At 45.1% G+C, this 121,896-nt stretch overlaps 1 protein-coding gene across 3 annotated transcripts; it reads left to right on the plus strand.

Moving 5' to 3' along the window:
- The first annotated feature begins 25,729 nt into the window (after positions 1-25,729).
- Positions 25,730-120,462, plus strand: SEMA6C (semaphorin 6C). Of its 3 annotated transcripts, XM_033925006.1 has the most exons (19): positions 25,730-25,877; positions 77,618-77,812; positions 78,226-78,340; positions 79,084-79,144; positions 83,168-83,224; positions 84,030-84,131; positions 84,915-85,005; positions 86,264-86,386; positions 88,197-88,285; positions 90,515-90,732; positions 93,249-93,380; positions 96,161-96,316; positions 97,125-97,298; positions 97,441-97,578; positions 98,153-98,230; positions 100,184-100,236; positions 103,269-103,319; positions 111,266-111,394; positions 115,692-120,462. In XM_033925006.1, the coding sequence occupies exons 2-19, from the start codon at positions 77,707-77,709 to the stop codon at positions 116,942-116,944; spliced, it is 3,126 nt and encodes a 1,041-aa protein (XP_033780897.1). In that variant the 5' UTR covers positions 25,730-25,877; positions 77,618-77,706; the 3' UTR covers positions 116,945-120,462. The 3 variants fall into 3 exon arrangements, with proteins under 3 accessions (XP_033780897.1, XP_033780898.1, XP_033780900.1); XM_033925007.1 differs by lacking the exon at positions 111,266-111,394; XM_033925009.1 differs by lacking the exons at positions 103,269-103,319; positions 111,266-111,394.
- Positions 120,463-121,896: the final 1,434 nt, after the last annotated feature.

Below are 121,896 nucleotides of genomic sequence, written 5' to 3' on the forward strand. Positions count from 1 at the left end.
CCGCGCTGACATCTGAACACTGTCACCATCATTATAAATTACTTTTATCTAGTTATATCTGCTCTACTCCGCCTTGGGGAAATTTCTTCAACAAGGCAGCAAATAGATCTTAACACTTGCCCTTTATTTATTTATAAAAATGTACAGTATATATTCCACAATTCCTGACAACCATTTGAAGTGGTTTACATTATAAAATCAAACCACAACAAGGTATCTTGGCCTTGCAAAAGCCAGACCACAGAGCATCATACCTTCACCCAGGAACAAGGCGTACTCTTATGCCCCTTGACTTAACCTGCTGTCCATGAAGAACCTCCGTTACAGATAAGTAACCTTACCTTCGCAGAGGAACGAGGTATGTCTTGTGCTCTGAGGACCCTTGTGTGGTTGACTTAACCTGTTGTCCATGGAGAACCTAGATTACAGGTAAGTAACCTTACCTTCACTTAGGAATGAGGCACGCCTTGTACTCTGAGGACCCTTGTGTGGCTGACTTAACCTGCTGTCCATGGAGAACACAGGTTACAGATAAATAACCTTACCTTCACACAGGAATGAGACCTACCTTGTGCTCTGAAGATCTTTGAATGGCTGGCATATCCTGCTGTCCATGAAGACCAATGAACCACTCAAAACTACAAGTTCCAACATGCACTGTGGCAAACCCAGAACTGTCTCAGCCTCTTCCAGATGGCCTGGAGCCATCTGGTAAAAAAAAAAAAAAAAAAAGTATTTTCCCTGTAGAAGCAAGATATGAAAAGCAGTTCAGTGCAGCAGGCCTCAGCCTTTCAAAGATCCCCCCCCCTTCTTTATGCCTCTGGGGAAAATTAGTCACAGTCCAGCCTTTAAATTCCCCCAAACCTCAGGGCACTAGAGGGCAAATCTGTGGGCCAATCGGTCATGCAAACAGCAATGTGGATCTTCTCTCCCCGGCCTTAATTTGCTCTGGGCCCCAGCTGTTTCTTGGGAAAAGGGAGATCAGATGAGCTGAAGTGAGCTTTCTGTGGAGAAAAGTGTCCCGACCCCTATGGTATAATCTAATTATTCTCTCCCTCCCTCCCAGCTCATTCTCTCTCAGTCTCTAGTTCTCCAGCAGTCCAACTCTGTGAATACTTAGGGATCTTATTAAGGATCAATGGCAAGCCACTCATAGTCGGCCATAAGTAAATAGAAAACACATTTTCATTTAGCTAGGAAATGGCATCCTGAAATCTGAATGATTAGTGAGCCTGGCAGTGAGTTCCACCATGCTTCTCCTTCCCCTCCCCTCCCTCCTTCCCATGGCTGAAACTTCAAAATAGGAAAAAGACATCATCGATCCATTTAAAACTGTCAGTAAGCAGTCCTAGGAGGGGAAGGAGTGTAGGATGTAACTCCCAGACCCTAACTGTAACCAGGCCAGAGAGGACGGCTGAGCCAATCTTGGTTTTATTGCCACTGGATGCTGGGATATGTAGTTTTCTGTTTTTCTCAGAGCAGGTGTGGCCAACCTTGGTCCTCGAGAGCCGCAACCCAGTTGGGTTTTCAGGATTTCCCCCAATGAATATGCATGAGATGTCTTTGCTTGCACTGCCTCCACTGGATAAAAGATAGATCTCAGTGTCCCCAGTTCAATGAATAATCAACTCCTTTTTTGGGGGGGGAGGGGGGTATTCAGGGGCACCAGAACCACGGTTCGATCCAGCTTGGTTTCAGGGCTAAAAAGCCCCTTCTTCAGGAAGCAAAGGAAAATTTTTTTAAAAAAGCAAACCGCCGTGAAAATCATGCTCTAGTGTTTTAGAAAGGGGGTGAAAACGGTATTGTTTGAGCGTTTTTTTGGTGTGAGCTATGTGACAGTCTGAGTTGGGGCAGTTCTTTTTTTATCCTGTTTTGTATTTGTTTGCATTTAATGTGATTTTGTTCCTCGCTGAGATTTGTGGATAAGTGGGTTATAAATAATTTTAAATAAATAAATAAACAGAAACGGCTTAACTCCGAAAGAGCTAAGTGCATTTGGAGTCAGTTTACTAGCAGCTATTGGGGTGGTTGTTTTTCCCTGGCTGGCTTTTGGGGGGCTGTTATTGTGGAAGTTATTGAGAATTTGATGAGGATACATTTTTTAAAAAATAATATATTTCTTTGATTGATCATCACTTCACTCTCGTATGTCACTTGCACACATATGTGAACCCCGTGAACCCCTCAAGTAGGGCTCGTTGTGGAGGTATTTTCCTGGTTTATTGAGCAATGGAACGGCTCCCATTCGGGATACCTGCTCTTCAGAGCTCAAAACCTCACACTGGAGGGGCCGCTTAAAATGATATTATTATTTATAGTTGGTCAACATTTCCTCCTTTAACCTCTTGTTATGTTGGATTTGCTGTGCAGTTATCATATATTGAGGGGGTTTTGTTTTTAGAGATCCAGTGGGCAGGTATCGCCCTGGATAGATGAATGAATGAATTTGTCTATTTTGGAAGAACAATAGTGAAAACGAGCTCTTCTAAGTGTGTTGTACTTTCCTTAGGCAGCCGCTTTCACACAGCTGTAGCTCTAGACACTGGCCTTGGTTTTCTCTCTGGCGGTGGGGGGTCTGTGTTCATTTGCAGGTGCAGGGCATTACTCCCCACTATCACCGGGGAGAGAGCATCTCGTTTCAGCTCATCTTCCCTCCAGGTACACAGAACAAGTCCGCGGCTGTGATGCGAGAACACAATGTTCTGTTCCGGTTAATGATCAGCATTTAAAGACCTGCAAGGCGATCTTTCTGGCGCTTGCGTTCATTAGTAAAGGCCATTCGGGAAGGATTAAGAAGCCTTTTGCAGGCTCTGAGGAAAACGCCATACAGGACTGGAAGGGATTTTGCCCAGAAAACTCTCCGTAACTCTCTACCAGCTGCCTCGCATACTGGCAAAGTTAGCTGGCCAAACACTTTAACCGGCCAGGAGCTGTTGCTGGCTGGTTAAATAGTGCTGAATCTATCAGACAGACTGTCTTGTTCTAGTGTGATGGCAGATCCCACAGATCTTCTATAACATTCTGGCTCATTTTTTTCCCATCCCTCTTGCCTCGCTCCCTGGCGAACTCCTATGTCACCATCCTCACCACCAACAAGTTATAGCACAGTGTCTGGGGGTGCTCCATGTTTCAACAGAAAGCCACGAGCAGCCCAGGCCACATCTGTGTTTACGGAATTTCAACTGGTTTTAATTAAGTTTTAATCTGTAGAGCCCACGTCACAGTGATGCAGGGAGAAGAGGCCAACACAGCAGCAAAGTAAGGAAATAGAGAACTAGCTGAATGCAGATGATCACCTAAATGAAAGGTGGGCTTGAGACGCCCCTTCCCCTCCATCTTGGGTCTTTCTGTCCTCTCTGCAGTGGCATTGAGAGATCCACAGGGAACCCCATCAGCCTTTTGCCCACACTTGAGGGATGGAGAAAGATTGGTTTGTTTGCACCCCCTTCCGCATTCCTCAAAGACCTGCTCTAGGTAGTTCCACCAGAGAAGAACCCTGCCAGTGTAGCATGTGGTGTGTCCTTCTTTCACATGTACAAACATATGAAAAAGTCTTTCAAGACGGGGCCTGGGCTGCTAATATTGCCAGATGAATGTAATAGCGAGCAATGTGCGGGTTGCAGGCAGCAGGAGGAGGCTGCCGCTGCTCTAATTGCTTTGCATTTAATTGTTTTAGCATGATGGATGATTATGACTTTGGGTTGGAGGTGGAAGCTGTGTGTGTCGTTGCTGTGAGCTTGGATTATCCTTGGCTCACTTTGGGCTTTTGGCAAAGAGGATGAGCTGCCTGTTCTTATTTCTACAGCTTCCTATTGCAAGGACAGAGGAAGTGAGCAGCAACAGGAATGAGGAAAGAGATACTGGGAATAGTGAGAGCAAGGAAAGAGGTACTGGGAACAGTGGGAGTGAGGAAAGAGGTACTGGGAGCAGTAAGTACTGGGAACAGTGGGAGCGAGTAAAGATGTACTGTAGAACAGTAGGAGTGAGGAAAGAGGTACTTGGAACAGTGGAAGTGAAGAAAGAGGTACTGGGAATAGTTGGAGGGAGGAAAGAGGTTCTGGAAGCCTCTGCAATGGGGCCAGGTCAAGTTTATGGTCTGAAGTATTGTTCTGACAGAATAAAGAACAGCTGGCTTGGACACAGGAAACTATTCTCTCATTGAAGGAAAGCTGCCCCCTTCATCCCCCCTCTCCCCTCTCTCTCCCCCCTCTCCGCTTCCTATCAGCAGTGCTCTTGTTTTGTGTCTGTTAAAGCAGTGAGGTAAATCCCATTCTAAAGCAACTTTAACCTAAAGAGAGCCTGTCTGAATGCCTAGAGCCAGCAGAAAGGTCTGACTGAGGCAGCCAGGGCACAGCTTAGACAAGGCATGGGGGAGGGGGGGGCCTTAAATATTAGGGACTGATATGGAGATTTCAGCTCCAACCATATCTCTCAGTCTGTGGCTCGCTGGTTGTGAGATCAAATCCCAGTGCTACTCCTTTTTAGACAATTTTTCCCCGTCCCCGTGGGGACTCATTTTCCCGTCCCGTCCCTGCAAGTTCTTTTCCTGTCCCTGCCCCATTCCTGCACAAGCCTCAAACACTTTAAAATCATAAGTGTTCAAGGCTTGTGCAGCTAAGGCAGAGCTTACAGGAATGGGGCAGGGACGGGACGGGGAAAAATTTCTTCCTGTGTGACCCTCTAGTGTCCACCTCCATATGTGCCTAACAGGTCCCTCCACTCCCAGGATGAAATACGCCTCAAAACAACCCCGGCCGTGGCCTTCAACTGCAAACCGCCAAACGACGTTCCTACTCCCACTTCATACCGAGCCATTGGAATCAAGTGCCCCCTTGACTCCTAAACTTTAGGAAAGCAATAAAAACATACCTCTTCACCTAACTCCCCTGCCCACGACCAATAGATTAAAAGAATGGGTATGTGTTGAGTTAGGACAAAAACGTGTATTGAAAAACTACGACAAAGTACAATCTGTAAACTGTATATTATGTATATTGGTACTGCACCGGTTGCCAATGGAGGCACGAATAACGTTTATGTTTGAAGCTGGTTTGGGGATTAGCTCCTACCTATCTTTTACCTCATTTCGGGCTATATAACCAGAAATTGTAATCTATTTGCATACCCAAGGATCACTGGCTGTAAATACAAGTCCTTTTTGGTTAGGACTTTCATGTTTCAAGCAAGTAAACAGCAGTCTTGCTTAGGTAATTACATCAATGGAGCCAGGCTGACCTACGGCGTCTTTCGGAAAGAAATTAAAACTGTATTGTCTGATAGATTTATCTCTTAAACAGAAGTCACACTAAATTGAATAATCTTATTCTCTCTATTCTTGAGTAATAGGTTGTACTTTTATTATTTGCATTTTGTAATTCGCTGATTGTCTCTTCAGTGTGAACCGCCTAGAAGTCGTCTGATCATGGCGGTATAGAAGAATAAAGTTATGTTATGTTAAGATCTCTAATATGTGTCGAATTAGGATAAAAACGTGGACTGTAACTATGGCTAATTGGATTGGGGGTTTTGGCATTCTTGTCCCTTGAAGTCTATAATTGCAGGGGGAGATTAATAGTCAGTATTCTAAAGGGGTTTTCTCAGAGGGTTTTAACTGGGCGATTTTTAATCCCTGTAAGGCAGGGGTGTCAAAGTCCCTCCTCGAGGGCCGCAATCCAGTCGGGTTTTCGGGATTTCCCCAATGAATATGCATGAGATCTATGTGCATGCACTGCTTTCAATGCATATTCATTGGGGAAATCCTGAAAACCCGACTGGATTGCGGCCCTCAAGGAGGGACTTTGAGATCCCTGCTGTAAGGGGTTTGCAGACCCACAGATACTTTGTACCCAGGGGCCAGGAAGGGAGCACCCCACTGAGGGCCAGTCAGCGACACAAGGATGCGTGCGCCACACAGAAGTGAACAGTGATCTTTCTTTTGTAATATCACTTTTAGGAACTGGTTTCTCAGTGGTGCCTCTGCTTTATGGCCTTGCATTTTCCCAGATCTGATCCGTGGATCATGTTTTAGTCGCTTGAATGGTTTGCAGCCTGCCTAGAACCTTCAGTGAGCAGGTGACTTAGAAACGCCTGATACCTGGAAATCCCTGTGCGTTGTTAACTGTTTCTGCCCCTCAGGGCTGGGCCAGCCATTAGTCAAGACTAGGTGATCGCCTAGAACGGGGCAGCAAAGAGCAGCTGCAGTCGGCGCAAAACAACAGATTGTGACGCTCACACAAACTCAAATAATCAGGAATATATACGGTAACCTGTATTATTATAGAACGGCTGTGCAATGATCACTTTTGTTGAGTTTCATTATTTATTTTAAAAAATTTATGAATCGCTTAAATCTAAGCGATGTACAAAACATTTACATCCACAATTTCAAGCACAAACAAGCATTATAAAATGCAATAAATGAATATGCATGTATGCAATAAACACATGCATGCGTGTGCAATAAATGCATGTGTGCAATAAATGAATATGCAATAAATGAATATGCATTATCAAAGTCTTGGGGGGGGGGGGCTGAAGGCTGAAAGTTAATTGGAGCAGGTTATATGGCTCAGCTGCCCTCACCCAATGTGGCTGCTTCTTGGTGTGGGAGGGGAGAGGGAAATGTTTAGCCTTTTATTTTATTTGGCTCAGTGTTCTGACTGGTATACCACCTTTCAGGGCGTGAATCGAGGCGGTTTACAATCCAAAAGCAAACTAAGAAAAAGAAAGGAACTACAAGATTCAACAGGACATGGAAAGAGGAAAAAGAAGGAGGGGAGGGGAGCTAGGGAGGGCCAGATAACGCTAAGGAAAAGAGATGGGCTTTTCGGAAAGTGGAGGGAAGTGCAAAAGAGCATTCCAAAGAAGAGGCAGTGAAGAAACATGCAGAGTGCCTGGTTGACTCAGGTCTAGAGCAGCGGACAGGAAGGATAGATAGTGGTTGCTAGTAAAGGAACTTGGAAAGTGAGCTGGTCCACAGGGAACAGAGGGGAGATATAGGAGGGAAGCCTGGACTACAGAGCCCTGTGTGTTAATGTCAGGATCTTTTGCTGGATTCTAAATGGGATTGGGAATCAGTGGTGGTGTTTAAGATGAGGCGTGACGGAAGTGGGGTCTCCTCCATGTATAGATCATCTGATTGTCATCATTTGGAACAGTGGCCATAATGAGTTTTTCACTATCTTGCTCTAGATCCATGAGTACAGTGCATCCCAGTAGAAATCCCATTCTGCTCTGCTATTCTTTGAGATTCTGCATAGAATCTAGATACTCTTTGGGGTTCTGGAATCTTGTTATTCTTTAGGATTCTGAATGGAATGTTGCTACTAGTGGTACTAGTGACCTGGATTGGCCACTGTGAGAATGGGCTACTGGGCTTGAATGACCATTGGTCTGACCCAGTAAGGCTATTCTTATGAAGTTTTATAAAATCCCTTTTTTTGTAGCTTCGTAGACAGACACCTGAGATTCAGTCAAGATGCTGGATTCTGGATCTGGATCACAGACCACAGACCGCACCTCTGCTTAAGATAGCTCCCGACCCACAACGTGAAAATGAATAAGCCTGGGATAGCTCAGCTGATTGTGGAGGAAACAGGACCGCGAGCAGAGCCCAATAATCACACCTTCGGGTGGTTTGAGCAGATCGTCCCGTCTGTTGAAAGGCCCAGTGGAAATAAGGTGAGGAGACATCTGCGGGGTCTTCATGTGATAAGGAAAACAGGTACAAATGCAAAGAGGTGACGGGACTAGACCAGGACTAGTTTAGTTATCTCTAGATGGACCGGGTCAGTCTCTGGTGCCTCTTCCCTGGGAAAAGCCACGCATCAGTTAATCACTTCCAAGGGGCCTTGTGATGTTTCTGCTCTGTGATTCACAGGATCATGGCTAAACCCACTTCCTTTAAAAGCCACATACTTATATCTGAAGGGGTTTTTTTTTTTTCTGTTTCTCAGGCTCTGAGGAAGATGGTAGGCAGGATGGAGCTCTATCCATGTGCTGTGCAGGTTATGGGGCAGGACTAATCCTCCCCTATGGTCTGGGCCCCTCTGCTGAGCCTCCAGAACCTGTTCTCGCTCTCCCCCTCTCTTTTTCCAGAGCATGCATCCCTTGCTTCTCTATTATTGAACCTGTATTCCCCCATCCAGCTCCCCCCATGCCAGTGCTCTGTGCTCTGTGTGACTAAAATGAACAGGCCCCGGATCCATTTTCTCCTTGCTCAAATGAAAAAAAGGCTCTCATAGATAATTGCTTTTCTAAAAGTCAGCAGACACACATCAGCTTGCCAGCTTTTATTTCATCGTTCACTTGTTTTCTCAGGAGAAAGGAAAATTCCGAGTTCTAGGCCGACAGTTTCCTGAACTCCATGGGCCCGTCAAATGCAGCTCCAGAAGTCACTTCGGGCTCCTCCCTGAGATCCTTCTCCTGCTCTAGGGCTCACCCGTCACTCTTATTTAGTGCCGGATCGATTTGGCTGCCGTGGCCCTTTGCACCAGTGTGCTGTCCTCTTCATGCTGTAAGATGTGGGGAACAGTCACAGACTTCTGTAATCAATAATGTATACAGGTCTGTCTGGACCCTGCATGAGTATCTCAGCCTCAGATGTCAGCAGGGCCGACCCTCCAGGGTACAATATTTTAGGTCTTTCTGACATGATGCTTTCACTGGTAGAACAGCCTGGCTGTTCTGTGCCCCTGCACATGATTGAAAATCTCACCGGATCTCACTGCAAAAGCGCGGCCTTCTGAATGTATCTTGAAGACATTTTTCTATCACTTTTAGCTATTGATCTAGGATTCTGATAGTTCACCATTTATGATCATTCTCAGCAACTCACAGATCCCAGAATTTCTATTAGCAGAAAGCACCTGAAATTCTGGGGCTCAGCTGTCCCCACCTCAAGATTAACCTTGAGAAGGGTGTGAAGAAAATTCAACCCTTGCTGTTTGCCCAAAATTATGGAAATTACCTTTTCAATCTTTATAAGGTAATGGACAACAGGGGACTTGCGAAGATCTGCATCGATTCTTTGTTTTAAAGGTACTGCAGCGCTTCCCCTGATTGAAGCCTCATTCGTGAAGGCCCCCGTAGGGCGTGAAAGAGCAGGGCCAGCGTCATAGGGCTCCTTTTACTAAGCTGCGATAGCGTTTTTAGCGCGTAGAATTTTAGCACGCACTAAACCCGCTCTACGTGGCTAGAACTAACGCCAGCTCAATGCCGGCATTAGCGTCTAGCGCGCGCAGCAATTCTGCGCGCTCTAAGTACACACTAAACCCTATCACAGCTTAGTAAAAGGAGCCCTTAGTGTGAATTTTCATTCAAGATAAGTGCTGTTATCTAAATGTTGGCGCTATCTTTATTGTTAAGCTATTTATCACATTCAATTTATTCCGCATCAGGGAGTTTTTGACCAATGATCGAGACATGACCTGCCACATTCACTAATAATAAGCAGTATTGTTGCTTTAAAGGTCTCTGAGGTCTTTATGACCCCAAATGAGTCACAAAACCAGAATTCAGGGTTGTGCCTGGGTGGGCTTTCTACAGGTGCATCATTATTCTGCACTTCCGGGGGGAGTCATTCGGTTTATTTGGCTGCCATGAAAAGGTTGATAAGCATCGCAAGTCCGCAGCAAGGTGATGACACGTACATGGCTGGAGGGGTGGCCCCTGGCTGCCTTTGGAGCTTTGGGGGAGGAAGCATAGGAAGGAAGACTTCCCCTGCCAGCCCTTAGCTAGCAAGGAACCCTGCTGAATCCAAGCAGTTGTGCCAAGGAGTAGGGTGGAAGTTGGGAGAGATACCACTTTGCCTTATAAGCTCTCCAGTTTAGGATGATAGAGAAGTTTCAATTAAGACACTGATAGTCCAAGACTTTGGCAGTGCAGCGGGTGGAATAAGTGAGCATTCTTAGAACATCTGGAAGGATCACGTCTCCTGGAGGGCCAAGAAGCCTGCTGAAAAACTGTCCAAGGCAGGACACTAGCCACAGGTGGCGCTGGGTGGGCCACTTTGGAGTCATGGCCACCCACTCAGGCAGCATCACACGCCAATGAGAAGAGGGCTGGAGGCGATGCCCACCCACATTAATGTGAAACCCTTAGTGGTGGAGTAGTGTAGTAAAGGTCCGTGGGGCCCATCTCGGATACTCGGCCCATCATGTTGGATATATTGTACATGTTGTCCATAAACACAGCAGAGCTCAAGCTGGCCAGGCTAGAAATATCTGCAAGATTTTTACTTCTATAAATTAATCTTCTCTGTCACCTTCTTTTCTGGTTCCTGTGAATATTAAAAAAAAAAAAAAATAAAATCTAATTAGGATTCAGGGAAATTGGATTATCTTAGTTTACTAATTAATATTCTTCCTGAAAGCTCTTTTCCCCTTCCTTCGTACAGCTCCAACTTGTCCTGCCATATATCAGCAGGGCTGAAACCAAGTACTGTAATCCCATTAACAGCCACTGGCCTACGCCTACCCAGCGCTGCTCATTCACCTGCTCCAGCCACGATTCCGGTGCCCACAAAACTCCAAGAAGTAGCTTCTATTCAGAAGGGGGGAGGGGGGTGAAGAGATTATCACTCAATCAGGGACCTCATAAATCACTCAGGCTTAGAGCACTTTATGATTGCTTTGTCCTGCCAAGCTGTTAATTAATTCCAGATCATTCCCTTCCTCCATCCCCACTTCCTGCCAGGGCAAGTGCTTCAGATTCATCCGAACTGGGAGTGATTTTGATTTTGATTTGATTTGATTTGATTTTGATTTGATTTCTTATATACCGCTATACCGTGAGGTTCAAAGCGGTTTACAATGAAGATAGATTAAAGATACATTAAAATACAATAAATAAAAATGGTACTTTGGATTTCCCTAGCTGTCCCAAAGGCTCACAATCTAGCTAAAGTATCTGAGAAAACAATAAATAAAAATAAAATAAATGAAATAAATTTTTCGATGTGCAGCCCTCTTCACCTATCTTGCAACCGAATGGCAATTCCACCAGTTGAGGGAGGGAGGTAGAAAGTGATATGCGACCTTCATACGATGAAAACTTCATTCCTGCTTTTTCCTTATTGTATGTGAATCTTGTTATAGTTATGATATTGTACACATGTCAATATATATCTTGAGATCTCTGTGCCATACATATACACACAACACTGTAAATATGCAGAAAAGTGATTGGTTTTTAATGGAAAGGCTCACGTCAGAATTCTAGCTGTCTCCTTGGTGTCCCTTTCTGTTCTTCTACTCAATTGCCCTAGGGGTTCTCTGAGACCTCCGTGATGCTGCTGGTACACAGTGTGCCTCCTGCCCTCAGTCCTCTGGTTCCCCTAGAATGCTTGCGAAGGGGCTGCAGCCTTTCCTTTGAGGAAACTGCCTGAAGTAACATAGTAACATAGTAGATGACGTTAGATAAAGACCCGAATGGTCCATCCAGTCTGCCCAACCTGATTCAATTTAAATTTTTTTAATTTTTTCTCTTAGCTATTTCTGGGCAAGAATCCAAAGCTTTACCCTGTACTGTGCTTGGGTTCCAAGTGCCGAAATCTCCGTTAAAACCTACTCTATCCCATCTAAACCCTCCCAGCCATTGAAGCCCTCTTCAGCCCATCTTCCCCAAACGGCCATATACAGATACAGACCGTGCAAGTCTGCCCAGTACTGGCCTTAGTTCAATATTTACTATTCTTTTCGGATTCTAGATCCTCTGTGTTCATCCCACGCTTCTTTGAACTCCATCACCGTTTTCCTCTTGAAAAAGAATTTGGGAAGATACGCCGTAGACAGCGACCATGGCCCAGGGTCGTCTTCACTTCTCCCACCACAAGCCTTTCACAGGGCTATTACAAATGGTGGGCAAGCAAGGCAACCACCATGGGTGCTCTTTTGAATTAGTCTGTGGATATGTGAGCACACAAGACTGAAAGGGGAGCGGAGTCACTAATGGCAATCGTGCAATGGTGCAGATTCCCCCCTCGAGGAAACTTTTGAAAGAATGGCAGCCTGGCACCGTACCGCTGTGGTGCTTGGACAGCACTGAAGAGGTCTGAATGAAGTCGATGTACCAAGCACTTTCTCATCCCCCCACATTTAATAATCCAGCTCATACCTGACTCGGCCTGCCCTCTCTCACTCATGCGGGCACCTCTGACCTCAGCACCCCTCCTGGCTCTTGTTCCAGCAAGCACTGGAAAACTAATCTCAGCCAGAAGGCAAAGATTGATTACTCCGCCACCAGGCACTGAGCGGAAACAGCTTCAGTATCCCCCAACCTGAAAACTCATTTTGTTGAAACCGCATGCCCCTGTTTGTTGGCCAAGTGAAACTCCAGGGCTGATGGAGAAATGAAATGGGGGGGGGGAGATTTTTTTTTTTCAGTAACTTATGAGGCACCAGGTACAGCACTGTACATGAAGGAAAAGCCATGTCCTTTTCTCTGGAAACCCTATTTATTACTCTGCTACCTTCTATAACCTAGAGGAAGGTCAATATTTTATTATGATGAAGGCAGGAGAGGAGATGGCCCAAGCTTTCTATCCCTAGTCCTGACAGAAACTGGGTTTGTTCAAAGTAGAGAATGACACAGGGACAAATTTTTTCCCATCCCCACAGGAACTCATTTTCCCATCCCGTCCCGGTGTGTTCTTTTCCTGTCCCTGCCCCATTCCTGCAAGCTCTGTCTTCATCTGCACAAGCCTCAAACACTTTAAAATCATAAGCATTCGAGGATTCTGTGATTAAGTCAGAGCTTACAGGAATGGGGCAGGGACAGTGACAAAACTCAAGGACGGGGATGGGGAAATTGAGTTACTGTGGGGACAGGGACAAATTTGCCCTGTGTCATTCTCTAATTCAAAGTATGTCCTCTCCAGTCAGGGCTTAACTGCAGAGGATGCATCACCCTGCACTCTGTTTCATGCCACATTGCGGCCTGCTCATTAGGTGAAATGAGGCTCATATCCTCCTCCAGAAACCTCTTTGCCCTACCCACTTCCTTGTCCCTTTACCATGAAAGCACCATCCTTCTGTGGATTACCGTGGCACTAATGATTCACCCAAGCTCTTCCCCTGGAGAAGGAATGCACCCGCTCTCAGAGGAATGCTGCTCCCTTACCTGTTCACCGGGATGTTGAGTACAACACGCCTGTAATCACACAGAGACCAAAAGAGGTGATGATTAGTTACAAATTAGGTCTGCAAATGATGAAGGAAGAGCTTCGCATTGCTATCATAGCTTGGCTGGGTGCTCACCCATCAGTAGGACGCTGGCTGCCACCCTTTGGCAATGGATCTTAGAAAGAGCGCAAAAGCCCATTCTTCCTCTCACACCTGCTGTGATTTCTTGAACATTTATTTATTTGGTTTTATATCCCATTCTCCCAGAACAGCTCTGAAAGGGTTACAAGTTTACATACATAACAAAGCCTGGTAAAAGATAACTTGACAAACATGGTTATGGTGTGCCATACCACGACGAACACTGTATGACAAAACTTAGGATGGCAAACGTAGTATTTGGGGTGGGGGAAACCCCACAACCCTCCACCAGCTTCTGACAATGCCCATGCCAAGGAAACTGGAGGAAAGAGGAGGGAAAGGTCTCAGTCTCCTGTTACTGGAATCGGTGGAGTTCCAGGAAGGGAGACGGTGGGTCAATGGCCAGTCCTTTGACCAGTATGCTTGGTGGGAAGTCGCTGAGTCGGCCTCCCGAAGCCAGCATAGAATATGATGATACAGTTGATGAAATCCTTCTGATCCCTTTCCGTGTGCGCAGTTTGCTCCCTCAAGTATTGCCAATCAATCCCACTTCATCTCAAGGTTTCTTTCCACTTCCTGGCTACTAAGACCCCTCTGCACTCATCTCATGATTTCTTAAACTGTGTCCCTCTTTACAACATACACTCGCTCAATGACAAATTACCCTTATCACAAAATACAATGTGGGAGAGAAATAGTTCTTTTGAAGCTAAATTGTTCACTGATCTAATCCTTCTTCAATCTTCTTATAATTGTTCAGATTGGTATATCATTTTTATCCAGACCACTCACGTTATCCTTCTTAGTCAGCTGGACACACTTTCACATGTGGTCTGTAATATCCAAAGTACCGTAGATCTTTTAAGAAATACTCTTTATTATCTCCTTTTATAGCTCTCAGGTACAAAACACTGTTGCCTGACGTGGCCATGTTTTGCCAGTTGGCTGTGTCGGGGACAATCAATATTAAAATAATACCCAAGAGAACACAGAATTATCAGCACACATTCTCAAAACATAATTGACAAGAAATAAACTCCACATCTAAAAAGGTACAAACAAAAGGCCATTAAAAAGGTGAATGAACCTAAAATAGGTACATTGGCACCTTCATCTTTCATAAAACAACCATCTCTCAAATCCTAAACACAACCTCAAAAAATAAAACTCCATTAAAAAAACAACCTAGAAAAAGATTAATCTCCCCAAGAGAGTCATATCGGATGCATATAAGCTAGGTTGTGGCACCAAGCATGTTTGACTGTCAATACAAATGATCCCAGTAGTGGGTGTTCTTCCATCTGTTAATTTCTCGATTTAGCTATTTATTAGTTTTCATTTTGTGCTTGATTAAAGTCATGAGGCTATAGTGGTTTTATTGAGTGTTTTATAAAGCTCTTTTTGGACTACTACCTTCTTATCTGGTATCATATCGGAAATTGTTTAATTCAAAAAAGCATACCAGGAATTCAGGTATGTTTATTTTTCCTACCCGCTGATTGCTCAGGCTCATTCTTATCCTTTATTTAGGAAATTACTAAAAACTCATTTGTTTGATAATCAAGAATGTTGATTTTTAAGTTTTTTTTAATGTTTTTATCTGCTATGTTTTTAAAATTTTCTTTACAATTAGTTTTTTTTCTTAATTGAGACATTAATAAGTCGTATTTTAACCATGATGCATAATTCTGCCTATAGAAATGTGTATCTGATTGTATTTATCTACTGTTGTGAACCGCCTAGAACTAATGGCAGAGCGGTATACAAGAAATATAATTATTATTATTTGGTGTTTTTTTTTATGAGTTTTGATCAGTTGGACTCTGTCACCAACTGAGTAAGCCACCTCCTCTTGGGGAGATTAAGGTCTTCTTTTACTAAGCAATGGTAGAGGTTTCTACCATGGCCCAGAACACCAAATACTCCGACGCTCATAAGAATTCTATGAGCGTTGGGAGCATTTAGTGCTACGGTCTGTGGTCGTAACCTCTACCGCGGCATAGTGAAAGTGGGGGTAAACTTGTTCTAATTTTCATTTTGATTTTATTTGAGATTATGCTTAGGATTTGAGAGATCAAGTTTCAAGTTTATTAAAATTTTGATAAAACGCAAATCAAGACTTCTAAGCGTTTTACACTTTGTGTTAAAAGGGGGAAAACAGTGAACAAATAATTATAGACTAGACAATACTTCACACACATAAAACAATAGGAAAGTGGGGGAGAACTACAATTTAAAAGCAAAGGAAACATAAAAGGTAAGCAATAATAGGGAATCTAGGGAATAAAAAAGATTATTAGACAACCCTGGCTGATTCCAAGTCTATTCAGCAGTTATATTCATCTCGGAAGAGATAGCATTTTAGCTTTCCCTTAAATTTATCTAAATTTTTTTTACGCCCTGATATGAAGTGGCAGGAAATTCCATACTGTAGGAGCCGTAATTGCATATGAAGTGGTCCGACGCATGTTAATGATTTTCAAGGATGGTGTATAAAGAAGATGTTGAGAGGAGGATCGTAGGATTCTTGAAGGTTCGTGTGGAATAAGAAGCTTGTGGATAAAGGCTGGTTCATTAGTATTTTGGGAGGGAATAGCTATTTTATATAGAATTCGATGTGGAATTGGTAGCCAATGCGCACTTTTCAACAGGGGCGTGACATGGTCCAATTTCTTCCTGTTTGTAATAGTTTTTATAGCAGTATTTTGTATCAGTTGTAAGCGGCGAATATCTTTTTGGCACATACCCTTATATAAGATGAAAGTGCCAATGTACCTATTTTAGGCTAATTCACCACTTTAATGGCCTTTTGCTTGTACCCTTTTTAGATGTGAAGTTTATTTCTTGTCAATTGTTTGAGTATGTGTGCTGATAATTCTGTGTTTTCTTGGCTATTGTTTTAATAGTGATTGCCCCAGACACAGCCAACCAGCAAAATGTGGCAACAGTGTTTTGTACCTGGGAGCTATTAAAGGTGCCCATAAAAACACTCCTTGATTTTAAATGGTTACAAAATCAAAACTTATTGGAATATGTTTATAAATAAGATGACAGCAAATACAAGTCCCAAAAAGCACGGTTAGCAAGATCTTACGCAATCGCTTGCACTTTCATCCTTATAGATCACCGGACAGTACTGTTTGTGACTTTTTCCTTTGGGGGTCCGTACCTCCACTACCCGCAACTATGGGCGACCTGCAGGAACGCATCTCTGAAGCTATAAACGCGATCACGCCACATATGTTTCGGAGAGTCTGGTCCGAACTCGATTATCGCATCGATGTTTGCCGAGTAACAAGTGGGGCGCACATCGAGTGTATGTAAGATACCATATGAAACTTTATGAGTTGATGAAACTGTAGCCTCAAAGGTGAAAGAATATTCCAATACATTTTGGTTTTGTAACCATTTAAAAATCAAGGCGTGTTTTTGTGGGCACCCTGTATATTTTCTGCCTAATTTTATAAGCCTGTTGTGCGTGAACCAGCATTTTATGCACGAATATGGCCTAAAAAAGACTACCTTCTGCTTGCTTTTGAACCTCGGCTACAATTTCGTTCACCCCCTATCTCTTCTAGAGAGATGATAGTTTTTCCAGAAGTCACAGCCGTTCCTCCCTTTTGATTCACAGAATGAGCTGGCCTTCAGACGGAAACATCTAGGCCAGCTGTTCCCTCTCCCTCCGGACGAGTCCGGAATTGATTCCGGAGGTGCTCTCCCCGCGGTCCTCCTGGGCTCTTCCCGCTCAGCTCCGTTTCCTCGTTTGAAACAGATCAGAGCCGCTTGGCAGTACAACAAAACTCATAAATGTGCCCCTCTGTCTGCTTTTTTTCTTTCGAGCCTATGTCATTCTCAATGAGATTGCCACATTCGTTGGTTATGACTGTGCCTCCCTTTTAGATATTATGACTCCTAAGGAGATAAGCTCACAGTTCCCATATTTGTCAGACTAAAATTAGAATTCCTCGCAATTAAGTTTAATAATATAAAGAGGATCCAACATGCTAATATTCAGCTGTGGCACACTGCTTCTAGCTGAGGATCGGCACACCCACGTAATAACACAGAGTTATCACCTGCGGAATGGAAGTTGGGGATTTAACGCATTCTGTCAGCAACAGACAGCCCTAGTGACTAAAAGTGACAGCATTATGCTGAGTTATTACGAAGCCAGGATCACACACTGCCATGGAATGTAGCTCAGGGCATCAGAGAGCGGTGAAGCTCACGGGAGTTCCACCAGACTCCACCAACAAGCATTGCGATCCCCAGAGCACAGAATATTCCAGAAGCCCTTTTCAACCTTCGGATGCTTAAGTGAACCCCCTTTCCCACTGCGCAGTGGAGCAAAGGCTGGAGGCAGGATATGTGCTGGCGACTGGGGCATCAGTAGCTCATTCCTCCTGGCTCCAGTCTCTCCTACATCACTGAACAGTTAATTTATTTATTGCTACCAATAGGTTAAATATTGTGCCCCCGCCCCACACACACACACACATACACACCTCAAAAAGACTCCTGGTCAGACACAAGGACGGTCCAAGACAATGAGTGGGCAATAGGTCCAAAAGGTCTAAAGGGCCAGAGCGGCAAGAAATAAATGGGAGACCAAATGGGAGAGTGTAGCGCAGTGGTGAAACCGACAGCCTCAATGTGCAGCAGCCTCAAAGAAAGCAAACAGAATGTTGGGTATTATTAAGAAGGGTATTACAGTACTCCCTCCAAAAATAAAATGGCCGCCTCTTACAACAGCAGAAATGTGTGATGCCACCTCCACAAAAATGTTTCTTCAACCGTGTCAGTAATTGAAAAGGACGCATGCACACGGACATGGCGCACGCAGACTTACAGACTGGATAGGCCTCTGTTTCTTGAATGGAGGCCACCAAACGTCAAAAGCAGGGACTGAGTTGGATCTGGTGGTGTAGGATACAGCTGTCACAAGTTGCCTTATTCCCTTCACTGTAAGCTCTTTGGGGTGAGGACAGGAAAAGTACATAGTCTCCCTTCGACGCCGATAGCCCTATGTCAGAAATAATATACTCCGTTCAGACCTATATATGTAGGAACCAAAAATGACAAATTAATAGCTTGATACCAGTCTGACCCCAGCACTCACTAGCGCAGAACGATGAGCGATAAAAGAAATCTAACTTTAAGAGTAAATATTCCAACAAGATCTGGCATTCCCCATGGAAACCGGATGACCTTCAATTCCTTATCATTAGTGCTCTCCCACTATCATTTCCCATTCCCCTAAAAAATCCTTAGCAGTGGAGGTTGGAAGAAGGACAGAAAGCGCCAAAAGTTTATATGTTATGAGGAAAAGAAACACATCGATCCATCATGTGTTCTAGCATAGAGAATGACAAGGGGATAAAGTTTCCCCCGTCCCCACAGGAACTCATTTTCCCATCCCAGTGAGTTCTTTTCCTGTCCTGCCCCATTCCTGCAAGCTCCATCCTCATCTGCACAAAGCCTTTAAAATCATAAGTGTTCGAGGCTTGTGCAGTTAAGGCAGAACTTACAGGATTGGGGCAGGGACAGGATGGGGAAATTGAGTTCCTGTGGGGACGGGGACAAATTAGTCCCTGTGTCATTCTCTATTCTAGCGTTGCAGAAGATGGATGCATTTCGGATGCACGGAGATGGAGGGGCTGAAATTTGTGGCTCTCAGGTCACCAGGAAAGATAGTGAAGATGGATGGAGGAGTATATTGTGTGGCTTTCAAGTGCAGCTGTGGACTGGGTATTAATTGAGTGCAAACCATAGAGCGGCATTTCCGCTGTCCTTGCTTTGCAGGCCTGCAGGCGTGATGATGCCCCTTCAGTGGGCAGAGCTGAGCACCAGTCCGCTAGCGTCACCTGGCATTCACAGCTCAAACGCAGAGCTGCTCTGTGGACCACTGCGGTGAGGATGTCGGTTCCTCCAGCGCAGCTGTCCTTGTAATTCATGTTTCAGAGAAAATGTGTCACTCTGCAGAGGATGACGCTGCTCTTGACTTTAACCCTGGCAGTGCCACAAGCCGTTCACTTTCCAGTTGAGATTAGAGCAACAGGGACTGGTAGAGATTGAGACTGACGTCCTGGAGTGACACAGCTCCCTGCACAGGCGTGCACTGACCGGGCCCACATCTGGGTTTTTGCGAGCATCTGTCACTGCCACTCAAACACACCTGCTGATCTGACCCCCTCTGTACCATATCCTTATCCCATCACATTAAAGAAATAATAAAGGAGTCCTTTTATTAAACTGCAGTTTTTTTAAAAAAATGGCCTTAGCCTCTTCTTTCTCATCTTCAAACTGAAAAGCCTTAACTTCTTTAGCTGTTCTTCATAGGGGAATCATTCCATCCCCCTTGTCAGTTTGGTCGCTCCTTTCTGTACCTTTCTTTTTACAAATTCCAAGTGCCTTTATTCATTTTCATATCATAAAAGCTACAAACTAAACTAGATACTACTTAAAGTGGGGAGTGGTTGCTGATATAGCACTCCTGCGTAGGTTTTTCCCATGCGCTGTGGCCATTTTTACTGTAACGGTAAAATAACCGATGTTTTCTCCTTTTTTTGGTATTACGAACTGTGAATGCTTACTGACACTTGTAGGTGGAAAGGGATCAAGCAGTAAATTGTGTGCTAATGTTAAAACGCTGATTAGCATAGAAACACCCGCTTTCTGCTCACTGACATGCCCCCTCCGAAAAAAAAAAATTTTATTTCATGAGGTTAGTTTGCATGTGAGGCAGTTATTGCAGGATGCCCGAGCACATCCCACGTTAGGCCATTGCAAGCTGCGTTAGAATAGTCCAGACAGTCGAGACTTTTTTCGTTTCTCAGATTGGTGGGAAGCAAACTCCAGAGACGATAGCCTGGCGTTTGGTACTAATTATTTTTAATGATGAAATGGTCAATAATCCATAAGCGTTCAAGATGGTACGTATGGAATAAGTAGTTTCTCGATGAATTGAGGGGTCCTTGATATTAATGTTTTAAATGTTAATAGCGATATTTTATAGAAAATTCTGTATTTTATTGGAAGTCAGTGAGCCTTTTTCAGCAAAGGAACACCTTCCTGCTTCTTCTCTTCCATTAGCTAAAGGGTGAACGGGTGGAGAGGGGGCTTCCATGGCCACTTACAGTGTAAGGGGCTGGAGATATTCAGCATTTGCTAATCTACTGACTCCCAACAAGAACAAAAGATATTCAAAAAAGGCGTTTATAGTGAAGCCAGTTATACACCACTTTGGGGGAATTTCTTCCTAAAGACGGGTAGTAAAATCCCTATAAAGAAGTCAATAAAACCTTGCAGCAATCCTAACTTCTGCTTGGTTCTCTTCTTAAATTGGTGAGGAGGAGAGGGGAAGGGGCAGGGGGGGTCCTTTGAATGTTTAAGGATACAAACAGGACAAGCGATTTACAATTTAAAACAGGGTCTTAATTATTAACTAAAACCAGCACAGAGCAGTTAAGCCACAGTTCGGAGATGCTTTGGGGGACAGGGATGGAGCAGGAAGTAGAAATGATGCAGCTTCCTTTGAGGAGCCAGAGTTAGAACGGTCTTGGTCCTGCAGAATGTGCTGTGGCCTAGTCCCATGACACCCCCTCCCCCAGCCTGGAGGGGGGGGGGGGGGCTCCAGCAGCCTCTAGAAATGATATTTCCTATCACTTGTTATATAATAACATCGATATATTCTCAGGGAAAGGAAAACATAGAGTGGATCTGGGTAAGGGAGGTAACACAGCCCCTGGCACTCTGAAGCTGCTAAATTGGTTGGTGGTTTTCGTCATAAGTAGAGTTACCAGATTTTTCTTTCGGAAAATCCGGATCCCCTGGTCCCAGCCTCAGGCCCACCTAGTTCCACCCATCCCTGCCCCAAACCCCGAGCCCCATTGCCTGCGCGCATTCACAGATGCTACATGACGACGTCCCGGCTGCACATGTGCGGACATCCTCCCAGCCCGACACAGCTTTTCAAATCCCGTCCGGACATGTCCTCAAAAGGAGGATATGTCCAGGGAAATCCAGATGTCTGGTAACCCTAGTCATAAGGCGGATGGAGACAGACTGAAAGATCTCAATCTGTAGACTTTGGAGGAAAGGCGGAAGAGGGGAGACATGATAGAGACGTTTAAATACCTACATAATGTAAATGCGCATGAATCGAGTCTCTTTCATTTGAAAGGAAGCTCTGGAATGAGAGGGAATGGGATGAAGTTAAGAGGCAAAAGGCTCCGGAGTAATCGTAAGAAAATAGTTTTTTACGGAAAGGGTGGTAGATGCGTGGAACAGAGACTGTGTCTGAATTCAAAAGGGCCTGGGATAGGCAAGTGTGATCTCTTAAGAGAGGGGGAAAATAGTTTTTTACGGAAAGGGTGGTAGATGCGTGGAACAGAGACTGTGTCTGAATTCAAAAGGGCCTGGGATAGGCAAGTGTGATCTCTTAAGAGAGGGGAAGAAATAATGGTTACTGCGGATGGGCAGCTCTATGACCTCACAATGCAGGTGCACAGAGCCTTAGCCTATAGGAAGAGGAGATGCAAATGTTAAGAGCATTAGCCAATAGGGAGAGGAAGAGATAATGGTTACTGCGGATGGGTAGCTCTATGATCTCACAATGCAGGTGCACAGAGCCTTAGCCTATAGGAAGAGAAGATGCAAATGTTAAGAGCCTTAGCCAATAGGGAGAGAAAGAGATAGCCTCGCCACACCCTCCTGTCAATACAACTCCACTATGCATCAACAATCTCAGCTACCCTATTCAACCTACAATGAAGGTTCTGGGGGTAATACTGGACCAAGGCCTAACCATGAAAGACCAAGTGGACTCTCTAGTCAGAAAGGGTTTTTTTTACTGTCTGGAAACTTAGGTCCATTAGAGCCTACTTCAATGCTACATCATTTAGAATTCTTGTACAATCCCTAATACTAAGCCATCTCGATTATTGTAATATCGCCCATCTGGCAATCTCCCAGAAGAACATGCAGAGACTACAGCTGGTACAAAATACGGCCCTCCAACAAACCTCTAGTTTTTGTAGATAATGTGGGATGTTCATTTGTAAAGAAATATGAATTCAATAAAATCCTACATGACTTGACCCAGGGAAGAAAACTGAGGGCCAGATTCTCAAGAACTCCAACGGCCGTAAATCTGATTCAGAAAAGATGAGCGATCCTCAGAGAACCTCGTATGCACATGAGGTTCGTAGAGGGTTGCCTAATTTCCACAAAAGCAGTCGCCGGTGATAGCGATTGGCATATGCGCAGAATAAACCACGGAAAGAGGCGCTCCTGTGTGCATGTGCCTTATTGTAGCACAATATGAGCACACGTCCTAGACACAGGTTGAGAACTACCAGTCGTCGTGTCAGTCATGGGCGTGGCAGTGCTATTTGGGGGAAAGGGAGGGGAGGAAAGAGGAGGGTCAATCATCAGCTTTCAACGAGCAAGCATATAAAACATGCCTTTAATGCATGCACTTGAGACATGCCTCTTAATTAACATGCTAGAGACGTGTGCTTTTGAAATTTTGTGCCTATTACTATAATTTATTTTTAATAGTGTGTTTCCTTTTCATTTTTATCACGAGCCACAGCCAGAAACATGCATCGGAGATGCGCTTTTCACAGTACCAGCACCCCAAGTTCCAAATTTCCAGGTTTTATTTAAGTTTATATACCACATCATCTCCACGGATGTGGAGCTCGGCACGGTTTACAAGAACTTAAAATATAGGAAGAGAAGGAAAAAAAAAGGTTTACATGACCTTATATATAGAAGAGAAGAGTAAGGGGGGATAGAATTACATTTTAGTGAAAAGCCAGGTTTTCAGTTGCTTGCGGAATAATTGGAAGGAGCCCAGATTCCGCAGTGGGGTAGTAAGGTCGTTCCAAAGACCTGTGATTCTGAAGAGAAGGGATTTTCCCAGTTTGCCTGCATAGCGAATACCGTGTAGAGAGGGGAAAGATAGTTTATACCTTTGGGCGGGTCTGCTAGAGTCAGGACTCGAGGAGTTATAAGATAGTGGGATTAAGGGAGGAAGGATGCCGTGAATGATCTTAAAAGCCAGGCAGGAGCATTTTAAATGGATTCTGGAAATCACTGGGCGCCAGTGAAGTTTGGCTAGGAGTGGGGAGACATGGTCAGACTTGCGTTTTGCAAAGATCAACTTGGCTGCAGTATTCTGGATTAGCTGGAGTCTTTGAAGACTTTTTTTTGATAGGCTTAAGTAGATGGCATTGCAGTAGTCTAGTTTGGAGAGGATGATGGATTGGACAAGGACGGCGAAATGTTGTTGGCAAAATTAGGATACATGAAAACGAAATGGACACAGACGTACAGAAAAAGAGGGTGGAAGGGCAGAACTACATTTTTGATAGTAAAGAGAAAGACAAAAAAAAAGGGGTAAAAACATTAGGGATGGGGTCCATTTGATTTAAGAATTAGAAAGGAATCTTTAAAAAGGCATTTTAAAATAACAAGGTTTTTAGATTGGATTTAAATTGTTCTGATATAGTTTCCTCACACAGTTCTAGAGGCGTTCCAAAGCATAGGCACGTTAACCGAAAAGATGGCTGAACGAGTTGTACTAAGTTGTCTTAATGAAGGGATAGATAACAAATGTTGATTATTAGAGCGTATGGAATATCTGTTGATAAATGGCCGTATGGAATATCTGTTGATAAATTCAGGAAGATCTGTTGTAAGAGTTTTAAGTTTCAAGTTATTTGATATACCGCAAATACAACCACAGTTAGTCTAAGTGGTTTACAATAATAATATATTAAAACCAAAAATAAAAAGACATAACAAGGGAGGCAATAAACAAAAACAAAACTGCAACCAACATACAAACAAAAATGAGTACAAGGGGGATAAAGAAAGGGAAGGTTACAATAAAAACAAAAAAAAGTTGGGGAAGGGAAGGAGTGCAACAAATGGGAAGGGAAGTCACAGTGAAATTCTGCCCAAACAATGAACGACATAAGCCAAGAAGCAAGGGTGATCCATAGCATGAGTAAAGTAAGGAAAAGGGTCAAGAGCGGAAAGCCAAAGAAAAATAGTAGGACTTCAACTGCGCCTTAAAAGTCGCAAAAGATTTTTCGATTCGGTGGTAGTAGGGTAACGAATTCCAAAGGGTGGGAGCCATAACGGAGAAAGAGGAGTTCCTATGAAAATCGAGAAATAATTGTCGAAATGAAGGGACAATCAGTAACTGTTGCTGGGTGACTCGATGAGAGATCGGTAATTTTGGGTCATTATAACCCGGTGCTTCATTTGGAGAATCGCCCAGAATGCTCGTTTTAATATTAATGAGCCCATTTTTACTACCATTTTAACAGTAATGACCTCATTGTACTACATTTGCGTGGCAGAGTCGGAGGCTGCTAGGAAGCCCAGAAAAGACCGCAGTGATCCGTTCTGAGAATTGGGAGGTAAAATACGGGCACGCTAAACTGGCTAGAACTGGTTTAGCGCCCATCGTTAAAGGCACGGTGAGTTTTGAGAATCCAACCCTGAGTGGGAAATGGTAAGAAGGCGGGGGGGGGGCTGTGTCTGCCGCCTGCTGTTTGTTTAAATGGGGGGGGTTGCTTTTCTGTTGCAGCATGCTTATGAGGTGCCGCCGTGCTGTACCCCAGTGCTGGCTGCTGGGCTCAGGGATCAGATAATCTCTGCCTTGGGTGCAGCAGTGAGCCCAGATGTGCCCTCCCCTGCAGGTGTTTACCTTTCCATACTCCCCCCATTTTCTTCTTCAGCTCCTATCCAGATGTTTTATTCCTTGGGCCATTTTGCCTTCTTTCAGTGGAAGACTTGCTGAAAAACTCCACTCAGCCTGCCAGCTTCCAAAACTTATTTTTGAAAAGCAGGGCAGGAAAGAAGTGTGCTCCCCCCCCCCCCAAATCAGGTTTCCAGTCACTTTTCTCTTTTTGAAGACTAGAGGACACACAAAAGCCTCCAACCTGAACTAAAAAGGCTCCAGAACCCCTGCCCCTGCCCTGAGGGTTTTTTTTTTTTTTGGGGGGGAGGGAGGAGGTTGAAGCATATCCCTGGTTTGTGTCTGTGATTATTCCCTCCCCACCCTCAAATCCAACTCCAAGGCCAAGCTTCCCTGGCTGTCTCTCCCGTGTGTGTGGCTGTCTCCCCCTCTGTCTCTTTCTGAATGTGTGTGTGTGGTGTGTTGAGAGGGGGGGGGTCCCCTCCTCTGCAGGCAGTGGCTGTCTCCCCTCTCCATCCTTCTCTGGATGTGTGAGTATGTGGAGGGGTCTCCGTCTCCCCCCTCTCTCTTTCTCTGGATGTGTTGTGAAGGGGGAGGGGGGAAGAGAAGGCTGCGGCTCCGTTCCCTTCCCTGATGCGAGCAGTAGGGAAAGCGGCAGGGGAGGGCTGGAAATGAGGAGGAGGAGTGAGGCAGGCTGCCTTTGGTAGGGATTGGCGAGCTGGGCAGGGACAAGCCTTACGAGTCCCTGCTATGCCAGACTTTTGGTTTTTTCTGCCCCCTTCGGCTGGACGAGGAGCGACTCCTAAAGGATTAGTGCAATCTCTGTGCTCCGGGACCTGGCTATGTCCCCCCTCCTGGCTTCCTGCAGACGAGGACATCGCCCGGGCTAGGGCAGAGAGGTAAGAGGCTGCTGTACTGGGATTTAAAAGGGCTATAGGGAACTTGGTGAAAGGAGAAAGTAGGTGATTGTTGGACAAAAGAAAGAGATACAGTAAATAAACTGAAATAATTGGGGGAGAGGGGATCCCCCCCTCCAAGAAGTGGCTGAACTCGGGAGCAAAAGGACAAAAATAAAAGCGGGTTTGGGTGCCAGGGTCCCTGGATGCCACTCGGGGTCTGACAAACTTTTACTACATATTTTAATACGAATAATTGTGATCCAACTACGGGCTCCAAGATGGTAACATGAGACATCCCGGAGGCTGCCAGTGCAGCTGCTAAATGTATTACTTTGGGCTGATGGGGGGTGAGAGGGGGGTGTCACTGAGTGGATCCAGACACCTTTCCAAATACTGCTGTGGGGAGGAGAGAGGCTGCCAGACTGGCAGGGAGGGAGGAAAGAGAGAGGAGAGAGAGCTAGGGAGAGGGGGAAGGGCGAGACAGAGAGATCCAGGGGAGAAGGGGGGAGGGAAAAGAGAGAGAGAGAGAGATGGAGGAAAGGAAAGTCAGGGGAGAGAAAGAAGGGGAGGGCAGGGTGTAGAGAGAGGGAGGGAAGGTCCAGGGGAGAAAGGAAAGTCAGGGGAAAGAGAGAGGAGAGGAGGGGGCAGAGAAGAGAAAGAGAGGAAGGGGAGACAGAGAGGAGAAGCCACCGAAGAGATACAACCGGAGAAGAGTGAATTAGAACTGGAGGAAGGAGAAGATGAAGGAGAAAAAAACAGCAGGATGGGGGGGAACAGGGAGCAGGATGGGGGGAGCAGGGAGTCCTGAAAACACAGCCCCCCTCAGGAGGGCTTGGTAAACGAGAGCAGATGTCATTAACTGCTGCTGAGAGACCAGGAGCTGGGCTTTTAGCGCCGAGTGTGAATTGAACCCCCGTCGCAGCAGGCATAGCTACGGATGGAGGGGGGCGAGGAGTGTTTGTGTGTGACGGAGGTGACAGTGATGAGGAACAGGGAGTGACAGCTGCCTCCCCCCCTCCTCATTGAATGTGACAGCTCCTCAGAGGCACAAAGACAGAGTTTGTGTGTGCCTTTCTGTTTCATTGATCAGCTGGAGCCAAAACAGAAATCACATCTGCTTTATATTCATTCCGGCATCACTATGTCTTGCCTGAAGCCAACCTCCCCCCCCAGAAAAAAAAAAATCTTCTGCTTCCTATGCCCCTGTATTAAGGACAGGTTGAGGGCTGGCAACAAGCTTTCCTGTTCCCTAAGGGACCCTTTTACTAAGGTGCCTTAGATCAGGGGTGTCCAACCTGCGGCCCCGTGAAGTATTTTGTGCGGCCCCAGTTGAGGGCGATGCAGTGTTTTCCTCTGCTACCCCCAGGTGTTTACTGTCTTGCCGGCTCCCTCCTCTATCTTGCTGCAGCGTTTGTGGCCCCAGAAACATTTTTTTTTTGGCCAATGCGGCCCAGAGAAGCCAAAAGGTTGGACACCCCTTAGATGCTAAAGTGGCTTAAGACCTGCTGCTAAATAATGCTTTGTATTTTTAGGGTTAGCGCATGAATACGAGTCCTTACCACCTACAAAATAAGGAAGCCGCCATCATTTTTAAAGTGGCCATGAGCCAATGCCAACATTGGCGTATGACCGTCAATGGGAACCCCCCCCCCCCCCGAAAAACTGGGGTTCTACGGCTGTAGTAAAAATAGCTTTAGTGCCTGGGAATGACCTGCATAAGGGCTCGCTTAGGCCATATTTACCACATCTTAGTAAAAGAACCCCTTGGTGGCCACATTACCTGCTCATAATGGACTGGGAAAGGCTGAGAGGGGGAAGGTTCCAGCACTGGCTGCCTAAAGTGTGTCATTTGAGGTGTTTAGGGAGGGTGGTACAGCTATCAATCATCTCATAGCCTATAGAAAAATTATAGGGTCTCTTTTACCAATGCTGAGCACGGGATAAGTAATTAATGTTCCCAACCATGGCGCATTAATTCATCAACAAGAGCCAGAATGAATGAACTGGCATTGCCCTGGCATTAGCTTTCTAAGATGCTTAGCCCGGAGTGATGCTTTTTTTACTCTTTCATTGACTTTGGAGAGCTCTGGGAAAGGGAGGGTAACTCTTCTAGGCCCCTGTCAAATCTCTTCAATTGCTCTCCTTTTCTGGTCAGCCTTTATTAATTCCCTACAAGTGATGGAAGGTGATTGTTCCTTAGAAGAAATCAGTCTTTGAATCCATGCATACTTGGCTTAGTGAAACTATTTCAAAAGCATCTTCCTATCATTCTGTCTTTTTGACAAATTTCTTACCTTATCATTTTCCCTTGTACTTTTTTGCTGCTTGTACTTCACTGGTTGTCAGTTGTCTCTTTATTCTGAACTGCTTAGAACCTTTGCGGTATACAAAAATAAAGTTATCATTATTATTATTGAGTTTTCCCAGAATTGATTTGGGGTAGAGGGAAGACAATTTCTATTTTTTTTCCCACTGGAGTAAAACTTTGCTATCTACTCTATGGCTCCATGGCCTTTCCCTTCATGTAAGAGGCATATAGGCCTAGGGAATGCAAATATAAGCAGATCGGTTGTGTTCCAGCTCTTTGGCATAGGTTCTCTCCCCTGGAGTCTTGTCCTCACCGTGGCTTGCAGCCAAAAAGCAGGATGGGTTCCTCTGACACACCAAGAGAAGATTAGTAGCCCATGTATTGGAAGGGGACCCTGCAGGCTCACCAGGATCCATGGCACACTGATATATCAGTGTGATCCATGGCATACTGATATATCAGTATCTTTACACCAGTGTGTGCTGAGCCCAGGGCCATAGCCAACCAAGTAAGGACAGTGTAGCCACGCAGAGCACAAGAGAGTTGGGGGAGGGGGCAAAATTTTACCTCATCCATTGGCTCTCCTGCTTGGCCATAATACAGTGGGTAGAGTGGGAGCACCAGGGGGCATGTCGCACAGGGTGTGTTTCCGGCTTGGCCTGCTCTTAGCTGGGGCTTGTGATTTCCCAAAGAAAAGCAGGAAATACAACTCCATGCTGCAATGACAAACAACTTGGAGAGGGCCGACAGTGGCAGAGTGAGAGGGGGAAGGGCAGGGAATCTCTGTAGGGTTTTAGTGATTGCTCTGGAGCTCAGGGCCAGTAGTGGGATCTCCCTGACAGAGGGGGGAGGAGAGGGTGAGTGACTGATGGAAGGTGAGGTCTGCCTGCAGTCCTTTTACATTTCCACGTAGTGTACCAGACAAGGAGGGAGATGACTTCAGTAGTTGGAACCTAAGAACAGTACCGGGCAGAGCTTTGGATTCTTGCCCAGAAATAGCAAAGAAGAAGAAAAAAAAACCAACAAATTTTTAGATTGAATCAGTTTGGGCAGACTAGATGGACCATTCGGGTCTTTATCTGCCGTCATCTACTATGTTACTATGTAGGCCAGTGCTTGATTTCTGACAAGCCCCCCCCCCCCTTCCCCCAATACATTCTGGTACCTGAAGCTTCCATTTTGAATGATAGGAAAAGGAACCATGTATCTCATAGTGGCCCTTTTACTAAGCTGTGCCAGAGAATGTGGTGAAAGCGGTTAGCTTAGCAGGGTTTAAAAAAGGAGAAGTCCATAAGCCATTATTAAGATGGACTTGGGGAAATCCACTACTTATTTCTAGGATAAAGTCTATTTTACTCTTTGGGATCTTGTCAGGAACTTGTGACCTGGGTTGGCCACTGTTTGCTTGATGGACCTGTGGTCTGTCCCAGTATGGCAGCTCTTATGTTCTCATGAAACGGGCTTTTTGCATTCTTACTACTACAAGTAATCAGTTCTATAGCACTACTAGACATATGCTGTACTGTACATCAAAACACAGAAGAGCTTAACTAGTCAAAACTAGGGTTATCAGATTTCTGGGGAAACCCCGATATGTCCTCTTTTCAGAGGACTCTCTGGGCTCCTGGATGGACTTTCCAAAACCCAGCATTTGTCCGGGTTTTGGAAAGCCCCGATGAGCTCCGGCTGCATCTGGATGGCCTCTAAGCATGCGCGGATGACATCACACACATCCGTGCATGCTCCAGGCCCTCCAGATGCGGCTGGAGCTCGTCTGGAAGAAAAGAGGAGGCTTTGTGGAGGTGGGACGGGGGCATGTATGGTAACCCTAATTAAGACAGACAAACTGGACAAGAAGGTGCCTCAATCCACTTAAGCGGCCACTTCTAGCATGTCCACAAATTAAGGCATTTGTGTTATTTTTCAGGCTGTGGGATGATGTCAGCATTAGCAGGCAGCCTTTGAAAAATAATGGCCACGGGCCTGTGTAGGAGGCTCGAAAGGCTCCCGTGTTATTGGCGCCCTGACCTGTTAAGAGTGCAGTAACGTGAATGGGTTAGCTGTAGATCTCGTCCACACCCGTTCTTCACCTCAACGACATGTTCCATCCAACCAACAAATGGAAAAAATAAATACCTCACGCTTAGCTCGCAACAAAACTAATGCAGTAAGCTTTAGCGTGTCCCACGTTAGGCCATTTTGGGCGCATTAAATGCATGTTAGCAGTTAACACACTTTAGTACCTGCCTGAAGTCACCCTGTATCGCTTTGAATGTGTAACCACAAAAAAAAGCGGTTTACGAGTCCCATTCCCTTTTAGGACTGAACCCCGGGCAAGCTCTAGAGCGTAAACTTATGGCATGCAGCAGAGTGGAGGCAGGGATTTCTGTGGTAATGTGTCCTGATGGGGGAGTGGAAATCAGCAGAGACAGCTGAAAAGTGGTAGCTGAAGCCAGCATCATATGTTTCCAGTCCAAATGTATGTTTAGAAGGGCCTTGTGCTCACGGGCGGTGGAAGCAGGCCAAGTGACGCCATGGGGTTGATTCACTCACTTACCAAAGGCATGCGTGCTTCATTTCCTGCACACACAAGTTCTGCAGGCCAAGGCTGGATGTGACATGTTACAGCTGACTTCTGCCCCCCGCCCCTCCATACACACACTTTCCTCAACCAAAGCTTTGCTAGATGCAGCCTTGAATCCTTACACATGGTTCGAATTGGGTATGCAGTACTGGAGAAACCACAGGTTATCCCTCCTCACTCTTGGTCCTCCCAGATCCAAGATGAAAAGCTAAACACAAGACCGGCAATTAAGCTCAACTTTGACTGACAGCTGCTTTGTGGCCCTGCTGCTCTTAATGGTCCACTAAACAGGAGATTTCAGCTTCTCAGACCTGTGCTGGCTTTGCTGAACTTTCTTCAAGGGCAAAAGGCAAAGTGGAACTGGAGATGCATGTGGGGAAGAGGAACCCTAAATATAGCTATGTGATGCTGGGTTCTGTGTTAGGGGGTCACTGCCCAGGAAAAGGATCTAGGTTTCATTGTTGAGGATACGTTGAAACCCTCAGCTCAATGAGCAGCGGCTGCAAAGAAAGCAAATAGAATGTTAGGAATGATCAGGAAAGGAACGGAAAACAAAGATGAAAATGTTATAATGTCGTTGTATCGCTCTATGGTACGGCCGCACTTCAAGTACTAATGGCAGTTCTGGTCACCATATCTCAAAAAAGATATAGCGGAATTAGAAAAGGTACAGAGAGGGCGACAAAAATGATAAAAGAGATGGGATGACTTCCCTATGAGGAGAGGCTAAAGCGCTAGCTAGGGCTCTTCAACTTGGAGTAAAGATGGCTTAGGGGTGATATGATAGAGGTGTATAAAATAATGACTGGAGTGGAAAGGGTAGATGTGAATCGCTTGTTCACTCTTTCCAAAAATATTAGGACTAGGGGATGTGCGATGAAGCTACTAAATAGTAGATTTAAAACAAACCAGAGAAAATATTTCTTCACACAACATGTAATCAAACTTTGGAATTTGTTGCTAGAGAACGTGGTGAAATCAGTTAGCTAAGCAGGGTTTAAAAAAAGTTTGGATCATTTCCTAAAAGAGAAGTCCACAGGCCATTATTGAGATGGTTTGGGGAAATCCACTGCTCATTCCTAGGATAAGCAGCATAAAAAATAGAATTAAGAGAGAGGGGAAAGAATCTAGAAAAGTCAAATCATGAAAGAGGAAGTGGCTCAGTTCTGGGTCCTTAACTTCCAGGGAGTCTGCAGAGTCACCGAAGCTTCCATTGTCTGACAAAGGCGATCCTAATGTCTCTTGACACCCTTCATGGAAAGAACACAATCTGAGCTTCAGACTAGAGAGTTGCACGGGGACAGAAATCCCACCCATCCCCGCCAGATTCCTCTCCGTCCCCATCAGGATCCTCTCCGTCCCCACCCGTCCCCGCCAGGATCCTCTCCGTCCCCACCCATACCCGCAAGGAATTACCTCCATCCCCGCCCGTCCCCATAAAAAGCAGCAATTATTTCTGACAGGATCATCAATTCCACAGTTTCTTTTGCTGTTTTCCTTGTGGAATTTCTTTGGTGGAACCCTTTTTTAGTTTTCTGTTCAGGTAATTAACTTATAAACCCCCCTCTTTTACTAAGGCTGACGTGTCCATTATATTATATGGACGAACCCTGCTTCCAAAGCCTTCCATCCCCGTGGGAGTCCTGTGGGTTAAGGGGGGATTCCCGCGGGAACCCCGCGGGACCCGTGGGATTCCCGCGATCCCCGTTCCCGTGCACACCTCTACTTCAGACTCTGTGTTCTCCATGCAGTAGCCTAGCTAATAGTGTACAGAAAAGCAAAATTTCTTGCAAGCAGACAGGAGCAGGAACACAGATGAGAGCATTAGCAGCTGAAAGAACACTCACAGAGAAACAAATACAGTTTTAGCTCAATTGGCACCTGCTGCCCACAAGTGTTAAAAAAAAAATAAAACAATTACAGATAAAAGTCTGCAAATGTGACATTCCTGACAACAGATTTGCAAGGAAAAGTGCTGTTTATCTTCCATCGGATTAACGAGTAGCTTCCAGTGTCTTAATTCTTTATTGACATAAGATGGCTTAGGACAGAGCTTTCAGCCCCCCCCCCCTTGCTTTTAGTGCTACAGATCAGCTGCCCTGTGTGGCAGGGACAATTCCTGGAAGTGTGCATTCCTCTGACTGCCTGGGGTCCCAGTGTCCCAGAAGTTCCTGCACATTGATTAATTAACCCTTTGGGGTGCCTGGCATCTTTCATAGAATCAGGCATATGATGACATCCTAGGTCAGACCAGAGTTTTGTTGTGAACCCAGCATCCTGCCTCGAACAGTGGCTAGTGTAGATCACAAGTGGATAGCTCATTCCTTGTAGGGTTACCATATGGCCCCAGAAAGAGGAGGACGGATTGAGACATCTGGGTTTTACTTCCATTGAAAGCAGTGGAAGTAAAACCCAGATGTCTCAATCAATCCTGGTTTTTTTTTAATTTCTGGAGCCATATGGTAACCCTAATTTCTTGTGGCTCTCTCCTACACGTAAGCAGTGGCCATTAAGTCCTGTGCACTCAGCCACTTCTGGAACACATGGTCAACGGGAAGATCGTTACAAGAGCGATAGTGACACACGTGGGTATAGAGCTTCCTTTTGAGTGCTGACACACGCCAGGGGAATGGACTGTATAGACCAGAACTGGAGTTCCAGCAAGAGCTCTCCTGGCAGTCGGAGATAAGATTTGCCTGTCTCAATCTGTACAGCTCTGCTTCTCCCTCCCGCAACACCCTCCGGGGCTCTGTGAATCTTCTTTTAGTAACATCTGAGAGTTTTATGCCATGATCAGAGATTTCATTCTGATGCAGGCTGTGCTTGAAATAGTTCAGAATTGACAGATCTGGGTGGGTTGGGGGGGGGGGGGGAGGCAGGAGAGAAGGAGTCTCTGTATGCTTGCGTCCTCGTGCCAGCTCTGTGGGCACCAGTGGGTGCTGAATACCCCTTCATTTTATCCAAGGAGGGGTGATTTGTATTCTGTTTGGCCTCCCTCCCCAGTCATTCTGAAATGTTGGTGCTTAGGTCTTTATGAGGTCACTGCGCTTAAGGAGGTTGAGACAGGAGGTGTCTGAGCAGCTGGCAGGAACTCCACCACAGCAGACAGATCTGTCTGAGTTTGTGGGACCGAGTACTTCGGGGGCGAGAGGAGAAGTCCAGTATTATACAAATGAAAGCTGTTTTAGATCTGTGGTGAAGGAGAAATGAGAGAGTCAGGACTGTGGATAGGGCTAAGGGCTGGTTGGAGAAGGTAGCTGGACGCTGTCACTTGTAATCCACCTTTCTTGGCCACCGTATCGGGATGCCAAAAGGGAAGTCCGGTGCCACTGGGGAGATCAGAACTCACACCAGTACTGCTAAATATTTGGTTTATCAGCTCCATGTAGCGATGCGCATGCCTGTCTCAACCAAACACAGTGAGGCATGGGCGGTTGTCTGCTTATGCACGTGGGATGATAAAGACTGATTTGGGGTTAGTATGTAGAGCACCTGCTTAGCCACACACACTAACACCTCCATCTGTCACCTGCTGGGTGAACGGTTGACCTCATGAGTTGAATCAGTAGCCATTTCCATTTAAGTCATGTGGTCTTTACTCAACCAATCAGAAGTCCCTCAGCTGGGCTGACCCAATGGCCTGGTGGCAGTGCTGCATAATAGAGAATGACATGGGGACAAATTTGTCCCTGTCCCCGCAGGAAGTCAATTTCCCTGTCCTGCCCCCGCAAGTTTTGTCACTGTCACTGTCCCTGCCCCATTCCTGCAAGCTCTGCCTTAACTTCACAAGCCTCGAGCGCTTATGATTTTTAAATGTTTAAGGCTTATGCAGATGAGGAGCTTACAGGAATGGAAAAAGAGATCGCGGGGACAGGATAGGAAAATGAGGTCCCACGAGGATGGGAAAAAATTTGTCCCTGTGTCATTCTCTACTGCAGAACACCATAGGCTAACATCTTCTGTTCACTAGGTCAGCCAGAGCTGGGGGGAGGGGGGTGGGAGGAAGAAAGTCGCAGCCATTGTGCAGTAATACATAAGAGAAAAGAATAGCCATTCTGGGTCAGAGCAATGGTCCATCCAGCCCAATATCCTGTTTCCAACAGTGGCCAATCTGGGTCACAAGTACCTGGCAGAAACCCAAAGATTAGCAACATTCCATGCTACTGATCTCAGGGCAAGCAGGTCTCTCTCAATAGCAGGCTATGCTCCTCCAGGACCTTGTCCAAACCTCTTATAAACCCAGCTCACTAACCACCTTTACCACATTCTCCAACAATGGGTACCAGAACTTTATATGTTGAGTGAAAAAAATATGTATAGGTATTTCCATTAACTTTATTGCATGTTCCCTGGTCTTTGCAGTTTTTGAAAGAATTTTTAAAAAAAATCAATTCATTTGTATCTGTTCTACACCACTCGGGGTTTTAAAGACCTCAGTCATATTGTCCCTTTTCCAAGCTGAAGAGCCCTAATCTCTTTAGTTTTTCCTCATATGAGAGGAGGTCCATCCCTTTTATCATTTTGGCCGCTCTTCTTTGAACCTTTTCAAATTCTGCTATATCTTTTTTGAATGCAATACTCAAGGTGAGGTTACTGCCACGGCCAGTGATAAAAAAAAAGGGGGGCCTTAAGAAGGCTGGTTTGTGTAGGACAGAAGTATGTTCCACAGGCAGCATCATTTTCTGAAAACCAAACTTTATTTCACAAACCAGCCAGCTGTGCCACTGAGACCATGGCACACACCACAGAACGACTCTTCATTTTACAGAAATGTATATATATCTTATCTTTTCTTGTGCATGCGTGAGTGCGACGATCCCTCGGGATGTCCACTATAAAGTGAAAAGAATAATATTTTCCCACGGAGTCGCCGTCTGAGGCTTAAGGTCATAAAAAGCTAGTGTACGACATGCTAGAGGTTGTGTCTGTCAGCGCGGCACATTGGAGCAAACATATGCCTGGGCTCCAGAGGGATTTTTCAGCTCCAGGTTTCCAAGAAAAGAGAGTCGAGGTTGGGAAAAGTCTGTCTTCAATGCTCTTTCTCAGTTTTATCGGCCTTCCTTTTTCTGTGTTGTCACAGTACCCTAGGCGTTGAAAGCCAGTGCTCTGTATGATTTTACTGTGCATCAAAGAGACCCAGGCTTTGCTTTTTTTTCCTCTGGATGAAAGGTGTGAAGTGAACATGGTACAGATGGGGTGACATAGCAGGCAGGAAGATAAATTCTACAGTGAGGAAGTTGCACTTCACTGTTACTGATAGTTTGGTGAAATACGGGCCTTTCTTTGAATCTGTAATTAAGGGTAGAACAGATGGTAGAGGATTAATTTAAAGTAACACAGTCATTAAAATACAAAACTTACCCATTCCTGTTGACTTCTTACAAGTAGCAGTGTTGTCTGCTATACTGCTTCTTCCATGAAGGATTAGTGCTGCTACAGGCAGTGGGACTTACCTGTCTATATCATGTGGGGAGGAAGGAGTCTGGTGATAGAGCCTGTGCCTCAATAATATGAAAGAACCTATGACAGAATCTCTCTGGGGTGATAGGTACAGTGAATCTTGCCTGGAGGCAGAAGGTATGAACTAGAAGAACTCATGAGGTCCCTGGAGTTCCTTCCAGCTCTAGCTCTATATGAGTCTATATGGACTTCTTGAGGTTCATTCCGGTCCCAAGTTTCTGTGACTCTAAATGGTCCTCTCGTGGTCTGTCTCTGACCCTACATGGACCTCTTGAGGTTTATTCCAGCCCTAGCTTTCTATGACTCTAAATGGTCCTACATGGATCTCTTGAGGTTCATTCTGGTCCCAAGTTTCTGTGATTCTAAATCAGGGGTCCCCAAAGTCCCTCTTTGAGGGCCGAATCCAGTCGGGTTTTCAGGATTTCCACAATGAATATGCATTGAAAGCAGTGCATGCACATAGATCTCATGCATATTCATTGGGGAAATCCTGAAAACCCGAATGGATTCGGCCCTCAAGGAGGGACTTTGGGGACCCCTGCTCTAAATGGTCCTCTCATGATCTGTCTCTGATCCTACATGGACCTCATCAGGTTCATTTCAGCATTAGCTTTCTGTGACTCTAGAAGAGCCTCCTGAAGTTGACTAGTTTCTGCTCTGCATACTGCGTGGAGATGCTTAAATGGAGATTAGTCACACCGCTTTTTATACAGCCTGAAAATCCAGGAGACTGCTTGCAACATTAGAGAATTAAATCCATAAATCAGCTTCCTAAAAGTGTTGTCATGAGAAGACTAATTATTAGAAAGGTAGCTCTGTTCTGTAAGGCCTGGAGTGTAGCATTCTAGAGAACTCTACTGGAGGATTTTATTGTACAGAAGGTGACCAGGCCAGGTCTGTAACATCTGTCTAGATCTGGGATTCACAGGTTCATATCCTAACATAGCCAACTCAACATTTCCTACTTTGCGCTTGCATTTAAAATATGAAGCAATTGAACAGGTCAGAATAACAATGAGGTCTCTAAAGGTTTTATGTAAATGCAAAGATATTCTTCTGTGCTACAGCGCTGTTCTTTCATCTGCAGTTCTGTTGCTGAAAGGTTCCAGGTTTGAGGCCCATAAGGAGCTAGGAACTATTAGAAATGATCAGCTCTGAGTTGTTTGGCTGTGAGTAGCAGATGTGAAACGTTATAGCAAGGAATGTTGATGCCTTGGGAGCTTAGAGGAAACAAAAATGAGAATGCTAGAAAGATCAATTCCCTTAACCTTCATCATCCTCTTTGAGATCCTAAGATGAACTGGGACTTTTGCGCGTGTCCCAGTAGACAGTCAGGCATTCTTCTCTTGACTGGTGGGGCCTATGTTCAACAGGGAACCAGTAGAAAAGCTTCAGCTGTTCAATAGATGTATCACTAGAGCAACCACAAGTTACTAATTCATGTTAACCCTTTCAAACCTGGGCCAAACACAAGAGTCAAATGAGCTATGAAATAAACCCAATCTACCCCTCTTCAGTAATAACTCTTGAAATGTACAGGGGCCTCAACGCATGCTTGAAAAGTCTGAGCTTGGATAGGTTAAATCATTTACTCAATATTATAGAATGAGATGGTGGAAGATCTAAAGAGGTGGGGGGGGGGGGGGGTGGTCTCTGTTACATTTGAGCAAAATGTCATTGTTCCAAAGGAACTTTTATCAACTATGGGGACTCATTCGTTTAATTGATGCCTCCGGAATGACAGTAAACCTGACCAGAGATAATTCTAGCAAGACACAAGCCTAAGGACTGAGATGATAACAGTCGCAACTGTGAGCTTGAGTGTAAGGAGAATGCTGGGAGCAAAACTGGGAAAATAACCTGTTATTTCTCTAAAGATAATGCCTTCCCTGAAGACTAAATAACAGTTTGCTGTCAGCTCTTTATCAGCTCCGATGCTCTGAGAACATAGAGAAAGTGCTGTCCAACCTCGACAAGAGGCCACACTTGCGATTATCTCAAACATGAAAAATTCATGAAGGCCAAGAATAGATTTCAAGGAAGTAAAGAAACAGCAGGTTCCCCCGTCCTCCACTGCCTCCTTCTGGCTTACAGGTAGGATGCCGTTAGCCCATCAGGTGAAGATTGGGCTAGATGAACGCTTTAGTCTTCTTTCAATGAAACCCAACTGTGTTCGCTTAGATATTAACGTTCACAACCTGACATTCAGCTAGCCAAAAAAGTTACCTGCTGACTTACCTCTTCCCATTTCCCTAATTCCTACCTGCCTAACTTGAGCGAGAATGAGGTAGGGCCACGGAGGGGAGTGGATATACATTAGCAAGGATTGTCACTTTGGATCTATCTGTCCATCCCTCTTCCCAGGAGTTTAAAGAATGGCAGCAGGGAGATGGATGGAGGGTTTTTGGAGTTGGGTTTCTTAAGCCACCCTTCACATTTCAAGTATTGGTAGCACTGAGAGGAAGACCAAGTCAATGTTGCCACTGAATGAAGATTTCTCCCATTTTTGGGATAAGAGTCAGGGATTTCTCTTTCCCACTTAGTGTTTTGAGGAAAGGAGGATGGAGAGAGTCAGCCCTGGAGCACTTCTCACCCTTGCTATATGAACAGGCAACAGGATGGGGGAAGAAGCTCATGATTATGGATTTTGCTGTCTGTAGGACAGTGTCCTTCATTATTTACATTACATGAAGTCTGTTATGCTAACTACTGACTTTGCTTCTGCTTTTCTATCAGCTGCTGATAGCGATGCTGGGCCTCTGCTGGCCTTCAGTGAGGACCTCCTCTTGAACTCATTTTAGGACTGTGTTCCATGGTCCCCCCCCCTCCCCCTTTCTCAGCAGATTAAACAAAACCCCTCTTGTGTATAGCGCAACAGACCTTGAACTGAACTGTGATTAGATTAAAGAGTACACCAAAGGAAGAAAGAGAGCTTTAACTCTGAAATCCTCTTAATGTCTTCCTGCGAATCCATGTAATGTGTCTAGACAAGCAGCTGACTGTGGGACGGATGGCCGGGGTCTGGGAGAATTGCCGTGCCAAATAATGACAACTTGTTTTGCCATTAGCCTAGATAGTGCTGTGGAACCTAGAATTCTGGGGATTGGGAAGACTCCTTGAGATACCCGCTCCTGGGAGGTATGGCGGAGCGGCTGGCAATTTTGGTACCCGGACGCTGTGTTTGGGGCAGCATGGGGGTTGACAGATGAAGGAGGTAAAGATGGAGGGAATGTGCTAGTCCAGCAGGTGAAATCTTTCATAAGGTCTTTCACGTTGTTACTCTCCTGACCAGGTCTTCACCAGAACCTTTATTGCTAGGACAACCAACATGATCCATGCCATGTTTCAGGGAAAACCAGAATAGGAGAGGCGGGTCACTGTGAGATGTTTCTCTGTAACCGTTTCCCAAAGAGAATAGAGATTGTGCTTGCAGGGAGGGGGGGTATTGGTGTCTGTGGGGTCCAGTGCACCCTCAAAAAATAGGGACACACAAGATGTCTAAAGGTGCAAATTTTGGAGACTATGAGGTCCACACTTACCAAATGTGTTTATTAGCTGGATCCAGGGATCATCTCTAGCCAATAAACTACTCTGGTGAAATATGTCACTGCCATGCAAAAGTGGCATTGTGAGACTCAAAGGTGAAGGGGCGGAATATGTAGAGGCTGATAAAGAAAAGGCCAAATTGCATACAATTCTGAAGGCCGCACACTCAAAAAGATATAAAAAGGTTGGAGTCGGTCCATAGAAAGGCTACTAAAATGATATGTGGTCTTCATCATAAGGCGTATGGGGACAAACTTAAAGATCTCAATCTGATATGATAGAAACGTTTAAATACCTCCATAATGTTAATGTGCATGAGTCGAGTCTCTTTCATTTGAAAGGAAACTCTGCAACGAGAGGGCATAGGATGAAGTTAAGAGGCAATAGGCTCTGGAGTAATCTAAGGAAATACTTTTTTACAGAAAGGGTGGTAGATGCATGGAACAGTCTCCCAGAAGAGGTGGTGGAGACAGAGACTGTGTCTGAATTCAAAAGGGCCTGGGATAGGCACGTGGGATCTCTTGGAGAGAGAAAGAGATAATGGTTACTGCGGATGGGCAAACTGGATGGGCCATTTGGCCTTTATCTGCCGTCATGTTTCTATTAATTTATGAACAAAAGGCTTCTAGATAGTAAAGTCTTTATAGAAGGGTATATCATATACAGTACTCTCCAGGGCTGTTGTAGTTCAAACCTCCCCTGTACACCTCCTATTTCAATGTGGTTTTATCTGAAACTTTCCCAGACCCTCAGCGGTGCCACCATGGGTTCAATAAACTATCATGACCCATGGATTTATGCCCCTAATCGTCATCGGGTACCTGGTGTGAAAATCTAATATTTTGTCAATGTTTATAAATTTTCAATTTTTCAATGAATAAGTTAAATAGTTTAAACGCTTTAAATAGCAAATGCTGTACACTTAGCTTAGCTTGGGTGGTTAGCCTAGAGGGACAGAATCGCCAACATGTTTCACCCCGTTAAGGTTTCCTCAGGGCAATATCCCTCATAACTATACACCCGTAATATGATCCAAGATCAAAGATCATATTACGGGTGGCCGCGTCGTGTTGAGAGTATAGTTATGAGGGATATTGCCCTGAGGAAACCTTAACGGGGTGAAACATGTTGGCGATTCTGTCCCTCTAGGCTAACCACCCAAGCTAAGCTAAGTGTACAGCATTTGCTATTTAAAGCGTTTAAACTATTTAACTTATTCATTGAAAAATTGAAAATTTATAAACATTGACAAAATATTAGATTTTCACACCAGGTACCCGATGACGATTAGGGGCATAAATCCATGGGTCATGATAGTTTATTGAACCCATGGTGGCACCGCTGAGGGTCTGGGAAAGTTTCAGGTAAAACCACATTGAAATAGGAGGTGTACAGGGGAGGTTTGAACTACAACAGCCCTGGAGAGTACTGTCATGTTTCTATAACCATAAAGTTCTATGACATCACAATGCAGGTGTAAAGAGCCTTAGCCTATAGGAAGAGGAGATGCAAATGTTAAGAGCCTTAGCCAATATGGAGAGAAAGAGATAATGGTTACTGCGGATGGGCAGACTGGATGGGCCATTTGGCCTTTATCTGCCATCATGTTTCTATATTTCTGTTTCATGTATGTTTAGAACTACATACACACATATACATACACACTCTTTTTCATGACACAATAGTAGAAGGCAGTGACATGTGCAATGCAAAATACAAACATCTCAAACACACATACACGAGTTTCTTTCTTCTAAGAGATGCAGGGGTGGGGGAGGAGGAGACGTGGTTCAAACATAGTGCACTATACCCCTGGTCTCTTCCCAGGCTTCTTTTGTGGTTCTGTTGTTTAATTTTCTTTAAATCAAATCATAAAAGATAAACAATAATTTATCCTGGGGCCGGATGCTTATGGGAAAGCAGGAAAGTTGTTCTGGGATTGTGGGTAAAGGAGAGAAAAAACAAAGGGAGGAAGAGGGGACAGAGGAGAACAAAAAACAAAAGAAAGGTGGAGGGAAGAAAAAGGGCAAAGGAGGAGAGATAGAATGGTGCACAAGGGTGAGAGAAGAAAGGGGGAGATGGAATGGGGTAGGAGGGAGAGAGGAGAAAGGAAAAAGGGCAGAGGAGGAGAGATAGAATGGTTTACAAGGGTCAGAGAAGAAAGGGGGAGGGGAGAAAAAGGAGGGGGTAGGAGGGAGAGAGGAAAACGGAGAAAGGAAAAAGGGCAAAGGAGGAGAGATAGAATGGTGTACGAGGGTGAGAGAAGAAAGGGGGAGGAAGGAGAAAAAAGAGGAAAAAGGGCAGAGGAGGAGAGGTAGGATGGTGTACAAGGGGGAGAAAAGAAAAAGGAGGAGAGGTGGAATGGCGTATGAGAGGGAGAAGTAAGAGGGAGAAAATATTTGAGAGTGTTCACCCAGTCATGGGCATATCAGATCAAATTGGTTTAATTGAAAATTATAAGAGTTTTAAGAAATCTTTGAAAACATTTGTATAGGGAATATGTTTTGAACATGTACGGTAGTAATTTGTTCTGTCATTTTAATTTTTAATTCTTTGATATTGTTCTTATTTCTCTTATGTAAACCATTATGAACTTCTTGGGTTTTAATGATTTACAAATGCAATTTGTATTGTATGAGGAAGGAAGAGAACAGAAGAAAAAGAAAAAAGGATTGAAGGACAGATAATGGGAAAACAGAGAGCAACTGCATTTACTGTACATGTGTGTGGGTAGAGAATGACACAGAGACTCATTTTTCCCCGTCCCCGCAGGAACTCATTTTCCCATCCCAGTGAGTTCTTTTCCTGTCCCTGCCCCATTCCTTCAAGCTCTATCCTCATCTGCACAAAGCCTCAAATCATACGTGTTCAAGGCTTGTGTGGTTAAGGCACAAGGACAAGGACAGAACTCACAGGGACGGGGAAATTGAGTTCCTGCGGGGACGGGAACAAATTTGTCCTTGTGTCATTCTCTATTTGTGTGTGTGTGTGTCCATGTGGCCTCTCCCTCCCCTTTCAGCCATGCCCGGGGAGTGGATTACACGTAATGGCTCAGACTGGCAGATTCGATGGTATAACTGTATGTACCATGTAAGCTGTGCCCATAAATCAGAACTGCAATATTGTAATTTTTGTCCTCTGGGACAGGCTACAGTACGGTTATATATTTTAACATCCAGCCAACGGTAGTATGACGAGGCTGACTGTAATTGCTTTTCGTATCTGCCACCTCTATCGATGATTTAGATGGGGGCTGTCCTGGAATCATTCACTAAACCCATCGGAAAGCTATGGATCCATAAATACAGAATTAGTTGCGGTGGGGGGGAAGGAAGAAGCTGACCCATCTCATCTAGACTCTACAGGGTCCAGTGTCCCTTACCGCGCTGAGGGAAAGGGCAGTTAAAAGCTGTCCTTGGAACTCTGCAGTCAGGGTTTTAGGATAGCCACAATTAATATGCATGAGATACATTTGCATAGAGGTAGGGTTACCAAATGACCGGTCCTTTTGAGGACCTGTCCGGGGGTCCGGATGGCTTTTCAAAACCCGGCACTTTGTCTGGGTTTTGAAAAGCCTCCTCAAATTACATCGCTCAGGGAGGAAATCCGCACATGCACAGACTTCCTCCCTGCCTGACGCAATTTGCGGACAAGAGCAGGCAGCGGGGGCGTGGCTAGGGTGGGACTGGGGGAAGGATTAAGGCGGAACTGGACGGGCCTGGGATCTAGGGGTCTGGATTTTCCGACTGGAAAATCTGGCAACCCTACACAGAGGCCTGTGGGGGCTGTGGAGACAAGTGAAGAGACTCGTTGCGTAAGTCATTAGGGGTGAAAAGCCGGACCACATGCAAAAAACACAGGCATCTGCTGGTAGCATCAGCCCTGGGACCCAAGGCAGATATGGGAAGGAAGGGCTCCTTTAGCAAAAAGCCTTCAACAGCGAATAACAGGTAACCCCACGGATAGGAAAAGGCATGGGACAGTCATTTGAGGAGAAGAAGCAGGGATCAGGGCTGATTTTGATAGAAGGATGTCGCTCCCTGTCCATGGCAAGTGCATCTCATTGAAATCCCCAGTTTTTCGGTTATTAATTGGAACCCCTGATGCAGGCCATTTGCTGAAACATTCCAGTCACTGATTGATTTTCTCCGTCATTTGAGCTAGTTCTCAGTTCTTAAAGTGACGCTCTGTGTAAGCTCTCTTTTTGCTCATCTGTTTGATTTGTCTGTTTTCCGGAAGATTTTACTTTTCCTCTGCTATGGGCTCTGACCGTGAACGTCAGGGAGAGAGCTTAGGAGCCGTGATTCCTGTCGGATTCCATCTATTTGGGGGTTCTTGTTGCCGTCTCTGCTTCTTGGCCATTGTGCTGAAGCCGATGCGAATGTGTTCTCAAGGGTTATGATTCTCAAGCTCCCTTTTATTATTGTATCCCATAACATTCTTCTTACGAATGGAAAAAGAAAGGATTACCATCAATTCCCAGATTCGATAAATGACGTGCAAATTTCCACATGCAAAACTGCATGCGCCATTCGGAGATGCGCATGCAACTGGCCAGAATTTGGATTTGGGCGTGCATCTCGCTAGCCCCTATTTTACAAAGATCTCCAAAAGGGGCCGGACCGTGGAAGGGAGATGGGCAGGTCAGGGCTCGTCCCTAAAGATGTGCGTATATTAACTAGCTAAGGGGTCCTTTTACTAAGGCGTGCTAGCCATTTTATAGTCTGTGGACACGTTTGCATTTAGCACGCGTTAAAACGGCTAGCGCGCCTTTGTAAAAGGACCCCTAACTTACACGCCAGGATTTACACCAGGTTTCGGTTGCTGCAAATCCTCTCGCCCAAAGGTGGGCTCGGAAATCAACTCGAAGCGCTAGTCTATAGAGAGCGTGCAGCTCCGAGATCTGTTTCTTGAATGCACTCCATGTGAAGTCTTTTGGACACGATGTACTGAATCCAGTCCAAGGCATAGTTAAGCATTTGTTCTTGGTCTGGCAAGTTTAACAGAGCAACTGCTTTGTCTCTACGTCGGCATTGTGTTACGGTGCAGTTTCCTTCCTTCTCTCTGCGTTTCTTTACGACACCCTCTCCAGACCAGAGAACTGAGGAAGGGGGTGTGCTTTGGGGGAACAAGGTCCCCTACCCCACCCGCATATCATCACCGTCACCAGAGGCCAGGCTTCGTGATGGATGACTCTCTCGAAGCTTGTCTGGAAAACACATGTACTGTATTTAGTGACTGCTCCAAACCCCCCCCCTCCCCCAGGGGAAATCATGAGGGGCTCCTCAGGACCACAGAATAAAACAGAGCCACGGCTCGACTGGGATCCCTACCAAAGTGAAGGAGCATTTTCTGTCTCCCTGGGGGCTACGGGGGGAGGGGGAGCCATGGGCAAGCCCTGGCACTCCTGGCTTTGCACCGAAAGGACACCAGCACAGGTGCATCGCTGAGAAAAACAGGACCAGTTCTGCCAGTCTCCAGTTTTATTAATCACCTTATTTGAAGTTCCTGAGCTCTGTGAAGGGGGGGGGGGGGAAGGCAGGGGGAGGGTTTCCTGTTTTAGTTTAGCTGGAGCCTCGACAGCTTCTCCCACCTCCCGTGTTTCCCAAGAACCAGCATGAAAAATAGCACGGCTAAGCGCTGTGTTGGGTCTTATTCCCAGGACTACAGGGTACGAGGGGGCAGGTACGAGGGGGCATTCGGAGAAACTGAAGGGAGATAGGTTCAAAACAAATGCAAGGAAGTTTTTTTTCACCCAAAGGGTCGTGGACACCTGGAATGCGCTACCGGAGGAAGTGATCAGGCAGAGTACGGTACAGGGATTCAAACAGGGATTGGATGGATTCCTGAGGGATAAAGGGATCGTGGGATACTGAGAGAGGTGCTGGGATGTAACACAGGTATAGAAAGCTAACCAGGTAATAAGTATAGAAACCCAACCAGGTCGTGCATGTGCAAGACCGGAGGGTTAGGACTTCGATGGGAAGATAGGACTCAATGGGAAACCAAGGTGGCAAGGGAGCCCCTTCTAGTGATTCAGACAGGTCGTGACCTGTTTGGGCTGCCGCGGGAGCGGACTGCTGGGCAGGATGGACCTATGGTCTGACCCGGCGGAGGCACTGCTAGACTCCTTTCCGCACTGTGGCATTCTGTTGGCTCTTAGAGAAATCCAAGTTTTTTGCTGTTATGAGCACTGTCAAGACTTTTAAGATCCCCCTTCAGTCATATCTGAAAAGAGGACATCATCCCTTTGGAAAAATTCTCATGCCAGACATAAGACATCTCATAACCTAGAAAAAAATTCAGCTTGGCCCCAAATTGCTCTGTGTTTCTATACTTACTTTTTTTTAAAACTAGTACTTCAAGATATGGACAGAAGGACATAAGACTGTCAGCCTGGAATAGACCAAAGATCCATCGATCTCCCGCAGTGGCCAATCCAGGTCATGGGACACCAGGAAGGTGTTGCCTTTCTTAGTGCTCATACGCCAAGTTAAATGGGGAGCGTTCCAGAGTTTACATGGCTAATAATGGTTTATGGATTTTTCCTTCAGGAACTTGTCTAAACCCTTTTGAAACCCAGCTACGCTAGATGCTTCTGCCAGCAATTCCACAACTGATTTGTACATTAAGTGAGAAAATACTTTTGCCGATTTGTTTTCCATCTGCTACCTATTAGTTTCACAGTGCGTTCCCTAGTCCTAGCTCTGTTTGAAAGGGTAAAACAGCTGTTCTCTTTCTATGCGTGGAACAGTCTCCCAGCAGAGGTGGTGGAGACAGAGACTGTGTCTGATTTCAAGAAAGTCACATGGGATCTCTTAGAGAAAGGACGAGATAATGGTTACTGCGAATGGGCCATTTGGCCTTTATCTGTGGCGGTATAGAAAAATAAAGTTATTATTATTATCATGTTTCTATGTTTCTATAATACACTGATATCACAGCTCTTGTTAAGAATTCAATATAAATTATAAGTAAAGTGCTCAGACCCTTCAACCAAACAGTGTTTAGTGATAACACCAAACTATGGCTGCCACTGGGACCATCATCGCCTTTACTGTCCCGGCCTTCCTGATAATAACCGTCTGGTATCTGTATATATGTTGAAATTGTTAAACATCTATGAAACTAGGAAAACAAAACCAGACTTATCTTGGATTGTAGCTGGGAAGGCTGAATGGAATGTCATTAGGCGACCATAGACTGACCTTTGTACTGATACTGGTGCTCAAATAAAATGCAGCTCTATGACATCACAATGCAGGTGTAAAGGGCCTTAGCCTATAGGAAGAGGAGATGAAAATGTTAAGTGCCTTAGCCAATAGGGAGAGGAGAAGATAGTGGATGCTGTGGATGGGCCATTTGGCCTTTATCTGCCTTCATGTTTCTATAACCTTAAAGCTCTATGACATCACAATGCAGGTGTAAAGAGCCTTAGCCTATAGGAAGAGGAGATGCAAATGTTAAGAGCCTTAGCCAATAGGGAGAGGAGGAGATAGTGGATGCTGCGGATGGGCCATTTGGCCTTTATCTGCCTTCATGTTTCTATAACCTTAAAGCTCTATGACCTCACAATGCAGGTGTAAAGAGCCTTAGCCTATAGGAAGAGGAGATGCAAATGTTAAGAGCCTTAGCCAATAGGGAGAGGAGGAGATAGTGGATGCTGTGGATGGGCCATTTGGCCTTTTTCTGCCATCATGTTTCTATAACCATAAAGCTCTATGACCTCACAATGCAGGTGTAAAGAGCCTTAGCCTATAGGAAGAGGAGATGCAAATGTTAAGAGCCTTAGCCAATAGGGAGAGGAGGAGATAGTGGATGCTGCGGATGGACAGACTGGATGGGTCATGTGGCCTTTATCTTCCAACACGTGTCTATGTATTTCCATCTTATCATATCTCCCTTCAGTTGAGAAGCCCTTTGCTCCATGTTTCCCTTTATCACTGTGCTCATCCTCCTCTCAACCATTTCTACTTCTGCTATATCGTTTTTGAGATGCATGAGATAGTCAAGATATGCTCGCAGCATGAAGCGACGCAGAGATATTAGGTGTGATATTCTGCTTTGTTCTCCGTCCTGTCCCCGCAAGTTCTGTCCCTATCCCTATCCCTGTTCCATTCCTGAAAGCGCTGCCTTAACCGCACAATCCTCGAGCACTTATGATTTTAAGGTGTTTGAGGTATGTGCAGTTGAGGACGGAGCTTGCTGGAATGAGACAGGGACAGGGACTCCTAACTCCTAACTCTTCTCGGGTTCTGCTTCCCCAACCCTATATGTCGTGTCTGTCTGTCCAAGTTCGATTGTAAGGTCTTTTGAGTAGGGAACGTCTATTTAATGTCAAAATGTACAGCGCAGGATTAATTCGTCGAGGGCCCCTAGGCACACAAGTACACTGGGCCTACTGCCCCGCCCCACCCCACCATGCGCCCAGGCGGAAACAGGAAGCTGCGTCAGAGGGAAGCTTTGGGCAAGCAGCAATGCTTGCACAATTACAGTTCTCGTTGCCTTTCTTACCCGTGTTGCTTGCTTGTCTTACTTTCCGTCGATGGGGGGGGGGGCCACATTGCCGATCAATGCTGGAGGGGCCCATCGCCTTTTGGAAAAAACAATGTTGATGCCTTCCTTCATCGGGCCCCCCCTGATCTTTTCGGGCCCTAGGCACGCGCCTACTTGGCCTATTGGTTAATCCTGCCCTGGCTGCGTATGCCCTTCACCGCTATAGAAGTGATAAATAGTTGTAATAGTAGCAGTAATAGGCAGAGCTCGTGGGGATGGGACGGGAACAGAGAGATCCTGCGGAGATGGGAAAAATTTGTCCCCGTGTCATATACCTACATAGTTTAAAGAACTTTAAATAAATAACTCTCAAATTTACCCCCCTTTTTGCAAAAGCTTAGCATGGTTTTTAGCGCCGGCCATGCCAGTAACAGCTCCTACGCTTATAGGAATTCTATGAGCATTGGAACCGTTACCGCCACGGCCGGCACTAAAAACCACGCTACGCTTTTGTAAAAGGGAGGGGGCAGTTAATTTTTTGTTGGTTTTGCAATTTTATAATTTCAATTTATAATGTGCCATGAAAAACATTTGCTCCATTTAGTGTGCCGGAGCTAAAAAAAAGTTTGAGACAGGCTGTGCTCTCTGCTCAACATTCAAAGTGATTTCTTAATTTTACTATTTATACCCCGCTTTTAGCCTAAGCAGTTTATATTCATGTACTCAAGTATTTTTCCCTATCTGTCTCGATAGGCGTACAATCTGACTAATATACCTGGGGCGGTGGAGTGTTAAGTGACTTGCCCAGAGTCACTAGAAACAGCGCTGGGTTTGACGCTGTGACCTCAGAGTCCTGGGCTGAAGCCCTAACCCCTAGGCCACTCATTCAACTCCATTCCTGCCTGCTTAAATTGTTTGGAGCGGCCCAACCTTTTTATTGTCAGCGGCACTAAATTGTGCAGTGAAGAGAAATATCATGTCTGACTGCACAAGTAGAAAGTGGGCAAAGCAGGGGTGGTATATTGGGGAGGAGCCAGTGGTTATGTAGGTGTCAACAATATTGCAAATGCAAACATGATACCCTAGCTAAGCAGGGCTCTTTACCCTGGAGAAACGGAGACTTAGAGGGGACATGATAGAGACTTATAAAATCATGAAAGGCATAGAGAAGGTGGAGAAGAACAGATTCTTCAGGCTAACCGGGCCGACAAAAACAAGAGGGCATTCAGAAAAATTGAAAGGAGACAGATTCAAAACGAACGCTAGGAAGTTCTTCTTCACTCATAGGGTAGTGGACACCTGGAATGCGCTCCCAGAGGAGGTGATAGGGCAGAGTCCAATATTGGGCTTCAAAAAAGGATTGGATGACTTCCTGAAGGAGAAGGGGATTGAAGGATACTAAATGAATAGGGGACGAATAATTTAGGTAAGGACCAATTACAGGTCACGGACCTGGGGGGCCGCCGCGGGAGCGGACTGCTGGGCGCGATGGACCCCTGGTCTGACCCGGCAGAGGCAATGCTTATGTGCTTATGTACAGTGGAATCCATCTGAATTTGTATTTAAAATCCATTACAGATGTCTTTGATAATATAATAATAATAATAATAACTTTATTTTTGTATACCCCCATACCCAGGGAGTTCTAGGCGGTTCACAACAATTAAAACAGAATTACAAACGGTACAGTATCAATTGATCAGAGTTGCAGGCAACAAAGTAGTTGAGTTTAGAAGGAGTAGGAAAGAGTGATAACTGCTCTGAACTGACTCCCCACTCATTAGTAGCGGTATAGAAGCTTCCAATAAAGATAAAGATTCTCGATTCTCGATGCCGTTCCTAATAATTCCAAATGCTCTGTTTGCTTTCTTGGCACTGCTGCACATTTTCTTGGGTTGTGGCGCCTGGCTTTGTGTCGCTGTGATCAGAGCTGATACAAGGGCGGTGGGCGCCCTAGGCAAGTCTTGAGCTTTACACCTCTCCCCATTAATTTTCAGGCCCCTAGCCTGCAGCCCCCTTCAGATTTTGATAATTAAACTCAGCAATCATGATCAGGACATAAAATGCAGGTTAAAGAAAGTCCTGATGGTTCTTTGGGTTAGTATGGTATCAGGATATATTGTTTTGATTTGGCTGTAGCTACCCTCGGTGACTGCCTAGTCTTGCCTAATGGTTGGGCTACTCCTGGCTATAATTTGGGTTATTCTTCCCAATGTGCATCACCGTGCATTTGTCCACATTAAATTTCATCTGATGTTTAAAAGCTCTGTCTCCCAGTCTTGCCAGGGACTCCTGCAGCTCCTTACTGTCTGCTCATGAATTAACAATTTTGAATACTTTTATGGCATCTGCAAATTTCATCACCTCATTCATTGTTCCAATTTCCAGATCAGTTCTAAATATGCTAAAAACCACTGATCCAGGTACAGATCCCTGGGGTGGTCCACTATTCACCTTTCTTCACTGAGAAAACAGACTATTTTGTCCTGCTCTCTGTTTCTTGTCTCTTAGTCTTATTTAGAAAATGTTTCAAGATGGTTATTCATTCTCTGGCTGGTCGACCCCCAACGTGGGGCTCTTTTAATCTCGAGAGCCACATAGGAGCCTGGTAAGAAGTGTCCGGCAAGAAAGGGTTTCCTCATTTTGTATCCATGGGAAAAATGCTCTGAACATCGGTCCCTGGGAGAAAAGCCACTCTGCCGCTGGCCTTATCCTAATGACTGCACTGTTTTGAAGTTTATCCTCTGATGCCTTTGCAGAGTTTAGAGGGTCTCCTGGGAAGGGAATTGTTCCCATCATTGGATGCAGGGTCTGGGAATGTGACTTTAGGTCCTGCAGTTGGTTTATTGTGCAGTTATAAATCTCAGCTCACTGCCTTTTTTATTTACTGAAGATACTTTCACACCAGCTCTCTTTCCTTTGCCTACAACACCCATGGTGGAGAAACGCCTGCACGTTCTGCTAGTCTAAATCAGAGTTTGTCTCGTAGCGAATTGTTGGCAGAGCCGGGGATTAGGGCTGACGCATAAGGAGATAAATTGGCTTGTCAGGGTTTTGCTTGCTGGATTTTCCAGACTGTAATTCACTGCTCTCCCGCCCCTCTCTCTGATTTATCTATGGGGAGGAAAACACAGGAGCAGCAAAATAACCAGAGAGTCCTGATGTAGCAGTTTAGTTATGTCAGAGAAGCCAACATCCTACCAGCAGTCAATCTACTCCTCTCCTACCCACCTCCGCAACCCCCCCCCCCCCCAAGTTAAGCCCAGTACTAGAGAATGACACGGTGACAAAATTCATCACCGTTCCCGTCCCCGCGGATAACCGCGGGAAATAATCCCATGTCATTTTCTAGTGTCTATTTCAACCTAGGTCCTTCTACAGCAGCATTCTTCAGAGCAAAGCTCGAGGGTCAGTGGTTGTGGCCATTCATACTCTGATTCTTCCCTCTCTCCTTAAAGAATGACATGAAGATGGTTTCCCGCGGTTATCCACAGGGACGGGAACAGTGATGAATTTTATCACCATGTCATTCTCTACCCAGTAGTCTTCGTCCTCTCACGCATGAATAGGGTTACCATATGGCTCCAGAAAAAGGAGGACGGATTGAGACATCCGTTTTTTACTTCCATTGGTTTCAGTAGAAGTAAAACCCAGATGTCTCAATCCATCCTCCTTTTTCTGGAGCCATATGGTAACCTGATGGGGGGTTGGAAATTTGAGTTTTGAGGAAGATAAAATATAAACCCATTGCTTGATCTCTCGTGCCTGACTGTGGCACCGAGTTAGCCCTCACAGGAAATGGATGGGGTGGGGGGGGGGGGGCTGTTGTTGATCGTTGGCAATGGCATCTGCAGAGCAATGGTTACAAAGCTCTTCTAAGGCTGTGGATTCATTGCAGCTCATCCACATGTCATCTCCCTCTCTTCCATTCAGCCAGGTACCCAACTCTCATGGCCCTTGTTCCCTCCAGAGCCCAGCCTCGCTTCTTCAAGCCCCACCATAGATGTCATTGCCTAATTTCATTTGGGACTGGCATCCTCTCCCCCATCCCCAAAAGCTAATGCTGAAAGTACTCCATGCCCTCACTGCCCCCTGCCAGGCTCTAAGATAGGATTCTGTGCCAGCCAACTAGCCACACACACTCATTTGTGAGTGCAGTATTGCGGGGCTTAGAGGGTGAGCTAAGGGAGAAATATAGAGAGTGCTACACAGCTAGAGATGTGAGACAGCCCCTCCTCCTTGGACCTTTTCCACGAAAGCGGTCCTCTGTCTCCGAGTTCTGTGCCAAAGCTCCACTCTGGATTCTTAGAAACAGAATACCTGGAAGTGGTGTCTAACCAACCCCCCTCCCCCCATGTTTTCCCTGGCTTCCTATCACGCTGCCCAAAGAGAACTGCCAAAGTCAGCCTCCTGAAAGAGTGTGAGACACAACACACTCTAGGCACAGCCGTATGTCCCTCCCTGGCTCAGCTTGCTGACCTTGGGCAGAGACAGTCTTTACCGCAGCGGGCTACTGGTTTTATTTGGCTGCACTCGTACGCGTGGGTTGGTGCATGCATCCATTGCACGGCTCTTGCGGGAAGATGCCAGGAATGGGGCAACCTGTGAGGACTGAGTGGTGGCTGGAAAACGGTCTCAGAAATAGTTTAGGGTAAAACTCCTCTGGGTCTGGCTGTGTGTTTGTGGCCATGCAGCATGGACAAAGGGGGTCGCAAGCTCGGGCTGACTCAGTTATTCTCTTCAAACTGAAAACATAATTCTCAGGTCCAGCTTTCAGAGTTCAAAGAGTTTTATGTTTATGGCCTTGCAACAACATACTGGTAAAAAAAAAGAAAAATTTACAAGCTAAGGTGCTGGTGATATGAAGAAACTGTACAGGCTTGAGCCAGTGCAGGTTTTGTCCCACTGCATGCAGGGAGTTGTAGTTTTGATTTGCATAAAAGGGAACGTGAGAACTCCAGATCCAACAATGCAATGGGACAAAACCAGGATTGACTCCGTCTGGGGTGAAATGGATCCGCTCGCCTGTGCTGGTCCTTGGGTTTGTGGCAAAATCATCTGCCTCTCCCCCTCCTTGTAAGGACTTGTCATAACACCCACAAGCTCACAGAGCCCGGAGCCTTCCAGCAATCTGGTAATGAGATGACATGCACATTATGGACAGGAATGCATTACTGCTGAGTACTACTATCAATTATTTCTTTAGCGCTACCAGTCGTACGCAGCGCCGTACAGAGTCGCAAAGAAGACAGTCCCTGCTCTAAAGAGCTTACAATCTAAACAGCCAAGACAGACAAACAGGATGTCATGCATACAGTTAAGGGGAATGGTTAATCTGCTGGCTTGGTTGGAGGGCAGTAGGGAGTAGGATTATGGGCTGAAGGCTGTTTTCAGGCTGCTTTTAAACAAGGGAAGGGAAGGGGCTTGGCGGACAAACTTGGGTAATTTATTCCAGGCATTGGGGGCAGCAAGATGAAAGGAACGAAGTCTGGAACTGGCAGTGGAGGAGAAGGGTACAGTTTAGAGCAGCTTATCTGAGGATCGGAGTTCTCTGGGAGGTGTATAAGGAGAGAGGAGAGATATTGGGGGGCAACAGAATGAACATACTTGTAGGTCAGCAATAGGAGCTTGAACTGTATGTGAAGGCAGATGAGCCAGTGAAGTGATTTAAGGAGAGGGGTGACGTAGTAGAAGATGAGTCATGCAGCAGAGTTTTGCACAGATTGCAGTGGGGGGGGGGGGGGGGGACTGGTTAGAAGTAATAATAATAATAATTTTATTCTTCTATACCGCCAAAGCCGTAGTAGTTCGAGGCGGTTTACAACAAAGAAGGGCTGGACAATCAGCGAATAGGTACAATAAGCGAATAGGTGAGCAGGATACCGAGGAAGGCATAAGAGATCTTGGAAAACGAGAGGTCGGGCATAAGAGGTCTGAAATTTAGGTAGGATGAGGAGCGCGAGATAATATTGCCCAGCCAATCATTTAGTTGACCTGCTCGGAAGGCAAGTGTTCTGTTCAGGTATCTTTTGAAACGGCAGGCCTTTAGTAGATTGCAGTAATCTAAGCTTGAGTAACCCTAGCACTTTAGAGATGGCCAAGCCTACTGCATGTATCAGTTTAGTAATAGTAAATTAAACTAGAAACCTGAAGGCAGATAAAGGCCAAATGGCCCATCAAGTTGCATCTCTTTCTCTCTCCCAGAGATCCCTTGTGCCTATCCCAGGCCCTTTTATCAATTGTGCACTTTTTGGAATACAAATCATAAACTATAAACCCTGACTGAGGGTCTGGCTTTGTCTGGTTGCTCTGGCCCGTGTCCATCCCTGACTCCGTACTCTCAGAAGATTCACTGAATTGCCCAGAGCTCCTTCCCTGCCTCCTCCTGCATTGGAGCTGCCTTTTCTGCTTTCCTCTCTGTGGCTGGCAGCGCTGCCTTTCCTTTATGGGGACGCTTCTGCGGATCTCTCCAAGAAAAGCTGTAACTGATACGCAGTGGCATTATTCCCTGAAAAAAGAGCAAATGCTTGGAGACTAGCTCAGCACGGCAGGCAGTGGGAGACAGCCAAATCCGTTGCGTTCTACCAGCTCGAACACGATGTACCGGCCTCCGGGCTCTCTCGAGTTGAAAGTCTGTTCAGTTCATTGCATTCCAGCACCTCGGGTCACTGTCTTCCAATAGGTTTGTCTTGCACATACCTTGACGCAATTGAACCTCGCTCTTAGGATTCAATTATGCTCTCTCACATCTAATGCTGATGTTCTCTTTTGGGTTGGTTCTTCTGTCTAAAGATTCAAGGCTTTGTGCTTCGCTCCTACAGATGGAGAGTGATGAAGCAACTCTCACTGGCCCTCAGGTGACCTCGTAATGTTTGGCCACTGCACAGATCCTTGGCACCATGCCTCGGTTTTGGGGAAAAGCCGAAAAGATGAGTGGGATAATATTTCCTCTTTGCTGCCTCAAGCAGCGTGCCTGGGGGGCTCCAAGGCTGGGGGGGGGGGGGGGCAGCACCCTTGGTGCCACTTAGCCAACAGGAACCACCTCAGAAGTGGCTGCCATCTTCGCCCCCTCCGCCATCACATCTACAGCGCACCTGAATTATTCTCTGTGAACTTCAAGGACTCCACAGTCTGCACTTGGGCGGTGAGCTGTTACTTAAAATATATGGCCCGTTTTCAGCAGTCCTTTGGCTTTATTTTTTTTTACCAATAAAATAAAATCTATAGTGAAATATTTCATTAAGAATTCTGCCCCAGGGATCAGGGAATGACTTTTAGCAGACTGGCCAGGTACTACCCCCAGGATCTGCAGTAGATGCTGACTCTATAGGGTGATTAAATGCCCGGTGAGCTGTGAGCTCATATTAGATTTCATATCTCCTGGCCCTCCTTCCCTGCAGGAAATATTTCTGCTTGACACCAGTGGGGAAAGTGATGAGTGAAGGAATGGAAGGAAGCCAATGCATGGTTCCTTTGCCCACTCTCCAAGATGACATGGGCTGGCAATGGGGAGATTTGCCACCCAGCTCTCTCCTGGAATCGGGTAACATGCTGGAAATGCCTGCGCCATTCAGTGAAAAGAGGAGGCACACGACTACCAAACAGATGCATTTTATCTGCACATTTTAGGATAGGAGACGTTGGATCTTACTTCTGTATCTCCTTTCTCTCTCTCCTCTTTCTCTTTATTTTTTTCTCCTCTCTCTCTGTTCTTTCTCTCCACTCATTCTCTTCTCTATCTTTTCCATCTCTCATTCTTTTTTTTTTTAACCTGGAGTTTTCTTCCTATACTTCTGATCTTCTAGCTGAATCAGAACCACCTACCAGAAAGGCCCTCCCCCTCTTATTTTATAACCTTCCCACATACCTAATCTAGTCATTGCAGTGATGATCATTGGATTGGGGGCCATTCACCAAGGTTCTTTCCAGGGGTGTGTAATCATAAGCCCTGAATCTGGCCTCTAGGTGTCGCCCTTAAGCAATGAGCATGACTCCAGCCCCATCCCCTGGGAGGTGAAGACCTGATTCAGACTGAGGAACCTTCCACGTGGCAAGCAAAACAAAGCCCTTGTCACTTAGGCTACCAAGCCAACCTGTATTCTTTTTATTATGAACCAGTCTCCACCCACCACCCACCTCCCACCCCGTTCAGGCTTCCATGTGTTGGAGCTACTCCAGCATGAGGGTGATGATTATAAGGGGTGCAGCGGCACCTTCCAGCCTCACTGTGATTAATGACCAGGAGGAATTTTTAGAAACATTTTAAAATACATCACAAGTGCTTTTCTTGAAGGCACAGCTCGCGCCCTCATGCCCTATTCTCAAGTGCCATTCCATGGGCTCATAACATGATTCTTTGAGGGGGGGGGGGAGAGGAAAATGGAGGCTTCTTCCTGTGACTTAGATTATCTCGGAGGCTGACAGAATAAATAAGAATAACTGGGTGCCTGAGGCTTGCCGAAATGAGAAGCGATTGATAATAATTCATAGCAAATCTCGTAACCTGCCTCCAGGGGCCCCGGCAAAGACCAAACCTCATTTAGCTGCTTTGCCTGTTCCAAATAAAAGGTCATTTGCAGCTGATGACTTTATCCTGCACTTTATATCTCTCTGCGCTGGGAGACAATATTATTTCTTCTTCCTCTCTGCTATCAAATTTAGGGCAAATATGCATGCCATGAGAAATAAAAATGTTCTCTGATGGTTAACGGCAGGGGGAGGAGCAGGATGGGTTGCAAGGGGGCCGGTCAGAGCAGAAAGAAGCCCCCCAGCCTGCTGCAGCTGAGGTAGGAGGCTGGGCTGCTGCAGAGAAACTTGGCACCTTTAATCTTGCCTTCCCAACTGTGGCCCCTCTTGCAATCTACCTGCCCAGCTCTGCTTTGCCAGAGGAAGGACGTTTACCAGTGTGCCAGCTTCCTCTGCCGCACTGGGACAGTTTCATAGTATGAGTTATGAGGTGGCTGGAACTGAATGCAGTACTCAAGGTGAGGTTGCACCATGGAGCAATACAGAGGCATTATAACATTCTTAGTCTTCTTAACCATCCCTTTATTAGTAATTCCTAATATCTTGTTTGCTTCTTTGGCCGCCACTGTACATTGGGTGGAAGTTTTCATCATATTTATTTATTCAATTTTCTATACTGTTCTCCCAGGGAAGCTCAGAATGGGTTACATGAATTTATTCAGATACTCAAACATTTTTCCTTGTCTGTCCTGGTGAGCTCACAATCTATCTAATGCAATGGGGGGATTAAGTGACTTGCCCAAGGTCACAAGGAGCAGTATGTGTTTGAACCTACAACCTCAGGGTGCTGAGGCTGTAGCTTTAACCACTGCGCCACACTCTCCCCAGCGTTGTCTACAATGACACCCAGATCTTTTTCTTGAGCGCTGATCCCCAAGGTGGACCCTAGCATCTGGTAACTGTGATTTGGGTTATTCTTCCCAATGTGCATTTGTCCACATTAAATTTCATCTGCCATTTGGACGCCCAGTCTTCCAATTTCCTACGGTCCGACTGCAATTTTTCACAATCCGCATGCGTTTTAACAACTTTGAACAGTTTAGTGTCATCAGCGAATTTAATCACCTCACTCGTCGTTCCAATTCCCAGATCATTTATAAATAAATTAAGTAGCTCTGGTTCCAGTTTAGATCCCTGTGGCACTCCACTGTTTACTCTTCTCCATTGAGAAAAATGGCTATTTAACCTTTACCTCCGTTTTCGGTCCAATAACCAATTGTTAATCCACCTGACGCATGTGCACATGGGTCTGACTTACAGCACATCTGCTCTTGTGCTGGAGTGTCTGCGCACAGCATTTTGTGATAACCGCTATTTGTGCATAAAACAGCCTTCCAGCACATGCGCAGTTCTATACCCATGAAGCTCCCGATGCTGATACAATTTTTCTGTGCTGAGGCCTGTGCGCACATGCAGCTCTCAACCTTTAGTTCCAGCGCCCTCGCCCTCGGCTCTCTACAGAATCCAGAAAAAAAAAGCCGCAGGTCTTATACGTTCAGAGTAAAGAGAGCAAACTGGCGTGAAACCCCCCCAAACACTGACCGCAGAAGAACAAGCTCATCTGTAACTCCTCCTGGTGTTAAAGCCGCAGCACTGAGTTCAGCCTTTTAGTCTTCGGCGCACTTCTTTGCATCTCTCTGCACTGAATAGCTAATAGCTTCATTGATATGTTTGTTTGATTTATTTATAATCCACCTTTTACAAGGCGAATTACATCAACACATTTATAAATATACTCAAATGACATTACAATCATTTTACAAAAAATTAAAACACCACCAAAATGACATGACAAACTGACATAAGAACATTAATCTCTCCAGACAATCATCCTATCCCAAACGGATCAACTCAATGAACATGCCATAAAACAATGTATATATCATACAATAGAACAAACGGCGTTTTAACGATTTTTTGAAGGCCTGAAAACTCTTTTGTTGCTTAATGAAGGATGGAAGCTTATTCCATTCTTCTGGACCACTACATGAAAAAAAAAAACCCTTTTCTTTCACCGTCTGCAAACTTAGCTCCTTTTTAGATGGTATAGCCAAGCTCTGCTGGATTTAAACGAACTGAGCGCTGCTGTCTGCGTAAGACTGCGCACCCATAAAATCATGCACCACCTCCAAGCCAAAGGGTGCACAAACTCAGTGCAGTCTTCTGCATCAGCTCCAGAGGGAGGGATAGAGCCGGGAGCAGGAAAAGCAATAAACTGGACCTTGAGTTCAGCTTGAAAGTCTCTGCAGTTCTCTCCACCTCTGCATTTTTCCATTATCACACACACGTCCTTCATTTTTGTTTTTCTTCAGCTGACGTTAAAAAATATTTTTTTTTCCCTAGCTGGAAATGTTTCTAACCATGTGCAAAACCATTTCTTTCAGTCTCAGAAGACAGTAATAATTTGCCGTGCGCTCTTCAGGCCAGGAAAGGGTAGGACAGTGTAGACGAGGGAGGATGTGGGTGAGAGGCTGCTCACCTTGTCCTTGAGCAAACGTGGAGGGGGCCAAGCAGAGCCCGAGGGAGAGCACTTGCACACCGGAGCAGCGAATTCCTCTACCCTGCGCTGAATTTGGAAATATTGACTGCACAAGAGAATGGTAGTCGTTGGCCTACACTTGTATTTCACTCATTTTTCGACCCCCCCTAAGAGGCTCATGCCCCTCTCCTCCTCCCCTAGTTGCAGCTGAGACCCAGGAACTGAACCCCGGGCCCTCTACCTGCCACTGAGCCAACTGGGCCTCAGTAAAGGCTCTATAAACTGACCACAAAGGACCGAAGAACGAGAAGCCCTACACACATGTACCACGTATTATAAATAGCATATTTACAGAGCATAATGATAATGTATGCATAGCGAGCATTATTTCAAACACAAAATAAGTAGCTATGTATAATACGGAAACTTCTTTGATTGTAACCACAAAAAGGTGGTAGATGAAATCCTCTTTCAACTGCAGTCTGTCCTCCTTAAATCAGACATGGATGCTAAATGTGGGGATGGGGATTTGTTTATGACAGGCATTATATGTGTCTTTATGAAATGCTAGCCCAAAGCCTCTAGGAATGCTGGGTATTATTTCAACCTGCTTTTGAGCAAGTATACAATGTACACTGTCGTGGCTCTGTCCCCGAGCACATCTACTGTATCAAAAGCTTCTAGCGCGCACATTTTTAGACATGACTGCCAATTTATGTGTAGAAATGGTGTGTCAAGGGAAGCCCTCCACCCCAGACAACAGACCAAAAAGTTGGGGAAGGGACTGTACACATCAACCTGAGATGAGGCAGAGTTTATTAAATACAATCAGCTAATACAAAACATATGAAATGGCCAATCTTGAACTTCCAGACCTGACACGGTCGGTGTTTCGGCTTCGAAAGAGAAGCCTGCTTCAGGGGTACAGATGACAATCCAGTAGATGGCGCAGAAGCACTTAAACATCTATATCTCACGGCATGAGGAACTGGCTAGCGATCTTAGGAAAAAAACAACGTATCGCTTGGGAGCTGCGTAGCTTCATCTACAGAAAAGCGAAAAACGTATGGAAATGTTATGGCTGCAGTAGGGGGGGGGGGGCACTTGCTCTTCCCTCCCAATCTTCAAGGGCTGTCAATGGCTCAGCATGTCAGGATTACCATAATGAATATGCATAAGAGAGATTTGCATACAGTGGAGGCAGCAGGCATGCAACTTAGAGAATGACACAGGGACAAATTCTCCGTCCCCGCAGGAACTCAATTTCCCCATCTCGTCCTCACGAGTTTTGTCCCTGTCCCATTCCTGTAATTTCTGCCTTAACCGCACAAGCCTCGAACACTTATGATTTTAAAACGTTTGATGCTTGTGCAGGACAGAGCTTGTAGGAATGGGGCAGGGACAGGAAAAGAACTTGCAGGGATGGGATGGGAAAATGAGTTCCTACGGGGAAGTGGAAAATTTTGTCCCCGTGTCATTCTCTAACGCAAATCTCTCTCATGTATATTCATTGAGGAGATCCTGAAAACCTGCTAAGATATCCTTGAGGACTGGGAGTTTGCTTTAACTGGGGAGGGGGCAAGTGCAGGGTTTATGTAACTCCTCTGTTTACTTGCAAAGCAAGTTATTAAGCAGGAATGTCCTGGGTTAGAATGTGCTTCTAGAAAGCAGAGGAAACACTGCTCCATGGGTCTCTTACATCTCTGGATTCAAACAGGGGAGGCCTTGCAAAGCTGTTGTGTCAGCACATGCAAGCTTACCCCCCTTTACCAGCGGGGACAGAGCAAAAACAGCATCACAGAGCATGGAAAACTTTGGGGCCTTCTCTGAACTCCATCTGGAAGTGATTGCGTCCTTTGGTTTGCCTCCATCACTCCCATCTCCACTCATGGTCAGAGCCAGGCCTGCCTCAAACATCACGCAGGCCTTGAGTATTCGGTGTCTTTTCTTACATACTAAGGCCTGTTTACATTTTGGTTGTTTTTCTTGCTCTTAGATGTGATGGAGAGAAAGTTTCCCTTGAAGTGTCTCTCTTCTCCTTTCATCTTTTCTAATCCTAAAGCACTAAACCTCCGCCAGAATTATAAGATTCGGTAACATTACACTGTGTGTATTTTTTATCAGAATGTACCTTTCTCAGCCCTACTACCTAATGCAGTGTATCTCGAACCTTGTGCTCTGTTTCTGCTGCCCTCTTCCATCTTTGCTTGCGTTTACTTGGCTGGTCAGACATTTCTAAATGAGCAGATTACAGATCCCAATATCTCTTTCATCTGAACACTTTCTCCATTTCTCTCTGGTCTGAAAAAGATCTCTATTTTGTTACAATGTGATTTTCATTGACAGTATCACTAAGTATGGGTCAGAAGACTGATCTGGGTAGGGGTGGGAATACATTTCAGATTTTAACTTATTCTCTCTTTATTTCCTGGCCTGCACCCCCCTTAACCCTCTTGAAAATTTAATTATTTAACAAGGAACCCATGCAGTGGTCAGACTGGAATCCACAGTCCCCATCCACTCACCAAAGAAGTTCTTGGAAGATCTCCTTAGACAAAGATGTCAAGAAAACAATAAGGCAATCAATCTACCAATAGCTAATATGGAAGAAAACAAAGAAACAGGCCACAAGTAGAAAGGACCCTCAGTAAAATCCTTAAAAAGCTTCCAGTTTTTTAAAAAATGTAGCCTGACAAGGCCATGTTTCACCAATCGACTGCATCAGGGGTTATAGATATTAGTAGGCGCTAGACCCTAAGCTTCATCAAGACTGGGTTTGTTAGATTGAGGAACCGTGTTTACCAGTTTGCCGAGGCTTGGAGTCTAATACTCATATCTGTACCACTAGATCCCTTCTAGACGAAGTCCTTTATTGGTTCAATATTGACATTCTTGTATAACTCTGAACCTTGGAGACTGTGGTGTCATGATCATTTGAACTGATATTGTGTGCCCTACTGAAGCACCTCTCTTCTTCTGAATCAGCCTTCGAAATGCCTTTGTGGTGCTCAGGAAGGTGTAGAGAAGGGGCAGGAAGTGAAGGAGTAGCCTCATGGTCTGAGAACCAGGGGAACTGGATCCGATGCCCTCTTCAGCAACTTGTGACTCTGGGCAAGTCACTTAAGCCTCCACTGATTTGATCACCAGAGCACGAACCACGCAGAGCTTCTGTGGATTAGCACTTTTTGGATTGTTAAGCTTTTCCATGTTTCTTCTACCTTAGGACTAGCAGGGACTCCTGAAGAAGAAATTTTTGTCGAAACACAGACCAATTTGGGTCCAACGTTCCCAGCGAACTGGGTCCTAAAGATTTTTATGTGGATTGCTAAGTTGATTTTTAATAAAGTCCATATCAGGAACATCACTTCTCCACAGTGTCTTTTTGGTCTCTCTTGGAGCCACTTTGATTATATAACTACAGAAAGATGGTATATCAAGTCCCATCCCCTTTTCCCTTCTTTGCATGGTGATTCCCTCAGATGAAAAACCTTCCCTGGGCCTGAAGGTAGGACATGATTCCAGGAACTTTTCTTCCTGCTCCTCTATCTCTTCCTGCCTCCCCTGACCTGGCTTATTGACTACTCTTGGTGAAGCTCTTTGTAATAAGAGATAATTAACAAATGTTATTAGAATCGTTTGCAACTCATCATGCATAATAAATGCTGGTCATTTCCTACTTACTTGCTACTAATTTCTCTGTGTAAATGAGAAGCAGCAGAGGGAAAGAATGCTAAATGCCACACTCCTGCTCCCATACTGCTCCCTTCTGTCTCTCCCTCACTCCTTCCCTGTCTCTCTTCCCCTCATTCTTTTGCTCTGCCTCCTTCTGCCTCACTCCTTCCCTTTGTCTCTCTTCTACTCTCTCTTTCCTTCTGCCTCCCTCTTTTTTTTACTTTTCCCTCATCTCTCACCCCCTTGCTCTTTTATCCTGCCTCCCTCCCCTCACTCCTTCATTTAGTTTTCCCCTCTATACTCTTTCCCTCTGTCTTTCTCCTCCTCATTTTTTCATCTTGGCCCCTTATCCTTCCCTCTATCTCTGCCTTTCCTCTTTCTCTTTCTCTCTCTCTCTCTCTCTTGGGTAGTCTTTGAATTTCTCTCCCTTAGTCCATTTATTCCTCCCTCATTCTCACTGCCCCATATTACCCTCCTCATGCTTCCAGTTTTCTACTCTTTCATCACCCTTTGTACTTTGTCTTTGTACTTCCATGCTTCTGTCCTTCTCTCTTTTCCCAACCTCTTTTTATGTCCCTCCATTTCTTCCTGTCTCCCTGTTTGTTGCTCCCAAGCTTCTCTGTATCATCTTGCTCCCTTTCCCTTGCAGTCTTGGTGTCTGGACATTTTATCTCAGACAGACAGACATCTGTAGGGTGTAAGCATGTAACATGTCCTGTGACTCTCCTGAAGTAATTTCCCTTAACCCCCCCTCCTCCCCCCAACTTTTACCATCTATGAAGAGTATCTTTCCCCCTGAACCTTCCTCTCCAGTGTTATATCTGGCAGAATGCCTAAGACTGAGGGGTTCAGGGGTTCCTAAACTGGAAGTGAAATTGCTGGGTTCACTTTGTGTAAAACCTGCATCAGGAGAAATAGAGTTTAAGCTTCTGGGGCCTTGGGGGGCATCTGATGAGTTAATCCCAGTCAGTCGCCCTATGACATCCAGCTAGTGCAGAAGACTGGCTTTATGAGAACTGATGGATTTTGGGATTAGAAATTGTCCGATTAATCTGAGTCTGAGTCATGGATGGGGGGGGGGGGGGAGTGAAGGAGCAGGGACTGTGTGCATGTATGTTGCACGTATATCTGTGTATGTATGTTTTTCAGTTATTTGTGTGTGTGTCTTTCAGTTATTTCCATGTGCCTATGTGTATTGGAGAGTACGTGATTGTTGACCTCAGTCTAAGCAGAATAATGATTTCTGCACTCAGGTTTTCAAATGATGTGTCTCATTGCTTGCAAAGTGCTGGTCTCTTCCCAGTGCCCAATTAGAAGCAGGGACACTGTTCAATGAGCCCTGTCGAAGGATCTGCTCAGCTTGTTATACAGCCCCTTGCAAAGAGCCAGGACACAACCAATAACCATCACGCAACACAGGACACAATCACACCCCTGGGAAAAGACATTTGCTGTCCCCCTTCCAAATCACAGAATGTCTCTGACTTACAATGGGCTGGATGCCTTCTTTTCCTGCTAGGAGGTACATGGGGAATCTGGCCAGTGGGGTGAAGCTGCTGAAGCTGCTTCGTTTCTATCCTTCCATCCACCTGTAAGAAGGAGTGTAGAATTCTGCTCTAGATGGGAAGACTGGAGCTGCCCATTCCTGCCTGCAACAGAAGAACCACCAGGAGGGGCAGGGATGCAAGATCCCATATCCAATAACTTGTGATTATGATAAACATACCAAGGGCCTCAAAATAGGACCTGGCAGGCCGCATGTTGCCCCCAGGCCGCATGTTTGAGACCACTGATCTACATCATATCATTCAGTAGAACTGTGTATCTCAGAGCCAAGTCCTTTTTGGTCTGGAAATAATTGGATAATGCCCCCCATTGGTGAGCTGAGGCTTTTCTGGGCATTCAGAGTGGTGATGCCAAGCACCATAGTAAACCAGGAAAAGAACCTGGGTTGTTGGCCACACCCAGTGACATGCATGCAGGCCAGCTATTGCTGCAGTGCTGGGGGGGGTCCAAGTAAGCAAAGAAGGGGGTTCTACTGCAGTCACTCTGAGATCTTCTAAGGTCAACCTCCCCCCCCTTTTGCAGTCCTTATTTTGAACTAATTTCACTGACCACATCAGTTGTCCAGCTGCAAGGATGACCCAAGCAGTGGGATTGGATCTGGTTCCAGTTGGGGTGGAACTTCAGAATCCAAAAGAGGGCTAACCTGATTCAGATTCAGAACGCAGTTCGGTCCTTGTGGTCCTATTTTGCAAGGGCTACCATGCTGTGATATTCAGATTGGAGCAGAAGCAGGCATGAATTGTTATTGAGTGGACCCCGGGGAGGGGCTGTTTATTGGCCGCCTGCCCTTTGAAGCCACGCTTAATTGTTTTGCAATAGGATGGTAAGGGCAGGGAGGTACCAGGGCTCTCGGTCTTGTAGGAAGAGGCTATGATGGCTGTCTGGAGTGTTCTAGAGGAAACCCTGACGATGGTGTGTCGGACTGGGTGCCTCTTTGCGGATAATTCCATGTTCTTAATGATGGTTAGCTTAACTCTTAATGCTGTGAGAGGACGGACAGGAAAGAGAGACAAGCATTGTACAAAGAGAGGAGAAATAGAAGGGAGCTGGTAGTGGCACCTTCAGATGCAAAGTGAGTTTAGTAAACGTGACTATTTCCTGCAGTCCCACTGCACTCGCTGTGATCTTTGATGAGAGTGGACACGTGGCCCGGTGCTCAGAGCTGCTGCCTCAGAACCCGGAGGTCGTGGGTTCAAGCCCAGCGCTGCTCACTTAACCCTTCATTACCCCAGGTACCACAGTTAGATTGTGAGCTTACCATGACAGACAGGGAAGTACTATATTATACAAGTAAAACTCCTCTTACTGCCCCCCACTATCTCTCATCACTTATCTCCCCTTATGTTCTCCTCCTCCCCCCCCCCCCCCCCCCCCCAGCAAGCTCCGCTCAGCTGGTAAGTCCCTCCTGTCTATACCCTTCTCCTCCACTGCCAACCCCAGACTCTGTCCCTTCTATTTTGCTGCACCATATGCTTGGAACAAGCTGCCCGAATCCTTACGGCGGGCAGTGTTCAAGGACAAATTAAAAGCCCACCTCTTCAAAAGTGCTTTCAACTCCTATCTCCTCTTACCTTGGGTTCTGCATCCCCAACCCTATATGTCATGTCTGTCTGTCCAAGTTAGATTGTTAGCTCTTCCGAGCAGGGACAATCTATTAAATGTCAAATGTACGGCACTGCGTATGCCTTTCAGTGCCATAGACATACAGAAGTGGAACTCCATAGCAAATTAAGAGAAGGGAGAACTTTAAAATACTTCAAATCCAAATTGAAAACTTTTCTGTCCAGTGACGCCTTTGAATTTCTTTCCCCCACCTTCTGTTTGTCTGATTAGGCGGTAGAATAAATTTTAAATAGAAACTTGATAGATGTAAAGCATTGCAAGTTGTTCAAAAAGCAGCAGCCCAATTGATCTGTGAAGGGAGCCGATTCGATCTTATCGTACCTTTATAGAAACAACTTCATTGGTTACCAGTGAAATGTCGGATTGTTTATAAAGTTCTTATGTTGATTTATAAAGTTATACACTTTCATATCCTTTGGTACCTGACTCAGGTGCCAGAGGATATCAACCAGGTCGAGCCCTAAGGTCGGAGGGGACACGACAAGGAGTTAGTGAAGGCGTACATTACGCAAAAATGAGGGCTTCAGTAATCTCAGTGGCAGGGTCGCTTAGGATGCTCTCTGACATTCACAGGTTTAAAAAGGTGTTAAAATCGACTTTATTTAGAGAGGCCTTTTCTTGAAAGCTGCTCACTTTAATAATACTGCTAGGTTTAAAAAAAAAAAAAAAAAAAATTTTGTTGTATTGTTTTAAAAACTGTGTATGTATCTTGTAAACCACTTAAAGCGGGGTATAAGTTTTTAAATAAATCATAGTAGTACTCAGAGTAGAGAGTTGCACGGGAACAGAAATCCCACCCATCCCCGCCCGTCCCCACCCGGATCATCTCCATCCCCACACGATCCCACCAGGATCCTCTCCGTCCCCACCCATCCCCGCAAGGAATTACCTCCATCCCCGCCCGTCCACATAAAAAGCAGCAATTACTTCTGCCAGGATCATCAATTCCACAGTTTCTTTTGTGTTCACGCTGCTGTTTTCCTTGTGGAATCTCTTTCGTGGAACCCTTTTTTTGTTTTCTGTTCAGGTAATTAACATATAAACCCCCTATTTTACTAAGGCTGACATGTCCATTATATTATATGGATGAACCCTGCTTCCAAAGCCTTCCATCCCCGTGGGAGTCCTGTGGACCAGAGGGGGGTCCCCATGGGAGTCCTGTGGGTTGGGGGGATTCCTGCGGGACCCGCGGGATTCCCGCGATCCCCATTCCTGTGCAGACCTCTAACTCAGAGTATCTGATTAGATTGTGAATGATTATAACGGTTCTAATGGATGCTATATTTGGAAATTTACTGTTGCAAGCCCTGGATTCTATAAAGATCACTCACATTCAGGCACAGATGTCAGATGCAAGCGTGAAACTGTTCACAATTAATTATCGGTGTTAATTGTCACTAATTAAGATTTACTTGCAGATCACACACAACTTCACGCCCTATAAGAACAGCTATACTGGGACAGACCAATGGCCCATCAAGCCCGGTATCCTGTTTCCACAGTGGCCAATCCAGGTTACAAGAACCTGGCAGAAACCCAAATAGGAGCAACATTCCAAAATCCCAAAAAAGAGTAGCAAGATTCGGAATCTCATAGAGTAGCAAAGGTTCCGGAACCCAAAAGAGCAGCAACATTCCATGCAGAATCCCAAACAATGGCAAGATTCTGCAATCCAGAGAGTAACAAGTTTCTAGAATGCCAAATAGTAGCAGCATTCCATGCTACCGATCCAGGGCAAGCAGTGGCTTCCCCCATGTCTGTCTCAATAGCAGACTATGGACTTTTCCTCCTAGAACTTTATCAAACCTTTTTTTTAGGATAGTGCTTAGCACAGATTCTTCCCAGCACCTCAGCAAGGGCTTGTTGTACCTGAATTCTAAGTGTGTTGCAGACTGCCTTGACCCTTGCTTGGAAAAGGTGGGTTTTTAAAGTTTGCAAATCAAATACAGCTGGGCAAGGAAAATGTCCAGCCACTGTCGTAATGCATTAGCTAATGGATTTGGAGCTTAGATTTAATTGCATGATTTTTCCAAATCTCAGCCCAAGGAGAGTTACAAATTGAGGTGCTGCTGGTGGCTGATGAGTGCCAATCCCCTTCATAATTCCTGTTGTTTAATGCATGCACCAGAGCCAAAGAGGGAGCACCATATTGGTCCAGAGGACAGTTACCAAAAGGGTCCAGAGTCTGCACCATATTGTGTGAGACTTAAGTTACCTAAGATGCATTTTACCATGAAAATTACATTCTGGAGGCAGAGGAAACTTGTAAAAGGATGAAAATGTTTCAACAGCATAAGAACATAAGAATAGCCTTACTGGGTCAGACCAAAGGTCCATCAAGCCCAGTAGCCCATTCTCACGGTGGCCAATCCAGGTCCCTAGTACCTGGCCAAAACCCAAAGAGTAGCAACATTCCATGCTACCGATCCAGAGCAAGCAGAGGCTTCCCCATATCTTAATAATAGACTATGGACTTTTCCTCCAGGAATTTATCCAAACCTTTCTTAAAAACCAGCTACGTTATCCACTTTTACCACAGATTTATCAAAGCTTGGGACAAAGGGAGTAGATGAACTTGACTTTCTGGATTTACTAAAACTAGGACTCAGCTTTTCACGACTAGGACATCAGGAGCTATGTCTTTTTTCAGTATGTGCATTGGAGGGATCCAGAGCTTGAACATTTTCATGTCCTTTGCAATCACTTGTCCTCCTGCAGTGGTGGGAAGGAGTCAGAAGGAACTTGGCAGAAGACGGTGGTAGGCAGGGGAGAAGAGAGAGGCAGTTCAGTTTTTTTGATATACCACAAATACAAAAATAAAACCTAAGATCTATGCAGTTTACAATAAAAAGGGGAAGACAAACAAACAAACAAAAGAAAATAACAGAAACACTTTGGTGAAATGACAATAACTTTGAGAGTTCAAGGGGGTTGGGAGGGGGATGGACAAAACATAAGGAAAAGGGTAAGTGTATTTTTGGTAGGTATTCCATCAAGGGAAAGGAACAGCTAGCCATTAAAAGCTTCAGCAAAATAATAGGCTTTTAATTGGGCTTTAAATCTTGAATAAGAACTTTTAGTACAGAGATTAAAAAAAAGGGAGAGTTCCATACGATTGGGGCCATAACTGAGAAGGATGAATTTCTGTGAATGTCAAGAAATAACTGTCGGAAGGAAGGAACGGTGAACAGATGCTGCTGAGAGGAATGAAGGGTTCTCTGGGGAATATTGAACCCAAAGACTAAACAAGAAAGAAGGAAGACAAGATGACTGAATCCGAAAGGAAAAAATATTGCACTTGAAGGGAATATGATAAGCAACCAGGAGAACATGTTCATCTTTCAAGAGTGTGTGTGGGGGGGGGGGGTTACGTGATCAGATTTTGAGTGGTGGTAAATGAGTTTTACTGTGACGTTTTGTTGTACCGACTGTAATTGGTGAGGCTGATAATTAGGAAGACCAAAGACAATGGAATTGCAATAATCAAGTTTAGAGACAGCCAGAGAATATTACGAAAGGTGGAGGAAGAAGTGAACGGATAGAACGGATACGACGAAGAGCAAGGAAGGAAGAGGAGACCGTTTTTGAGATGTGAGGGTGGAAGGATATGGCGTTGTCAAGCACTACTCCAAGAATCTCGTTGAAAAACTGGGTGGGTTAGGGAATGGCATACCGGAAGAGAAGATCATAATTGCAGTTTACTAGGAAGTAATTTTTCGTTTATTTGTTGTAAGCCAGTCAGCAGCCGTGTCTGATTTGGCAGAAATGAGAGAACAATTGTAAGAAATGTGTTGAGGGAACGACTCCCAGACAGATTGATATGCCCCAGGCTTCGCGCTTGCCCTAGGGCATTTCTGCAAAAGATAAGAGGTCCAGAAATGCTGGACTGTGATTGGCCAGTTTCACACACAGGAACAGTGGAAACTGGAAACTATTTGTTCCACAGTCAGAGAGATGGTGAAGAGGGCTTTGGAACAGTCATAGAAACATAGAAACATAGAAAAAGCGACAGAAAAGGGCCATAGCCCACCAAGTCTGCCCATTCCAAGTATCCCCCCCCCCTGAATTTACTCCCTTAAAGATCCCACGTGAGTATCCCATTTTTTCTTAAAATCCGTTACGCTGCTGGCCTTTATCACCTGGGGTGGGAGTCTGTTCCAATGATCCACCACTCTTTCGGTGAAGAAGTACTTCCTGGGATCGCCATGAAACTTCCCTCCCCTGATTTTCAGCGGATGCCCTCTGGTGGTTGAGGGTCCCATGAGCCAGAAGATATCATCTTCTGACTCGATGCGTCCCGTGATGTACTTATACGTTTCAATCATATCTCCCCGTTCTCTTCTTTCCTTAAGTGAGTACAGCCGCAACTTCTTTAGTCTTTCTTCATACGTGAGATCCTTGAGCCCCATGACCATCCTGGTGGCCGTTCGCTGAACCGACTCGATCCTCAGCACGTCCTTTCAGTAGTGTGGGCTCCAAAACTGAACACAGTATTCTAAGTGAGGCCTCACCATGGCTCTGTACAACGGCATCATAACCTCAGGTCTCCTGCTGACGAAACCTCTACGGATACACCCTTTCATTTGTCTTGCCCTGGAGGAAGCCTTCTCCACTTGATTGGCAACCTTCATATCCTCGCTAATGATTACTCCTAGATCGCGTTCCGCCGTAGTTCTAACCAAGGTCTCACCATTTAGTACATAAGTTCTCCGTGGGTTTCTCCTGCCCAAGTGCATTATCTTGCATTTTTTAGCATTGAAGCCTAGCTGCCAAGTTTTTGACCATTGTTCCAGCAGCAGTAGGTCGTGTGTCATATTATCAGGTGATAAGCCACTGCCTACTATGTTACAAAGTTTGGCATCGTCGGCGAACAGTGATACCCTTCCTCTAGTCCTAGTTTTTGAGCCTCCAGCCCAGTGCATTATGGAATCTGTAGTTCCCTACTTTTATTTGCTGTCAGAACTACAGGTACCAAAAGGCTTGGATAGGCTAAAGTCTCCCTGGCGAGGCCTTAGTGTGAGAAATAAAGGTGAGGAGAAGAGATACCCTTCCCCCTTACATATACATGCACACAGTCAGTCCCCACACACAAGCACATCATGCACACGCACACACACACACACACACACAGTCAGTCCCTTTGCAAATGGGAAAGAGGTTTGTTTGTGTGTAAAAGGTTGTATGATATGATATGAGTACACAGCTTACAGGGTCTCCCAACTCAGAGAGGGCTCTGAGCCTTCCAATAGGATAGGACCCTCTCCCACTCTCCCTGAAAGGGGGGGGGGGGGTGCGGAAGCTCTACGGGAGGAATTCTATAAATGGCATCCTAATCAAATCAGGGACACCTAGCGATGCCTAACTGAATTCCACGTGAAACTTAATTGTTTTTAGTTGGTTTAATTGGTGTGGTAATTGTCCGTGCCATTAAAAACCAATTAAAAAATGTATAAATGCAATTAAATGAAGTTTCACGTGGAATAATGTGCAGCGCCTAACAACACCTACCTGAAACGTAGGCATGGTTAGGGGTGGAGACTAAGTGTGGTTGACTTAGGTGTCTGTGTTAGGCACCGGTAAATTAGGTCAAGAAAGCCCAGCCCAATGCTTAAGTTTCAAGTTTATTAAAATTTAATTAATCGCTTTACATAAAATTCTAAGCGATGTACAATTAAAATGAGGGGAATAGAAGTAATCATCTAAAACATGAAGAGGGACAAAGACTCTAATTGACAAACTGGAACATTAGAAAAAAGGGTAAACTACAATTTTTATAGGAAAGAAGCATAAAAAGGGTGGAACGAGGGGAGAGGGAAGAGAACCTAAAAAAATAAGTCGAAATTAAAACTCAAACTTTTCAGGGCTCCTTTAAATTTATCAAGACTTTTTTCCTCCCTTAAGAAAGCGGGCAATAAATTCCAGGTGAGAGGAGCTTTTACCCAAAACACAGTGTTATGATGCATGTTGATAACTTTCAATGAGGGACCGACCGATAATTAGATTTTGAGAAGTGGTTCTAAGTGAAACAGGGAGCATTCGTAATTTGAACATTAACAGCGCTATTATATATGTAATTCTATGTGCTATTGGGAGCCAGTGAGCTTTTTGCAGAAGGGGGAGGGGGTGACATAGCCAAATTTTCTGAAGTCGGAAATAATCTTGATGGGTGACCTGTCAAAAGTGCGCTGGACATTGGTGCGCCAACAATCACGCCCCAACATTTGCACAGGACAAATACGGGCCGCCATTCTGACCGCTATCAGGTCTTCCCATTTGCACTCTGAGAGGGGGGGGGTGTGGGAACCCCCCCCATTACACTTACAACTCCTCGTGCTCCCGTTGAGGGGGGATCTGGGGGGGAACACCCCCAGTACACTTAAAACTCACGCTCTCCTTCCTAAGTCCAGCTCTTCCGCTCTGAAGGGGGGGAGAACCCCCCATTTACAATCACACTCTCGTGCGGGGGATGCCAACGCAGTCTCAATTTAAGATTGCCACAACCCCCCCCCCCGCTACACTTACAATTGCGCCCTGAAAATCCCGCTCCCTTCATGCGTGCACTTGTCGGTGCGCGCATTTGATGGAGCAGAATTGTTGGGGCGCAATTGTCTTGTGCGCTACTAATGGTGTACCACTGTGATGCCTAAGCCTGCTTAGGCATCATGCCCACAAGGCGCCAACTGGCGCCTACAAGTTACGCACTGTTAGGTCTCATTTATAAAACCAAGCCCTAAGTATTACTAGAGAGGGAACAGAAAAGTGGGAGGCGGCCTGCCCCAGCCTCCATTTTGCAGGCCACGTCTCACGTGCTAAACGCGCTGACCTTTAAACTCACAGCGGTGGTGATGGATTTCGGATACAGCCAGATTGCTATGTATCACACATCGCCATGATTGATTGGCCAGGACTCCACAGCTGGGCTCTAGCCGCTGTGACAGCTCCTGGCTCCAGGAACAGCTGTGAAGGGCAGAGACGGGATGGCAGATTGAAAGGAAACAAATTTGATTTTCATTTTTTTTTCTGTTTTCCATTTCTGTCAAGTAGTTCACAATGTCCTCCCTCTCCTGTCCTTGGGACGCAGGTAGTAATTAAAGTCTTTTTTTTATCATTTTCTTAATACATTCAAGTATAAACTTGTACAGATAGCAATATAAGGATATATCAAGTACATAAAATCAATACATAAAAAGAAACATTTTTTACTTAATCGCTCTAGTCCTCAATAGTAGAGATCCAAAAAGCAGATAGTGGAATAAAAAAAAAAAAAAAGGAAATAGATACCAATAATTAGCATACATGATCAGGTTGCTATTCGATTGAATTAATCACCTCTTATACACTACAAATAGGGCATTAAGTTTTAACTCTATCCTTCTCCAATCATGACATTGAAAGGAAAGTCGTAAACTGAAAAGGTTCAAAAAGACATATTTCTGTAAAGAATAATGAACCACTCATGTACATGGATAACGTAGGAAAAAAGTTGCCCCGAGTGCCATAATCCCGGGTTTTAATAATAGAAACTCCTTCCATCTTCTTTGGGTATCCCTGGCTAAATCTGGGTACATTTGGACTTTTAAACCTAGAAATTTTTTTTGCATATGTTTGAAGAAATTTTTCATGAGCCAATTTTTATCAGGGGCCATAGCCACCGTCAATAATAATGTCGCAGGAGAAACTGTTTCAGTATCTGAAAGTTCAAGTGATTTTCCCGGCAAATAATATACTTGAGATAAAGAAGGTAATAATTCCTCCGGAATTTCCAGAACTTCAAGAAAGTACCTCTTCACCAGTTCCCTTGGAGTGTACAAGGCGCTCCTAGGGGAGTTAATCAATCTAATATTGTTTGAACGTGATGAGTTTTCTAATGACTCTAATTTTCTTCTCAAGTTGATATTGTCCTTTATGAGAGTTTCTTGAGTCTTTTTAGAAAGAATCAATTCTTGGTTGATATTTGTTAAGGAAGTTTTGGAATCTATAACCTCTATTTGTGACCCTTGAGCTTTCATGTTTTCTTCCAACTGTTGAAAGCGGGGATTAATTAATGTAGAAAGAGTAGCTTCAAGGTCCCATATAGATTCTAACGTTACCTCCTGGGGTTTTTGTATTGGAGGGAGGCAAAGAGTAGGCAAAGAAACCCCTCCAGTTCCCTTCTCTCCCTTCATGTCATCTCCTTGGATCCTCACGCCCCCATGTTGACTCTCAGCTTCAGAGCTCATTCCCAGGACACCCTCCAAAACATGGTGTCCAACTCAGCTCCGCCTTCTTCATTCTCTCTGGCCTCCTGGAGTTGCAGTAACTGAGTCCCCTCAGGCTGCTCCTTCCATGGCGAACTGGTGCTCTGAGGACATGGGGGCGGTGCCCTAACGTCAGGGCTTAGAGTAGTATCAAGTCCCAGGGAGGACGCTGCGGATCCGCTAACTCGTGGCGTCTCCAGCAGTAGTGTCTCCGACGCGATCACAGGGGTGGCTTGCATCCGACGTAGGAGATCCTCTATGTTGCCGAAAATGGGCGCCCAAGAGCCCCGCGAGGCCCCAGCAGAGCTCTTCCCTCTCCGTTTTGGCATTCCGAAGCTAATTAATGAGCTATACAAAAAGTTCCCAAATAAAGAGCTCCCAGACGTGCTTCACAGCCCGATCAGTGTGCGGCCATTTTGGATCTCCTCTTTTTTTGCCATCTCTGACCCCTAGTAATTAAAGTCTTAGTACAGAACTGGGCATTTCAGCACAAAACAAAGAATATACCTGAACAAAGAAAAGAAAGAAGAACTGGGAAGAAGACCAAAATGGGATGCAGAGAAGCTGCAAACAGGTGTATGTCGCAGCATAACAATACTGATTTAATAGGATCCTCTGGTTAAAAATATCTACAACAAAAAAATCTTTGGATTACAACTTACTACTATGATTGTTTTTCATGTTATCTGATAAAATAATTTAAAAATATATCTTTTGTGTACTGTTGCTGCAGAGTGAAAGTGGAACAAAATGGCAGTTAAAGGCCAAATGGCCCATCCAGGCTGCCCATCCACAGTTAACCATTATCTCTTCCTTTCTCTAAGAGATCCCACGTGACTATCCCATGCTTTCTTGAATTCAGACACAGTCTCTGTCTCCATCACCTCTTCCAGGAGGCTGTTCCATGCATCTACCACCCTTTCTGTATAAAAGTATTTACTTAGATTACTCCGGAGCCTCTCACCTCTTAACTTCATCCTATGCCCTCTCCTTTCAGAGTTTCCTTTCAAATGAAAGAGACTTGACTCATGTATTAAAGATGAAAAAAGCAAGCTGATGGGCCACAAGGAAAACAGAGAGGTAGAGAAATACCTTACAGATTTGAGATCTGGGCTATGATAATGCAATGGTTTCTGCTCTTGGGCATGACAGAAAACTTTGGGCCCGGTTGGATTGGGCCGGGCCTCCCCTTCCCCCTCCTCCCTCCTCTGCCTCCTTTCATTACACACAGAGTGCTGGTTCATTCATTTAGAAGGCTGTTCCAGGTGAATCTAAAGCCATGATAACTGTTGCTCAAATCTGTCAGGTAAAACAAGTACGAGATTTCTTCTAAGCTGGCATCTCAGCATGGCTTCTACTGTAGGCTCCCACCGCCCTGCCTGAGGCCGCAGACAGCTGTTACCCGTCTCTGGGCGAGGGATGGGGCTGAATCAGAGTTCACACCTGTGCAGCGGTCCTGAGCCAGCTGCTACACTTTCTCTACAGCCTGTGATTTGCAATTAATGGCCTCATAATGGAGAAACAGTCTTTCCTGATGCACAATTTCCCTTCCATTTGGTTCCAGGAAATGGTCTTTAAATGAGTGGTCTAGGCTGGTAGAAACCTGTCCTCACATCCCGTGTATAAGCGGCTTTCAGAGAGCACTTTCTCAGCCATTTCCTGCTGGTTTCCACACTTATGTTCTGTGATAATGGTGCAGGAGAGAGCGGGATTGATGCCATTAACTGGATCTTCTCACTCTGTCCTTTGGCACTCCGGGGAAATATCAGTGTTATTCTGCCTCGTTTTACGTTCTCTCAACTCCATAATCCTCCTTATTGCAAAAAAAGGCCTCTTATAAAGTGGAAGGGGCTTGTCCTTTAGCCTGGTGAAAAACCATTTGTGTCCCCCATTATAGAAAATGGTGGTGCTTGGATAATTTTGTGCAGTAGGAGTGCAGGCTGCTGAAACGTCGGGTTGTTGAAGTAATATTCGAAGTCATTTTGCAGACGGTCTATGCTCTTTTGCTTTCATGAGTTTGCTGTTTTCATTCTTGGGTGTCTCATGCTGTTATAGGGACACTCAAAAAACAAAAGGAATTGACCCCAAAATATCCACAAAGAAGAAAATCCAGAGAAAATCAAAATAACTCTGTCCCTTTCCATTGCAAATGCAAGCAGTGTCTCACTTCCGGCTCACCACACAATTGTTTCCCACGTACTCACCTTTATAGGACCCCCAGGGACCCCTGAAGAAGACTTTTTGTCGAAACACGGACCGTGTTGGGTCCTGTATCCCTAGCAGACTAGGTCCTTTAAGGCTCTTAAGTGGATGATTTATTTTTATGTGGATGATTTCAGTGTACCTTTGGAACTTTGATACTTTCAAATAAAGTCCATTTAGGAACATCGTCACTCCACAGAGTTTTTTTGGTTTGCTATAGGGACACTCTCCACCCAACCCCAACTTATCTGTCTGTGCTCTGCTCTCTTCTTCCCACCTGGAGTTACTAACTGGATCCAGGTTATCTTGGACAATTTTGGAGCTTCCAAATTACCCAGTGGCAGGGTGGAGAGTTTTTGGTCAGTCCTGGTTTACATCCCAAAGCAGTGTGAAATTTGTCATCTCTGATTTTATCTAGTGCTATCGATGAGGATGTTAGGGATACAGGACAGCCCCCCCCCCCTCGATTCCCTCTAGGAACCTGGCAGATCTTCAAGCTGAGCCAGTTCTTGGTTTTTATCTTCCGTGGCATCTGCTGCTCTCTAAAGCAGTAGTTCCCAACCCTGTCCTGGAGGACCACCAGCCAGTCAGGTTTTCAGGATAGCCCTAATTAGGGTTACCATATGGTTCCAGAAAAAGGAGGACGGATTGAAACATCCAGGTTTTACTTCCACTGAAAGCAATGGAAGTAAGGAGGATGGATTGAGATATCTGGATTTTACTTGCATTGAAAGCAATAGAAGTAAAACCCGGATGTCTCAATCCGTTCTCCTTTTTCTGAAGCCATATGGTAACCCTACATCTGATCCCTCTGTAAAGGAAAGGAGTTCTTATCCTCAAAGCTATATAAGGTAGGAAAAAGTGCAACAGTTTCTGGGGCTGGAGAGAGGGGAGTGAAAGAGGCAGAAGGGAGTACAAGATGGATAAATTACAGGCTACAGAAGAACCCAGTGCCTGCAGACACTCTGTGATGTGATATATTTTTAAATCCCCTCCAGGGCTCCTCTCTCACCCTCTTCTTTTGATCTGTCTTTCTCACAGGCCGTGCTGGGGAACCGTAGGGCCATGACCGCATCCTAGGCCCGTCGGAGTCTGCGCTTTCCTTCCTCTCTCCTCTGAAGGACCCGAGAATGTGCCTGTCCTTCCTCGTTGTGGCTCTTCTCTGCAGAAGCCTCGTCTCTTCGGCGCTCCTGTTCCCGAAAGATCTGAGCCCCATTAATACCGCTGACCTGTCAGGTGAGTCAAGAACTGAGCAATAACAGACATAAGACCGAATTATGCCCAGGGGGTTGATGTTCTTAATATAGAAATTCAGGAGCCCAATAACATACATCCGACCACTTATTATCACCTTTCTGGCATCACTGGAAAGGAGATGGAAGGCTGAGATGTTCCGAGCAAGGGGAGATGATGTGATTTTTCTGAATGTCACTTACCAAGTTGATGTCAGAGCTTAAATTAGAGCACTGTTTCCAATGTAAGAAGCTGAGGCCCCAGACAACCTAACCTGATGATCCCAATAGCTCTGTGGCCTAGGGGTGATGCTCTCCTAAATGACATCATCTTCTAACCAGCCAGGACCTGATTGGGATGGAGACCTACCCCAGGCCCCGTTGCCTCTCACTGACATGCCCTTCCCTTGTTTCAAGGTATCTTGTCCTGTCCTTGGTTCCGAGGTCTCATTAGCGACAATGACACTGCAAAGCTGGGTTTGGACTTCCAGAGGATGCTGAAACTCAACCACACCCTTTTCACAGCAGCAAGGTGAGCTTGGGATAATTAGTAGTGGGTGTATCCTTAGGCAATACTTCCACACCAGGCAAGTTGCACAGGCTTTGTACAGACAAGTCAAACAGTTACTATATTGTGAAGGGAATGACAACCAACCTTTGTTTTCATCCACCTGCCAGTGCCAAGAGCGGAAATTAGGCACTCCGGTTTGTAAGCAGGCGTCGTAAGTGGCAAAATGGTGCTTCCAATCGTGGCCAGCTCTGAGCCCGGACAAAGGAGAGAGTTGGGTGGGAGGGGCATTCTTTTGTGGAGAAGGGATGAGACATTTATTCCTTTGGAGTCTGGACTATTAAGAGAGGCAGAGCTGGTCAGATGTTCTCTGCTGGGTCTTCTCGTGGCTCTGAAGTGTTGCTTCTGATGCCTCTGCCCAAATATATAAAAGCTTTTGCCAGCTCATCCTAAGAGTGGAAGCTTTGTTCATGTTCTCCCACTTTTGCCTTCCTAGAATCCCCCCTGACCAGAATGTTGGGAGGAAATGGTGGGGAAAAGTGCCTTCTTTCCATCTTTCCTTAAATGCTGGCATGGATTTGAAAACCAGGTTACTTTTGGTCATGGAATTTAGCATGATCAGTTAGTTCAGTTGACAGTTTTCATATCATTTATTTGGGGGAGGGGGGAGCTCTCTCTCATCTTGTCTAAACTGTACCATTTTTGTTCCTCATTTCCCTCCCTCCCCCCTTATTCCAGCTTCTAAATCTTAATTTTCTTTTTCCCAGGGATCATGTGTATGTTTTTGACCTGAGGCGGCAAACCAAGGACGCGCTCTCTCCTGACAGAGTAAGGAGCCCAACACAACAAAGCAACTCTTTCATTCAGACAAACCAGTGCTTTCACTTTTAAGTTGCAGGGTCGAATCCAGTTGAGATGAGTGGTGAGGAGATCGCTGAAGGGGCTGTTGGGAAAGGTTTGCCTCTCTGCAGAAGACACCCGATTGTGTGGATGACGTGAAGAGGGATATAGCAAAGTTAGAGAAACGGCCTAGAATTTGACAGCTGAGAAGTAATGTTAAGAAATGCGGGGTCATGCATTTGGGCTGCAAAACCCCAAGGTAGCAGTATAGTATAGGGTAGAGAATGTTCCGGGGACAAATTTTTCCCCGTTCCTGCGGGAACTCATTTTCCCATCCCGGAAAGATCTTTTCCGTGTCCCTGCCCCATTCCTGCAGAGAGTGGGCATAAATGGGAAGTTCTCCGACTGGGAGAAAGTGACTAGTGGTGTACCCCAGGGCTCGGTACTTGGGCCGATCCTTTTTAATATTTATATCAATGACCTGGAGGAAGGAACATCCAGTGAGATCATCAAGTTTGCAGACGATACAAAACTATGCCGGGCGATCAGATCGCAGGAGGATAGAGAGAAACTCCAGAGCGACTTGTGTCGGTTAGAAACATGGGCGGAGAAATGGCAGATGAAGTTCAATGTGGAGAAATGCAAGGTAATGCATTTAGGCAATAAGAATAAGGAATACGAGTATACAATGTCAGGTGCAACTCTGGGGAAGAGTGAACAAGAAAAGGACCTGGGTGTAATGATAGATAGGACCCTGAAGCCGTCGGCACAATGCGCGGCAGCGGCAAAGAAGGCAAATAGAATGTTGGGCATGATAAAGAAAGGAATCTCGAGTAGATCGGAGAAAGTTATAATGCCGCTTTATAGGGCAATGGTCAGACCACACTTGGAATACTGCGTCCAACATTGGTCTCCCTACCTAAAGAAGGATATAAAACTGCTGGAGAGGGTGCAGAGACGAGCAACAAAACTGGTGAAGGGTATGGAGAAACTGGAATACGAGGACAGACTTATAACACTAGGATTGTTCTCCCTTGAGAAAAGGAGACTGCGTGGGGATATGATCGAGACCTTCAAAATACTGAAAGGAATCGACAAAATAGAGCAGAGAAGATTATTTACATTGTCCAATTTGACACGGACTAGAGGACATGAAATGAAGCTAAGGGGGGACAGGTTCAGGACTAATGTCAGGAAGTTCTGCTTCACTCAGAGAGTGGTTGACACCTGGAATGCCCTCCCAGATGAGATTATTGCGGAATCGACCGTCCTAGGCTTCAAGAGCAAACTAGATGCATATCTCCTTAAGAGAGGCATGTAAGGATATGGTGGACTATAAATTACGCCAGGTGTACACCTGGCGGGGCCTCCGCGTGTGCGGATCGCCGGACTTGATGGACCGAAGGTCTGATCCGGAGATGGCATTTCTTATGTTCTTATGTTCTTATGTTCTCTGTCCTCATCTGTACAAGCCTCAAACACTTTAATATCATAAGTGTCCGTGGCTTGTGCAGTTAAGGCAGAGCTTTTTTAGGAATAGGGCAGGGACAGAGACAGCGACGGGGAAATTGAGTTCCTGTGGGTAGGAAACAGAGGGTAGGGGTGAAGGGCCACTACTTGGACTGGAGGAGGGTCACGAGTGGTGTCCGCAGGGCTCGGTGCTCGGGCCGCTACTATTTAATATATACATAAATAATCTAGAAACAGGGACGACGTGTGAGATAATAAAATTTGCGGACGACACCAAACTATTTAGTGGAGCTCGGACTAAAGATGACTGTGAAGAATTGCAAAGGGACTTGAACAAACTAGGGGAATGGGCAACGAGATGGCAGATGAAGTTCAACGTTGAGAAATGTAAAGTATTGCATGTGGGAAGCAGAAACCCGAGGTACAACTATACGATGGGAGGGATGTTATTGAATGAGAGTACCCAAGAAAGGGATTTGGGTGTAATGGTGGACATGACAATGAAGCCGACGGCACAGTGCGCAGCGGCCGCTAAGAAGGCAAACAGAATGCTAGGCATAATCAAGAAGGGTATTACAACCATGACGAAAAAAGTTATCCTGCTGTTGTATCGGGCGATGGTGCGCCCGCATCTGGAATACTGCGTCCAATATTGGTCGCCGTACCTTAAGAAGGATATGGCGTTACTTGAGAGGGTTTAGAGGACAGCGACGCGTCTGATAAAAGGGATGGAAAACCTTTCATACACTGAGACATTGGAGAAACTGGGTCTCTTTTCCCTGGAGACTTAGAGGTGATATGATAGAGACTTATAAGATCATGAAGGGCATAGAGAGAGTAGAAAAGGAAAGATTCTTCAAACTGTCAAATAATAAAAGAACAAGAGGGCATTTGGAAAAGTTGAAAGGGGACAGATTCAAAACAAATGCTAGGAAGTTCTTCTTTACCCAACGTGTGGTGGACACCTGGAATGCGCTTCCAGAGGACGTAATAGGACAGAGTACGGTACTGGGGTTTAAGAAAGGATTGGACAGTTTCCTCCTGGAAAAGGGGATAGAAGGGTATAAATAGAGGATTACTGCACAGGTCCTGGACCTGTTGGGCCACCACGTGAGCGGACTGCTGGGCACGATGACCTCGGGTCTGACCCAGCAGAGGCATTGCTTATGTTCTTATGACGGGGACAAATCTGTCCCCGTGTCATTCTCTAGTATAGGGCAGGGGTTCTCAATCCAGTCCTCAGAGCACACCTAGCCTGTTGGGTGTTCGGGGTATCCGCACGAGACAGATTTGCATACAATGGAGATAATGCATGCAAATTTATCTCGTGCTGAAAACCCAATTGGCTGACTGCATCCTGAGGATTGAGTTAAGAACCACTGGTATAGGGGATAAAGTATGTCTGCGCATGAAAGATGGAGACTTGGGAAGTGTTTGAATCTGATGATCACCCCTATGTCTGCGGGTTCTGTTGTCCATATATGAGGGAGATAGATCAGGATGACTGGAGTGGACTTCTATGGAAATTCAAGTATTTAAATCAGGATGAATTATATGCATTTTTATACCATTTTAATTGCTGATTTAATCATGAATTGATGATGAGTGTGACTGCTGGGCAGACTGAATGGACCGTTCATGTCTTTATCTGCCATCATCTACTATGTTACTGCATTACTATGATGAGTGATCAAACAGTAGAAAAGGTGACAACAAACGCCAGAAGGATGCTTGGCTGCATAGGGAGAGAACTGACCAGCAGGAAAGAGGGGATGATTACGCCTCTGTATGGCCCTGGTCAAGACATTTAAATACTTGCTTCCCAAGCCAACAAGCTTGAGAAAGCCTTTCAGGGACCAGTGATACAGGCCCAGATTCACTACAGATAGTGACTCAATCGCTGTTGGCCGATTTTCAAACAGCGATTGATTCACTAGCAAGTATGCATGCAAATGATTTGCACGGAGGTGGGAGTGGACATCCCTCCTGCCATATCAGTTTGGCGTGGGGGGGGGGCAATGGCAGGAAGAAGTGGGCATCCCTCCTGCCATTTGTGGGTCACTAAATGTCAGGGGGGGGATTGTTGGGGAGGGCCGGCAGTGGGGGATTTTTACATTTTTTTATGGGACAGATATTTTGCATGAGTAATGCATGGAAAATATCAGTGTCAAAAAGAAAAGAAAAACAAACAAACCGACAGGTCTACAGTAGTCGGGTTTTTAGGATCATAAAACCCAATGGAAAATAGTCAAGCAATGTAAGTGAATCATTCGTATGGCTATTTTGCATGGGGTTTTACCAATTTGTATGGCCAGATCAGAAAATGGCCGATCGAGGGGGAAAACACACAGTGGGCCGTTTTGTGAATCGGGTCGGTTAGCAGTGATCGTCGCTCAACCTGTGAAAACAGGTTGAGCGATGATCGCTGACTTTAGTGAATGGGGGCCACAGACTGGGCCTCATTAGGACTGCAAGCGCCCATCTAGAGAGAGCCAAAGCTGCTCCTAAAGCCTCTAATGACCATCTTCCCTCTCTTCCCAGCACCTGACATGGAAGACCCAGGACATGCAGAACTGTGCTATGAGAGGAAAACTTCAGGTACGTCGCGAGGCCAAGCCAGGTGTTCCCTGGGATATCTGAACACAGGAAAAACCTTCACGCTGTCCCTCCTCTCTTCGAAAGTTCAGCCTCGGCTCCATTTTCTATAAATGGCACCCGCAGTTACGTGCGTAGCATAATTCACGACTCAGCACTAAATGGGCGATAACTACCCAGGGTTATTATTGACAAGTACTAATTTGATATTGCCCGTATGACAGACCTGCGCCCCCCCTATTCTAAAAACAGCACCCCTGACGTCTCTCGCATTAACATGGGTGTTGCAACTATTCCTGTATACACACTTTGTGGAACAGTCTTGTCGACACGCATGAGTCCTGCAATTAGGGCCATCATTTACTCCAGCCACAGGCATGGCAAAAGTGGTCACGCCCGGAGTTTGGCACACAACAGCAGACTTACGCTAGGATTCCAGAACAGATTTGGCTTGCTTAGCGTCCAGTTTTTGGGGTTTTTTTTTGCAGCCTAACTTTTAGCGACCTGTGCAGACTTTAACCCTTCGGGTTCAAGAGCCTGAAACACGTCTGCCTGTCAGGATGTCCATCAGGGAAATCCATGTTTTGATATTTCTGCAGTGAAATATATTCCAGATCACTGTAAGGTCTAATACTCCCAGAGATTGTTTTAAATTAAATTTTTTAACCAGCGTAGAGCAGATGGAGTGGGTGGCATCATTTGCAATGTGTGAAATAACACTGACTGGGTGGGTGGAGTTCGAGCCCAGGGAAAGGTGTTAGATTTAACAGAGATATATATGGTAAGCTTCTGGTCGTCTCACTTGCAGGATGAATGTTACAACTACATCAAAGTGCTGGTTCCCAAGAATGACGGCACCCTCATTGCCTGTGGGACCAACTCCTTCAACCCCATGTGCCGCACCTATAAGGTAGGAAGCAGATGAGGGCTCTTGGGGGCCCCAGGAACAGGCACCAGCTCCAAAATTCCTGCAAACCTTAAACCATCTGGGACAGGAGATCTTCCTCCCGAGCCAAGCTACATTCAATTTTCAACTTTGGCTTTCAAGCTTTCTTTTACACCCCCCCCCCCCCGCCCATCCCTCCCCCAAAAGTATAGCAACCCTGACTTCTGATTCAGTTTCACATAACACCCATCACAACCTGCATTCAGCAGGCTTTAGATGGAGGTAGAGACCAACCCCTTGAGGACTGCTACTGTGAAGTTGCCTTTGGGTAGGTCACACTGGATCACTCTGAAGTGCCGTGGAGTGGCTTGCATCAAGGCCTGCTGTCTTCAATGGACCTACGTCCTGGCTACTCTGTTAGTCATGTGGATGCCGCAGAGAAACTCACAAATCCATCGGTTGAAGGAAGCCCACTTCACTGGCCATCCTCTATCCAAGCACAGTAGCCATAACTCTTTCCAGTAGCAGGCAGGATCCCTTTGTCTTGACTGCATATGTGTTTCTTTCTCATCGTCTCTGATAATTTCTGTGTTGACAGTGAGACTCCCTGTCTGTTCAGCAGATGTTTCACCCCTCCCTTTTCATGGTATTTCCTCCCTATCTTCACTAAAGTATATATGGTTGAAGTATATATGGCTTCTGTGTGCTTTCATGGTCCATTAGTTGTCATGAGGTGTGGCTCTGAATTTGGAATTTCCCATGATTGTTAGGTCTGTAGATCACACTCTTTTCTCGTCCAATTGGCAGATCAGCACCCTGGAGCATGAGGGAGAGGAGCTGAATGGTCAGGCCCGTTGTCCATTCGATGCCAAGCAGACCAATGTGGCCCTCTTTACAGGTAAGGAATCTGCACCCGTACTCACCCTGGCCATTCTGCTCCATCATTTTCTGGGACTGAGCAAACCTGAGAGCTAGTCTTGATTGGCACAATTAACATTGGGAGGAGGGGGAGGGGCTGAGCAGGGAATGGGGGGGTTGGAGGCAGGAAGTAGGAGATAGAAGGGGAGCAACTTAAAACCTGACTTTCCAGCCAAAGGTGAGAGTCAGGATAGGTCAAGGTAGTTTAGGGAGGGGGGCTGACTCGGAGAGTGTTTAAAGGACAGCTCCTGGGACACAGGTCTTTCCCCTTGCCATTGGAGGCAGATCGTCACCTGCCCACCCACCCTAGCTGGTATGAAAGCAATAATAAAGTTGTTCAGAGGGAGCTCTAGTCGCAGCTCACGGTATCCCCGAGCTACAATGTGCTCATCAAGCAATGAGCGATATTGGGTCTTAAAGCTCACTGAGTGGTATCTTGAGGGTCTGGTGATCCAAAACAGCATGGAGATCCATGTCAACCTCAGACCCTAGCTGTCAGGGCAGGACCTGGGGAGGGGAGGTGTTCAAGTCAAAATGCAATGTGTGGTTTCTTGTTGTAGCTCGTGGAGGGGGGGCGGAGTTACTATGTTAGTATTGTTTCTGCACAATAAACGAAGCTATGGCCTGGTTTTACATCTACCGAGAATGTGTCTGTCTGGTCAATAATTAATTTTGACATCAAACAAGTGTTACGAAAGGTTAAAGGTGGGCGGGAAGAGGTGACAACTGGGCCAGTCCAGAGACAGCTGTTAAATCCCTGGGTAAGATCTGTAGTTCCTTCAGGATGTTCCAGGTCCCCATGTTGAGGTGAGAGATCCAAGCTGAAGCAACCAGAGGATTCCCCAGAACATCAACTCCAGAGGGATGTTGAAGCTAGCCCTGACAGAGGAGGAGTAACCCTAATGGCTAGTGCAGTAGGCTAAGCCATGGTTCCTCAAGGCCCATAGGCAAGTCACCTATCCCTCTATTGCCCCAGGTACAAAAGTTAGTGTGTGATCCCAGTAGGGACAGAGAAAGTACCTGCATATAATAAAAATGGAAACCACAGCACAGAAAAGATAGGATGTCAAGAATGTAGCAAAGATAATTATTACCTCTTGTGAGTGGTTGTTAAGAGGGAGCTAAATGACAAATTGGTTTAGGGTCAGGCAGCAGTTAGGCATTATTTGAGAAAAATAGCGGCCCGTTTCTCTTCCAATTCGTACTAACTCGTGCACTTATTTTTGGTTTCTCTGTAGACGGAAACTTGTACTCTGCTACGGTGGCAGACTTCCAAGCGAGTGATACCGTCGTGTACCGCAGCCTGGGGGAAAAGAGCCCCGTGCTGAGGACTGTCAAGTACGATTCCAAGTGGCTGCGAGGTGAGGCTGCTGGGAGAGAGGGGAGGGGATTGATGCTCAGCTGCTCGGTGAAGAGGGTGGCATAGCCAACAGTTTTCCAGCGTCCCAGATTAGAAGATGTTGAGAAACATTTGGGACAACGCTGCCTGCTCTGATCACAGCTCCCTTCCTCCATTCACTAGCAGCAAACTCTGCCAAATCCCCATTAAAGAATTCAAAACCAAGGGGGTAATATTCAGATGGCGACGATCAAAATTTTTCCCAGATGTTCAATGCCAGGCCATGTCTGGGCTTCAGCACTGAATATCTGGTTTTATTTATTTATTTAAAATATGTATTACCTACATTATCTGCCAGTTCTAAGCAGGGTTCAAAATGAAAACATGCACATTAAAAACAAAGTACAACACAAGGAGAAACAAACCAGAGAAAATATTGCTTCACATAACGTGTAATTAAACTCTGGAATTCGTTGCCAGAGAATATGGTGAAATCAGTTAGCTTAGCAGGGTTTAAAAAAAATGTTTGGATAATTTCTTAAAGGAGAAGTCCATAGGCCATTACTGAGATGGCTTGAGGAAATCCACTGCTTATTCCTAGGATAAGCAGCATAAAATCTGTTTTACTTCTTGGGATCTAGCTGGATACTTGGGACCTGGGTTGGCCACTGTTGGAAACGGGATACTGGGCTTGATGGATCTTTGTCCTATACTTGGCTTACATAAGAACATAAGAGCTGCCATACTGGAACAGACCAATCAAGCCATTGTGACATCACTGATGAGTTTGGCCCTTAAGCATTGATGGAATGAGACATTATGATATCACAATGTTGCTACTTTTTGGGTTTCTGCCAGGTACTTGGGACCTGGGTTGGCCACTGTTGGAAACAGGATACCGGGCTTGATGGACCTTCAGTCTGTACCAGTATGGCAACTCTTATAGACTTACTTATAATAAAAATAAATAAATAAACAAAATCACAGGCAGAACTATGCCAAAAATGCTCATTCTTTTCACAAATAAGTCTTCAGCTGCCTCCCTGTAAATTGCAATAAACCTTGCAGAGTCTGCCATCCAACAGGCAAAGCATTCCACCTCCATGCGCCTTCACTATATAACATAGACTCACAATAAACAACTAATCGCACGTGTTTAAAAGATGGAACGTCTAGCAATAATTTGTCCACAGAACGTAGATTGGAGCCGGCTACGATATTCAGCGCATCAGTGGCTATGCAGCGCTGCAGAAAGATAGGATGACTTTTACATGGTGCAGTTTACGGCTGGTTAAGTGCTGAATTTCAGCCTCTAACTGTCCGAGTGTTGAGTCCACCCCGAAACACTCCAAAATAGCTAGTTTGGGTTTTTTTTTTAATATCTTTATTCATTTTCAAAAAAATTACAACAATCATTCAGAAAGACCTTAAATCATCACTTGACATTCTTATTTATATTATTCCAAATAAATAATTATATAAAGAAACCCATCCCACCCTCCCAGATACCAATTTATGTTACTTCAAATAAATTCTTATATAAGAAGCCCCCCCCACCCACCCATATACCAATTAATAACAATTGTCAATTATAATCCTTCAAAATCCCACCCCCTTATCTTATTCAATAAATAGCTAGTTTTCAGTTCAGCACTAAAGGGGAAATTCTATAACCAGCGTCGAAACTAGGGCACCGGTAGCTACCCTAACCCAAATGTTCAAGCATCTTCACCCACTGACAGCTTGCCAGTACCTACTTTGGATTCATGTGTATCATTCCACATTGCTCTGACGTGAAGGTAATAACTTCTGGTTTCCCCCCTCCCCGACAGAGCCACACTTCCTCCATGCTGTGGAATTCGGTCACTATGTTTATTTTTTCCTGCGGGAGATATCCATGGAATACACCACACTGGGAAGGGTGAGTATAGGGAGGAGAAGGAGGGGGCGGGGGTGGGGGATTGCTGTCTGAAGCCTTCCTTGTTTCTCTTAAGTTATACATCAAGGGCTGCCCAGAGCAAAGTTTAGTAACCCTGGGACAAGGTAAGGAGAAAGAAAGGCAAGGGAGATGTTCTAATCAACCCATAAGAAACCTTTATTATGAGAAGGATCCAAGTTTCGGCATCTACGATGCCTTCATCAGGGGTCACTAAAAACATTAAAATAGAAATAAAAGTAACAATAGCATATATAAAAAAGGCCAAAAAGAATTAATAATGTAAAACATAAAAGCATGAGAACATCATAAGGGTACAAAGAATGCATATAGATGTAAAAGCATTAAGACCTGGTGCCGGAAAAAAAACAAGAGCATAGTAAAGATTAAACAGTATCATTTATAAATGCAAGTATGTGCAGAGACATGAGATGAAGTAATGGAGAGTGGGATAGGCCACGTCAACCTTGAGACAAACAATCTTTATTTTGTGTTTATAAACTTAAAACTATAATACATAAAAAAAACATATGAAAAAATTCCCATATATAAAATGTCCTATGTTGGAGAGATCCAATGGATGACCTGATATGGTCCGTGTTTCGGCCCTGCGTGGAGGTCTGCCTCAGGGGTGTGGTTATGGGTCCACTAGGTGTCACTCTAGTGCTGGCAATACAAACTTTAAACATGAAGCATCTGGTTTGACATCTCTACGAGTCCTGTAGACGTTTCAAGTTACTTCATTTGTAAAGTTTGTATTGCCAGCACTGGAGTGACACCTAGTGGACCCATAACCACACCCCTGAGGCAGACCTCCACGCAGGGCCGAAACACGGACCGTGTCAGGTCATCCATTGGATCTCTCCAACATAGGACATTTTATATATGGGACTTTTTCATGTGGTTTTTTTATGTATTATAGTTTTAAGTTTATAAACACAAAATAAAGATTGTCTCAAGGTTGATGTGGTCTATCCTACTCCCCACCAGTTCTTCTCTCGTTTGATGTGACGTGGGGTTTCTATTCCCTCTCTTTTGTTCCACCTGAAGTAATGGAGATCATCAGACTTTTCGATGTATTTAAGCAAGGTTAGGAAGGACAACCCATTTTAAGGGAGACAATACTGGGTCACTAACACAACTAAAAGCTGCCTATGTCACCACAGAGTTTTAATTAACATGCTAGGAGATAAAAATGGGATACGTGTAATAAGTAGTGAAACACTGTAACAGAGCAGATGTGCCTGGTTTTTCTAGGATTCGGTGTGTTTATGTTGTACTACGCCTTGGATGAAGGTGGATTATAACTGGAAATAGATCTAAATACTAGCAAAATACCAACTAACCCAGGAAGGGGGTGGAGCAGGCGGAACTCCCTCTGGGCAGCTGTTTTCAATTCATTGTAGCCAAATGTATGCCGGGCAATCTACTATCACAAAAGAAAAACGATAGGACAGCCTCAAAAATATAAAGCTAAGTCAGAGCAGAAGAAAATAATCCCCAAATAATTTTATAAAACACTAGAAAACCATAGCAAGATAAAGTCCTCGTATCAACGGGATGAGAGTAGCCAAAACAGAAAGACGAAAGAACTGCATAAGTGGGAGAAGCTTATCACCTTATCTGCTAGCAATCAAAGACTTCCCACTACCTTCCTGCACAGAGTGTATGCAGTTAAGCCAGAGGTTGTAGTAAGAGCGGACAGTGGATAGCGTAGCTGGTTTTAAGAAGGGCTTGGACAATTTCCTGGAGGAACAGTCCATAGTCTGTTATTGACAAAGACAGGGGGTTGCCACTGCTTGCCCTGGATCGGTAGCATGGAATGTTGTTGCTCTTTGGGATTCCAGAACCCTACTACTCTTTGGGGGTTCTGGAATGTTGCTATTCCTTGGGTTTTGGCTAGGTACTAGGGACCTGGATTGGCCACTGTGAGAATGGACCTGTGGTCTGACCCAGTAAGGCTGTTCAGCTTTGTACAGTAGAAGCAGTGCATGCAAATAGATCTGATGCATATTCATTGGTGAAATCCTGAAAAGCTGACTGGGTCTTGAGCTTTTGAACCCAGAGATTAGCCAGTGCACTCTCAGTGTGAGACGGTGAGAATTATATTGCCACAGGCAGACCAAACGCCATTTCTTGTGTGCTCTCCCATGCCCCCCTCCTTTTGCCTCCAGCAGTTGCTCTTTTTAACCCCTTGTTTTGTGGTCTTGCTAGGTGATTTTCTCCCGTGTTGCCCGCGTGTGTAAAAATGACATGGGTGGCTCCCCTCGGGTCCTGGAGAAATACTGGACCTCTTTCCTGAAGGCTCGTCTGAACTGTTCGATGCCAGGCGACTCATTCTTCTACTTCGACGTGCTACAAGCTGTAACCAACATTGTGCAGGTGAACAACCGGCCAGCAGTGATAGGAGTCTTTACCACCCAGGCGAACAGGTCAGTGGCTTCACTCTCCCCATGAGTACACATGAAAGAGAACACTGATTACTGTATATGCTGCTGCACATGAAACTCCAATTACTCTAGCATTGTGTGCAAAAGGGGTTCCCTTTCCCCCCAGCCCCAAACAATCTCCATCACCAGGTCATCGACCCCAGCACTCTCTCCACTGCTGTTTCTCCTCCTCCTCTCTACCACTATGCTACACAAGTCTGTAAATAAGGCTGTTTTCTCCTTTACCACCACATTCTCCTTTGTTCTAAATACCCTCATTCCTCCCCATGCTCTATATGGCACGCCAAACCCCCAACCCTGGCTAAAATCTAAAATCTGCTACTTAAGCTCCTGTGCGAGCTCTGCTGATGGCTCTGGCTCAAAGGCTGACTTCATTCACTTCAAATTCCTCCTGACCTCCTTCCAGTCTATCTCACTTGCCAAACAGGGCTACTACACCCACCTGACTCTCTTGGCCCTGACTCTTGCCGCCTCTTTACCACACTAAACACCTTACTCAAGGTTCCCCCCACCTCCAACCCTTCCGTCACTTCCCCCCCCCCCCCAACTATGGCTTCTGTGGAAAAAGTTCACAAAATTAACCTTGAATTCTCAACTGAGCCATCCTAACAAACTCCCCCCCCCCGCCACCTTGGCCCATACCACCTTATCTTCCTTTCCTGAGTTCATCACCTTTTCCACCCTTCTACTCATCCTATCTCTCCTACTGTCGTCCCCTCTATCTGCCATATCCTCAACCTATGGCTCTCCACCGCAAATGTTCTCGATGACTTCAAATAGGTCGTTTGTATGCTACTTCTCAAAAAAACCATCGCTGGACCCTACCTGCCCTCTCGGTGTTTGAAAGCTACAGCCTCAGCACCCTGAGGTTGTGGGTTCAAACCCACGCTGCTCCTTGTGACCCTGGGAAGTCACTTAATCTCCCCATTGCCCCAGATACATTAGAGAGATTGTGAGCCCCCTGGGATAGACAAGGAAAAATGCTTGAGTACCTGAATAAATTCATGTAAACCGTTCTGAGCTCACCTAGGAGAACGGTATAGAAAATTGAATAAACGATCACCCTGTCTCCCTCCTCCCCTTCTTATCCAAGCTCATCACCACTTTTGTCTTGAGCTATCCTTGAGCACCTCCAAGTTGGCATTCGCTCTTTTCATTCTACAGAAACTGCCCTTACAAAAGTCTCCAATCCAAAGGCATCTACTCCGTCCTCATCCTTCTTGATCTATGTGCAGCTGTTGACACAGTAAACATCTTAATAGATGTTCAACGGACTCTCTCCCGGTGCATGCTTCAGGCAGAACGATTGAATTAGACGTATCTCGCTCTACCCAAATGGCCTTAGTCTTCTGTGCCTCATTGTTAATTGTCATGTGCCTTGTTTGCTAACCGTTACCACGTAACCCGTTCTGATCTCCTTGGGGAGGACGGGATATAAATTGAAATCAATCAATCAATCAATCACCACCTACTCCTACCCTATCACCTAATCCCACAGGAATTCAATTTCCCCATTCCGTCCCTGCGAGTTTTGTCGCTGTTTCAAGTTTATTTAATCTTTGATATAGCGTTTATCAAAAACATACCTAAACGGTTTACAATTATCAGAATATTGTTAAAATAAAATAAAAACATTTCTGTAACCTCTGACTTAACCACACAAGCCTCAAACACTTATGATTTTAAAGTGTTTGAGGCTTGTGCAGATAGGACGGAGATTAGGCATTAGTGGAATGAGGCATTATGACATCACAATCTGAGCTCTAGAATGTTGCTACTTAGGATTTGAAAGTGAGGCTTGTACAGATGAGGGCGGAGCTGAGGCATTGGTGGAAAGAGGCATTATGACATCACAATCTGAGCTACTTAGGATTTGAAAGTGAGGCTTTATATCATAGGAGCAGAAGTCCCTCCCCATGATTTAACTCTATAATATGCCAGTAAGGGGAAAAAGAGCAGATGAGAACCTTCAGCACATCCCTAGCCAAACTCATCTAGATTTCTGATATTATTATAACCAGCAAATGTTTATTTTTTTTCACTCCCCTGGGTGAGTGAAAAAAAAAAATCATCCTATATCACCCATCACTGCAAAGATTCAAGAAAAATCCTACACATTAATGTCACCATTAATAAATTAGGAGATTAAAGAAACCCGGAAGCAGCGGGCTCGGTGGAGCTGTAAAATGGAAATTGAATTGATCAAGAAAGTTCAGCCAGAGATTTAAAGTCCTGCTCGGCAGCAGAAGACAAAACCTAATAAAGAGAGAGCCATAAAATAGGGCCATAAAGTGTTTTATATATAAAAAGGAGACCCTTGATATTCAGAGATGTTTTATACCAGGGGTTCCCATGTGATGGAGGAAGAAAGAGGGGAGCTGGATGAAGAAGAGAGAGATGTAGAAAGAAGGACACCGTGGATGGGGGAAGTGGGGTGGGAGTGGAAGGAGACGAACTCTGAATCTTCATGAAATTAATCCTTCCCTCTTAATTCTTAGCATCACAGGCTCAGGAGTTTGTGCCTTCTACATGGACGACATTGAGAAGGCTTTCAATGGCAGGTTTAAGGAGCAGAAGACCGCGGAGTCTGCCTGGACCCCAATTCCAGAGGACAAGGTGCCCAAACCCAGGTAAGTCGGGTCTCTCAGAAGGGGGTGGGTGGCCACGTGTCTGAAGCTGCACCAGTACGTTTCCAGCTGGTCTCTGCACTTTATGTTTTCAAGGGTTTCGTGCCTCCCAATGCCTGTGACTGAAAACCTCGAGGCTCAAGCGGTCCAGAAATGGAATGGCTGTGCATTGGGCCCACAGGCAGTGGTGTAGTAAGGGGGGGTGAGAAGGGTGGTCCGCCAGCACCCCTCTTCCTCTTTGCCCCCATGCTGGGGGGAAAGGGGGGTTGGTGGGTCAGGATCGCTGCCGCCGCTGCCCCATTACATCTCTGAGGTTTACAGAGATTTGTTTCAGTTTCTCTGACTCATTAGTATTGAATATCATTTCTAGCACTGGTATCTCTCCTCCCCCCCCCCCGTCCCCACCTCTTCATCTCTCTGTTATGGACTTATCTTCCTTGGTTATTCCTTTTACCCGTCAGTCATCTAGTAGCTCAATTGATTCTTTTTACGGGCTTCTTGCTTCTAATGTATCTAAAAAAGGTTTTTACTATCTACCTTATATTCAGCCAGGAGATGGCCACTGAATATTAGGGCTTAGCGGCTTGCCGCCCAGTCACTGACTATGTCACATGACAGAGCCAGTTAGCACCAATATTTATTGGCTGACCAGCTAATTTAGCAGCCAGATAGAGCCACATAAATATCAGATGTCTTTGGTCATTATAGCTTTACTGGCCAGGTATGATCGACTATGTTTCTAGCAGCCTATCCCCCCCCCCCTGAAATTCAATGCCAGTCACTGGATATGGCCCAGCATTGAACTTCTGGGTTCACTACTGACCACAGGAGATAGCCAGATTGCCTTCTGTGGTCTATATGTTTTTGCCTACAATACAATTTTCTTTTCAAGGTCTCTCTTTGCTTTTCTTATCAATGCCTTGCACTTGATTTGCCATTCCTTGTGCTGTTCCTATTAATTTCAGTTGAATCCTTTTTTCCACTTTCTGAAGGATTCTCTTAAAGCTCTAATAGCTTCCTTCACCTCACTCATTAACCATGACAGCTGCCATTTGGTCTTCCTTCTTCCTTTTTTTAATACATGGAATATATCTGCTCTGGGCTTCCAAGATGATATTTTTAAATAACATCCATGCCTTATTTAAATTTTTTGCCTCTGCAGCTGCTCTTCAAAGTTTTTGGGTGGGTTTTTTTTCACCATTCTCCTCATGTTATCATAGTTTCTTATTTAAAGTTAAATGCTATTGTATTGGATTTCATGTGTGTACTTAACTCCAGAGATTATATCAAATCGGATCACGTTATGATCACTGTTATCAAGTGACCCCCAGCATCATTACCTCCTGCACCAAATCATGCGCTCTAATAAAAACTAGATCTAGAACTATTTGCCTTCTTGTCAGTTCCTGAACCAGCTGCCCAACAAAACAGTTCTTCATTTCATCAAGGAATTGTTACATTTACCCAGTCAATATCAGGGTAATTGAAATCGCCCATTAGTATTGTGTTACCCAGTTTGTTAGCTTCCCTAATCTGATAACATTTCCGCACCTGTCCGGTCAGGTGTATAGTGGCACACTCCTATCACTATCCTTTTCCCCTTTACACATGGAATTCCTAGCCATAGGGATTCCAAGGTGTGTTTCTGCTTTTCAAGGTCTCTCAGCTCTACTACTCAAAACCTATTGATGGTCCCCTCCTTGAAAGTGATCTACAGCTTTAGCCAAATTTAAAATATCTAACGCCTATTGGAATCTTAATAACTTGAAGATCAAAGGCCTTGGTCTCATTTGACTTGCTGACCGTTTTAATGGAATCCTGTGTACTCGTTCTATTTCTAGGGGATGTTTTGAATTTAACTGCAATAATTTAGGCAAAAGATTTTCTAAAAATTGGATAGCATTTCCCCCTTCCAAACCTTCAGCTAATCCAATAATTTTTACATTCTTTATTCTACCTCTATTTTCATAACCTACACGCATCATATTACCATATTCTCAATAGCAGCCCCACTCACCTGGAATTCATTTCCCGCTTCTTTAAGGAAAGAAAAAAGTCTTGATAAATTTCAAAGGAGCCCTCAAAAGCTTTCTTTTTAAAGATGCGTTTGAGTTTTAAATTCAACTTATCTCTGAACTTACAGTATTTCCTTATCTTTGGCAAGGAGCATTAAACTTTTCTCTTTTCTCTCTCAAGGTTCTTTTCCCTGCCCTCTTTTTTTTCTTTCTTTCCTATCCAAATTGTAGTTCACTCAGTTTGTAGGTTTCATTCTTTGTCGTTTTTTTTATAATTTAGATAATCATTTGTATTCCCCTCTTTTTAATTGTACATCACTTAGAATTTTATGTAAAGCGATTAATCAAATTTTAATAAACTTGAAACTTGCTCCTGTAGAATTTTCAGTCCATTTGATTCAAGGCCCTTCTTAACATATAATGCTACGCCTCCACTGATTCGATCCATCCTATCACACGCTATAGCTTGTACCCCGATATAACAGTCTCCCATTGGTTATCTTCCTTCCACCAGGTTTCAGTGATCCATCTTTTCTTTTAATGCAATATATTCTAATTCTTTCGTTTTGTTACTTAGGATTCTGACACTTGTATACATTTCAAACATTGCTTGTTTTTCTGTCTCTGGTAATTATTCAAAGAGGATGTAGATTCCCTTGTTTGTTAGTTCTGATTTCTTTTTCTCTTTCAAATTTGAAGATATATAGTACTGAAATGCTGCTTACCTTCAGGACAGAGGTTTTTGATTTGATGCCCTCTCTCTTCCAGGCCAGGCAGCTGTGCAGGATTTGGGAAGGCAGCCGCCTATAAAACATCCAGTGAGTTCCCAGATGAGATGCTGACATTCATCAAATCCTACCCATTGCTGGATGAAGCTGTGCCATCCATCCTGCAGAAACCGTGGTTTACCAGGGCCAACAGTAGGTGAGGATCCATGTGTCCTGACAGCAGAGTGCTCTCCTGGCTTCTCAAGTCTGCCTTCTAATGGCATCTCCCAGGAAAAGACAAGGAATGATTCCCTTAGCCAAGGGTGCAAGAGAGTTTAGGTGCAAACATCGTTCTCTATTCATTGTTTCTGCTGCTTGGGTGGGGTAGGGACACTAGGGGGCCATGTGACACAGAGTGTGATGATCTCAAATGCACAGGATTAAACCTGCACGAAAGAAGCCCTGAATCTTTCACGAAGCTAGCTTAAGCTTATTTTTAATGGATAAAGTTATCCCTTCCCTTTTTGTTTTAACCTTTTTTTGTTTCTCTTTTCTTTAATTTGTAGTTCCACCCTTTTTCCCTTTTGTACTTGTCTGTTTGGTCCACTTCTTATTGTAATAAATGCAGTCTGTTTTCCCTATTTTTTTATACTGTACATCGCTTTGAAATATGAAACTGCGATTTAATCAAACTTTTAATTAAACTTGAAAGAGGACTGACCTAGCCAAAGCTGATCAGGCTGTGCTGAGTCTTACACTCAGTTCTTTATTACCTCTGTCCCTGTCTTGCTCCCCCCCATTTCACTCTTCCCTTCTCTACCTCCATTCCTCCCTCTCACCATGCTTCTTTTACTGTATGTTTTTGGTCTCCACCGCCAACCTCAAGTTGCCCTCCTCTCCTGATATTGGAACTTCATCAGTGGCCTGAAGCTCAAATGGAAGCAGAGCTGGTTGATGGGTAATGGTAGAGGATTTCTCCTCTCCCTCTGACTCTAATTCACGTCATCTGCTCTGCTTCTTCCTAGGTATAAGTTGACGCAGTTAGCTGCCGACACAGCTGCAGGTCCCTATGGAAACTACACTGTCTTATTTTTGGGCTCCGAAGATGGAAAAGTGCTGAAAGTTCTTGCCAAGACTGATGGGAACTCCACCATGGAGACCTCGCTCCTGGAAGAGATTAATGTTTACAGCCCTAGCAAGTGAGATCAACAGCAGCGATTGCACGCACAGAACGCCACAACCCCTCCCACACAAACACCATCACCTTGCACACATAGGCCTTTGAACGTAGTCTGCAGCTTTGTTTGTATCTGCTCTGACCGCTAACCTCTGTAATCATAGGTGCAGCCTGAAGAGTGAAGACCGGAAGGTTCTGGGGTTGGAGCTGGACAAAACCCATAATGCCCTCTTTGTAGCTTTCTCTAGTTGCATGGTCCGCATGCCCCTCAGCCGCTGTGAGATATATGGAAGCTGTAAACGGTGAGTGTGGGGTGGTAAGATATGGATTAGGAGGAGGTGATGCCAAGTGCAAAACTGCTGGCTCTCTTCTGTCACACTAACTGCACACATACAGATACATGCATGCATGCACACGTGTGCAAGGATACCCATCTCAGTTTTATTATTATTCTGTAATTCTTTTCTACTCACTTCCATCTACACAGATCAAACATGTGAGAACCTAAAGAACTTAAAATGAAAAAAAAAGCCATGGTGTCTACTCCCCAACCCTGATGATAGTATCATTCCTCATCCCATTCAGAGCTCCAGGAGAGCCTTAACACAAATCCAGAGGAAAGATGAAAGTTTGCATCCAAAGGGACATGCAGGATCCTGAAAACACACCTATGGCCCCACATATAATTCCAACAGTGGTATGATGAACAGTACAACGGCCCACAGAGAGGCCAGATGCATACAGCAAAAGAGAAACCAATACCACCCTGGCCCACATTCTCCACCAGTGTGCAAGTGCTGGACAGTAGCTGCCTGGCACACCTGAACTTTGCCTGATCACTGCAACTGCTCTCACAGTTTTCCATGTTTGTTGTAGGAATTGTTTTGCCTCTCGGGATCCATACTGTGTCTGGCTGAAATCAGGGGTGTGCGCGCACCACAGCGCTGACCTTGGGTAAGCTGAGTTTTCCTGAAAACCTGCTGAGGCATTCAGGGGTGGAAGGCAGGGGCTAGAATGAGTTTGTGTGGTCTAATGCATAAAGAAGTGTTCAAACAGCATTATTTAGTTAGATGGTTCTAGGTCTAATAGATGCTGGCATTGTCATCTTGATATAGGGACACCGGATCATCTGTTGTTCTATTGTCCTTTAATACTCAAGTTCTGGACGTCGATATGGGGACAGATTAATGCTATACTTGAGGCATCGATTCCTTTGACATATGAGGCAGTCATATGTGGGACATCTGAAGCCCTCATTGGACATATATAGAGGGTGGCTTTTCCTTATTATGACCGGGGTAGCCATACAAATGATTATGCGTAGCTGGAAGAACTGGGATCGCATTAACTTTAATTTTTGGTGGGCAAGTTTATGCTTAACTTATAGATTTGAAAAAATGAATGCAGATATAATGGGTTATACTAAGAGATTTAAGTTAATCTGGGGCCCTTTGGTATCTTTTATGGATGCGTTGAAATTGGGGTTTTTGTTATATTTTTTCCCTTTGATCCTGCTGGTATATTGCACACACAGGAGAGGGGAGAGAGATATGTCATGGTTTTATTCTCTTGCAAGGTATAGGTTAGGAAGGGGGGGTTATCATGCTATGGGATTTTGATTGATTATAAATGCATATATGAATGATGCTGTTTGTGTAGATACTGTACTGCATTTTTGTTAACTTTGAAAAATTAATAAAAAATTTAAACAAAAAGAAGTGTTCAGGGCTGATACAACGGTATTACACAACCCAAGCACCCTTCTCCCTCCAATTAACTTGGCAACCTCTCTGAGACTGTGATAATTAACAGTCATGATGACCCTGATACCAGCCAATTTTGTAAAAATGAATAACTGGACCTTACTGAGGTGACATTTAGGTGAGCCTTAAACCGATTTTAGTGGAGCTATGTGTTCAACTGCAAACGCATAACATGAAACAGAACAAACTGTCGAATCTCTAGTCTCCCCTTCCCTGCCAAACTGTTTGTATTCGGTTACAAACTTTTACTGACCTGCTTCCCTAGATTGTCAACAGCATGACCTTGGAGACCTCGCCAGTGCCTTTGATGCACCCTAGAGAGTGTTGGCTTCCCCAGCCTCGGCCTTTCTACTACTGTTTGTACAGATTTCCCCAATTTTTGATTGCACTGACCATGAAATATCCTTGATGAATTGATACAGACGGTGGGGGAGGGGGGAGGAACTCTGTTAAACTGGTTTTGATCCTTTCTGTTGGGGTGAAGAGGAGGGTGCTTGCCTCCTACCCATTGAGTGTATATGTGGAACAGCCTATTAGGGGAGGTAGTGAAAGTGAGGGTCACAGAGGATCTCTAAGGGAGAGGTCGGTAGATGGTATGGAAGGACAGACTGGATAGGCCGTGTGTTCTGTATCTGTCCATTACCATTCACTTGAATATGTGTGAATTCTCGCCATGTTATTTGTGCAGCCATGAAATTGTGCACAGATGTTTTGCTCATCGCACTCTAGCTTTCTGCATCAGTCCCTGAGTGGACAACTGGTAGTCGGATTCAATGTCCTGAAGGTGCGAAGATGATGTGAGAGAGAACATAGACTGTGGCAGATTTAATAAAATGGTCTTTCTGGTGGCTAAGAGACAGTCCAAGCTGCCAATTCAATAATCCAGACTTGGACTTGCGATGCAGAAGGGTGAACGGCCATGGCCTCATTCTGACATTAATAAACTTAATGCTGGCGGAGTGGTGTGCCTGTAGGGAAGAGGTTGGGAGGCCTGTGTGTGCGTGAGGAAGGGTGCAGAGAGGGAAAGAACCGGCATGAGCATATGGGGGTCGCAAGAGATCAGAGCCCTTTGACTAGACTGTTCTGTGCAGTGGAGCTTTCATAAACTGTAAATAATAACCAGATATTTCTCACTTTTTCATAGTACTGGATTTGAGCAAGATATTGAACAGCTGAAGCATCTGGGAAGCTGCCAAGGTGAGTATAATGTGACACATGCATATCCGATGCCGTCTGTGAAGGCAGACACTACACCCCTTGTGGAACTCATCTCATACGAGCTTGGCAAATGTTTCTAATCGGCCAGAGGCATGTCTGCACCCCTACACCTGGGACCGATTAGTGCATAAATGAACAGCGTGAAATGGTGTTCTGGTTGCACCTTCTTTCTCATAGCATTCTCAGCATGTGTGTAAACGGCCCCATTTTCTGCAAGTAACATCGTCAGTGACGGCAGATAAAGACCTGAACGGTCCATTCAGTCTGCCCATTAGTTGTACCCATTACAAATACATGATTAAATTAACATGTCAGTGCCTACTTGCCATACTGAATTCATGATTATGGTGTGGAGCCATGGACGGTGTATGCAAAATTACAGGAGCCCAGTCGGTCTGACAACCCCTCCCAGTTCTCCAGAAATTTCTGGGGAAAATATGATGAATAGATAGAAAGTAAATCCAGAGAGAAACTGGAGAGAGAGAAGAAAAGGAAAAGTGCCTTAGAAACGCTAAGATGGAGTGCAGGAATCCTCAGAATGTAACTAAGAAAAATCAATCCAGAAACCCAGTATTTCGAGTCTAATATCCTACTGCCTCTAGGTCATTGAGGTTCAGGATTTTTCGGTAGAAACAGGATTGCAAGGGTGTTTTTTTATGCAATAGAGTAAATCATCCTGATTGCCATGGAATTATTTGATCATTATATGAACACAATGATAGAGAACAACTGCATTCTAGATTTTCCACTGCGCACATTTCTTATAGATCTATATTTATATGGTTATCCGATGGGGGGGTTTCCCCCTCTTCCTCTTTCTTTTTTCTATGGTGTTGTGCCTTCTTGCCCCCCATCAACAAAGTCACTAGTGTACTCTGCACAGTGAGTGCCTAGTTTTGTGCCTGTGGAAGAGAAGATCCCACATAATTAAGATTACCGGACGTCCGGATTTCCCCGGACATGTCCAGGGGGGTCTTGGACGGCTTTTCAAACCCCGGCACTTTGTCCAGGTTTTGAAAAACCTCCTCAAATCCCTGCCCGACAAGAGCAGGCAGCGGGGGAGGGGGGAGCTAGGGTGGGACTGGGGGCGGGATTAGGGCATTACAGGGCGGGGATGGGCAGAACTGGGCGGGCCTGGGGATCTGGATTTTCCAAATGGAAAACTGGCAACCCTACACATAGGGGGGGTCTTATACTAAGGCATGTTAGCCGATTTAGCACATGCTAAATGCTAACGCTCCCATTATATTCTACAGACACGTTAGCATTTAGTGCACGCTAAATCGGCTAGCACGCCTTAGTAAAAGATCCTAATAATGCAGAGCCATTTGGTCACACTGGAGACCCAGAGACTCTCCAGCTTGTAGTGGAGAGAAGTTGGAGTTCCAGGAGATCAACTATGAGTGATCCTTGGCAGACTATATACAATACAGTATACAGTATATATATATCTCCCTGTTTCCTTCAATTCCCATAATATATCAGTCTCATGGACTCTTTGATATTTGTTAGACAAATTATTATGGGAAAACATAGAAAAAGAAAGAATCCTCTGAAGAGGATGTAAAGTGCTGGGCTCCATTCATCAGCTTTTGATTTCCTTTTGTCTTCCATGGGGCATTGGTGGGTATTTGTATTTAGATCACACCATTTTACAATCAGGTACACTAGGCATTTCTCTGCCCCTAGAAGTCTTAAGTCTGTTTATACCTGAGACAATAGAGGGTTAAGTGGCTTCCCTGGTTGTTGGCCCAGTGCTCTTACAAATAGGCTACTCCTCTACTCTGTCCCTGTGTTATTCTCTAATAAAGGCCAAATGGTCCCATCCAGTCTGCCAATCCATAGTAACCATTATCTTTTCCTCTCTTTAAGAGATCCCATGCCTTCTTGAATTCAGACAGCCTCTGTCTGCACCACCTCTTCCGGGAGACTATTCCACACATCTCTCACCCTTTCTGTAAAAAAGTATTTCTCTCTGTCTTCCCGATCCACATTTTTAGGTGCTAAAATGAGCTGTTATAAATTGCAGCGCCGCAGTCACATGTAGGGGGCAGTGGCGCAGAAAGGGGGCTTCTACTTTTAAGCACCCTGTATCTAGGGGGGGTGTGCAGTGGTTAGAGCTACAGCTGCAGCACCCCGAGATTGTGGATTCAAATCCCCTGCTGCTCCCTGTGACCCTGGGCAAGTCACTTAATCCTCCACTGCCCCAGGTAAATTAAATAGAGTGTTAGCCCACCGGGACAGATAGGGAAAAATGTAAACCACGTGAGGCTATAAGTGGTATATAAACGCTAAAAATAAATAAATAAAGGTGTGGAGCAGAGCAGGAGTTGGGATGTTCATTTAGTAAAATAAAATATATAGATGCACACATTTACAGCTTTGCTGGGACGGGTGCAAATGTGTGCATAGGTGCTTGCATATGGTTGGAGCTGCTTCTAGGAGTCGATTTTACAGGTACCCATGTTGCCTTTACAAAATGTTGCATATAGACAGTGGCCTAGTGTGAGGGTAGGGGGCGTTCTGCCCCAGGCGCAGTCTTAGTAGGGCTCATGTCCTCCTCTCTGGCCCCTCTCCGCTCCTTTCTGATCCCCCTTCCTGCCCCCTCCCTTCCCTTCCTGCCTTTCTGATCCACGCGCCCCTCCCCTCGTACCTCTTTAAATTTCCCTGCACGAGCAGCATTATGAACTTGCTGCCCGCATCGGTGAAGCCTCTCTCTGACATCACCCCCGCGTCTAGGAAGTGACGTCAGACGGATAGCTGACGCAACATGGGCAGTGAGTTCGTGAGGTTGCTTACGCCTGGAAAATTAAAAGGTACAGGAGGAAGGGAAAGGTGGCGCGAGGGGGACGGGAGGGGGTGGAGAAGAGGGTGGAGAGGGGCACCACTCACCCTCGTTACGCCACTGCTGTAAAATGTCCTCCTTAATGCAAACAATCTGTGCTTTTTGCATCTCTCTTTTGATTGATTGGTCTGTTTTGGTCTTTCTCTTTTTTTGTGCGTTTCCATAGACATTGTGACTGCGACCGGAAATCACAACGGTGTGGGAGACTCGGCTTATGGTCAGTTTATCCTTTGATTTTTCTTCTCCTGTCCCAGCTCTTTTCACTGCTCTTCCTTGTTCCTTCCTGTTTTTCCCTAATCCCTAGTTCCTCTTCACGGGCTTCGAGGTTTACCTTTGCTGTTATATTAAAAAAGGGCAAAAATGCTGTAGTTGGTAAAACTTTCTGGATGAGTAAATGGCCCCTGATGCACTGGAACTCCTGTTAAGTAGCGCTAAGGACTTGATTGTGCTGTGATTACCGTTAATGAAATAATTTATTCTGTGTATGTAAGGACGCTCATCCATTATCAAAAACACAGCCATCCGTTGCCTATCCTCTCAGCATCTGCCTCCCTTCCTGTTCAACAGGTTATTTTCAAAGACGATGAGATTTTAAAGAGCAACTCATCATTTTTAGAAGCCAGTCTGTTCCTGTTTTTTCAGTCATCTCTTAATGAGTGGCCCAAGCAAAACTCTGCCACTCTCGAGCTGAGTCACTCGGAGTACAAGGAGAAAACATGGAGTGGGTTGAGTTCCAACAATGATAACAGCCATAGCAGTAATAACATTCAAAAGTAGGCCTTACATATCTCATTTTGAGTGCAAGCAAGTGCCCAGGAAGGTAGGGTTCTTAGCTAGGGTTACCATATAGCTCCAGAAAAAGGAGTTAAACCTATTATTATAGGAGTTCAAAATATACTATGTTGGTACTTCAGTATGTCTACTATCCAGTTTCTTACCAACTATTTTAATTTTTGTTATTAATTTCCTGATGTTACTTTAAATTATTAATAAATATATTATCAAATTCTATTAGAAGTGCTCAGTTTTGTATATCTTACATGGAAACCAAAGCAATTTGGATGGCACATACTCACCGGCATTTCACTAGCTAAGAAAAAATCTTTTTTAAAAAAAAATTTTCAGTTCATGACACCAAAGCAAAGACCTTCTATAATGGAAAAGATAAGTGCTATATTTCCGGTTTGCATTTGATGATTGAGTATTTTTTGAATCACTAGTTGTAGTGGATTATAGTAAATATGTTTAGTTGGGTCAATCATTTTAATAAGAACAATGCATTATATGAAGGACGTATAAGCGCAATGATGGTCCTGTAACAACTTGCTTTGGTTTCCATGTAAGATATACAAGACTGAGCACTTATAATATAATTTGATAATATATTTATTAATAATTTAAAGTAACATCAGGAAATTAATAACAAAAATTAAAATAGTTGGTAAGAAACCGGATAGTAGACATCCAGAAAAAGGAGGACGGATTGAGACATCTGGGTTGTACTTCCATTGCTTTCAGTGGATGTCTCAATCCGTCCTCCTTTTTCTGGAGCCCTATGGTAACCCTATCCTTAGCTGGCTCCTTTTTACCTGGGACAGGCTAATCCAGTCCTGCTTTTACCCTCACTGCACGCATGGACTTACAGTCCTCGTCTTTCTTATATGACATCAGAACTACAAGGGTAAAACAAGGACTGGAGCAGCCCATCTTGAAAGAGTGGGACCACTTGCAAAGCCTACAGTGTGGTCTCCTAGCCAGGGGGGGAGAGGGTGGATTCTACAATTGGGGGGGAGGAGTCCATTCTATAACAGCACCTAGGCACCCAGATTCTGCTATCGAATCCTAGCACAACCCCCGTATAACTGTTCCCCCCCCCCCAAGCTGAGCAGGAGACATATTGTTGTAACTGCGTTGACACTGCTTCTGAATAATAAAACCATAACTAGGATTACCAGATTTTCCGTCTGGAAAATCTGGACCCCCAAGATCTACCCCCAGGCCCGCCCAGTCCCACCCATCCCCGCCCCGTCCGCCTCGTCTCCAATCCCATCCCCCGCCGCCTGCTCTCATCAGGCAGGAAATCCGCACATGCGCAGATGTGACGCAATGACATCACGCACGCGTGCATGTGACATCATCGCATCATATCTGTGCATGCACGGGTACCCTCTTGCCCGAAGGAAAGCTTTTCAAAACCTGGACAAAGTGCCGGGTTTTGAAAAGCCGTCCAGGGAAATCCGAACGTCTGGTAACCCAAACCATAACTATTTCTGCCAGCAGGAGGTGGTGCTTCAGCATTCAGTTTTCAGTCACTTAAGGACAAGCAAGTTCCCTGCAGCCCTGCAGAGCCTTACCTGCCCCTCACTATTGAAAATGTGATCGTGAAACAGCCCTACTGGCAGCACTTTAGGCAGAGCACTCCCACTTAGTTTAGAGGGAGCAGTGAGAGCGAATGCATGAACAGTGCAGAGATGCACATACGTTTTCATATTCTGCAAGTTATGCACACAAGAGGAAGCACCGCTCATGCTCCACCCCTGGGTACACCTCCTTTATAGTTACATGCTGTGGGCGAGTGTACACTTACGCATGCAAAGCTAATATTTTATACATTTATGTGCGGAAGAAGCATGTCAATTTAATGCAAAGAATTGCCTCCACCTGTCTGGTCCCATGACAGAACCTGTCATCTGTGACCTGCTTTCTGATTGGATACTCCTGAAGGTCAAGGGTGGAGAAGTAGGAAAAAGGAGACAGAACATGTATGATGACTAGGGTACCAAACATCCAGATTTTTCCAGGACATGTCCTCCTTTTGAGGACATGTCCGGGGGTCCAGACGGCTTTTCAAAACCCGGCACTTTGGGTTTTGAAAAGCCTTCTCTCAATTGCGTCGGGCAACCCTAATGATGACTAATGCTAAGTTGGGCTTTCCAGTTAATGAACAGCCTTTCAATCTTCAGATTTATCATAAAGACTCCAAATTTCCTGCACATTTACAGAACCAAGGGGTTTTTATCGTCACAGAAAATGTAACTCTTTCTGTTTAGATTTCTTTAATGGGTGGAGAGGATCCAGAGACATATTTCAGTGGAAGGAGATTTGTACCAGTTCTTTAATGAGATTCTAGACTCTTAAATGAGAGCATATAGCCAGATTGACCCTGATCTCTCTTAGCTTATGACGAGCTCTGCTTCGCTCCTTCCAGCCCCCTCTTGTCCTTGTCTAATAGAAAGTGACAGGATGAGATCCTCATTCATTGTCATTCTTACTAATTATTCTTTTTTTATAGGTTTTCATTTCAAACATCATATATACATAGGGTTACCAGACGTCCAGGTGCCCGGATATTTTTTTTTTTTAATGGGGGAGTCTGTCTGGGTTTAGTCGGCTCTCCCACCTCCCCCCACCTAAGTTCTATGGAACAAATAAGAGCAGTTTTACACATTGGGATTGACATCATATGTTGGGATATTTTGCTGTGACACTTTATGGAACATTTTATAATTATTTAACTCAAAAGTCAGGTTTATTAAGTTAATTAAGAAGGATTTAGATGGTTGGGGGAGGAACAAATGATAAAACAGACCAGGAATGGTGAAGAGGGTTCTGAAATAGCTGTGCACTACAAGAGACCCCCATGAGCCATTTGCCTGAATTAAATCTCTGATGTTCCTCTCCTGGTTAGTTAAGCTTTAGAAAAACTCCCTAGTGTATGCGATATAAAAGAAAGGTTTTGAGTAATTACTCTTAAAAGTCACTTTAGTGCTTTCTGTATAACAGTTGGAGTGATTTGACTCAATTTGAAAACGTGGAATGAGAAACACTACCTGGTTTTCCTCTTTATTAGTGTGTAATTTACTCTTTGGGCATCTGACAGCAGTAATGAGCTGAGCTTGCTATCGCTGGCCTGTCCTCTGACTACGCGGTAACAGGAAGTCGCTGCAAAGAGACCGCTTCAGAGGCAGGCCGGCAGCAGTTGGCTCACCTTGTTGTTGCTGCCAGCTGCTCAAAGATTAAATTGCTGTGGCCGGGCCCGGGGAGGTGGTAGGTGGGGGCTAGAGAGGTCGTGAGGGGAAGCAGCATAAAAATAGCCTTACTGGGTCAGACCAAGGGTCCTTCTAGCCCGGTAGCTCATCTTCACAGTGGCCAATCCAGGTCCCTGATACCTGGCCAAAACCCAAAGAGAAGCAACATTCCATGCTACCAATCCAGGGCAAGCAGTGGCTTCCCCCGTGTCTGTCTCAATAACAGACTATGGACTTTTCCTCCAGGAAATTGTCCAAACCTTTCTTAAAACCAGCTACACTTATTTTAGCAAAGCAACCAAGGTCTGTGTCTGCTTTTCTGAAACGGGCTTCTGTCTCAGCCCCAGGAGTGAAGACACGCTCTCACAGAAAGTGACACCAGCTCCCAGGCTGGATCACCCCTGTTTGTGTCCTCGATGCCAGCACTTGTGTGTTTTGCCAAAGCTTTTGGAAAAATCTTTCACTTGTTTTTTGCCCAATGTCCCATTTTTGAAATGGACAAAGTAAAGGTGGACTGGGAGAAAATGTCCCTTGGGGCCAATAATAATATCTGAGAAACACAGACTAAGAGATTGCCCATAATGCTGGGAATTCTTTTCGGTTTTGAAGGCCTTTAAAATTCAGAGCTGGTTTAGACTAAACATCGTGTTATACAGTATATATGTGTACCTCACAGCGCCAACACAGTCCAGCACCGATACCCCTAGGAACACCTTTGCGTGACCTGCTTACAAGTACACATTGGGGTGTCCAAACTCGGCCCTTGCAGGATTTCCCCAATGAATATGCGTGAGACCTATTTGCATACAATGGAAGCAGTGCTTGCAAATAGGTCCCATGCAAATTCATTGGAGAAATCCTGAAAACCCGACTGGATCACGGCCCTCGAGGACCGATGTGGGACAGCCCTGAAGCGCACTGCGCATTTTACATAGGCATAAAATGCAAGAGAAGGCGAGAGGTCTCTCTCTCTCTCGTAACTATAAGAAAACCTTCCAGAGTCCCCCTGCTGTACAATAACTTGTAGGCTAGGAGAAGATCAAACTGACAAAAGCCATGAAAAAAGACAAATTGTTCTCTGACAGCGCCAAATTTCACCTGCGCTTCCTACAGAGCTAAGAAGGTTTCATACCCAGTACTTTTATATTTAATAATTTATATTCTGAATATCCTACAATTCTATGCAGATTACAAATTATTCAGGTACTCAAGCATTATTACCTAACTGTCCTGCACGGCTCCTACTCTTATCTAATGTACCTGGGGCAATGGGGATTAGGTGACTTGCCCAGGGTCACAAGGAGCAGTGGGGGTTTGAACCCACAACCTCAGGATGCTGAGGCTGTAGCTTTAACCATCGCACCATTCTAGAACTCAAAATGTAGCAAAAGTGAGCCAAGTATAGGACAGTGAAGCCATTGTGACATCACTGGTGATCTTAGGCATTGGTGGAATGAGGCATTATGACATCACAATCTCAGCTTTGGTTATCAGAGGCTGAAACTTGTCACGCTATTTATTTATTAAATCTTCTATATTGTTGTGCCAAAGGAGCTCAGAATGATTTACATGAATTTATTTAGGTGCTTAAGCATTTTTCCCTGTCTGTCTTGGTGGGCTCACAATCTATCTAATGTACCTGGAGCCATGATGGTTAAAGGATTTGCCCAGGGTCACAAAGACCAGTGTCCCTCAAACTGCATTTCATTTTTTCATCTCCCTTCCAGCTCACTAAGAACTAAGCCTGGGATCTAGTGCCCTGAGCCCCCATTTGCAAATATCTGAAGAGCTTTTCCGTATTAAACCCCCTCCCCCCATCACGCCTAGTCCAGTTGTTTGCATGAAAGTCTGGGGCCGAGGACCTTGTACCAGGCTCATTCCTGAGTCCTAAATGTGTCACCTTCCTTGAGCCATAGCCATGATGTACCCCCCCCCCCCCAGGCTGTGAGTACTTCCCCAGTAGCAACTCCTACCTCAGCCAACCCAGAAAACAGAAGACCTGCCTGGGAAATCGACCCAGCCACTGTGGCAGGCCTTGACTTGTGTTTCTGGCACGGAAAGCAGAGAGGGGGTGGAAGAGAATGAGAAGCAATTCTGCTCTTATTATCTTCTGTATGGGCAGAACAAAAAAAAAACCTGGTCTTAAGAACTGAACAAACACTTATTAAAATCGCAGACACCCCTGCCAGGTCACTTCAAGTCGTTAACAATTTCTCTCTTGTCTTTGAGTGGTGGAAGATTTCATGGCTCCTTGTTTAAATTTCCAAGCTTCCATTTAAAGAAGTGATAAAGAGCAGGCAGAAATTTCTGGCGTCTTATGTCAAAGAAAGCGCGGTCGTGCCTCTTGCCACCCCCTTTATTCGGCAGCACCAGCTTTCTATGTCCTTACTCACCGGGCCAATTAGATATCCCCAGACAGAAGTGCCCAAATCCTGGAGAAGCTATTTTAAGATTCTTGTATGAAGCGATAATTTAAAAAAGAAAATCTCAGATTTAAAAGGAGAAGCAAAGCTAAGGAAGGATGGGTGGAAAGGGGTTTCTTCTGCTTTGAACAGCAAGGAGTGTTTGGTTGGCATTAAAGGAAATTAAAAAGCAGAGGCCCTCATTAATTTGTCAGCAGGAGCCATCTCGGTGTTTTATTAAAACACGTGCTTGGCGATGTAATCCCTCCTCCCCTCCCCTCCTCCTGTTGGGATGTGCGCAGCTGGAGGAAGCCACCGGAGGCAGATTGACTGATCTCAGGAATGCAGAGGTGGGGGGGGGGGTCCTTGCCCCTATGCCTCCCCCCAGAAGGATTCAGACAGTAAGATCAGGCCTTTGATCAGAAAATGGAAACAGTTTAGCTGCTTGTCTGGCAAATTTTGGATTTCCCATCCCTGGTTTAAAAACAAATTATCTCCCCCACAGCTGTCTACAAAAATTAGCAAAACCTCCATCCCAGTTGAACCTTGCAGTGCCATTCCTAAGCTGGGGGGATGGAGGAATGAGGAGGGGTTGTCGTATGTCCTGGGCACATCAATAAGGTGCCCCCCCCCCCCACATCCCAAAAGTTTGGATGGACCCAGGTGGAGTGCTGATGCCACCCTCACAGGCTGACCCCATTGCGGTTCTACTTTCAAAAGCAATATTTCCCCCTCAGCCTGTGATGTAGAACCTTGTTATTAAACAGGGCTACACATGTGCCATTTGGGAACAAGAAATTGCTTTTCTAATCACAGTATTTCTGTTTGTAATTACATTATTTCATCTGCGGGGAGGGCCTGGTGCTTTAGCGCAATGCTTGTGGCTTCTTGTAATGTTGGTTTTTACAGACCCCACTGCAGATCCCCACCAGACCCTACGAGCTCTGGCACTTCCTTGGCCCTGTGCGCTGAGGTCCTGCTTCTCTCTAACTCAGTACAACACCCAAAAAAGGGAGTTCCAAATACACAACGCAATGACACCCAAAAGAAGAGTGTAAACGCCTGCAGAGCTGGGGACAATTCTTTCTTTATTTCAGATTAAGGACCCAACACTGTCAATGTTTCGGCTCTTGGCCTACCTCAGGGGTCTGTCTCAGTAGTAGGGGCTTGCCCTCAAACTTGAGAGATATTATAAGGACCTTGCAGCTGGTTGTACAATGATTCGCTGAAGTGTCCTCCACCTCCACAAGCTCAGCCTCCAGCTCTCACTTCAGCTTCTCCCTCAGGACATCAACTGAGGATGAGCTTGTGGAGGTGGAGGACACTTCAGCCAATCATTGTGCAATGAGCTCCTTATAGTATCTCCCAAGTTTGAGGGCAAGTTCCTACTACAGAGACACAGACCCCTGAGGCAGGCCAAGAGCCGAAACACTGATAGTGTCAGGTCCTTAATCTGAAATAAAGAAATAATTGTCCCAGCTCTGCTGGCGTTGACACTCTTCTTTTGGGTCTGTCCAACTCAGGCCCTTGGCACTTGGAGACCACCTGGATGCTTGCGGCTTCCTCAAATCCTGGTCCTGGTCTTGGTCTAACCTCCCTCCCTTCATGCCAGTGCTGCCCAAAAGGTTGCACCCACCCCTCTCCCTCCCTCCTGATCTACAAAGGGCTCTAATGGTTTTTTTCCGTCTTCGCTTTCTTGTCTCCTGACATGTTTCGTATCGCTGGTAACACAGGGATGACCCCACACATCATCGCCATCACCAGTGCCATGCTATTGGCAAGGGCAGCAGGGCACACCCAGACAGGCGCAGTCCCAGAAGAGCAGCCTCTCTCTACCCTGCGGATAGCCATAGACGCTCGGGGTAAGAGGGCTTTCATTGGCTAGTTTGTGTCATTAACATCATTTGTCATTGCTTTGTAGTGCTTCAGAGGCATACAGAGACCCTCTTCTGCCCTGTGGAATATCTCTAATCCTCACTGCGAAGGAGCCAGTGCCTGGGAAATGGGAAACCAAGCGCCCCCCCCCCCCACCCCACCCCCGGCCTCCCCTCTTTCCATGACTTCCCTCGCAGTGTGTTAGACTGGAGCATTAGAGAACGGCTGAACCGTGCTTCTCTGTGCGGCATTGCATGTCTTTGCGGCTTAATCCCCTGGATTTAATTTAAAAAAAAATATTTGTTTGCAGTTCTCAGGGTGCATGGGGACGGGCTGCCGGATCTTTAATAAAGCAGCGGCACTGTGGTATAAGGAAGGAGAGCAGATGCTGTGGGTTAGCCTTTGGCCAGTGATCTCAAGAGCTGGTGTAGTTTTTACCACTCAGGGCAGGGTGGAGGGGGGAACAGGGGAATGCTCACTGCTCCCTGTTCTTCTCTCCTCCCCCCCCCCCCATACACATACATGTGCACACACCAGGCTGCGTCGGCTTCTGAAACCAGCAACGTATTTTAAAACACTGGGAGAAATGGCTGCTTTTGAACTTGGTACCCTTTAGTTACCCAAAAATCCAAAAGCCTCAGAAAAAATGTTTGAGGAGCTCAAAATCATATACGCTAACAAATAGACCTGCACACAGAACCCAGAGGATTTCAATTGCATCCTATTGTTCGATTAAATAAGGGCGAATAATCGGTCTCTGGGGAAAATCAAATATTAGGTCTCCACCAGGGTATATCCTACAGAAAACATACACCCTACAGCAAACTGCGGGTACTACCCAGAAACATCATCTATGTTCACCCAAATTTTTTTTGTTAAATTTCCAAAAAGTGCTGTGTGTAATAAGAAACTTGAAACATTTTAGAAGTCACTCTTACTTATTCCACATGAAACTCAACATATATGATATTAAATAATTCCTCATCCATAATAGCAAAAATGTGAAATGGTATAGGCTGACAGCAGCATTGGGTTGTGCTCGTGAGTTTGCCCCTGAGGAAGGTTATGAAACGGGGTACTCTGTAGGGCCATCAGCCAAGGCACCCCTTTTATGAACTATGGACAGCTGTGACATCCTTTAAGATAAGTTTATTGATTTTTTTGCACTCTCACACTTGTAAAACCAGGGATGGATTCTCTTCCTGGAGGAGGGGAAATATTTCAGCAGCCTTCTTGTGGCATAAAGGCACCTGTAACCCCCCCCTTCAAAAATGGAATGAAATGAATAAGCAGGGGATGGCACAACCAGACGTAAAAGAGTTTGAAATCTAACGCTTGCGTTACTATCATACCAGAGCCAGATACTCCAGGCTGTGCTCACATGTGTCAAGTTGTGCACATTGGTGTCGATCATTGACCCCGGGTTTAAAAGTGTGCATTGTTTTCCATTACTTTTTCATTTGCAATCTTAAGAGAACAATTTTTAATATCTGGAGCAAAAGAGGAATTTAATTAGTGTACAATCACGCGTAACATTGCTAGACTCCAAAAAATGGAGAAAACCATCTGTGCAAACAGACATTGATGATGCAATAAAAGCAGTTAGTGTATGTAGGTTTAAAAAGAAATGTTTGGAAAGGTTCCTGGAGGAAAAATCCATTAACTGTTATTAAGGTAGATTCAAGGATCCTTGGGACTCTGCCAGGAACTTGTGACCTGGATTGGCCACTGCCAGAAGTGGGATACTGGGCTAGATGGATATGATTCTGCGACAGACTGGACCCAATGGAAATGTCAGCAGATGCTCCCAGACACAGTCCTGCAGCAGTAGATAAACATGAATATCAGTGTTAATCCCCTGTGCAATATAGCACAAGAACAGCTCTGCTGTTAGGAGGCTAACCAGGGCTGAATTTATGTCTGTTGAGGCCCCTACGCTGTAACATTTAAACAGGTCTCCTCCCCCAATTAAGTAGGAAGTAAATTTTAGGTTTAATAGTTTTCTATGTTTGTAAAAGCCTGTGCATAAAATGCTACATTACATATCAATATGTTTATTAGTTATTAAAGTAATACATTATAATAACAAGGCCCCTTGTAGTGGGAGGCTCTAAGCTGCAGCTTATCTAGTTTCTACCTAACTTGGATCCTGATTCTAACCTTCTCTTCGCTCTCTTTAGATGACAGGCGAGAGAGGAGCGAGGGGGGGGGGGGGACCTTGCAGAGCCTTTATTGTCCACCCTCACTGGTAGCCAGCTGGTGCATTTCAGAAAAAGAGATCAAAAATAGGTCTAAAAGACTGTATCGGTTAATAGTATCTGTCAGTTTCTACATTAATAAGATTCCTGCTGGGAGATGTTTTTCATGGTCCATTAAAAGGCAACATTTCTTCTCTAACAAAAGAAAACAGCCCCCATACACATAGGCAGGAAACATTAAAGTGCTCCTAAACCCTCCTGTTTCGTCTCCTGCCCGTTTCCCGTCACCTGGGAGGAGCATCAGGAGCAAAAGCCCTGGACAGCTGGAAACGAGGCCATCCACCATCATTTCGTTCATCATCGTTTTTGAAAATCCAAAACCATTCTGACCCTGGATTATTATCCCCCTGTTAAGAAAGTTTTTAAACGTGGGGGAGTAGAAGGAAAGAGAGTGGGAGCACAGTAGCAATAAAAAGCACAGGGCAACATAATTTCATCTTTTAAATTATTTTCTATATCTGTTGGGACTTCCAGCTGAGCACGGAGAGAAGAAAGCAGGCGAACGGATGCCTGGAATGGATTCAGCGCACATCTCAACCCTAATCCAACTGCAAAGGGCCTCATCCTTATACAACCGAAGGAAACTCCAACACCAGGCTTCACTATTCCCCTATCCTCAAATTTGACTCCAGTTGATCCCCGGGTGCATGATAAAAATAAATCTTCCACTATTCCAAGTCAGATAATTAAACGTAGGACAGAGATATCATTACCCAGCACAGACAGACAGAAGTTAGTCCTGGTTAACCAGCACTAATAGCGTTAAATTAATTATTCCAATAACCCCAGACCTAGCATTGCTTTGCCCTATGTAGAGGTTAATGCCCACTGGCACATGCCCTCTCCTTGGCAAAGCCAAGCCGTTATCTGGAATGATCTCTTTTCATTGCATTACTAGCTTCACACAAAACAATTATGCCCTTTCCTTACTTCCTGTTTCTGAGGCTGAAATCTCAGAAGCCAAGTGGAGAGTAGTGCATCGTGGGGGCTCTCTGGCAGCAAGTAGAGGCTTACTGACAGCTTTGGACAACCTTCCTCCCCTTCCCTTTTAAAAGCCTCCCCCTCTCCCCAAACTTCAACCAAATAAAAACAAAAATCGTTTATAGAGTAGAGATCCAACTTTCTGCAAAGAGCCTGGCAATGAATCTGAACCAGCTGGGATAAACAGCAAACATCCTTCTGCTTCAGGCTTCTCTTTCTGAGCTCTCGGAGTGCTGGTTCTTTAATTTTTTTCCCAGTGGCTCTGCTTCTGAGAAGAGAAACCTCCTTGGGCGTTTGAGATGGGTTATATGTGGCTTGGTTGCCTGTCATTGTGTCATTGCCCAGTCTGGAGCACGTGGCTTGAGATATATATATATATATGTTTGCTGAGGAAAGGCTGACATGATTAGGTGAGAAATGAGCACATTTACATTCAGCAAGGTTGGAAGATCTTAACATGACCTGGTGAATTCAGTCCTGGCCAGCCACCCCTTCATCTCTCCAGCTCTCAATGCTTCCAGTAGCTGCTCGTTAATCTTTTTCTTCTGCTGTTCTGGATCTCTCTTGCCAGCTCATTGGGCCCTCCCTCTTTCTGCCACAGATCTATGCCATCTCACTCCCTACACCACTGCTCCAGTGGCGTTTCTGTCTTCAGAGGGCACCCCTTTGTTTAATATCAATTCTCAGAATGAGTCAAGACCTAGGAACCATCTGTAAAATACATTTCATGTTAAAATTGAAGGACAGGAACCTTTGCAATGGAGCTAAGATTATGGGATAGTTTTTCTGCAGATTAAATTAGTGGAGCTTCTACATAGGGGGTCTAAGAATAGGGGGATATGTTCTCAACAACCAAAGGCTTGACTGGAAGCGAAGATCGATGAGGAGTGCTTAACATGCTCATTAGAGAACAGAACATGATGGATGAACGCCTTTATTCAGTGTTGTATCTCGCTGCGATGTCATGAGCAAGGTGATAAATGATAGAAGCCTTTCCCACCCACATCTCATTTTAATTACGTGTGTTTTCTCTGTTATTTTTCAGGTGTAAGACAGGATGCCGAGGCTAAAGAATCAACTAAGAGCGTCCATTTCACATTCCTCATTGGCTGCGTCTTTGTAGCCTTTGTCCTTGGTGCGTTTTTCTCTGGGCTCTTCGTTTCCTGCTACTGTAATCATATGTTTCAGAAAAGCAAACACATGAGCAAGGACCCAGAGTCCAGCATCCAGCGACCTCTTTCCCTGAAAAGCTTGGCAAAGATGAATGGACTTCTGGACACTCAAACCAAGGATGGCATGTTGGAGGCATCCTCGCCAAAGCTGTATACAACGCTGCTGCCAAGCGAAAGAGAACAACTCAATGGACTGACCAAAGTTGGGATGAAAGAACATCCCGAGCTGTCGGGCTTGCCTACACCTGAGTCAACACCAGAGCTACCAATGAAAAACATGAAGGCCATCAAAAATCAATGGGAGAAGAATCAAAACTGCAACAATGCCAAAGATAGCCAGCTCAGGAGTCCCATCTTCCACAGCCCTTCATCAAATTCCCAGGTTTTTCAATTCTCCAGTACAATGGTCCTCCCAAGTACTATCCATGGTTATGACCCACCTCTCACCAGCTACTTAGATGAAAAGAAAATACCAAACTCGGAGCATGTTCTAATTCGTCATTCCCAGTGCTATCTGCCAAAGGGGGTTGAGGTAACCACACTAGATGAGCTTTTAAAACATCTCCACGAAACCAATGGGTCTCCAAGAAAACTGACAAACAGTATTCCCATCAACCAGCAAGTCCTGAGCCCTCATTCTCCCATATCATTCGGTAACCGAGTTCAGCCAAAAATTCCAGATACTGAAAGTGCGCCATACTACAGCTCTTCCACACTCCCCAGGGACAGTCTACCCCGTAGGCTGGATATTCCACCCGATGTACCCCCTCAGTCCTGCATGGAAAAGCAATTGAGACACCCATCCCAAAGACATTCTCTGTCCTCGGCACAGAAGCTTATCAACATTGGCCCAAATTCAGCAATGCTCTCGAGGCAGCACAGCTTAAGCCAGGCCACTAGGCAACACCCACCCCCTGCACTGCTGACACGGATGCATTCAACTGGTTCATCTGTGCCCTTGGAAGGGCACAATGTCTTTCTATCAAGGCAACACAGCTATACTGAGCAAACCCCCTTGCCACGAAATGGCATGAAGAGAACCACTTCTTTGAAACCAGATATGCCACCTGCACCGGTGTTTATGCCATCCTCCCCAGTGAAAGTTGCCAACCCATTCAACTACTAAACAGGCTGACTTTGCTGCTCTAAAAAAGGAAAGCCCGGGCCGCTGAATTTTCCTGTTCAAGGCTGACGTGGTCTTCAAAGCTGTGTTTTGCTCAAGAAGTTGGGGGAATTTAGAGCAAAAGCAGTTCAAAATATAACAGTCACAACCCAAGAAGAGAAGGTGGCTTCATGTCGTGAAGGTGCTAGGTCTGATAACGTCAGCCCATTTACCTGGCCAATCATGAGCAACGTGGGGGTGACTGCAACACCTTGAGCCAAAAGACTGAGCGCTGGGAGGAGTGGTGGAGCCAAGAAGCAGTCTGTTGCCAAGGAGTCCTCATTCAGATACCAAGATCTCAACAGCAGTAGCAGCTGCTGCGGCAAGATAGGACCAACTGTGTCTCTATTCCCCCTTTTTAACAACAAGGGCATGACAGTGTTGCTTTTAAGGAATGTAATCAAAGCTCACTTACCTTTTATTGTTGGAAGGGTGGAGTCCACAAGGTCAAAAATATTGAAAGAAAACAGAATGAGAAGTTTGTTGACATTTATAGTAGGATGGGGAGCAGGTCACAGGTCCTCAAACACGTGTTCATGTTTTTGCCACCTCTACTGTTCCTGTTGGCCAACTTCTTCATGATTCTACTGAGCCGAAATTTGTTCATCAGTGCACTGATGGAGCCCACAGTTGTTTATTTATTGTAACTGTACTTATTTCTTATGAAAACTAAGACTCTGCTGGAAACAGCTTCTGAGTTAGATTCCTGCTCAATAATATAGCCGGGTGTCCGCTGCTCCCTCTTGTCCATGTGGAAGGGGGACATTTTGCGAGGCAGATGAACTTCTCCAAGATGAAGTGAACTGTGATGAATGCATGCCTGGCAGACTCTATCCTCACTTGGTATCCAAGGGTAGAGACCATGGACAGAGGACAGAGAGGACAACCTTGCTTCTGCAGAGAAATGGTCTAGGACAATGGAAATACATCCAAAAGGCAACGTAACAACCTTTTGAAGGGTCTATGTTTGTATGTGTATATACATGTATAAATATATATATATACTTATATATATATGTGTGTACAGAGAAAGAAAGATGGATTGATTTTGCAATATAACTCCATGTAAAAGGAGGAAATAAATCCTACTATGTAGGAAGAAGCAAAGCTACCTGTAGAAAGAGTGCTGTAAATAAGAATATAATCAGACTATGGCCAGGGGGGTGATCTGAAAGGGGAGCTGTTACCTGTGGCTTTGCAAAGCACCAGCATCTTACCATCAAAGTGAAAGAGTCCCTCTTGTGTTTAGAGCAGGTCCGTCAATGGCACTTCTTCCATCCCATGTCATGATCAGATCTTAGAAAGGGGCCCACTTGTCTTTCACTATGATGAGAGAGTCCATGGCAACCTGGCAGTTTGGAATGCCATTTCATAGGAGACGATGGCCGATAGATATCCATTCTTTCATCCCATCTGCTCTGTTATTCCAGTCCACACTATCAGAAACTCAACTTTTTGTAGGCTTCATTCATTCAGTAATCATTTCACCCATCCTTTTGCAAACATGCCTAGAATGAGGTATAAAGAGTCCTCCGTGCTAAATAAAGAAGCATACAAGACCCATATTTTCTCCATCCCAAGTAGAGTCAGCACCAAATGAGGGGGATCTCTCTCTGCTTTAATTGGATTGGATTGTTTAAAATGTTGACATTTGAGGAAGCCAGGTGAGGGGAAAGAACAAATGTGTATTATCCAAAGATGATCTGTACATAAAGGTCCAGACAGCTCACCTTTGAATAATTCCCAAAATTAGTTTATTGAAAGGTCTCATAGCCCGCAAAGACTACCATCTTTTGGGGCAGCTTGGATGGACCTTGCTGATATTTACAGTTACTGTGGGGCTCATTTTCATAAAACATAGACGTCCAAAAGATGGCATAAACTGACCCTTGGACATCTTGCTAGTCAAAACGTCTAAGTGGGCATTTTTGAACCTGACTTTTTAGATGTCTTTCTGGCTATTTTGTCTCCAGTGCGTCTAAATCTTAAGGGGGCACATAAGAGGCGTGTTTTGGGTGGGATTAGGGCAGGCTTAGCACTTGGCAATAATCAAACATTTTACAAAATGCCCAGGGCTCAATTTGGACATTTTGGATAGACCTGTTTTAAACAGGTAAGGGCCAAAAAGATACCTTAAATTGACTACACACTCCTCCAGTGGTCACGGACCCCCTCCTATCCCCAAATATCAGCATGAAACAGTACATATCTGTCTATAGGACAGCTTTAGATATTGGTGGTCCTAGTAGAACTGGTGGGCAGTGCAGTGGACTGCAGAGAAGGCAACACATAAGCCACCTTAACTAGTATACTTCTGGTGGAAAGCATGAGCCCACCAAAAACCCACTGTTCTGCCACATAAGTGACACCAACAAACATAAGGGCTCCTGGTCCCTGAATTTTCTCAGGAGACCCCCCCCTCCCCTCAGTCCCTTAGCTCTAAGAAACTGCAGCTTTAAATAACATCACATCTCACATCTCCTCCATACTTTGTGCCATTAGAAAGCTTTCCCACATTTGTGTCCAGACAAAGCTTCACTGAACAATCTTAATGGATTGCTCTAAACTGAGAGGTGGCACTGGCTTGACTACCTACAGCCGTCCACTTTCTGGGTCACCGAGTAGGATGCAGTGTTGGAAACTGCTTTCCTCTTGAAATGCTGCACAAGATGTCAATGCAGATTTAAAAAAATAATAAGAGTTGCCCTACTGGGTCAGAACAAAATCCCAGTACCCTGGGTCCAGTAGATGGCTTGTTAGCTGCAAGAAAGCACTGAGCTATATGTAAAAACCTTTAAAAAATGGCAAGAAGCAACCAGCATTAAAAAAATGTGTTTTCCTTTAATCAAAATACAGGATTCAACTGTTGTGTTAATTGTTAAAAATATACGATGCTCGGAGTGTTTTAATATTCAAGACTTCCAATTTAAGGGAACCTTCCTGAAGCCTTAAGAGTAGATTTCCCAAAATGCATAGAACAGGATCTGTGGTGAAACCTGTGCGTTTACGAATCTTAGTAAACCGAGCCCTTAATTTGCTAAATCATTGCTTAGTGGTTTTCAGAAGCACAAATGGGGTCATTAAATCCAGATAACTTGCCTGTCTTTGGGCTGAGCAGGCTAAAATTTGTGGGACGTGAGAGGGGAGCTGTGGACTGCGGCCATGGCATCCACCCTGCTCAAAATGAACAATCTCTTTGAATGTGCGTAACAAGGAATGGATCTAATCTTCGGGTTTCTGCCAGGTCCTCGCAACCTAGATTGGCCACTGTTGGAAACGGGATCCTGAACTGGATGGACCTTTGGTCCGAGCCCGGGTGGCGGTCCTTGTGTTTCTATTTATTCATTCACAATAGGGTACATACACAAACAGAATCACATACAGTACAACAAATGGAACATCAATAGAACATAATAGTGATAATGTAAAGCCTCCTAAAAATGACAAAGAGGCTACCAGCGTCTCACAGCAAAAAAAACTATAGATCAAGTCCCATATTTCATCTTACAGAAAAGGTGTTTCTTCAACGTTTTCTTAAAACTACTCAAACTTCTTTGCTGTCGTAAATATCCCGGAAGCTTAACATAAGAAGTGCCTGCACCGGATCAGACCTGGGGTCCATCCAGTCCGCTGATCCGCACACGCGGAGGCTCAGCCAGGCGTACCCTGGTGTATACATTAGTCACTCGTATCCCTCAATGTGTCCTGCAAGAAGATGTGCGTCCAATTTTCCCTTAAATCCTAGAATGGTGGTTTCCTCCACCATCTCTTTCGGGAGAGAGTTCCAGGCGTTCACCACTCGCTGTGTGAAGCAGAACTTTCTGACGTTTGTCCTGGCCGTCATGCCATGACCTCTGGTCCGAGTCTGGGTCACATTCGCCAAAGTGAATAACGCTGTTTCCCCCTGCTGGTGAGTGAGCTTGCTCCATTTTGTCGATTCCTTTTAGCAATTTAAAAGTCTCTACTCCCGAGGACACGGCTAGCCGCAGCTGTTTCACTGTCGAAATATGTAGGTCGTGGTGAGTCACCGAGCGCAGCATGCGCTGAGGTTCATATGGCAGAATGCTATCCATCAAACGTTTTGTTGCATTATTTTGTATACAAAGATGCACCATGACCAGTGATGTACAAAGGGTTCTGAGGGTGAGGTCACTGCCATTAAGGTCACAGCATGCCAAACTCATTTACTATATACTGGGATTGTCTTCTGCAAAAGGCTCCCACCCTGCCCCCTTTAGACAGTTTTCAGTTTTGGACTCTCCAGCTGGTTGGTTAGAGCGAGAGAAATCGCCATATATAACGTAACATAAAAGCAATTTCTAGACTGCATAACCGTTAAGTTCTCTGCGGTTAACGAAAGATTAAATAAGAAAACTACAATTGGACCTGAAAGCTTGCAGTTAGGTACACAAAAACTTGGAGAACAAATACGTTTTTAATTGTTTCCTAAAATGTGAATGATAATAGATGTTTGAACTCCTTATCCCACTTGATAGGAAAGTGTGCGCTCATGATATTTTTAAAATTTACAGTCCGAAACAGGTGGAAATGTAAAAAGAGGACGAGTTTTACGAGGGCACCTTTCTGCCCGAAATATAAAAGTGATTTAGCCAAATATTGCGGGACTTGACCTAAGGACACTCTATAATAAATACAGCCCAGTGCAACCAGTGCAGATCCCGGTAGAAAAGAGTAACATGGTCAAACTTCTGTACGCCAAAAATAAGTCTGACCGCAGTGTTTTGGATAATTCTTAGTCTGGAAAGATTTTTTTTTATACTTGCAAGGTAAACATAATCCAGCTGACTTTCAAGGATTGAACCAACGTTTTAAATGTTGGAAGATCAAAAAAATGCCCTCGGTGTACACAGTTTCCACAATGCATTAAATCCTTATCGTTTGAGAGTCCATTTGAT

The sequence above is a fragment of the Geotrypetes seraphini genome, chromosome 16, assembly GCF_902459505.1.
Source record: "Geotrypetes seraphini chromosome 16, aGeoSer1.1, whole genome shotgun sequence".
In the NCBI taxonomy this organism is placed as follows: domain Eukaryota; kingdom Metazoa; phylum Chordata; class Amphibia; order Gymnophiona; family Dermophiidae; genus Geotrypetes; species Geotrypetes seraphini.

Bases quoted from the DNA above. Each gene is read 5' to 3' on its own strand.
- SEMA6C (XM_033925006.1), top strand. From the start codon at position 77,707: ATGTGCCTGTCCTTCCTCGTTGTGGCTCTTCTCTGCAGAAGCCTCGTC. The intron at 88,286-90,514 runs GTGAGTATAGGG...TGGTCTTGCTAG, and splicing joins AATACACCACACTGGGAAGG to GTGATTTTCTCCCGTGTTGC. The intron at 96,317-97,124 runs GTGAGGATCCAT...GCTTCTTCCTAG, and splicing joins TTTACCAGGGCCAACAGTAG to GTATAAGTTGACGCAGTTAG.